At 37.0% G+C, this 144,179-nt stretch overlaps 1 long non-coding RNA gene across 1 annotated transcript; it reads left to right on the top strand.

The window, feature by feature from the left end:
• Positions 1-76,006: 76,006 nt before the first annotated feature.
• LOC116566074 lies at positions 76,007-134,399 on the top strand. Its single transcript, XR_004275717.1, has 3 exons — positions 76,007-76,770; positions 86,346-86,401; positions 132,620-134,399. It is a non-coding gene; the product is annotated as an uncharacterized LOC116566074 (long non-coding RNA).
• Positions 134,400-144,179: the final 9,780 nt, after the last annotated feature.

Genomic DNA, 144,179 nt, shown 5'->3' with positions numbered 1-144,179 from the left:
ATCAGTTGTAGGTGAAGCTTCTAAACTGGTCTCCTGTATTTTACTATCCAATTTTCTTCCTGAATTTATCTTCTCCACTGTCTCAAGTGTAATCTTTCTAAAATATAAACCTAATTCTGTTAGTCCTATATTTAACAGTCTTGGAATGTTTTACCAAATTAAATCCAAACTCCTTGAGAAGTTCATACAAGGTTGTATCAGAGCCTCTGGATACATCTTCACAGCTTCATCTCTGATTCCAGCCTGGATGCAATGGACATTCTGGATCTGACTCATATTACAACAATAGAATAATCTCAAGTGAATACCATGCATTTTTCACTTTTTTCCACTGGGCATCTTCAATGCCGCATCTGGGAATGGGGTTCTACTTGCTAGTTTTACATACAGAGCTCCAAAACGTATGGAAGTTTAACTTTTGAGAGCAATCATCAACCAATGAGGGATGAAAACATAGGAATACATGCTTCCCCAGCTTATTCTTCTAACAAACAGCTCTGAGGTGTATTGGGTATGCCTATGCCCCTTAGATGCCAGGGTTAAGTTCCAGTGTCCCAACGCTGTATAATAAAAATCCACCTTGGTACAGACTTTCCCACCTTCCCTTATTCTCTTTGGTCCCCTTTTGTACTCGTTGACTGGGGCTTTGCTTTCTGGTAGAACCCAAGCTATCACATATAGCACTAGGCTTTCACCAGGAGTAGTTTAGGATGCGGAGACACTGAAAACTGAAGCTTTGGACATTTGAGATAGCCAAAGCACTGGCAATTTCTGTCATTCATGTGCCCAGTGGTAGTGGTGAATGGCAATTGCAGCAACCATGCCTGACAAAAGCAAGGTGGTCAAGTGCTTAGATTGTTTGGAGGTGAAGGTCTGAGTCACCCCATTAGGCTAAAAACCTAGAAAAGTAGAAGTGCTGATGGAGGGTGAGGAAAATCTAATATGGGTTGTGGAGGAAGGAGGTGATAAGTATAAAACATAACTGCAGGACCAGTTGTATCAGTGAATGCTGTAACTTATTCTATTAATATTCGTGTGTTAAGTCACATGTGGAGATTGTGGCTGACTACCACCTTGAAGACTTAGAAGTTGCAGGAACTTATTCTGGGGCGTAGGTGTATATGTGTGGTACAAAGGATTAGACTGTACGGGTTGTTTTTGACTTTCTGACTCATATCCTCTTGACTTCATCTCTGATTACAGTGTAGATGCAGTGGGTAGTTTGGCTTACGTCAGACGGGTATCTTTCCACAAGCACTGGATGTTGTGCACTTTTGCCCTTGGGTTTTTTTCAATGCCACAATTGCCATTGGGAAGCCCTCTGTTCAAGCAGGCATGCTCAGTCTAGGAGCAAACAGGGGTTTACATCCCCAAAGCAAACCTCAACTAATGGGGGGATATAAGTTGACAGATACAAATAGTCAAACCTTAAGTACATAATTCCAAAAGGTATTGTATACACTCCTTAGAAGATTCCAGGCAGGGTTGGGTGCCAGTTGCCTACAATGGTGATATTAATAATGCATCTATATATTTGCCTTTTCGCATTCCCTCACTCTTCTGACTCTCACTCCTGCTCCTGGTTTATGAGATTTTGCAGCAGGCTCTGCTTTTGGGAAAACTCAAGCTGAAACAAAAGTCCTTAAATTCCAATATGCCTGTACCCTCCATTTTCCAACCAATTTTGTGTTGTTTCTTTTGGCTGTTTCCCTGATGTATGCCAAGAAAATAAATGGAGAAATAGAAGGGTGGGACTATCAGCAAATAATTTAATAGAATTTCCAGAAGGACTTAAGCTGTCAAATTGAAAGGATCCACTAAGTAGCCCAGGAAATAGTTTCAAAGTTGATTGTTTTGAAGTTTTCTTTCTCCCTAGTTGATTTTAATCTCTACATCTGGTGTACAGCTGTCCTCATGAGATGCATCTTTATTATTATTCTCTTGTGCCAAAACTTCTATTTCTTATCCCTGTAAGTTTTCTTTCTTGGAACATCCCCTAAATAGTCTTAGAAAGGATGCATGGGAGGTAAGTTTTTTTTGAGGCATCAAACATCTAATCAAGTCTCTATTTTTTTTTCTTTTGACATGATTGAATGATTATGGCATGGCATTATAGGTTATAAACTATTTATTTCAAATATGTGAAGGCAAAGTATTATTTTCTGTGTTGCTATTAAAAAGTCCTAATGAAATTCTTTTTATAGTTCTCTATACAGTGTATGTGAATTTTTTTTTTTCCTCTCTGGAAGCATGTGGAGTCTTCTTTAGTCCCCTGTGTTCTGAAATTTCAACAGAAATACCCTTATTAAGGTCTGCTGCTTGGTCTCTATTCTCCATGTTAAAACTTTCCACACGTGTTTGGTAATCCGTGAAGTGTTTAAATTTTCAGTTATCTTTTAGATAAGAGAAGAAAAAAACTTTACAAAGGTAGTTTTTATGCTTTCTCATGTATTTCCCATTTCTGCTGTTCTTCATTCTTTCCTGTAATTCTTAGTTCCCATTTAATGTCATCTTCTTCACCTCAATAACTTCTTTCAGTACAGATTTTCTGCTTATAAATTCTCTTAGTTTCCGTTTATCTCATAAAGTCTATATTACCTTTATGTTCAAAGGATCCTTTTACTGCATATAGAATTCTGTTTGATAGTATTTTGTTGTTGTTGTTGTTAATTTACTTCAGTACTTAAATATATTCTAGTTTCTTCTGTCTCCACTGTTTCTGATGAGAAGTCATTATTTGTATTAGTGTTCCTCTGTATGTAGCACGTTCTTTTCCCTCCAGCTGCTTTCAAGATTTTCCCCTTATCTTTGTTTTGTTTTGTTTTGTTCAGTTTGATTGTGATGTACTTAGTTTTCTTTATGCTTATCCTGCGTCAGGTTCAGATTCTTGAATATGTAGTTGATGTTTTAAATCAATTTGTAAAAATTAGACTATTTTTTCTTCAAATATTTTCTTCTTCTCTTCATGTAGGACTTCAATGATATACATGTAGATGCCTTGATATTGTTCTATTGTCACAAAGGCTTTGTTAATTTCTTTCAATAGTTTTTTCTTTTTGCAGATTGAACGTAAAATTCATTGCACTTTCCATCTCCTTTTCCCCCCATGAAATCTCCAGTTCGTTGTTAAGCTCATTCAGGATTTTTCCACTTCAGATATTATGCAGTAGTTCTAGAATTTCCATTTTTCTGCTGATATCCCATATCTATTCACTGATTATGACCATAAGTTCTATACATTTTTGAGCATATTTATAACTGCCTGAAAGTCCTTTTCTACTAATTATACATCTGGGTCATTTCAGTTTGTTTTTTCTTGACACTTTGTCTCTTGAGTATAAGTCACATTTTACTTTTTCTTCCAGTTTCTAGTAAATTTTAAGTTACATTAAAGATGATTCGTTGTAGAGATTTTGGAATCTGTTACCTTCTCTGAAGAATGTTTTTTTTTTTTTTTTTTTTGGTAGCAGCCGGGCATCAGCTGAAATCTCTGCTCAGTTTACTAGTCTTTTAACTATTGCTATCTGCTGGGCTTTTTGGAGTCTTTACCATGCATGCATAGTCCAGTAGTTAGCCAAGGATTTGAAGGGAGCTTATATACAGATTTTGTGGCTTCCTCCTCTGTGAGTCTCTCCTTTCAACAATTTTTCTGTTTAAATTCAGTCACTCTGGAATCCCTGAGCTCACTCCCTGACTCTACAGCTCAGAAAGACAATGACTTTCTTTATGAATTTCAGCTACCCTGCATCACTTGAGCTGCAAGATGTCCTCCAGAGAAAATCTACAATAAAACAAATCTCATTCAGTACAGTTACCTTCTTTCAAGGGTTGAATCACCTTCTTTTTGAATCTCTTTTGCTTGTTCTTTTGTACCTTAAATAATTATTTTTAATACTGGTCCAGGGTTTATAATTGTTATCTATCAGGGGGTTAGTCTAACACAAGATATTTTGTCATTTCTAGTACAAGACTACTCTGCTCTTATATAGTTGTGACATTGTCATGCATTTCTTTAAAAAGGTTCAGTGGCTCTTCATTGTCTATCAAGTAGAAAATATTCCTTAGTCTGCATGTACTCTGTTTTTTCATGGTTTCTCATAACAATGAAATAATGTTTCATTGTTTCCCATAGCAATGCAATATTGTTTCATTGAAATATTGAAATTTTGAGCACTCCTTCAAATATTGTTTCATCATGTTATTTTGCTCATACCATTTTTCCATCCAGAATACATTTTTTCCTCTGCATTTGAATGTCCAAATCCTGCCTATTCTTTAAGATCTAGCTTTAACGTTAACTCCTCCGTGAAAGCTATTCTTATCTATCCAGTTTGAAGTGGCCTCATTTTTCACTAAATTACCTGTTTATATTTCATTGCTCTACTAATGTTTTATAAGGACAATAAGAGGTTAGTGCCCTTATAAAAGAGACCCTGCAGAGCTTCTTTGCCCCTTCTACTATGTGAGGACACAGCAAAAAGACAGCCAACTATGAAACAGGAAACAGGGCCTCATCAAACCTTGAGCATTCTGGTACACTGATCTTGGACTTTCCAGTCTCCAAAACTGGAAGAAATAAATTTCTGTTGTATATAAGCCACCCAGTCTATGGTACTTTGTTATAGCTGCCTGAATAGACTAAGACACAATCTGCAAGTACATTGTCTTCTTTTTGATTCTTATGTTACCACCTTTTCTCAAACCACTGTCAACTGTCTCTGGACTTCTGAAATATTCTTGTAACTTATCTCCCTACTTCCATTCTTGCACCCTTAAACCTTAGGTTTCCACAGTAGCCTAAGAGATCTTTAGGATATATAAACAAAATGACATAATTGTCTGCATCTAAGGGGGATCCCAAGATGGCTGAATAAGAGGCAGCTCCAGAAAGCAGATCCCAGCGAGAGAGATGCAGAAGATCACTCGGCTTCTGCATCTCTCTTGCTGGGATCTGATTTCCAGAGCTGATTCCAAACAAGATACCAGGTTCATTCTGTGGGTCTGGTTGGACAATGGGCATAAAGCAAATAAGGCAAGTTGTGGCAAAGTGGTGGATGCGACCAACCAGAGGACCGGGGTATCTCCCTCTCTGGGACTTCAGTTCGGATACAGTGCTCCACCCAAGCCCTCTGCAACCCACAGAACAGGAGATCTTCCCTGGGCTGAAAAGCCTTAGCAAGCTGCCTAAACAGGGCAGAACAGCAACTTTGGCCGGTGCCGGGCTGCCAGCATAGATCTAGGCAGAAACACTGGCTGACACAGAGAAAGCCAAAAACCCAGCAGCATGGAGCTACCTGCCCCCCAGTAAGAAGGGGAACTGAATGCAGGGAAACAGCCCAAATGGCAATACGGGTCCTCCCCCCTCCCCCGCACAAAGCCCAGCAGCCTAAAAAACTCTCACTCCAGAGTTAGGCACCCAGAACACTAGTTAGAGTGACCAGGAATGATCGAGCTTGGTGCAGGAAGCAAAGCCACCATTGCAGAAGCCAGCCTAATTTTCCAGAGTAAATAAAAGATGCAGCAGCTCCACTGAATCTGTCACAGCCCAGCAACACCTCTGTAGGCAGCAAAGGAAAAGCCGCCCCCCGAAGCAGCTACCTGAGATTAAACTACATAAATCCAAGAGACAGGAAGAAACCAGTGCAAGAAAAATGAAACCATCAAAAACCAGAATGTCTCTTCCCCACCACGAGATCACAACTCCTCACCAGCAAGGGAACAAAGCAGGATGGAGAATGAATTCGACAATTGACAGAGCAGTCTTCAAAAGGTGGGTAATAACAAACTTCTCTGAGTTAAAGGAACATGTTCTATCCCAACGCAAATAAACTAAAAACCTTGAAAAGAGGTTAGATGAAATGTTAACTAGAATAACCAGTTTAGAGAAGAACATAAACAATTTGATGGAGCTGAAAAACATAGCACAAGAACTTCATGAAACATATACAAGTTTCAGTAGCCAAATCAATCAAGCAGAAGAAAGGATATCAGAGATTGAAGATCAACTCAATGAAATAAAATGAGAAGGCAAGAAAAGAGAACAAAGAGTGAAAATAAGTGAATAAAGCCTTCAAGAAATATAGGATTACATGAAAAGACCTAATCCACGCCTGATCGGTGTACTGGAAGATGATGGGAAGAATGAATCCAAGTGGGAAACACTCTTCAGGATATTATCCAAGAGAACTTCCCCAGCCTAGCAAGGCAAGCCAACATTTAAATAGAGGAAATACAGATAATACCACAATGATACTCCTCTAGAAAAGCAACCCCAAGGCACATAATTGTCAGGTTCACCAGCGTTGAAATGAAGGAAAAAATACTAAGGGCAGCCAGAGAGAAAGGCTGGGTCACCCACAAAGGGAAGCACCTCAGACTTACAGCAGATATCTCAGCAGAAACCCTACAAGCCAGAAGAGAGTGGGGGCCAATATTCAACATCCTTAAAGAAAAAAACTTTCAACCCAGAATTTCATATCCAGCCAAACAAAGCTTCATAAGTGATGGAGAAATGAAATCCTTTATGAACAAGCAATTGCTGAGAGATTTTGTCATTACAACACCTGCCCTACAAGAGCTCCTGAAGGAAGCACTAAAAACAGAAAGGAACAACCAAGACCAGCTACTGCAAAAAAGAACCATATGGTAAAGACCAACAATGCAATAAAGAAATTAAGCCAACCAAAGGGCAAAACAAACAACCAGTAATAAAATGGCAGGATCAACTTTACACAACAATATTAACATTAAATATAAATTGGCTAAATGTCCCAATCAAAAGACACACACTGGCAAATTGGATAAAACGTCAAGACCCATCATTGTGCTGTATTCAGGAAACCGTCTCACATGCAAAGACACACATAGATTCAAAATAAAGGGATGGAAGAAGATTTACCAAGCAAATGGAGAGCAGAAAAAAAAAAAAAAAGCAGGGGTGGCAATCCTAGTCTCTGATAAAATGGACTTTAAACCAACTAAAATCAAAAGAGATAAAGAAGAACATTACATAATGGTAAAATGATTAATACAACAAGAAGAGCTAACTATTCTAAATATATATGCACCCAGTATTGGAGCACTTAGATACATAAAGCAAGTCCTTAATGACCTACAAAGACACTTAGACTCTTGCACAATAATAGTGAGAGACTTTAACACTCCACTGTCAATATTAGACAGATCAACGAGACAGAAAATCAACAAGGAAATCCAGGACATGAATGCAGACCTGGACCAAGTGAACTTAATGGACATTTACAGAGCTCTTAACCCCAAATCCACAGAATATATATTTTTCTCAGCACCACATCGCACTTCCTCTAAAATTGATCACATAATTGGTAGTAAATTACTCCTCAGCAAATGCAAAAGAATGGAAATCATAACAAACAGTCTCTCAGACCACAGTACTATCAAATTAGAACTCAGAATTAGGAATCTAACTCAAAACCACACAACTTCATGGAAACTGAACAACTTGCTCCTGAATGACGACTGGATAAACAATGAAATGAAGGCAGAAATAAAGATGTTCTTCAAAACCAATGAGAATGAAGACTCAACATACCAGAATCTCTGGGACACATTTAAAGCAGTGTCTAGAGGAAAATTCATAGCAATAAATGCCCACATGAGGAGCAAGTAGAGGAACAAGATTTAAAAAAAAGTCAAAAGCTAGCAGAAGACAAGAAATAACTAAGATCAGAGCAGAATTGAAGGGGATAGACACAAAAAAACCCTTCAAAAAATCAACAAATTCAGGAGCTGGTATTTTGAAATGATCAACAAAATAGGTAGACTGCTAGCCAGACTAATAAAAAAGAAAAGAGAGAAGAATCAAATAGGTGCAGTAAAAAATGATAAAGGGGACATCACCACTGATTCCACAGAAATACCAATTACCATCAGATATTACTACAAACAACTCTATGCACACAAACCAGTGAATCTGGAAGAAATGGATAAATTCCTGGATACTTACAATCTCCCAAGACTAAACCAGGAAGAAGTTGAATCCCTGAATAGACCAAGGGATGAAGTTGAGGCAGCAATTAATAGCCTACCAACTAAAAAAAGTCCAGGTCCACACAGGTTTACAGCTGAATTCTACCAGACATACAAAGAGGAGCTGGTACCATTTCTTCTGAAACTATGCCAAACAACACAAAAGGAGTGAATCCTCCCCAACTCATTTTATGAGACCAACATCATCCTAATACAAAATCAGGCAGAGATGCAACTGAAAAAGAAAACTTCAGGCCAATGTTCATGATGAACCTTGATGCAAAAATCTTCAATAAAATACTGGCAAACAGAATGCAACAGCAAATCAAAGAGTTTACTCATCATGATCAAGTAGGCTTCATCCCAGTGATGCAAGGCTGGTTCAACATATTCAAGTCTGTAAATGTAATCCATCACATAAGCAGAACCAAAGACAAAAACCACATGATTATCTCAATAGATGCAGAGAAGGTCTTTGACAAAATTCAACAGCCCTTTATGCTAAACACCTTCAATAAACTAGGTATTGATGGTTCGTATCACTAAAGAATAAAAGCTGTTTACGAGAAACCCACAGCCAATATCATACTGAACGGGCAAAACTAGAAGCATTCCCTTCGAAATCAGGCACAAGACAAGGATGCCTTCTCTCACTACTCTTATTCAATATAGTATTGGAAGTTCTAGCCAAAGCAATCAGGAAAGAAAAAGAAATAAAGGGTATTCAGTTTGGAAAAGAGGAAGCCAAATTTTCTCTATTTGCAGATGACATGATTGTATATTTAGAAGACCCTATCATCTCATCCCAAAATCTCCTGAAACTGATAAGCAACTTCAGCAAAATCTCAGGATACAAAATCAATGTGCAGAAATCACAAGCATTCCTATACACCAGTAACAGACAAACAGAGAGCCAAATCAAAAGTAAACTGCCATTCACAATTGCTACAAAGAGAGTAAAATACCTACGAATACACCTAACAAAGGATGTAGAGGACCTCTTCAAAGAGAATGACAAACCACTGCTTAATGAAATAAGAGAGGATACAAATAGATGGAAAAACATTCCATGCCCATGGTTAGGAAGAATCAACATCATGAAAATGGCCAACTGCCCAAAGTAATTTATAGATTCAGTGCTATCCCCATCAAGCTACCAATGACCTTCTTCACAGAAATGGAAAAAACTGCTTCAAACTTCATATGGAACCAAAGGAGAGCTCACATAGCCAAAACAATCCTGAGCAATAAGAACAAAGCCAGAGGCATCATGCTGCCTGACTTCAAACTATACTACAAGGCTACAGTATTCAAAACAGCATAGTACTGGTACCAAAACAGAGACATGACCAATGGAACAGAACAGAGGCCTCAGAAGTAACACCACACATCTACAATCATCTGATCTTTGACAAACCTGACAAACAAGCAATGGGGAAAGATTCCCTGTTTAATAAATGGTGTTGGGAAAACTGGCAGTAATGTGCAGAAAGCAGACACTGGACCCCTTCCTGACACCTTACACTAAAATTAACTCCAGATAGATTAAAGATCTAAACATAAGACCTAACACCATAAAAACTCTAGAAGAAAACCTAGGCAAAACCATTCAGGACATAGACATAGGCAAGGACTTCATGACTAAAACACCAAAGGCATTGGCAACAAAAGCCAAAATGGACAAATGGGATATAATTAAACTCCAGAGCTTCTGTACAGCAAAGGAAACAATCATTAGAGTGAGCTGGCAACCAACACAATGGGAAAAATTTTTTTGCAATCTACCCATCTGACAAAGGGCTAATATCCAGAATCTACAAAGAACTAAAACAGATTTACAAGAAAAAAACAAACAAACCCATTCAAAAGTGGGCAAAGGATGTGAACAGACACTTTACAAAAGAAGACGTCTGTGAGGCCAACAAACATATAAAAAAGTGCTCATCATCACTGGTCATTAGAGAAATGCAAATCAAAACCACATTGAGATACCATCATATGCCAGTTAGAATAGCAATCATTAAAAAATCTGGAGACAACAAATGGTGGAGTGGATGTAGAGAAATAGGAACACTTTTACACTGTTGGTGGGAGTGCAAATTAGTGCAACCATTGTGGGAGACAGTGTGGTGATTCCTCAAGGACCTAGAAATAGAAATTCTATTTGACCCAGCAATCCCATTACTGGGTATATACCCAAAGAATTATAAATTGTTCTGTTATAAAGACACATGCACATGTATGTTCATTGAGGCCCTGTTTGCAATAGCAAAGACTTGGAACCAATCCAAATGTCCATAAGGATAGACTAGATAAAGAAAATGTGGCACATATACACCATGGAATACTATGTAGCCATAAAAAACGATGAGTTCATGTCCTTCATAGGGACATGGATGAATCTGGAAACCATCATTCTCAGCAAACTGACACAAGAAGAGAAAACCAAACAGCACATGTTCTCACTCATAGGCAGGTGTTGAACAATTAGAACACGTGGACACAGGGAGGGGAGCATCATACACTGCGGTCAGTTGGGGGGGACCTAAGGGAAGGACAGTGGGGGGTGGGGAGGGATAACGAGGGGAGAAATACCAGATAGAGGAGATGGGGGGATGAAGGTAGCAAACTACCTTGCCATGTATGTACCTATGCAACAATTCTGCATGATTTGCACATTTACCCCAGAACCTAAAGTACAATTAAAAAAAATGCCTGCATCTAATCATTCAAGAGCTTCCCACTGCACTAAAGTAGAACCGTTTCTTTAGAGTCCTTGCCATGATTAATAAGTTCTCCTCTCCTATAAGGTATGGGTACTGCCTACTACTCTGACCTCATTTCTTACACTCTTCCCTGCCTTAACATATTCCAAAAGTATTTGTCCTTTCCCCCAATTCTCAAACACTGCAAAAACCCCTCCAAAAACCTACTACTTTACAAATGCTCTATCTTCTGCCTAGAATGCCCTTCCCATCTTTATACATGGCTCCTTCTTTTAAGTTCTTAGCAAAAATATCTCCTTAGAGGGACCTTCACTACTCAGTCATATCCTTGTTTTAAATTTCTCAGGACCCTCATGATTATCTGAAATTATTTCATTATATTTCTTTCTTTCTTTGTTTAATGTTTATCTCTGCCACAGAATTATATATATATATATTTTAAATAGTGATGGGCTGTATATTCTTCATCCTGTTGACCTCTAGGAGCTGCATCAGCTGAGTTCCTCTGCTCTCTGTCTTCCAGTTCAGTTCAGTTAAGTAGAGATCAGAGCATGAGAAAGAAGGCCACTGTGTGTTTCTACTGAGGGCCATAGCTCCTTTCAGGCAGCCCACTTCTACAGTTTTTGGGTTCCATAACTATTTCCTCTCCTTGATGATTGGGGGTAATTCAGTTTGGCTACTTGGTTTCTCTTTCTGTCCTCCTCACTGTTGCTAGCCTCAGGGTGCTTTAGTTTCCCTTAATGCAGTTTACATCTTTTTAAAACAGACTCTTAATTAAACTCGCTTTAATGACTTGTTTCAAGTATGACATATCTTTCTTTCTGGGACCTTGAATTTTATTCTACAAAGTATTACCAGCACTTATCACAAAACCTGTTACACTGTAATATTCAACATATATTTGTTGAATGAATAGATGAATTACTTGGCTCTTTTGCTCTTCAATCAGAATCTATTAAGCTATACACTCCTTCAGTATTTTAAACCCAAAATTCAATTTTTAGAAACTAAACTTCTTGAGAGCATAGTCTCTCTCTCTCTCTGTCTCTCTCTCTCTCTCTTTTATTGTACTTTAAGTTCTGGGGCACATGTGCAGATCTTGCAGGATTGCTGCATAGGTAAATACATGACATGGTGGTTTACTGTCTCCATCCCCCTGTGACCTACATCAGGCATTTCTCCCAATGTTTGCCCTCCCAACTGCCCCATGCGCACTCTCCTTCCCCTAGGCCTCCACCCCCTCAAAAGACCCCAGTGTGTGATGTTCCCCTCCCTGTGCCCATGTGTTCTCATTGTTCAACACTCACCTATGAGTGAGAACATGTGGTGTTTGATTTTCTCTTCTTGTGTCAGTTTGCTGAGAATGATGGTTTCCAGATTCATACATGTCCCTACAAAGGGCATGAACTCATCGTTTTTTATGGCTGCATAGTATTCCATGGTGTATATGTGCCACATTTTCTTTGTGCAGTCTCTCATTGATGGGCATTTTGGTTGGTTCCAAGTCTCTGCTATTATAAACAGTACCTCAGTGAACATATGTGTGCATGTGTCTTTATACAGTAATAGAACGATTTGCAGTCCTTTGTATATATATATATGCAGTAATCGGATTGCTGGGTCAAATGGAATTTCTATTTCTAGATCCTTGAGGAATCACCACACTGTCTTCCACAATGGTTGAACTAATTTACACTCCCACCAAGAGTGTAAAAGTGTTCCTATTGCTCCACATCCTCTCCAGCATCTGTTGTCTCCAGATTTTTTAATGATTGACATTCTAACTGGTGTGAGATGGTATCTCAATGTGGTTTTGAATTGCATTTCTCTAATGACCAGTGATGATGAGCATTTTTTCATATGTTTTTTGGCCTCATAAATGTTCTCTTTTGAAAAGTGTCTGTTCATATCTTTCACCCACTTTTGAATGGGTTTTTTTCTTATAAATCTGTTTTAGTTCTTTGTAGATCCTGGATATTAGCCCTTTGTCAGATGGGTAGATTGCAAAACGGTTTTCCCATTCTGTTGGTTGCCAGTTCACTCTAATGAGTGTTTCTTTTGCTGTGCAGAAACTCTTAAGTTTAATTAGATCCCATTTGTCTATCATGGCTTTTGTTGCCATTGCTTTTGATGTTTTAGTCATAAAGTCCTCGCCTATGCCTATGTCCTGAATGGTTTTGCCTAGGTTTTCTTCTAGGGTTTTTATGGTGTTAGAAGTTATGTTTAGACCTTTAATCTATCAGGAGTTAATTTTAGTGTAAGGTGTCAGGAAGGGGTCCAGTTTCAGCTTTCTGCACATGGCTAGCTAGTTCTCCCAACACTATTTATTAAATAGGAAATCCTTTCCCCATTGCTTGTTTTTGTCAGGTTTGTCAAACATCAGATGGTTGTGGATGTGTGGTGTTACTTCTGAGGCCTCTGTTCTGTTCCAGTGGTCTATATCTCTGTTTTTGTACCAGTACCATCCTGTTTTGATTACTGGTTTCCTTGTAGTATAGTTTGAAGTGAGGTAGCATGATGCCTCCAGCTTTGTTCTTTTTGCTTAGGATTGTCTTGGTTAAGTGAGCTCTCTTTTGGTTCCATATGAAATTTAAAGTATTTTTTTCCAGGTCAGTGAAGAAGATTAATGGTAGCTTGATGGGAATAATGTTGAATCTATAAATTACTCTGAGCAGCATGGCCATTTTCACGATGTTGATTCTTTCCAACCATGGGCATGGAATGTTTTCCCATCTATTTGTGTCCTCTCTTATTTCATTGAGCAGTGGTTTGTAGTTTCTTTGAAGAGGTCCTTCACATCCTTTGTTAGTTGTATTCCTAGGTATTTTATTCTCTTTGTAGTAATTGTGAATGGGAGTTTACTTTTGATTTGGCTCTCTGTTCGTCTGTTATTGGTGTATAGAAATGCTTGTGATTTCTGCACATTGATTTTGTATCCTGAGATTTTGCTGAAGTTGCTTATCAGCTTAAGAAGATTCTGGGGTGAGACGATGGGCTCTTCTAAATATACAATCATGTCATCTGCAAATAAAGATAGTTTGACCCTCTTTTTTAAATTGAATATCCTTTATTTCTTTTTCTTGCTTGATTGCTCTGGCTAGAACTTCCAATACTATATTAAATAGGAGTAGTGAGAGAGGGCATTCTTGTCTAGTGCCAGTTTTCAAAAGGAATGGTTCCAGTTTTTGCCCTTTCAGTATGATACTGGCTGTGGGTTTGTTGTAAGTAGCTTTTATTATTTTTACATATGTTCCATTGATACCTACCTTACTGAGAATTTTTAGCATAAAGGACTGTTGAATTTTGTCGAAGGCCTTCTCTGCATCTATTGAGATAATCATGTGGTTTTTGTATTTGTTTCTGTTTACCTGATGGATTATGTTTATCGACTTGTGTATGTTGAATAAGCCTTGCATCCCTGTGATGAAGCCTACTTGATTATGATGGATAAGCTTTTTGATGTGCTGTTGGATTCTGTTTGCTAGTATTTTGTTGAAGATTTTTGTGTCAGTGTTCATCATGGAAATTGGCCTGAAGGTTTGTTTTTCAGTTGTGTCTCTGCCATGTTTTGGTAACAGGATAATGTCGGTCTCATTAAATGAGTTAGGGAGATTTCCCTCTTTTTGTATTGTTTGGAATGGTTTTAAAAGGAATGATACCAGCTCCTCTTTACAAGTCTGGTGGAATTCAGCTGTCAACCTGTCTGGACCTGGATATTTTTTGGTTGGTAGGCTATTAATTGCTGCCTCAACTTCAGACCTTGTTATTGGTCCATTTAGGGATTCACCTTATTCCTGGTTTAGTCTTGGGAAGGTGTAAGTATCCAGGAATTTATCCATTTCTTCCAGATTAACTGATTTGTGTACATAGAATTGTTTGTAGTAATCTCTGATGGTAGTTTGTAAAATCCCCTTTATCGTTTTTTATTGCATCTATTTGATTCTTCTCTTTTCTTTTTATTAATCTGGCTAGTGGTCTGTGTATTTTGTTGATCTTTTCAAAGAACCAGCTCCTGGATTTATTGATTTTTTGAAGGGATTTTTGTGTCTCTATCTTCTTCAGATCTGCTCTGATCTTAGTTATTTCTTGTCTTCTGCTAGCTTTTGATTTTTTTTTTTTTTTTTGATCTTGCTCCTCTAGCTCTTTCAATTTTGACAATAGGGTGTAGATTTTAGATCTTACCTTTCTTCTCATGTGGGCACTTATTGCTATAAATTTCCCTCTAGGCACTGCTATCAATGTGTCCCAGAGATTCTGGTATGTTGTGTCTTTGTTCTCATTGGTTTTGAAGAACATCTTTATTTCTGCCTTCATTTTATTGTTTATCCAGTCGTCATTCAGGAGCAAGTTGTTCAGTTTTCATGTAGTTGAGGGGTTTTGTTTGAGTTTCTTAATCCTGGGTTCTAATTTGATTGCACTGTGGTCTGAGAGACTGTTTGTTATGATTATCGTTCTTTTGCATTTGCTGAGGAGTAATTTACTTCCAATTATGTGGTCAATTTTAGAGTAAGTGCGATGTGGTGCTGAGAAGAATGTATATTCTGTGGATTTGGGGTGGAGGGTTCTGTAGATGTCTATTAGGTTTGCTTGTTCCAAATCTGCATTCAAGTCCTGGATATCCTTCTTGATTTTCTGTCTTGATCTGTCTAATATTGTCAGGGAAGTGTTAAAGTCTCCCATTTTTATTTTGTGGGAGTCTATGTCTCTTTGTAGGTTGTTAAGAACTTGTTTTATGTATCTGGATGCTCCTGTATTTGGTGCATATATATTTGGGATAGTTAGCTCTTCTTGTTGCATTGATCCTTTTACCATTATGTAAAGTCCTTGTCTCTTTTGATCTTTGTTGGGTTAAAGTCCATTTTATCAGAGACTGGGATTGTAATCCCTGTTTTTTTTTTTGTTTTTGTTTTTGTTTTTCACTCTCCATTTGCTTGGTAAATCTTCTTCCATCCCTTTATTTTGAGTCTTTGTGTGTCTTTGCATGTGAGATGGGTCTCCTGAATACAGCACACCGATGGGTCTTGACTTCTTATCCAGTTCGCCTGTCTATGTCTTTAGATCGGGGCATTTAGGCCATTTACATTTAAAGTTTATATTGTTATATGTGAATTTGATTCTGCCATTTTGTTACTGGCTGGTTGTTTTACCCATTAGTTGATGCAGTTTTTTTCATGGCATCGTTGGTCTTTACTATTTGGCATGTTTTTGCAGTGGCTGGTACTAGTTGTTCCTTTTCATGTTTAGTGTTTCCTTCAGAAACTCTTGTAAGGCAAGTCTGGTGGTGATGAAATCTCTCAGAATTTTATTTCTTCTTCACTTATAAAGCTAAGTTTGGCTGGAAATGAAATTCTGGGTTGAAAGATCTTTTCTTTAAGGATGTTCAGTATTGGCACCCACTCTTTTCTGGCTTGTAGGGTTTCTGCTGAGAGATCTGCTGGGAGTCTGATGGGCTTCCCTTTGTGGGTGACACTACCTTTCTTTCTGGCTGCCTTAGCATATTTTCCTTCATTTTAACACTGGTGAATGTGAGGATTATGTGCCTCGGGGTTGCTCTTCTTGAGGAATATCTTTGTGGTGTTCTCTGTATTTCCTGGATTTAAATGTCGGCCTGCATTGCTAGGTTGGGGAAATTATCTTCGATAATGTCCTGAAGAATGTTTTCCAGCTTGGATTCATTCTCCCCGTCACATTCTGGTACACTGATCAAGCATAGATTATGTCATTTCACATAGTCATATATTTCTTGGAGGCTTTGTTCATTTTTCACTCTTCCTTCTCTTATTGTGCCTTCTCATTTCATTTTATTGAGTTGATCTTTAGTCTTTGATATCCTTTCTTCTGCTTGATCGATTTGGCTACTGATACTTGTGTATGCTTCGCGAAGTTCTCATGCTTTGTTTTTCAGCTCCATGAATTTGTTTCTGTTTTTCTCTAAGTTGGTTTTTTTAGTTCGTCCGTCATCTAACCTTTTTTCAAGGTTTTTAGTTTGTTTGCATTGGGTTAGAACATGTTCCTTTAGCTCAGAGAAGTTTGTTATTACGTACCTTCTGAATCCTGCCTCTGTCAATTTGTCATACTCAGTCTCCATCCTATTTTGTTCTCTTGGTGGTAAGAAGTTGTGATCTCTTGGAGGAGGAGAGGCGTTCCAGTCTTTGATGATTTCATCCTTTTTGTGCTGGTTTCTTCCCATCATCTTTGTGGATTTATCTACCTTTGATTTTGAAGTTGGTGATTTCAAATGGGGTCTCTGAGTGGCCATCTTTTCTGTTGATGTTGATGCTATTTCTTTTTGTTTTTTAGATTTCCTTCTAACAGTGATGTCCCTCTGCTGTAGGACTGCTAGAGGTCCACTCTAGACCTTGCTTGCCTGGGAATCACCTGTGAAGTTTGCAGATTAGCAAGTATTGCTGCCTGATCTTTCCTCTGGTAGCTTCATCCTGGAAGGGACCTGCCAGGTGACAGCCAGAGCTCTCCTGTATGAGGCATCTTTTTGGTTATACAGGGGTCAGGGAGCTGCTTGAGGAGGCAGTCCATCCCTTGTCTGCCTGCAGAGGCACTGCTGGGCTGTCATGGACTCAGTCCAGCTGCTGTGTAAGCTTCCTCTGGCTTTTGTTTATACAGGTAGTTTAGACCTGCCTCAGCAATGGCAGATGCCCTTCCCCACACCAAGCTTAATCATCCCAGGTTGAGCTCAAACCGTTGTGCTGGCTGCTAAACTCTCAAGTGAGAGGGCTTCAGTTTGCTGGTCTTTTGGGGGCTGGGACCAGCTCAGCTGTATCACCTGTCTCCCTGCTTTCAGCTCCCCCTCTTTCTGGGTATGGGGTAGCTCCGTCCCACAGGTGCTCTTGGTGCTAGTCAAAATGTTCGCCCAGATTTGTGCCAACAAACTGCATCATCTGCCAGAGCTTCTAGTCAGATCTGTGTTGGTAACTTGCAGTGCTTTTCAGCTCTGCAGGGATCTCCTGGTTTGTGGGTTGCAGAGGTCATAGGAGATGCACAGTATCTGAACCAGAGTCCCAGTGAGGGGGGGGCATTCCCCATCCTCCGATCAGTTGCACTTCACTTCCTGGGTGAGACAGTACCCCACCCTGCCATGGTTTGCCCTCCTTGGGCTACACCCACTGTCCAACCAGTCCCATTGAAATGAACCTGGTATCTTGGTTGGAAATGTGGAGATCACTCACCTTCTGTATCTCTCTCACTGGGAGCTGTGTTCCAGAGCTGTTCCTATTCGGCCCTCTTAGTGGAATCCAGTGTCTACATCCCTTTTAAATTTAGGCCTAATAATTAGTGAAAATCCCTTGGATTGTATGTTCAGTTTTTGAAAGGACAATGTTTTATTTTTAATATTTGCTATTTCCTGAAATCTGAGTTCTAGGATGCACCGTGAGTGTCTCCTTTTACAGGTGAAGGAACTGAGAGTGAGAACTGAAGAGTGATTTATCTAAAGACATTATAGTACTGGAACCAATTTTTACTTTTGTGTTTTTACTCTCTTGATGATATTAGATGGTTTCATCAATTACTAAGTAAGTTCCTAAGATTTACCCCAAAGTCACTTTATTAACTTATTCTCCAGTTGTACAGATTTGCCATTTCATTCTGGTAACAAAGCTCTGTTATTCAGAAAATATTTGGGAGGCAGCTGCCATAGAGCCCACACTTGCACAAAACATTCTCCTGCAGAGGCTCAGTTAAACTGAGGATTGCACTGACCATTCTGTCCTTAGGTGCTCTGGCCTCCCAGTAGATGGCAGATGCTGTAGTAATTTATCACAACCTCCTACCCCTCTGATCACCTACCAGCTGACCCTTCACTCCTGGCTTCTGCAGCATCTACCTTCCCCAAGATCCAGCTCTCTCAGCCCACCATCTAAGGTTGTACAGTTTAGGTACTTGCTGAAATCATCAATATAGGATCTTTTTAAAATTCTAATTAATTGGTTGAGTGTATTGTTAAGACCTGATTGTGGGCAAGGACCATTTGTTAAATGCTTTAAATTCTTAGAACCTAACAGAGTACTTGCTAGTCATCATTTAAATATATTGAATGATAGAGAAAATTATTCTAATCATGAACTTTATACCAGCATTTTCAAATTATAATGATAAAGTAGCTCATTTTAAGCATGTCCTGGGTTATGAAACTTAACAATTTTAAAACTTAGAATAAATTCAATAAAATGACATTGTATGGTTACAGTGTCTGTCTATAGAGGCAGAACAAGAACAAAGAAAGTTGAAAATAGATTGTCTTAGTGTAGTAAAATTACTGGATAACTTTTATTTCCTTTGCTGCTTAAAGAATTATTTGTAAAGGGTATTTGAAATGAATACAAGATTGGAGAAAAACAACTTGGAAGAAAATTATAGGCAAATAACAATAATGATTGAAGAGTTGTGAATAAGGAGAGATAGAAATCAAGTGGTTCCAGGCTTGCAAAATCTGAAAAGACCCTTGTGTGAGGAGGTTGATCTATGAAGGATGATGACAGTCTCCAATAAAGACCAGACAGGAGGCAATAGGCTTAAGCTGCAGTTTGAGGGATTTAGATAAGAGAAAAAAAGAAAAATTTTCAGACAGTGAGGTTCATAGATACTGGAATGTGTAACTGAGGAAGCTCGTGGAATTTCCTTCTCTAGAAGTCTTAAAAATAGGGCAGTGTCTCATCTGCCTGAAGAATGGACTCTATTTGACCTCTCAGAATTTCTGCTGAACCCAGAACGTGTACCACACCTTAGATAAGAAAGAGAGCTTGAATGACCCTGGGTAGCTTGAGTAATAAAAATAGGTGAACAAGTCATATTTATTTTGATGCATATATGTCATATATGTAAATTATGTTCTGCTATAATTCTTTTTTTTCTTTTGGTTGAACTTTTCATTTTTAAGGCCTAGAAATTAGAGTTTAAGCAAAAATATTATAGGAAGGAAAGGAAAACTCTTTGATCTTACTGTAGAAGACATTTTTAGAGGGATGAAAGGAGAAAAGGATATTTTTGACATATTTGATTTTGATTTCACTTCCTATTCCAAATTTTTAAAAAAAACCACTGCCCTTTCTCTTGTCTTTAGTATTTAAGGGTAAATTTCAAAAAATTAGTATAAGTGCTTTTCACAATGTTTTTGGCAGAACCAGTATCCCAAACTGGAAGAGTTCTCTGTATTTAATTTCCTCTCAGGAAGTTTACCGTCAGAAGTCCAAATGTGAGGTCAAGTTTTGGGTTGCCGGAAATGGTAATGTTCTTTACTGTCTGAACACCCAGACAACACTTAATGAAACATTCTACTTTGTGGACATTGATAGAAATTAAAATTATCTGTTTCCTCCTTTTTATGATTTGTGATTGTTGTACTCAGCCTCCTAAAACTCAGAAACAAATCTATGTGTAAGTCAGAACATCTACATTCTCAGGATTAAGTTCTAACTACAGATTTTCAGTTACAGGTAATATTCATCTTTTTTCCTTCCTAAAAATCAAAAGGTACTGCAGGCCAAAGGAGAGGTAAGCTTTAGAACTCATTATCTATTTCAAGAAAACAATTCCAGGGCATTCCAAACCTTACTTCTTTCTAACTCTGTTTTAGTTGACCTGAGGACATTTACAAGTTAAAGCAGTGAATCATTATATGTCATATTCATAAAGCTCTACATATTTGTCCAAGTGCTTACTCATCTAACATCTAATTTTATCTTAATAAGAACCTCGTGAATGTCATTATCTTGTAGATGAAAAAATGGTATCTCCATCTTCATAAGAACATGTAATTTGCTCAAGATCACAAAACTAGAAAATGTAATTTGAACACTTCTGATTCCAAAGCCAGGGTTTTTCCACTGCACCATACTGTACTGTTTCTGAGAATTTGTGATTTCCTGGTGCTGTATTTATTTTTACCATTGATTAGATTTTTGCCTGTGATTTATCCTTAATCAAAATAAATACTATGATACTAAAGTAATTATCACCAAATAGAAAGTTGTGCTAGCATTCTTATGAAGTACAGCAGAAAAAATTTTCAAAATATTTTGCTATTTTACATAATTAGTCATGTAAGTTTCTGATAGGACACTCTTTATGAAATTACAACCCATTCTAATTTATGCTAGCTATTTACTATTAAGCTGTATGTTGTTTTTATTACAAAACCTCCTTTAATTATTGCATCAGTCTCTGGCAGAATATTGAAAACAACTCCCATCATCTCTGGCACTCTGTCCTGGGTGTCTTTGGGGTACAGTGGCTTTATTTCCTTCCCTAATAGTTCGGAAGTTTGTTTAATACTGATTCAGAGGAAGCATTCTAGCTGACTCCTCACATGGTCTTGTTTACAGCTCCGGAGTGTACATAATAGATAAGCTACTGACTTCCACAAGACCCCCACGCTTCCTGGGTGTGTGGGTGTGTGTGATTGTGCATGTCAATTAAGGTTGTGCAATCTCCCTGGTAGCTGCATCGGGTTGCAAAGTCATTTTACTTCTCTTAAATATTCCTCTAGCAAGCCTGACTTCATAAACCAAAATCATTGTAGTCTATGGTAGATGTACTGGTAACTAATAATAAACACTAAAAGTCCTATGGGTTTATAACAAGATAAAACCTGATATTGAGACAGGGTGTAGAGAAATTTCCCTAAGGAAATGTTGTGAAATAAAGCTTCAAATGGCTATAGATGAATGCTTTTCTACCTATAGGATTTCTTTTCTTGATTGTGATTATAATTTTGTTTCCTGGTTTACAACCAGGAAGTAATCATATAGTTATGATCATAATCAACCAATCATAATCATAATTATGATTTTTATATTGTCCAGTCTGTAGCAAGAACTTTGTTAGGCCAACATCTTACTTGATTGTAGTAGTAACCTTAAAAGATAAATATGGATATAGTACTTTTTCAGGAGAAAGACCAGATAATTCCAATAACATGCCCTGCATTGCACTGATGGTAAATGAGTGATGAATAGGGCCCTTTGACTCCAAAGATCAACTAGGTTCTTTCCACATATCTCTCTTTGGTTCCCTTTTTTGATATGACTGTATGAGATTTAATTGTATTTACATAAGGTATAGTAGAGTTCATTAGAAAAACTATTTCTTAATCTTAGGGTTCAGACTAAAGGTGTTTGGAGGCTGATGATAGTGGGCTAAGAATAGCTTCATCAAACACTTGAATGTATCAGGGAAGGCAGATTGAAGGCAGGAATGTCACATGGACCCTATATTATTCTTGCCTGGAGAAAAAGAATATATACATAATTATGTGTGTAATCCATACTGGACATAGTACTAAGGTGATTAAATTCATCATGAATGAGTGTTGAATGTTAAAAATTCAAATGCAAATATCTTTCAACCAACTCTTTGCACCAAAACTAAGTAGCCTTTATCATCTCAAAATGGCTTACTAAATACAGTCACTCTTTGTAACTCTTAGTTTTAAAAACCATCATAATTCTTTCCCTTTGTTTTCTCTCCTGAGCTGCTGCTGCTGCTGCTGCTATTGCTGCTAAAATGTAAGGCATATCATGTATCGCTTTTGCAGAAGATAGCTTTGTTTTTGCAAAATGCATGGAATGGAGTTTGTGGGTATATTGATTGCAGGCACAGAAAGACCTAAATGAATACGTAAGAATGACCACAAGGCACCAGACGTGGGTGTATTTATCCATTTGCCCCATTACTAAAAGGTTTTAGTTCCAAAAAATATCCAGAAGCATTTAGTTTTGGGGAAGTAGAGAGGCAGAGGGAGTGGAATTAAATTTTTTGAATTTTTAAACAATTAATTTGAGGTTCCAATTGATATATTTTAATGTCTTTTGCATTGGATAATGATTTCTTATTCCTAAGGAGGAATTGAAGAAAGATTTTCTCTAGAAATTAGAAATTGACTTTGAAATCCATTCATTATGTAAACAGGAACATATTTTATTGGAAAGACAATTGAAAATTGGAAAGTTTAATTAGTTATTAAAACAACAATTAAGGCATGTTGTAGGCTTAGACTAATGTGTTTGTCTTGGTGGCATGTGCTCTGCTTCATTTTAACATTAAATTATGCCCAAGTAGTTATATCTGGTATTCTGCTCCTTAAATAGGTCAGGTAGTTTCGCTGATAGAGGGTAAATGAAGTTCTTTTTCATTCTTTTCAGAGATAGCATAGGAGAGTGGTGAGAATTTTTAGTTTTGGAGTTAGACTGCTTGGATTAAAGTGCAAACTCCACCTCCATTAAGCTCTGTAACCTTGAGCAAGTTAATCTTTCTGTGTCTCAATTTCTTTATCTAAAAAATGCAGATAATACTGTTACTTATTTCATGGGATTATTATGATAATTAAGATGAAAAATTATGTAAGGATCTGGTATATAATAAGACATCAAAATAGAAATTTTAAAACATCTAGATTTTATATATAGTAGTATCTGCCTTTTTTGGTTTACAGTTCTGAGATTTAATATTTGCATAGCTTGTGTTAACCACCAAAACACCAACACAATAGTATACAGAAAAATTTCAACACTCTCCAGAATTCTCTTTGCCTCTTTATGGTTAGCCATATAACCTCCCTCCTATTCTACCAAATCCTCGCTACAACTGGTGTGTTATCTGCTCCTGTGGTTTTGCCTCTTGAGGCTGCCATGGAAATGCAATCATACCATATGTAATCTTTTGAGACCTAGTATAATGCCTTTGAGGTCAAACCTAATTCTCCTAGGATCTTACCTAAAGAGCTGACTTGATGGAAAAGGAATTAGAGGAGTTGGGTTTTTTTTAATTTTTAATTTTAGATCAAGGAGAAGATAAAAAACTCAGGTTAATATCATCCAAAAGAAGAGTTTGGATTTGTATGAGAATTTTTTTTTCAGCATTTCAAACTATCAAATAGGATATATCTTCAAGAGAAAATTATTTTATTGTCATTAAGAGCATTGAAATATAAGCTAAAGAGCCGCTTGGAATGCACAATGCAGAAAAATAGAAGAGCCAAATATAAATTAAATGAGATAAAAGTGTTGACAATGGTGGTATGTGGTGTGTGTGCGCTGCGGATGGAGTGGGGGCAAAGTGTTGGAAGGTCGCAAATAATCCCAAATAACCCATAAACACACTAGAGTAGCTTATTGTCATCTGGGGGCAAGTTAGCTACTATTGAGGGTCTTGGAGAAGACTTAGACCCTAATCACCTCCCAATGAACTACATGAGTAGGGAGGTTAATAAGCAGCTATTATGAAAGGGGGAAGAGAGATCATGTCTTGACCAGGACTGGGAGAGTGATGGTGTGGGAGAGGGCAAGAATGAAGTAAGGGAAGGAGGTGAGGGGTTCGCTGGGTAAACAAAGCTGCAACTGGAGAAGAGTTGTATGTCAAAACAAAAACACTGCATAATTGATCCTTAATAAAGAATTATTATGATTTTTATTGCGTAGCTTCCTAATTTGTATGTATACATATATATTTATTTGTGTGTGTACATATATATGCAATAAAAATCATATCACCTCTCTTCCATTCCACCAAATCGTCGCTATAACTGATGTTCCTATAGCTTTTTTCTGTTCCTATAATTTTGCCTCTTGAGACTGCCATAGTAATAGAATACCGTAAGTAATCTTTTGAGACCTAGTACAATGAATTTGAGGTACAACCTGATTTTCCTACGATCTTATGAAAAATCCTAGGAATTTCTTAGGCTTTTCCTAGGATCCGTTAACTTGTTCCTGAGAAATTTAGAGTTTACTGTATCAGCTACTATTTCCTAAGCATGTGCTAGGGTAATGTATATGCTATTTGATTTTTTTCTTATTTTTAAAAAAATTTCAATAGTTTTGGGGGTACTGGTGGGTTTTGGTTACATAGACAGGAATTCTTTAGCGGTAATTCTGAGATTTTAGTGTACGCTGTATCCAATATGTAATCTTGTATCTCTCATCCCTTTCCCAACCTCATCTCCTACCTGCCAAATTCCCAAAGTCCATTGTATCTCTCTGTATGTGTTTGTATCCTAATAGCTTAGCTCCTGCTTAAAAGTGAAAACATATAGTATTTGGTTTTTCATTTCTGAATTATTTCACTGAGAATAATGGCCTCCAGTTTTATACACGTTTCTGCGAAACAGTTTATTTTGTTCCTTTTTATAGTGTTCCGTGGTGTATATATATCACATTTTCTTTATCCACTGGTTGGTCGATGGGCACCTGGGTTGGTTACATATCTTTGCATTTGCAAATTGTTATTTACAAGTGTTACAATTGTAAATAACAATTTGATTGCAATTATAATTATTATTTGATTTAGTCCTTGAGAGAGAACTCTTTGGGGGAAATTTTTTCCATTTCATAGATGAAGAAACTGAGGTCCTGAGAGGTGAGATGTATCCAGAGACATGCAGATCATAAATGCAGGCAGAGGCAGAATTTGTTCTCAGAAATGTCTATTCATCTCTGAACCTAGGCTCTTTCCTTTGCTAGGCTTTTGCTTTTTCTCTGCTTTTACATGGTGGTGAGAATGTAAAATTTTGAGTCTTTCTATTTTAAAATCTATGATCCAATTTTAAAATGATGGAAAACAGTATCTCAAATTTTCAAGTGTATTCCATAATGATACTTTCTTCTTGTGTCTTTCATTGTTACTAACTGGACTTAGCAAGGAGCTTAGGAAAAAAGGTCAAGCTATGGAAAAAAAGGCCTTGGAATTAGAGGTCCGAAGTCAAAATTTTAGTTCTGATAATTATGTCTGCTTGACCTCTCTCAGCCTTGTGTTCTTTGGTAAATTTGAAATGATAATATTTGTTAATATTATGAGTTATTATGTGGCTTAAATGAGAAAAATTATAGACGAATGTGTAGCTATGCTTACAACATGGTACATATTTAATGGAGTTTGAGAAATTAGAAGAAAATATAATTAAGAAGCATGTTTCAAAACTTAAGTATAAGAAAACAGGGTATGGCTTTCTTTATTTATTTAGACTGTAGTTAATTTGGGGTTTTGGTATGTGCTCAGTGGTTTTAGAGGAGGATGCACAGGATTTTTTAAGCCTAAAGGTAACAAAAGAAACATTTGTCTGTAGACAGATTTATAGATATGATTACATAAAACATTTACTTCTGAATATTTATAATATAATAAACAAATGTGGTTTTGGAGGAGGATGCACATGTCAGTATTTTGCATACTTTCAATTCAGTCTCATGCCTATAAGTATGAATCTAGTTACATCAACAGGGAATATGCTGGATAAATTTATAAAGTATGAGATGTATAATGATTTTTGTCCATGATAGTTTTCACCAAAACAATATTCCCTTTATTCTATTTCTATCTTAATTCCTCTCGATTTATGACTAATACATTTCTCTGAGATTTTCTTACAGAAATTTAAAAAAAAACAAGTTCGATTCAGGTATTATTTGTATTTTCTTTATTTAGCACTTGTTCTTTTTTTCTTAAACCACTTCTTTCTGATCTGAGGAAAATGCAAATGTGAGCAGTCAGGGAATTCATGATTTGTTAGAATTCAACTGTAACATAATTTGTGGACTGTGGCTGCATTACTCTTTTTTTTTTTTCTTTTGCTACGCACTTGAAATTCAGTCCCACTCATTAAAAATACTTACTGAAAGTTTGTTTCTAGCAATTCACTTGCTGGGACTTTTTGACAAGAGGGATAAAGTCAGTACACCAAGTGAGGACATAGAAATTTGGGAAACTATCAGGGAGTCAGCACTGGTCAGGCAGGAAAGAAGAGAAGCCAGCCTGGGTAAAAATGAGGATTGATGACTATGAAAGCAGGATGTTCACCTGTAGGTAGCTGCAAAATTGTTAAAGCAGTAGGAGGGAGGGCAAACACTCCAAATTACTGCTGGAAGCCTGGCTGCTTCCTTAGGAAAAAGCCCTTTCATTCATCCTAGCAGCCCTAGTGTGTAATCGTTTCACTTTAAAAAAAATTTATTTATTATACTTTAAGTTCTGGGGTACATGTGCAGATTGTGCAGGTTTGTTACATACATATACACTTGCCATGGTGGTGATTTCCTGCATCCATTGCCCCATCATCTATATTAGATATTTCTCCTAATGCTATCCCTCTCCAATCCTCCCACCCCCTGCTATTCCTTCCACTTTTTAAAAGGCACAGATCACAGCTTATGATACCATACGTCAGGAATCTACAGATTTATTGGAATTAACAGAGAAGAGTTTATGCAAAGTTCACTTGTTGAATGTGCTTTTAAGGATGACTGTAAGCATGATATTTGCCCTATTTATTTATGATTATATTGAGGATTTTTATCTCCTCTGCTCACAGTTCCTCATTATACAAGTGACTCCCAGGTGGCCATTGACAAAAGGCACAGAGTAAAAATGTTAGATTTTACTCTATTCCTTGCTTCAGTCAAATTGATCACCTAGAATTGAAGTTAATTGCAAAAACATTTAATATAGAGCTCTCAAAATCTAAACAAGATCTTTCATCTGTTTTTAAAGCCCCTTTGGTATATTTGACAGGTTATATAATACCCGTTTTTTCTAAAAGTTGGCATCTTTACTCCAGAAATTACTGAAAAAGACATGGTGAACATTTTCAGTGTCTTCCCAGTGAATTTGAATGTATTGTTAATATTTCCCACAGTATCAAACATTATCAACATTTCTGTTTTTAAAAAATAAAAAATACGTTGTTTTATACCTTACAAGGATTCCTCAGCTACCTCTCACCTACATTTGCACCTTATAGGAAACTCATGATATAGATTTTATTATCTTCATTTTGTGGTCGGAAAGTCAGAATCAGAGAAGTTAAGTACTTTTTCTAAGAACACATAGTAAAGAAATAAAACTAGCTTTTAAATCTTTATACACTTCCTCCAGAATCTCTCTTCTCTCTCCTAGAGAATACAGCTTTGGTATAGATGCTGACAAAATATGGGGTGATATAGGTGAAGTTCATGGAAATGAATTTATTGTCTTTGCAGTCATAGTCTCTTGCCCTTTCCCTCTGTCTCTCATTTTTTTTTCCAGTTCGTTTAACAAGTCTATTCACCAGTTACAAAATCATAGTAATGTGGTTCACGCACAACATGCAACAGTAAAAGGAGGTCATGTTATCAGGAAGGTAAGAAATATACCAGAGTATATATAGAGATCCATTAGGTCAGGTGATATCTTAAATCAGTAAGAAAAAGAAAAAAATGATTGGCTTACTATTTAGAAAATAAAGTTAAGATTCCAACTGACACCATAAGCCATACAACAAAATGAATTCCAGTTGGCTAAAAAATGTGAAAGTAAAAAAGTAAGTCATTAAAAAAGTCTTATAAAGACATGGCTATTTAGCTCATCTCAGGAGATGGCAGGAGTTTTTTAAGCATAAAGGTAACAAAAAAAAATCTGTCTATAGGTTAATCTATAGATATGATCACATAAAACATTTACTTCTGAATTTTTGTAACATAATAAACAAAATAAAAATCAAGCACAAATTGGAAAGTATCTGGCATCAGATAAAAGGTTGTTATTTTTAGTATATAAAAAGCCCTTACAAATCAAAGACAAAAAATATAATACCCACAGTACAATTAAACCATGGCTAAAAAATATAACAGATAATTTAATGCAGAAGACATACAAATGACTGCTTTTTATTAAAACATTTAAACCCATTTTGTAAAGAAAACATTAATTACAGTACGCTATACTTTATAAAAATGGAATCGATGTTTCAAGATATATGTGTGTGTGTGTATATATATATATATATATATATATATATAAAATTTTGGTCATGGTGTAGTGAAATGGACACATACATATTGGTGGCACTATAATTTGGTGCAAACTTTCTGGAATGTACTTTTAAAATAGTTTGTAAGAACCTCAAAGAGGCCGGGAGCTGTGGCTCATGACTGTAATTCTAGCACTTTGGGAGGCAAAGGCAGATGGATTGCTTGAACCCAGGAGTTTGAGACCAGTCTGGGCAACATAGTGAAACCTTGTCTCTACAAAACATACAAAAATTAGCCGAACGTATTGGTATGTGCCTGCACTCCCAACTATTTGGAAGGCTGAGGTCGGAGTATCTGTTGAGCCTGGTGGCAGGCTGAGGCTGCAGTGAGCTGTGATGGCACCACTGTATTCCAGCCAGGGCAAAAGAGTGAGAATCTGTCAAAAAAAAAAAAAAATCCACCCCAAAACCACACAAAACCCTCCCACAACAACAAAAAACCTCAAAGAACTTTATGTCTTTGACCTCATAATTCTCCTATAAATATACTCTATGATTTTAGTTGAAATTTTGAACAAACAACTGTGTGTATATATAATATGCAAAGATTTTTATTTTGATGTTTTGAAAAAGCTTTTTATTATTGACACTTTTCATCAACATAAAAGTAGAAAGAGTATTATAATAAATCTCTACATACTCACTACCCAGTTTTGAAAATTGTTAATATTTTTCCAGTCTTATTTTATCTATTTTTTCCTCTCTCTACAGGATTACCTTAAAGCACATCCAAAGCTTCTTATTATTTTGTTTGTAAGCACTCTGTATAATAAAAGCTTTAAAAAGTAAACGCTATTACTAAGTTTAAGAGAATTAAATAAGTTTAGGCTCAAATTTCTCAATTATCTCAAGGATGTCTTTTTTACAATTGTTTTGTTCACATTAGAACCCAAACAAGGTCCACATATTGCATGTGGTATTCATATGGCCTCTTAAGTTTCATTAAATGTATAACAGTTTCCCTTCCCCCCTTTCTTCTGTTACTTATTTGATAAACTAGGTATTTTGTCCTGTAGAATGTCCCAAATTCTAGATCTAGCTGATAGCTACTTCATGGTATCATTCTTTTTTTCCCCCCTGTATCACTCTACTTTCCATAAACTAGTATTTAAAGTGGAAGGATTAATTAGAGACAGGCTCATTTTTATTTTTATTTTTTGGCAAGAATTCTGTATATGTGTGATTTTGTATTTCCTGTTGTACACATGAGAAAGCATGTATCTTCTGGTTATCTCACTTTTAGTGATATTAATATTTATTAGTAGGTTCTGGTGGGTACTCCATTATTGAGGTCCTCATTGAAATTTTATGTAATTGTTATAATATTCATTAGTGACCATTGCCTAGATCTATAATTTCATTAAGATTTATAAAATGTTTTTTTCTAATTCTGTTGATCATTTCACATTAGTTAGATATAATTTTCTGTAAAGAAAAACTTTCTGTCTCCAACAATTTGATTACCCTAAAAAGGTTTATCCTGAAAAAGCATGTATACACTTGTTTTTTTCCCTTATTTATCAATTTTCAGAATGATGAGTTGCTGACTTGCAAACTCCATCTTGTTGGTTTATAATAGAGAAAACTGGTCAATAACAGAAACGTCCAAAAATAGAAGATATATTGTAGTACGTCCATGCTGGTGAACCATGTTATAAATATTGTGTGGTCTTTAAATTTCAAAGAATATTTAATAACAGAAAAATATTCAGGATAAATTAGAAATAAAAAATCCCAGAATATGTATATAGAATGATTCAAATATATTCTAAAATAAATGCATTGTAGAATACTGTCTTAGCCTCAGACACTAACATGATTATCATAGGTTTGTGAGTTTTAGGGTCTTCCAACTTGAATCTGTGTTTTCTATAGGACTTTTTATAAAATACATGACTTTTATCATTAAAAGAAAATGTAAATTTGTTTAAAAGAAAGGTCTCTGGATGAATCATCATACATGGAGAGATTCATGAATGCTGATCTTTGCTGCAGCTTAATTTTTAATTTTTATTGTAACTTTGGATCTTCTCTCTTACATCTAAACCAGTCTTCATGGTGCTAACCAAACAACTGGATGGACTGAAAACATGCTAAACTCTATAGATTCTGAGACATCTTTTTCATTAAACAGAACACTCTCTGTTGACTTCCATAGTTAAGAATAGGATTTTGTTGAGTCATACTTAATTTGACCAGTCCAGAAAACAGATAACTGAATCACCTTTGTGTCTTTGTGTGTGTGTGTGTGTGTATTTTACCAACTGTTCCATTGATCCGTATCAAATGAAGAGATGGACCACAGTCTCAAGATTTGGTCTTCTTGCTACAGCCAGTTTGCTTGTTGCTGAATGAATGAATGAATGAAAGGAACTTTGCTTGTTGCTTAGTTTTATAATGAATGAAGAGAACAAACAAACTGGTTTTCACTTTTACAAATTCTCAGTGATCCACAAGAAAGTACTTGGATCCTCTAGGGACCTCCCAGTGGCCTAGTTTCTATCTCTGTAAAATAAGGATCATTGGTATGACTCATAGGGTTGTTTCCAGCACAATGTATGTAAAATTTCTGCCACAATATTTAGCAATTAAAAAGTTTGCAACAAATGCTTGTTTTCTCTCTTCCCAAAAATAAAAGGAAGCAGTCTTTTCCATTATTACTATATTCTAATATTAGAGAACCAATTCTGGCATCAGGCTGTCTAGATTCAAGTCCAGCTCCACTCTTGGACTTGGACAAGTGAGATTAGTAAACTCTCTATACTTCAGCTTTTAAATCTGAAAATTTAAAATAGATAAAAATAGTGCCTACTTATAGACTGCTTTGCATATTAAATAACTTAATGAATGTATAGTGTTAAAACTTTTTCCTGGCATAAAATAGGAACTATATGAGTATAAACTATTATCTTTATTATCTGCCTAGTGGAATGAAATGTCCAAGCTCAAGGTTTAAGGCACTCCCCCCTTGGTTGTTGTAAGAGATATACTGACCACTTCTTGTTTTTCACTTCTCTTTTTCTGGCTCCCATGTAAATCTTCTTCTTTCTGTTGATGCATTTAATGCTTATAGCCACACCATTTTCGTTTAGATTTTGATAAATTAGATCAATGTTTCTCCTGTATTATTAAGTGATTAGGATTATGTGAAGTTTATCCCCTTTTCTTATTGTAGTAGCGGTCATGTGTGCACATAAGTGTCTGTGGGTGAATGCATGAGCGAGTTGAGGTCATGAAATATGGTGTTACAGCCTCCCTGGTAAACGTAGGTGCAGTTGCAACTTTCCAAACATTTATTTTCTGACTAGTCTTTTTTTTTTTTTTTTGGATAATTTCTACAGATTTTTGCTTCTGTTATGTGAAATTTTACTAGTATATTGCTCAAAAGGTAAACATGGCACTGTTCCTGGTAATAGGTGGGAATAAGATGACCTAACCTCTTCCAAATATGTTTACCACAGAAGGATTATTAGATGGGTTTAGAAGAGGCTGCTGAATGACTCAGAAATAAGGACAATCCACATGGATTCAAGGAATATAATGCCTAGTTAGCACATAAGGAGCATGAGATCCTAATGGAAGCATTACTTATCAAATATAGGGAGTGTATCAGAAAACACTTCCCACTCATAGTGAAATAAATAAATAGATTGAAAGTAAATATAATATACCCTCTACAGCAGTAAATTAAAAGATAATTTTCAAAATGTGCTGCTGATGAGACCAAGATGGCCCTCCTAATTAGTCATAGGCACCAAGGTGTTTCTCAAGTTCTCCCAAAGTATTAGGGTGTGTGCCTTAGATAAACAGGGCAGTCATAGTTAAACACTCATACGATAAAGTGATGTTGTTGAAACTGATCAGTTTATAGAAATGGAGTTTGGAAACGTGAATACCAATAAACCTTTCATCAGGCAGCCAGAAGTTCTCAGAATTAAAGGTAATCTGTTTCTGAGGGCAGACTCCAGTTTGACTGAGTAGAAATATCTAGGAAAAGCACAATTCATTCAGATACTGTGCGGAAACAATTGATAAAGAGCATGCAAGTCTGCTCTTTTAATTCTGTGTTCACAAGGGCACAGACTGAGGTGCCCTTTGTTCTACTGATTGTTCATACCCAGCAGGAGAAAATCCTTTGTGCAAATGCCTGTTGACAGTGATCCTGTTGGATGAACTTTCTATCTGGGGCAGATCACACAGGGCCTTGTAGGCCACACTAAGGATTTGGGGAGTTGGGAAGCCATTTGTGATTCTAAATGAGGAAGTGAGAGAAAAATATGATACTGTTTATAGATGTATAAAATGTAAATTGTAAACATCGTCTGCTTGAACTATTTTACATTTTAAAAACAGAGTCATTTGTTTTTCATTCTTTAAAACTTTGGAAACATCCTAAAATAGTGTGTGAATATACATGAATTGGCTCATGTGATTGAAGCCTGGAAATTCAGATAACAGTTGATGTTATAATATTGAGCCTGAATTCCCAGGGCAAGAGGCTGGACACTCAGCCAGGGGCTCTGTGTTGCAGTTTAAGGTGAATTTCTTCCTGTTCAGGAAACCTCAGTTTTTGATGTTACAGCCTCCAACTGATTGGATGAGGCCCACACACATTACGGAAGGCAACCTGCTTTACTCAAAGTCTACGAATTAAAAGTTAATTGTATCTAAAAAAGAGCTTCACAGCAACACCTACTCTGGTGTTCGACAACGCACTTGGCACCATCAACTAGCCAAATTGACACAGAAAATTAAGCATTCCACATAATAAAGAATTTATGATATCACCCTTAGTTTAGAGATGACTTTGTTAGCCCAGGAAGGACAGTTGGCTATTTTTGTTTTAGGTCTGCAATCAGTAAGAGAGAGGACCACTCTCCTTATCAGCTTCACACTTGGAAGGGGAGGCATAAGGTAGCTAGAGCACTTTATAGCCCCTTGGAAATCTAAGGTGATAAGCATGATTATTTGAACACAACTGTTTTCCTCCTGCTATCACACAATCTTTTTATTGTGTGATAACTCAATGATAAGGGCTAATGTCCCTTAACTTCATTATTGACATTAAAGAAACTTACTAACTGATGTTTTTATTAATTTGCTACTTAAAAAATGAATGCCTTCATTGCTAGTGAACAATCTTTTCTTCTTAGAAGGCAATATTTACAAAACTCCTATGACCATGTTTACAGAATATGGAAAAGAATATTGGAATGGATTTTTGGAAGGTTGTTAACAATTTTGTTTGAGGACAGAAAAGGGAGAGTTTCTTCTTACTTTCTAGTTTTAGAAGTCTTTCCCTGTACATTGTGGATTCATAGTGATAAATATACTATGGTTGTTGATAAATATACCAAACAATAGAGATAACTAACATATAAACAGCCACAAAGCTTATTAAATATCACCTAAGGTTGATGAGAAAAAAATCTAGTTTCTTAGAAAACAAAAACGGTATTTATTTACTTATTTATTACTTTTTTTTCTTTTAAAGAGATGAAATCTCATTCTGTTGTCCAGGCTGGAGTATAGTGGCATGGCAGTGGCATGGTCATAGCTCACTGCAGCCTCAAACTCCTGGGCTCAAATGATCCTCCCACCTCAGCCTTCTGAGTTGCTGGGGCTACAGCTGTTTGCCACCATGTCCAGCTAATTTTTCTAATTTTTGTAAAGATGGAGTCTCACTATGTTGCTTAGGCTGGTCTTGAACTTCTGGGCTCAAGTGATCCTCCCACCTCAACCTTCCAAGTAGCTGTGACTACAAGTGTTTGCCACCATGACCAGCTAAAATTTAAAATTTGTTTGGAGATGGGGTCTTGTTATGTTTCTCCAGCTAGTTCATTATTTAATTATAAGACATTTAAAGGTCACTTTGTGGTGCATTATTTGAAACAAAAATAATCATAACAAATTCTAATAATTTTTCATAAATTTTAATTTAAACTCTGGCTCAAATTCATTCAGGTTAAGTTTCAACAAATAAATTGCATCAAGAGCAAATGATCTGTTATCAATTGATAGTGTCCAGTGCTAATAAACATTAGTATAAGTCTGACAAGAGCCATTTGGTTTCAAGGCTTATGTTTCAGGTTACATTCCGAGGTTTTAGCCTGTGTCTCTACCCCTCTGAAATATATCCTTATCCACTAAGGGAACCTAGCAAGAGGTTATGGGTTCTCACACAACCCACAAATGCTTTGTCAAAGTCCCCATTATTTTTGCCTGCTCAGCATTCCTTACACCTTCTCTAAAAGGACCCTAATTTTCCTTGGTGAATCATACCTTCCCAATTATGAGTTGTCATTTGAAGTGTACCAGGCTGCTATTCAAGGTGGACTGTATTCCTTTAACCAAGGGACTGATATTAACCCAAGAGAGGCTAGCCTACATCTCTTCCACCAACTTGAGCCTTAGTGAGTGACTTAAGAAATGAGAGTGGTTGGAGGCTTCATTCCCATGGCCATGTCCTAAAGAGATTATCCAACCTTCCTTAACAACCAATACTTTCTGGTCCTGCATGAAGCCTAGTTGTTAAAGTTTACTTTGATTTTGTGAAGAAGCTACTTCATCCCATATCTTTCCATAAATTCCTTTAAAATTTTAGTTTACATTATTTTAAAACAATCCCTGATATGATCAGAGTTTCAATAGCAAAGCTCTCTGTGATCCTCCTTTTTCTGCCTATACCTTCATCCTGTCCTCATGAAAATTGTATTCTTTTGTCTGCCCTTGTCTACATTTTGCCTCTAGAGTATAGCGAGTGCCATTTGAGGGAGATTCTTGGTTCAACTGAGGCAGATCTGGATTTACTCTTATTATATTAATCTCATAGGGCAGGAATTTGAATGATCATTTTTGATAGGTGATAGCACATATTCTATCTCATTTAACTATTACAACAAGTCTATGGAAATTATCTCGATTTTATGGTTAAGGAAACAGTAGTTCAGACAGTTTAAGGAAATGGTTCAAGCCTACTAATAATATGTTATAGGTTTAATTTGAACACACATCTATCTGACCTCAAAATTTAGACTTTTCTTAGGGATTCCCTCCCATCTTCCCCTAAGACATCACGACTTTGATATTTTGAACACATTATTTTACTTACCTCTGTGAATCTTGGTTTCATCATCCATAAAATGGGAGTATGAATGCTATAACATATAGTTGATGATTAAATTAGAAAAAATACAGAAAGCCCTTAACCTTTTTTAGGTGGTCAAAAATGGGGATACTTTCTACTTCATGTATTGCCAAATTTGATTTATAAGACTGGTGAATCCTTCGAATTATGGTGAATTCAAAATCTTGGTTGACCTAGTCATTTGCAATTATATATCTTCACCAGAGCCTCTAGCAGCTGAAAGACATTAAATTCCATTATGGTCTCCTTGTTCCCTCTATCCCTATACCTTCCCAACTACTGGAACAAATGCTAACAAACAAATATTTGTAGTAGAACACCAATGACAAATGCCATTCAGAAATTCAAACTCTTAGTAAGTAGAAGTTGGTCTTTGCATATTTGCTCCTAAGATTACATATTTGCTTAAGTGTGTTTCATATGTCATTTATCAGCTTAAAAATGTAATTCATTTTTATAATATTTTAGAATATATATACTCAGACATTCTTATATGTATGTGTGGTAGGTGTGTGTGTGTGTGTGTGTGTGTGTGTGTGTGTGTGTGTATGTATGTGTAGTCCTGTAAGTTTAGAGGGAATTTTCAGTTTAGCAGTGAAAATAATAGCAGTTCTACCTCACAGTGTTGTTGTGAGCATTAAGTAAATAACATATGATAATAGTGCTTAGCGCAGAGTAAGTGTTCAATAATTGTTAGCTATGATTATTAGGACAGTTATATTTCCAGCATTTTGAGCATAATTGATGCCTAGCGACTTTTTGTTGAATTGAATAGTTAGCAGTCACAAGAAGAGGTTTCATGAGATAGGTTAGTGGTTGAAAAGAAAATATTTTAAATTGTACAATATTTAAATGCAAAGTGTGGAACAGAAGTGGCATTCAGTTTAAAGGTTTTGTTTCTTTTAAATCTAGCAAACTTTTCTGGTGTGAGATTTGATTATGACAAAGTTAAAAATTATTGATTCAAATGAAGTTTTCGGTTTTAGCTTCAGGTTTGAGTTTTACTCATTTTCCTTACTGCCAGGAAGTAATGCCTATACTGAAAGTTTGAGAGGGAAGTCATTCTTTTGAAATGCACCACATTCTAAAGGTTGTTCATTATCCTCACAACTGTAAGTAAAACCCACATCCTTTTCTTCTGGCCAAGGTGATGGTAAAAACACCCCAGAAAATACATTTTATAAGCATGTATTTTATACACCTTGGTGGAAAGGACATTGTTGTGAGAATTACATGTTTAGAGTGCGTGGATGAGGCACAAGAACCACAGCCTTAGTAGCATCAGATACATGTGGAGCTCTATCTATTTGTGGTTAAGGAGTCTGAGGAGAGAGGAGAGGAGGAAGGCAAGAAAGGCTGGGGAAGGAGAGATGTGAGAAATTCCCTGGAACCAAGGTTAAGGCAGAAGGGTATAACTGAAAGCATGATAAATCAAGGTCTATTGGAGGAAATCTAAGGTATATACATCAGGGAAAGAACTTCTAAACAACACCTGTGGTGACACTGGCAAGGCTGGAGGCTGGGTCAAAGAGTCAAGAGTTCAGAGCTGAGTAAGGAACATGAGGATGTGACAGCACACACCTGATGGCCTCAAATGTCTTTGTGTGTGCAGATCATGCATGGCAAATCCACTACTAAAGCAGACAAACCAGCTTAATACTCTGAGGCAGGAAAGATTACTTCCTGAGGCAAATCTTGCTATATGGAAGCAGAAGACTCATATCAGTTTTAAAGGCATGAGAAATTTTCATAAACAAGAAGCTTCATCTTCTATAATAAGATATTACTGTATTGCCTCCCACTCAAATATATAGCAGAATAAGAGACCAAAATTGAAATTAAACAAGAAAAGTATCATTGTATTCCATCATAATTGTCTTCTCCATTGCTGTCCCCAACTATGATGAGGAACATGTTATAGGTTGTATCACAGTAGAAGCAGTTTTTTAGATGGCAAAGTTTTGTAGATGGATGTTGACACATACTATACAGTAATTTTTTATTCCCATTTATCACTGATGGAAACATTGACTTATTTAACAAAAACAAGAACAAAGTGCTTCTTTTAAAAATGTGATAAAGGGCCAGGTGCGGTGGCTCAAACCTGTAATCCCAGCACTGTGGGAGGCCGAGGCAGGTGGATCACGAGGTCAAGAGATCAAGACCATCCTGCTCAACATGGTGAAACCCTGTCTCTACTAAAAAAAAAAAAAAAAAATACAAAAAAATTAGCTGGGTATGGTGGCGCGTGCCTGTAATCCCAGCTACTCAGGAGGCTGGGGCAGGAGAATTGCCTGAACCCGGGAGGCGGATGTTGCGGTGAGCCGAGATCGCACCATTGCACTCCAGCCTGGGTAACGAGCGAAACTCCGTCTCAAAAAAAAAAAAAAAAAAAAAAAAAGGTGATAAAAAGCATTAAAATTTGTTGAGATTCAAAAAATCTTGATTTTCATCATGGCTGTTAACTTGTTCCTAGAATTTATGTAGTGACATCTATGGTTAATAAAAGAGGAGGAGAATGTGTCAGGGGTCCAGAGAAATGGAGATAACTCAAAAGCCAGTGATATTTTTATACTTTAACAAGGTGAGTATTGAGAAAAATTTTCCTCCCTTTGAAGGTATCATTGCATCTGAATTCTTTAGGACACTGTCTTTGTATCTACAAAATATATTTATTAGTAAATACTAAAATTATTCCTTTGACATTTTAAAAACTTTATTGTGAAAATCTAACACATACCAAAAGTAGAGAAAAAATATAATAAATTCTCATGTACCTTCTCAATCAGCCTCTAGAATTATCAACATTTTGACAGTCTTGTTTCAGTTAGTTCCCCACTTTTTCTTTGAAGTATTTGGGAAAATTCTAAACACTGCATAATTTCACCCATAAGTACTTCACTGTACATCTAACTGAAAGAACATATTTTATAATAAACTGTTATCACCACCACTTACAAAATTAACAATATTTTAATCTAATCTAATATTTAATCCATATTTAAATTTACTAGATTGTCTCACATATTTTTAACAGTGTATCCCATTTATTATAATTAAGTAAAGTCAATGTGAATGATTGAAAATCATAAAAGATGCCTGCAGAAACATTTAAACTAATGGTAATATGATGAAAATAATAATGAGGATAATGGTAGACTTATGATTATTGTAGCAAACATAATTACTCTCCCTGGTATTAAGCTGCAAAAATCTTTGCTCTTAAATTACATTCTTTAGAAAGTCAATTTAAAAGTTTTTGCTTTTCAGTTTTTAGTAAAGCTTTGATTTTCTAAAAAAAAAAAAATCATAAGAATCTTAGAAAATAAATCGTAACTTCATCACCCAGTGATAAGCATTCAACATCCTGGAATATTTCCCACAGTCTTCCTTGCGGATATGTATATATGATACAAGCAAGTATATATAATGTGAATAAAATTAAGACTTCTGAAGAGGTCAAAATGGCAGATTAGAAGCAGCTGTGGTCCATGGCCCTCCAGAGAGGGACTAAAGGCATGAAAATAATATGGCACCTTCAACTGAAATATCCAGGTACTTGCACTGGGACTGACTAGAGAAACAACTTGACCCACAGAGAATGAATAAAATCAGGGTGGGGTGGCAGCCCATGTAGGAGTGACATGGAGCCAAGGGAACCCCCACCCCCAGCCAAGAAAAGCAGTGAGTATATGTGTGATCCAGGAAATCATTCTTCTCCCATGGATATTTGCAACCTATGGATCAGGAGATCCCCTCCTAAGCCCATGCCACCAAGGCCTTGAGTCCAACACACAGAGCTGTGTGGAGTCTCAGCAGAGCAGCTGCTCAGGTGCACAGAGACCCAGGAACTTTACATATTCTGGCCCCCAGATCCCCAAAAAAGGTGTCTGCAACTCAGGCAAGGCAGGATGTCTGTACATAACCCTAGGAAGGGGGCTGAATCCAGGGAGCAAAATGGCATCAATGTGCAGGCCCCACTTGCATGGCACCTCATGAAATAAGACCCACTGGCTTCAAATTCCAGCCAGCCACTAGCAACAGGGTAGATCCTGCCTGAGACGGGAGGGAGCCCCTGGGAGGAAAGGCAGGCCACCATCTCTGCTGTTTGATTAACTCAGCCGTTTTAGTTTGCAGGCTTCTGAGAATCCAAACTGTTCAGTCAAGGAAGAGTTCCACCAGCGCAGCACAGCTGCTTTGCCAGAATGTGGCCAGACTGGTATTTTAAGCGAGACCCAGATGCATTCCTCCTCACTGGGCGGGACCTTTCCCCTGAGGCCTCCAGCCACCTCTGCCCACACATATTCTACAGACAGAGCTCTGATCTCTCAATGGGACACAGTGCCCAGTGGGAGGGAAGGGACGCCACCTTGGTTGTTTGAACAATTCAGCCTGCAGGATTCAGAGAGTCCAAGCCAAGAGAGGCAGGGACAGTTCCCCAGCATGACAGCCATTTTGTCAAGGCCAAACTGCTTCTTTAAGTGGGACCCTGATTTGCTTTCCTTCAGTGGAAGATCCTCTCAGTCAGAACCTTTGGCCACACCTGCCTGTGTTGTACAGCCAGCAAAGTTTTAATTTATCCCTGGGATGGAGGGCCCAGGCTGCAGGGCAGGCTGCTACCTTCATTGTTTGGCTATTTCAGATAGTCCAGCCTGTGTACCTTGGAGAGCCCAAACCAACTGGGGCTGAAGAGATCCCCAACACCATACAGTTGCTCTATCAAAAAACAGCCAGACTACTTCTTTAAGCAGATCCCTGATCTCATTCCTCCTAACTGGGTAAGACCTCCCAACTGGGGTCACCAGATACCTCCTTCAGGTGTGACTGGGCTGGTAACAGGTCAGTAACCCCTGAGATGGAACTTACAGAGGAAGGGGCAGGTTGACATCTTTGCTGTTTTGCAGCATTCCCTGGTGATACCTCCAGGTACTGGAAAAACTGAGGCAGTTAGGTTGAGGAGTGGACCCTAAGCAAACTGTAGCAGCCCTGTAGAAAAGTGGCCAGACTGTCAAAAGAGAAACAAACAAACCACCCCCACCACCATCACCACCAGCAAGAACAGCAACAAGCAACAAAATGCCCATTCAAAGGTCAGCAACCTAAAAGATCGAGGATAGATAAGCCCATAAAGATGAGAAAGAATGAACACAAAAATGCTAAAAACTCAAAAAGCCAGAGTGTTCCCTTTTCTCCAAATAACTGTAACACCTCTCCAGCAAGTACTCAGAACTGGGCTGAGGCTGAGATGTCTGGAATGACAGAAGTAGGCTTCAGAATCTGAATAAAAATGAATTTCACTGAGCTAAAGTAGTGTGTTGTAACTCAATGCAAAGAAGTTAAGAATCATAATAAAACAATGGAAGAGGTAACAAACAAAGTAACCAGTATAGAGAGGAATATAATTGATCTAATAAAGTTGAAAAACAAACTATGAGAATGTCAAAATGCAATCACAAGTATTAATAGCAGAATAGACCAGATGGAGGGAAGAATCTGAGAACTTGAAGATTACCTTTCTTAAATAAGACAGGTAGACAAGAGCAGAGAAAAAATAATAAAAAGGAATGAGCAAACACCCCAAGAAATACAGAATTATGTAAAGAGACCAAATCTACAGCTCATCAGGGTACCTGAAAGAGTCAGAGAGAATGGAGCCAATTTGGAAGATATACTTCAGGATATCATCCAGGAAAACTTACTCAACCTAGCAAGACAGGCCAACATTGAAATTCAGAAAATTCAGAGGACCCCTATAAGATACTCCATGAGAAGATTATCTACAAGACACATAATCATCAGATTCTCCAAAGTCTAAATGAAAGAAAAATATGTTAAGGGCCAGAAGAGAGAAAGGCCAGGTCACTTATAAAGAGAACCTATCAGACTAACAATGAACCTCTTAGTGTAAATCCTACAAACCAGAAGAGATTGAAGGCCAGTATTAAACATTCTTAAAGAAAAGAAATTCCAATCCAGAGTTTTATATCTGGCCAAATTCAGCTTCATAAGCAAAAATGAAATAAGATCCTTGCCAGATAAGCAAATGCTGAGGAAATTAGTTGCCACCATACCTGGCTTACAAGAGTTCCTGAAGGAAGCATTAAATATGGAAAGGAAAAACCATTACCAGCAACTACAGGAACACACTGAAGTACACAGACCAGTGACACTCTGAAGAACACACATAAACAACTCTGAAAAATAATGAGCAGACATCATTATGACAGGACCAAATCCACACATAACAATACTAACCTTAAATGTACATGGGCAAAATGCCACAATTAAAAGACACTGAATGGCGTGGCAAGATGGATAAAGAACCAAGACCCATTGGTATGCTGTCTTCAAAAGACCTATCTAATGAGCATAGACACACATAGGCTGAAAATAAAGAAATGAAGGAAAATTTACCAAGCAAATGGAAAACAGAGAAAAGCAGAGATTACAATCCTACTTTCCAACAAAACATATTTTAAACCAACAAAGATAAAAACACGAAGAAGGCATTACATAATGATAAAGGGTTCAATTCAACAAAAGTATCTAACTATTCTAAATGTATGTGCAGCCAACACTGGAACACCAAGATTCATAAAGCAAGTAGACTCCCACATAGTAGGAGAGTTTAACACCTCATTGACAATATTAGACAGATCATTGAGACAGAAAATTAACAAAACTATTTAGGACATAAACTCTGCTCAAGATCAAGTGGACCTTATAGATAGCTACAGAATTCTTCAACCAAAAATGACAGAACATACATTTTTTTTCATTACCACACAGCATTTAATCTAAAACTGATCACATAATTGGAAGTAAAACACTCTTAGCAAACACAAAAGAACTGAAATAATACCAAACAGTCTTTCAGACCACAGCACAATCAAATTAGAACTTAGATTAAGAAGGTCACTCAAAAACAAACAACTACATGGACAACCTGTTCCTGAATGACTTTTGGGTAAACAATTAAGCCAGAAATCAAAAAGCTATTTGAAAGTAATGAGAACAAAGATACAGTGTACCAGAATTTCTGGGACACAGCTAAGGCAATGTAAGAGGGAAATTTATAGCTCTAAATGTCCACATCAAAAAGCTAGAAAGATCTCAAATAAAGAACCTAACATCACAACTAAAAGAACTGGAGAACCAAGAGCAAACAAACACAAAAGCTAGCAGAAGACAAGAAATAACCATGATCAGAGCTAAACTGAAGGAGATAGAGACGTGAAAAACCTTTCATGAAATTGACAAATCCTGGAGCTAGCTTTTTTGACAAAATTAATAAAATAGACTGCTAGCTAGACTAATAAAGAAGAAAAGAGAGAAGATTCAAATAAACACAATTGGAAACAATAAGGAAGTTATCACCACTGACCACACCAAAATACAAGCAACCATCAGAGAACACTATAAACACCTCTATTCACATAAACTAGAAAATCTAGAAGAAATATATCAATTCCTGAACACATATACCCTCCCAAGACTAAATCAGGAAGCAACTGAATCCCTAAATAGATCAATAAAGAGTTCTAAAATTGAGACAGTAATAAATAGCTTACCAACCAAAAAAAGCCCAGGACCAGACAGATTTACAGCTGAATTCCACCAGAGGTACAAAGAATACCTGGTACCATTTCTACTGAAACTATTCTAGGAAATTGAAAAGGAGGGACTCCTCCCTAACTCATTCTATGAAACCAGCATCATCCTGATACCAGAACCTGGCAGAGATATAACAACAAGAAAAAACTTCAGGCCAATATCCTTGCTAAAACTTGATACAAAAATCCTAAGCAAAATACTGGCAAACCAAATCCAGCAGAGCATCAAAAAGCCTATCCACCACAATCAAGTTGGCTTCATCCCTGGGATGCAAGCCTGGTTCAAAATACACAAATCAATAAATGTGATTCCTCACATAAACAAAAGTAAAGACAAAACCACAGGATTATCTCAATAGATGCAGAAAAGAGCTTCAATAAAATTCAACATTTATTTATGTTAAAAACTGTGTAAAAACCAGGTGCTGAAGGAACATGCATGCCTCAAAATAATAAAAGCCAAATATGGAAAACCCACAGCCAATATCATACTGGATGGGCTATAGCTGGAAACATTACCCTGAAAATTAGCACAAGACAAGGTTTCCCTCTCTCTCCACTCCTGTTCAACATAGTATTGGAAGTTCTGGCCAGGGCAATTAGGCAAGATAAATAAATAAAGATATTCAAATAGGAAGAGAGAAAGTCAAACCATCTGTGCTTTCAGATGACATGATTCTATGTTTAGAAAACCCCATAGTCTCAGCCAAAAAGTTTCTTAAGCTGATAAGCAACTTCAGCAGTCTCAGGATACAAACCAAAAATTGTGCAAAAATTGTTAGCATTCCTATACACAAACAGCAGTCAAGCTGAGAGCCAAATCATGAATGAACTCCCATTCACAATTGCCACAAAAAGAGTAAAATACCTAGAAATGCAGCTAACTGTTGTTTATCAACTTGCTTTTGGGCTGAGTTTATGGGGTTTTCTAGATATAGGATTATATTATCTGCAGACAGGGACAGTTTGAATTCCTCTGCTCCTATTTCATTACTTTTATTTCTTTCTCTTCCCTAATTGCCCTAAACAGGACTTCCAATGCTATATTGCATAGGAGTGGTGAGAGAGGGCATCCTTTTCCTGTGCTGGTTTTCATGAGGTATACTTCCAGCTTTTGCACACTTAGTGTGATGTTGGTCATGGTTTGTCACCGATGGTTATTATCATTTTGAGGTATGTTCCTTCCATAAATACCTCATTTATTGAGAGTTTTAACATGAAGAGGCATTGAATTTTATTGAAAGTCTTTTCTGCATCTATTGAGACAGTCATGGTTGTTGCCTTTAATTCTGTTGATGTGATGAACCACATTTATTGATTTGAATGTTGATGAATCTTGCATCCCAGAGAAAATGCCTACTTGCTTGTAGTGGATAAGCTTTCTGATATGTTGATGAATTAGATTTGCTAGTATATTGCTGAGGATTTTCATATCAATATTTATCATAGACATTGGCTTGACATTTTCTTTTTTCATTGTGTCTCTGCCAGGTTTTGGTATCAGAAAGATGCTGGCCTCATTGAATGAGTTAGAGAGGAGATCTTCTTCATCAATTTTTTGGAATAGTTTCAGTAGGAATGCTACCAGCTCTTCTTTGTACAATAAATAGAATTCAGCTGTGTATCTGGCATTTCCTGGGCTTTTGTTAGTTGGTAGGCTATTTATTACTACTCAATTTCAGAGATCATTATTTGTCTGTTCAGGATTTTAATTTCTTCCTGGTTAAATTTTCAGAGGGTATATATGTCAAGAAATTTATTCATTTCTTCTAGATTTTCTAGTTTACATGCATATACCTGTTCCTAATGTTCTCTGATGATTATTTTTATTTCTGTGGGGTCAATGGTAATACCCCCCTTGTCATTTTTGATTATGTTTATTTGAGCCTTCTCTCTTTTCTTATGTATTAGTCTAGCTAGTGTTCTATTTTATTATTATTTTTTAAAGATTTGTTGATGTTTTGAATGGTTTTTCATGTTTCAGTCTCCTTCAGGTTTATCTCTAATTTTTTTTGAATCTTCAGAAGATTTTAAATAGGTTTCATCTTTGTTCTCTAGTTCTTTCAGTTGTGATATTAGGTTGTTAACCTGAGTCTTTCTAACTTTTTGATGTAGGGAGGTAGTGCTATAATTTCCCACTTACACTCCATTAGCTATGTCCCAGTTATTCTGATATGTTTTACCTTAGTTCTCATTACTTTCAAAGAACTTATTCATTTCTGCCTTAATTTCATTATTTACCCAACAGTCATTCAAGAGGAGCACATTATTTAATTTCCATGTAATTGTATTGTTTTGAGTGAATTTCTTAGTCTTGATTTTTAATTTGATTGTGCTATGGTCTGAGGGACTTTTTTTATGATTTCAGTACTTTTACATTTGCTAAGGAATGTTTTATGTGCAATTATGTGATTAATTTTAGAGTTTATGCCATGTGACAATAAGAAAAATATGTAATCTATTGGTTTTGGGTGGAGAATACTCTAGATGTCTATCAGGTCTATTTGATCTAGTGCTGAGTTCATGTTCTAAATATTTTTGTTGATTTTTTTTTTGTCTTGATAATCTATCTAATAATGTCAGTGGAGTGTTAAAGTCTCCTACTATTACTGTGTGAGGGTCTATGTCTTTTTGAAAGTTTCTAAGAACTTGCTTTATGAACCTGGGTGCTCCTGTGCTAGGTGCACATATATTTAGAATAGTTAGATCTTCTTTTGAATTGAACCATTTACCACTATGTAATAACCTTCTTCGTGTTTTTCTAGTGTTTTTAAAGTCCATATTGTCTGAAACTAGAACTGTGACCCCTGCTTTTTTTCTGTTTTCCATTTGCTTGGTAGAGTTTTCTCCAACCCTTTATCTTGAGCCTATGGGTGTGACTGCATGTGGGATGGTTCTTTCTAAGGCAGCATATCCATGGTCTTGGTTCTTTATCCAGCTTGCCATTCTATGATTTTGATTGGAGTATTTAGCTTATTTACATTCAAGGCTAGTACTGAAAGTATTTAGCTTATTTACATTCAAGGTTAGTACTAATATTGACATGTTTGGATGTAATCTTGTCATCACGATGTTAACTGGTTATTTTGCTGACTTGTTTATATGGTTGCTTTATAGTGTCACTGGTCTGTGTACTTCAGTATCTTTTTTTTGTGGTTAGTAATGGTCTTTTCTTTCCATATTTAGTGTTTTCTTCAGAAGCTCTTATAAGGCAGGTCTGGTAACTAATTCCCTCAGGATTTGCTTGTCTGAAAAAGATCTTATTTCTCCTTTGCTTATGAAGCTTAGTTTGGTTGGATATAAACTTCTGGGTTAAAATTTCTTTTCCTTAAGAATGTTGAATATTGGCCCCCAATCTCTTCCAGCTTTTAGGGTTTCAGCTGAGAAGTCTGCTGATAGGCTGGTGGGCTTCCCTTTGTAGGTGACATGGCTTTTCTCACTAGCTGCCTTTAACATATTTTCTTTCATTTTGACTTTGAAGAATCTAATGATTGTGTGTCTTGAAGATGATCTTCTCACAAAGTATCTCAATGGGGTTTTCTACATTTCCTGATGTTGGCCTCTCTAGCAAGACTGGAGAAATTCTTATGTATAATATCCTAAAATATTCTTTCCATGTTGGTTCCTGATATGGTATGGTTGTGTCCCCACCCAAATCTCACCTTGAATTGTAATAATCACCGTGTGTCAAGGGTGGGGCCAGGTGGAGGTAATTGCATTGGGGGGAAGTTTCCCCTCTACTGTTCTCATGGTAGTGAATAAGTCTCATGAGGTCTGACAGTTTTATAAAAGGGAATTCCCCTGCACACCCTCTGTTGCCTGCCACCGTTTATGACATGACTTTGCTTCTCCTTTTCCTTTTGCCATGACTGTGAGTCCTCCCCAGCCTTGTGGAACTGTGAATCCATTAAACCTCTTTTTCTTTATAAATTACCAAGTCTCAAGTATGTCTTATACAGCATGAGAACTAATACAGTAAGTTGGTATGTTAGAGTGGGGTGCTGCTATAAAGATACCCAAAAATGTGAAAATGATTTTGGAACTGGGAAACAGGCAGAGGTTGGGTCAGTTTGAAGGGCTAGAGGAGGACAGGAAGATGTGGAAAAATTTGGATCTTCCTAGAAATTTGTTGAATGGCTCTGACCAAAATACTGGCATCGATATGGACAATAAAGTCCAGGTTGAAGTAGTCTTAGATGCAGATGAGGAATTTGTCAGAAACTGGAATAAAGGTGACTCTTGCTATGTTTTAGCAAAGAGACTGGTGGTATTTTCCCCTGCCTTAGAGATTTGTGGAACTTTGAACTTGAGAGAGATGATTTAGGGTATCAGGTGGAAGAATTTTCTAAGCAGCAAAGCATTCAAAAGGTGACTTCAGTGCTGTTAAATACATTCAGTTTTATGTATTCATAAATATGTGGTTTGGAATTGAAACATGGTTAAAAGAGAAGTGGAGCATAAAAATTCTGAAAATGTGCAGCCTGACCATATAATAGAAAAGAAAAACCCGTTTTCTGAGGAGAAATTCAAGCTGGCTTAAGAAATTTGCATTAGTAATGAGAAACCAAATGTTAATCACCAAGACAATGGGGAAAATGTCTCCAGACATGCCAGAGATCTTCCAGAAGCTCCTCCCACCAGAGGCCTGGAGGCCTAGAAGGGAAAAATGGTTTTGTGGGTTGAGACCAGGGCCTTGCTGCATTGTACACTCTCAGGCCTTGGTGCCCTATGTCCCAGCCAAGGCTAAATGGTGCTAACATAGAGCTCAGGCTATTGCTTCAGAGGGTGCACGTCCCCAGTGTTGGTGGCTTCCATGTGGTGTTGGGCCTGTGGGTACACAGAAGTCAAGAACTGACATTTGGGAGCCTCCACTTAGATTTCAGAGGGTGTATGGACCTGGAACATACAGCTTCCAGAGGAAGTATGGAAACATCTGGATGAACAGGCCAAAGTTTGCTGCAGGGGTTAGACCCTCATGGAAAACATCTGCTAGGATAGTGTGGAAGGGAAATGTGGAGTTGGAACCCCTACCTACAGATTCCCCACTGGGACACTGCCTAGTGGTGCTGTGAGAAGAGGGCCACTGTACTCTACACCCAGGAATGGTAGATCCACCAACACCTTATACCATGTACCTGGAAAAAGCACAGACACTCAATGCCAGCCTATGAAAGCAGCTGGGAGGAGGGCTGTATCCTGTAAAGCCACAGGGTTGGAGCTGCCCAAAAGGCAATGGAAGCTCACCTCTTGAATCAGCATGACCTAGATATGAAATGTGGAGTCAGAGAGGATCATTTCAGAACTTTAAAATTTGGCTGCCCTGCTGGATTTTGGACCTGCATGAGGCCTGTAGTCCCTTTGTTTTGGCCAATTTCTTCTATTTGGAATGGCTGTATTTACCCAATGCTTGTACTCCATTGTATCTAGGAAGTAACTAACTTGCTTTTGATTTTACAGGATCATAGGTAGACAGGACTTGTCTCGTCAGATGAGAATTTGGACTGTGGACTTTTGAGTTAATACTGAAATGATTTAAGACTTCAGGAATTGTTGGGAAGGCATGATTGGTTTTGAAATGTGAGAACATGAGATTTGGGAGGGGCTAGGTATGGAATAATATGGTTTGGCTGTTTCCTCACCCAAATATCACCTTGAATTTTAATAATCTCCATGTGTCAGGGGAGGGACCCGGTGGGGATAATTGTATTATGTGAAATGGTTCTCCTATACTGTTCTTATAATAGTGAATAAGTCTCCTGAGATCTGATGATTTTACAAAGGGGAGTTTCCCTTGCCTGCCACCATGTAAGACTTCCTTTTGCCTTCCACCATGATTGTGAAACCTCCCAGTCATGCTGAACTGTGAGTCAGTTAAACCTCTGTCCTTTATGAATTACCTAGTCTCAGGCATGTCTATTTGCTGCATGAGAACAGATTACACAGGTCTCTTCTCCGCATCTCTTTCAGGGACACCCCGGAGTCATAGATTTCTTCTTTTTACATAATCCTATGTTCCTCAGAGATTTTCTTCATTTATTTTCATTCCTTTTTCTCTATTCCTTCATTACCCTGTTATTTCAGAAAGACAGTCTTCAAGCTCTGAGATTCTTTCCTCTATTTGGTCTAGTCTGCTACTAATACATGTGATTGCATTGTAAAATTTCTTGCAGTGCATTTTTTTTTTTTTTTTAGAAAGAGAAAGAGAAAGGGGGAGAGAGAACAGGAGTCTTGCTCTATTGCCCAGGCTGGAATGCATCTAAAAATAGATATTAAAAACCTTTTTTATGCCGATAATTGTGCTTAACAGCAGAGACGGGAAGGAATAAGGGAAGAAAATAACAAACAAACAGCCAACCAATATTTCATTTAAGTCTGTGAAATACTATGCAAATGCTGAAGAGTGATTTACTTCCAATTATGTGGTCAAAATAGGTGTAATATGATACTGAGAAAAATGTATTTTCTGTGGACCTGGGGTGAAGAATTCTATAAATATTCACCAAGTTTACTTGTTCCAGGTCTGAGTTCAAATCATAGATGTCCCTGTTAATTTTCTATCTCGTTGATCCAACGAATATTAACAATGTGGTGTCAAAGTCTCCCGCAATTACTGTGCGGGAGTCCAAGTCTCTTTAGAAGTCATTAAGAACTGTCTTATGTATCTGGGTGTTCCTATATTGGGTGCATATATATTTATGATCATTGACTCCTGTTGTTGCATTGATCCTTTTACCATTATGTAATGTCCTTCTTTGTTTCTTTTAGTCTTTGTTACTATTAAAGTCTATTTTGTCAGAGACAAAAGTTACAACTCCTGTTTTCTTTTTTTTTTTTTTGCTCTCCATTTGATTGGTAAGTCTTCCACTAACACTTTGTTTTGAGTCTTTGTATTTCCTTGCTTATGAGATGGATCTGGATACAGCGAACCAATGGGTTTTGACTTTTTATTCAATTTGCCTGTCTGTGTCTTTGATTGGGGCATTTAATCCATTTAAATTTAGGATTAACATTGATATTTGTGAATTTAATATTGTCATTTAATGCTAGCTGGCCTTACCGTGTATTTTTTAGCTCTACTAGGTTGGTTAAGTTTTTGTTTATGCTGACCATTTTGTCTGTAAGCTCCTGCATTGTCTTTCATGATTTTTTACCTTCTTTGCATTAGATTTAAACTTATTCCTATAGCTCAATTATTAATATCCATATTCTGATTCTATTTCTCTCATTTCAGCTGTCTCAGTCCAGTTTAGAACCTTGCTGGAGAGGTTTTGTTTTCTGGAGGAAAAAAGGCACTCTGGCTTTTTGTGTTATCAGGGTTCTGGTGCTGATTGTTTCTCATCTTCTGGGCCTATCTTTCTTCAATCTTCGAGGTTGTTTACGTTTGGATGAGTGTTTTTTTATTTTATCTTATTTAATGACCTTGAGGATTTGATTGTGGTGTAAGATGGCATCATCTAACTGGCTTCATTTGTGGAAGATTTTAGAGGTTCAGTGCTCAGCTCTTAACTCCTGGACTGAGTTCTCTAGCTTTGGAGGACTTGTATTGGGCCCCACTTTGTTCTCTGGCTTCTTGAAGTTAGTAATCTGCTATCCTGGGGGCACTGAAGTGCTATTGGACCACTGTTTACTACTCTCTGATGGGTGATGCCAGCCAAAAGTTTTGTGGTGTGACAGTGGGATTCTTTTTGTTTGCACGTCAACAGCATTGGTAGCAGCAGCTGCAACAGAGTGCTAGTGAGTGCTGGGGTGTCTGCCTCCCCATGGGCATTCAATACGGTGGTGGAGGGAATGTAGATAGAGGCAGGTACACTGCCTGTGACTGTGCAGTCACACTCGAGGTGGTGTTGGCTTGGGAGCAGGATGTTGGCAGGCACTGGTCTGGGTGCATTCTCTGTGCCCCACAAGCAGGAGTGGTTCCTCATGGCAGGGGTGGATCCACCGTTCTCTATCTGGTGTTTGCATAGGGCAGAGTGCTGGCAGGGGGAGGGCTGGTTTGCTTTGTGCCCATCAAAACTCCGTCTGCAGTGGCAATCAGCAGCAGGCAGAGGGGCTGACTGCACTCCTGTATGCTGGCGGGGCAACAAAAGCAAAACCTGCTCCATGTACCCACATGCCAGAAAGTGATGTGAGGATTTGCCTTGGGCCCAGGAGAAGCTGCAGTGTTGGAAGGGAATGTGTGGACTGGTGCGAGGTGATAGGCACTGTCCACTGGAGCTCTCCACCTGTCAGGCATGGTCCACCAGTGCAAAATCTATGGTATGGGACCTCAGGGCACCAGAGGCTGACCTGTAAGGATGTGTGGCCAGACTGGGGCCCCAGGAGAGTCTAGCAGACCAAGGGGTTCTAAGATTGGACTGGTCCCATCTGATGGACAAGACCACACTACAGAGTTCAGGACTGATTGTTCTCCTATAGTTAAAGTCTCCTATGGGTGCCAGTCAAGCATAGGGGGATGGCCAGGCTTCTCCGGGGCTCCTTTGCCTCTGCTTTAGAGTTGAATGCCCCAATCCTCTTAGCAAAGAGATGTGATGGTGAATCCTCTCCAAAACTCTCTTTCTTCTCCCTTCCTGGCTTCTTTGCAGTGCTGATAGAGAGTATTCAAAAAGTATTTTAATTTCATTACTTGCTTAAATAACACCTTTGCCTCATACAGGAAGTCCACAGTATCTGGTTTTCAGTTCCCATTAAATAAAAGCAAGGGGCTGAATAGATGAGTGGTTTTCAAATTGTGATTAAGTCCTTAGGAATAAAGAGGTGCTTCAAGGGGCACTGCTGTAAACAAACAAAACAAAATAAAAAACAAAACAGCCCCTTCCCAACAGCCTGGTAAAACATCTGAAGCAGGCAATCCTCCAATGCTAGTCAAACTAGGTCAAGTATAAGTTTAACTAATTAGAGGGTTTTTTTCCCAACCTTGGGCCTTGGCCACTCTTTTCTTCCCTGACCTTATCAGTAGGAAGCAGGTGAGTCACTTGCTAGTCAGTGGGAGTTTGCAGTGCTACTGCCTGACTCCCAGGAAGAAATCCATTGTTCTACCCCCTTACAAGATAGCATGTTAGGACCATGTACTTTCCTTGCTTTATGATTAAACCCCTCTTCAAAATCTACTAATTCATTAAGTCTGCTAAGTATTGTTGGCAAAGAACCTATAAATTTTGTGCAAAAAAGTTAAATCAGGTGAAATAGAATGGAAAACAGGAAGTGACCTGAGATGGAAAAATGTTTACAACTGGAATCCTTTTATGGTCAACTTTCTTGGATTAAAAAAAAATTCACTTAGTTATTCTCGAAAAGGTCAGAATAAGCATTAATGATAAACCTGGGAATTATCCTATAATCTAGAGATCTTCCTTAGTAACTTTTACCTAATTTAGAAAAAGCCAATTAAAGCAAAAGAGATGTATTTTCCTCATCAAGCCTTCTCAGTTTACAAGATAAAATAATTTCCTAAATAATTTCTTCAATGACGTAGATGTAATAGTCTGTCTCTAAGCATATCAACATTTTTGTTATATTGTAAAACCCAATAAGCCCAAATCAACAGCTTATTCCCATTTGAATTCTAAAATAGGGCTCTTTAGAGATTTTAGCAAGTCATTTGCCAAAGTACTCCAGGAATTTAATTTGATTTAAAAGTGTAAAAGTTTGAGGGTCCTTATATATCATGCCAAGTAATTTGGAGACCACTTAACAATCTTTAAAGATCAATAGTAATATTATTTTATAAATCTTTTTAAAAATTATTTTAAAATATATATATATTTGCACTTTAGGTTCTGGGGTACATGTGCAGAACATGCAGGATTGTTGTATAGGTACATACATGGCAATGTGGTTTGCTGCCTCCATCCCCCCCATCACCTATATCTGGCATTTCTCCCCATGTTATTCCTCCCCAACTCCCTACCCCACATTCCCTCCCCAAGCCCCCCGCAACAGACCCCAGTGTGTGATTCTCCCCTCCCTGTGTCATGTCTTCACCTTGTTCAACACCCGCCTATGAGTGAGAACATGCAGTGTTTGATTTTCTGTTCTTGTGTCAGTTTGCTGAGAATTATGGTTTCCAGATTCATCCATGTCCCTACAAAGGACACTAACTCATTGTTTTTTATGGCTGCATAGTATTCCATGGTGTACACGTGCCACATTTGCCTTGTCCAGTCTATCATCATTGGGCATTTGGGTTGGTTCCAGGTTTTTGCTATTGTAAACAGTGCTGCAATGAACATACGTGTGTATGTGTCTTGATAATAGAATGATTTATAATCCTTTGGATATATGCCAAGTTATGGGATTGCTGGGTCAAATGGAATTTCTATTTCTAGGTCCTTAAGGAATCACCAAACTGTCTTCCACAATGGTTGAACTAATTTGCACTCCCACCAACAGTGTAAAAGTGTTCCTATTTCTCCACATCCTCTCCAGCATCTGTTGTCTCCAGCTTTTTAATGGTTGTCATTCTAACTGGTGTGAGACGGTATCTCAATGTGGTTTTGATTTGCATTTCTCTAATGACCAGTGATGATGAGCATTTTTTCACGTTTATTGGACTCATATATGTCTTAGTTTGAAAAGTGTCTGTTCATGTCCTTCACATACTTTTGAATGGGTTTGTTCACTTTTTCCTTGTAAATCTGTTTTAGTTCTTTGTAGATCCTGGCTATTAGCCCTTTGTCAGGTGGGTAGATTGCAAAAAGTTTTTCCCATTCTGTTGGTTGCTGGTTCACTGTAATTATTTCTTTTGCTGCACAGAAGCTCTGCTGTTTAATTAGATCCCATTTGTCTATTTTGGTTTTTGTTGCCAATGCTTTTGGTGTTTTAGTCATGAAGTCCTTGCCTATGACTATGTCCTGAATGGTTTTGTCTAGGTTTTTTTCTAGAGTTTTTATGGTGTTATGGCTTATGTTTAAGTCTTTAATCCATCTGGAGTTAATTTTAGTGTAAAGTGTCAGGAAGGGGTCCAGTTTCTGCTTTCTGCACATGGCTAGCCAGTTTTCCCAATACCATTTATTAAACAGGGCATCCTTTTCTCATTGCTTGTTTTTGTTAGGTTTGTCAAAGATCAGATTGTTGTAGATGCGTGATGTTGCCTCTGAGGCCTCTGTTCAGTTCCATTGGTCTATATCTCTGTTTTGGTACCAGTACAATGCTGTTTTGATTACTGTAGTTTTATAGTACAGTTTGAAGTCAGGTAGCATGATGCCTCCATCTTTGTTCTTTTTGCTTAGAATTTACTTGGCTATGCAGGCTCCCTTTTGGTTCCATATGAAGTTTAAGGTGTTTTTTTTTTTTTCCAGATCTTTGAAGAGGATCATAGGTAGCTTGATGGGGATAGCGTTGAATCTATAAATTACTTTGAGCAGTATGACCACTTTCACAATATTGATTCTTCCTAACCATGAGCTTGGAATGTTTTTCCATCTGTTTGTGTCCTCTCTTATTTCCTTGAGCAGTATTTTGTAGTTCTCCTTGAAGAGGTCCTTTACATCCTTTGTTAGTTGTATTCCTAGGTATTTTATTCTCTTTGTAGCAATTGTAAACGGCAGTTCGTTCTTGATTTGGCTCTCTTTAAGTCTGTTATTGGTGTATAGGAATGCTTGTGATTTCTGCACATTGATTTTTGTATCCTGATACTTTGCTGAAGTTGCTTATCATCTTAAGGGGATTTTGGGCTAAGATGATGGGGTCATCTAAATACACAATCATGTCGTCCTCAAATAGAGACAATTTGACATCCTCCTTTCCTAATTGAATACACTTTATTTCTTTTTCTTGCCTGAGTGCTCTGGCTAGAACTTCCAATACAATGTTGAATAGGAGTGGTGAGAGAGGACATCCTTGTTTAGTGCCGGATTTCAAAGGCAATGCTTCCAGTTTTTGCCCATTCAGTATGATATTGGCTATAGGTTTCCCATAAATAGCTTTTATTATTTTGAGATACATTCCATCAATACCTAGTTTCTTGAGAGTTTTTAGCATAAAGTGCTGTTGAATTTTGTCAAAGGCATTCTCTGCATGTATTGAGATAATTATGTGGTTTTTGTCTTTGGTTCTGTTTATGTGATGAATTACATTTGTAGACTTGCATATGTTGAACCAGCGTTGCATCTCTGGAATGAAGCCTACTTGATCCTGATGGATAAGCTTTTAGATGTGCTGTTGCAATCGGTTTTCCAGTATTTTATTGAAGATTTTTGCATCTATGTTCATCATGCATATTGGCCTGAAGTTTTCTTTTCTTGAGGAGCCTCTGCTGGGTTTTTGTATCAGGATGATGTTGGTCTCATAAAATGATTTGGAAAGGATTCCCTCTTTATGGATTGTTTTGAATAGTTTCAGAAGGAGTGGCACCAGCTCCTCTTTGTATGTCTGGTAGAATTCAGCTGTGAACCTATCTGGACCTGGATTCGTTTTTCGCTAGTAGGCTATTAATTGCTGCCTTAACTTCAGCCCTTGTTATTGGTCTATTCAGGGTTTCAACTTCTTCCTGGTTTAGGCTTGAGAGGGTGCAAGTGTCCAGGAATTTATCCATTTCTTCCAGGTTTACTAGTTTATGTGCATAGAGTTGTTTGTAGTAATCTCTGAATGTAGTTTGTATTTCTGTGGAATCTGTGGTAGTATCCCCTTTATCATTTTTTATTGCATCTACTTGATTTTTCTCTCTTTTTTATTATTCTGGCTAGTGGTGTGTCTATTTTGTTGATCTTTTCAAAAAACAGCTCTTGGATTTATAGATTATTTCAAGGTTTTTTTGGTGTCTCTATCCCCTTCAGTTCTGCTCTGATCTTAGTTATTTCTTGTCTTCTGCTAGCTTTTGAGTTTTTTTGATCTTGCTCCTCTAGCTCGTTCAATTTTGATGATAGGGTGTTGATTTTAGATCTTTCCTTGCTTCTTATGTGGGCATTTATTGCTATAAATTTTCCTCTAGACACTAAATGTCCCAGAGATTCTGGTATGTTGTGTCTTCATTCTCATTGGTTTTGAAGAACATCTTTATTTCTGCTTTCATGTCATTGTTTATCCAGTCAACATTCAAGAGACAGCTGTTCAGTTTTCATTAAGTTGTGTGGTTCTGAGATAGTTTCTTAATCCTGGGTTCAATTTGGTTGCCCTGTGGTCTGAGAGACCGTTTGTTATGATTTATGTTCTTTTGCATTTGCTGAGGATTGATTTACTTCCAATTACGTGGTCAGTTTTAGAGTAGGTGCAATGTGGTGCTGAGAAGAACATATATTCTGTGGATTTGGGGTGGAGATTTCTGTATATGTCTATTAGGTCCGCTTGGTCCAGGTCTGAGTTCAAGTCCTGGATATCCTTGTTGATTTTCTGTTTCGTTGACCTAATATTGACAGTGGAGTGTTAAAGTCTCCCACTATTATTGTGTGGGAGTCTAAGTCTCTTTGTAGGTCATTAGGACTTGCTTTATATACCTGGGTGCTCCTGCATTGGGTGTGTATACATTTAGGATCATTAGCTTTTCTTATTGCATTGATCCTTTTACCATTATGTAATGCCCTTCTTTGTCTCTTTTGATCTTTATTGGTTTAAAGTCTATTTTATCAGAGACTAGGATTGCAACTCCTGCTTTTATTTGGTCTCAATTTACTTGGTAAATCTTTCTCTATCCCTTTATTTTGACATATTTTATGTGTGTCCTTGCACATGAGATGCATTTCCTGGATACAGCACACTGATGGATTTTGACTTTTTATCCAATATGCCAGTCTGTGTCTTTTGATTGGGGCATTTAGCCCATTTACATTTAAGGTTAATATTGTTATGTCTGAATTTGATCCTGCCATTTTGATGCTAGCTGTTTGTTTTGTCCTTGAGTTGAGGCAGTTTCTTCATTGTGTTGATGCTCTTTTCCATTTGGCACATTTTTGGGGTGGCTAGTACTGGTTGTTCCTTTCTATGTTTAGAGCTTCTTTCAGGAGCTCTTGTAAGGCAGTCCTGGTGGTAACGAAATCTCTCAGCAATTGATTGTCCATAAAGGATTTTCTTTCTCCTTTACTTATGAAGCTTAGTTTGATTGGATATGAAATTCTAGGTTGAAAATTCTTTTCTTTAAGGATGTTGAATATTGGCCCCCACTCTTTTCTGGCTTGTAGGGTTTCTGCTGAGAGATCTGCTGTGTGTCTGATGGGCTTCCCTTTGTGGGTAACCTGACCTTTCTCTCTGGCTGCCCTTAGCATTTTTTCCTTCACTTCTACCCTGCTGAATCTGATGATTATGTGCCTTGGGGTTGCTCTTCTTGAGGAATATCTTTGTGGTGTTCTCTGTATTTCCTGGACTTGAATATTGGCCTGCATTGCTAGGTTTTGGAAGCTCTCCTGGATAATATCCTGAAGAGTGCTTCCCAGCTTGGATTCATTCTCTCCATCACAATCAGGTATACCTATCAAATGTAGATTAGGTCTTTTCACATATCCCATATTTCTTGGAGGCTTTGTTCATTTCTTTTTACTCTTTTTTATCTAATCTTGCCTTCTTGCCTTATTTCATTGAGTTGATCTTCAATCTTTGATATCCTTTCTTCTGCTTGGCCAATTTGGTTATTGAAACTTGTGTACACTTCACGAAGTTCTCGTGTTGTGTTTTTCAGCGCCATCAAATCATTGATTTCTTCTCTATGCTGTTTATTTTCATTAGTATTTCTTCAAACCTTTTTTCGGTATTCTTAGTTTCTTTGCATTGGGTTAGAACATGTTCTTTTAGCTCAGAGAAGTCTGATATTATCCACTTTATGAAGCCTGTTTCTGTCAATTCATCAGACTCATTCTGCATCCAACTTTGTTCCCTTGCTGGTGAGGAGTTGTGATCCTTTGGAGGAGGAGAGGCATTCTGTTTTGGGTGTTTTCACCCTTTTGCACTGGTTTCTTCCTATCTTTGTGGATTTAGTTGGTGACTTTCAGATGAGGTTTCTGAGTGGATGTCCTTTTTGTTGATGATGAAGTTATTTCTTTCTGTTTTTGATTTTTCCTTCTAACAGTCAGGCCCCTCAACTGTAGGACTGCTGAAGGTCCACTCCAGACCCTGCTTGCCTGGGGATCACCCGCAGCAGCTGCAGAATAGTACAGGTTGCTGCCCGTTTCTTCTTCTGTTATCTTTGTCCCAGAAGGATTCCCGCCAGATGTCAGTCTGAGCTCTCCTTTATGAGGTGTCTCTTTGGATATATGGGGGTTGTGGGAGCTGCTTGAGGAGACAGTCTGTCCCTTATAGGAGCTCAAGTGCTGAGCTGTGAGCTCCATTGTTCTTTTCAGAGCTTCTGGGAAGGTACGGTTAAGTCTGCTGCAGTGAAACTCATAACCACCTTTTTATCTGAGTTGCTCTGTACTGAGAAGGTGGGGCTTTATTGATAAATTCCTGGTGTGCTGCTGCCTTTTTCCAGAGATGCCCTGCCCAGAAAGGAGGTAGTTTATTTACAGTCTGCTAGCAGAGGTGTTGCTGAGCTGCTGTGGGCTCTGTCCAGCTGCTGTATGAACTTCCTTGTGGTTTTGCTTATAGAAGTATAGTTAGAACTGCCTCGGTAATGGTGGTCTGCCTCAGTAATGGCAGACTGCCTCGGTAATGGTGGACTGCCTCAGTAGTGGCAGACTGACTCGATAGTGGTGGACTGCCTTGGTAATGGTGGACACCCTTTCACCAACAGAGCTGGACTGTCTCGAGTCCAGCTGTGCTTCTTGTGAAACTCTCAATTCAGAGCATTTCAGATTGCTGATCTTTGTGGGTTTGGGACCCACTGAGCCAGATCACCTGGCTCCCTGTTTCAGCCCCACTTTTTTCAGCTGAATGAGCGACTCTGTCTCCCAGGCATTCCAGGCACCAGTTGAAATGGCCACCCAGATTTGTGTGAGTTTTTTTGTGGAGACCCACTGCGCCAGCTGAAACAGCCATGCTAGAAACTCATGTGCTTTTCTGGCTGGGAATCTCCAGGTCTGTGGGCAGTAAAAACTTGTTTGGAACTGTGATTACTCACCATCTGTGTTCTTGCTGGGAACTACACTCCAGAGCTGTTCCTATTTAGCCATCTTGGATCTATATCATAATATTAATTTTTAAAAACTAATAAAAAAAGTTTTAGTTTGAGCAGTTGAGTAAATACTGGCAGCAAGAAAATGAGGTCCCTTGTTCTCTTTAGTGGGGACTGATATTAGTGGGGGCTAAAATCTGGGCACCAAGTGTGTTCAATGCTAGTATGGTATTTTTTCCTTTAGGTCTTTTTATGGGCTGAGATAAGAAATATATGCAGGTATATTGACATATAAACACCTACATATATATTTACTGCATGTGTTTTTATATACACATAAATTAGATACATATACATGTACATATATTCATGCATGTAAATGTATATGTGTGTGTGTACATATGGACCTACTTAGAAATCTTGAGTCCTTGCTGATACCACCAATTCTCATCCATCCCCACTGAGTGCTTGCTTTCTCTGTTTCATGTTCATTTGCACCCTTTTCCACAGTAAGAAAACTCCGGCTCCCAACAATTTGATACATTTACTAATTTGTTTACTCTTATAATAGATCTAAAATAATTTCAGAATTGCTTTGCCCATACCTCTGAAAAATAAAGCTGTTAAAACACTTCAGGATTTGTCTGGTGTTCTCCACCCCATACATGCAGCTTGCACAAAGCTAGGGGTTTATAGTCAGATACTGTGATCATAAGCTACCCAGGATTGTACTTTCATTGCCACACCATCCGTGTAATATGTTACACTTTTCTTTTGAAATAACATTGGGTTCATTTTTGCAGTTTGCTTTCATTTTCTTTCCTTTTTTATTCCTTTTCAAATTATGTTTATTCTTTGAGTATGTAGAATGTTAAGATAACTTCATGTCAAAACTGTAAAAATAGGAATTCTCAAGGAAGTGTTACACTTTGCATATACCCTTCACACTCTTCCCCTGAAAATTTCATGGTTTTCAGTTTTCCTCTTTCTTTTTGCAAAGATATGCATGATTTCTTACTTCCTAATCTTTTTTGCATAGAAGGTGGCATACTATATATATTCTTCTGCACTGTGCTTTTGGTCATTTAACAATATGTGTAGGAAATTGCTGCACATTGGTTCATAGGTATCTTCTTTGTTGTTGTTGTTGTTGTTTTCAGCTTCATGGAACTTAGAGAGCAACAATGAGCTAGAGATTCAGACAGAGAGACAGAGAGACAGAGATAGGAACAGAGACAGAGACAGAGACAAGGCTACGGTTGTATGATCTGGAGGAAGAAGATAGATAAAAAACATATTTTGGAAACTTTTTTTGAGGTGTGAGGTGTAATTCACTATACATCCATATCCCCTAAGAAAAATTTCAGAAAAGGCCACTTTTCTGTTCTGTTGAATATGTCACATATTCTGTTGAATATGTCAGGTTTGAAAGTGAAACAAGAAGGTAGAATTCGAGTTACAGGAGAGCATCAGTGCTATCATATGGTGAATCATGTAAAATTCTGTTTCAAGTGTAGCTAAAGTTAGAGGGTCCTTCCAGGGCTGGCTGTACTGCAAGAAGAGGGGCAGTGGATGTTCAAATCCCTGTCCTCTGGAAATTGGGATTTTGAGGCTAGTCCTAGACAGGGAGATTTACTACATGGGGTCATAGAGACTGCAAAATAAGCTGAGTGAGTGAGCAGAGCCACGAATCCACATGAGATAAACATTTCATTGACAGTCTGGGATCCAGAGGGTTAGATGTAGACATCACATCTGGGTTATTGTGCCTAAATCTGAGAACTAGAGATGAAAGGAGGCTCACACATTTCAAGAATAAACAGGGAGGGACTCAGGATGATCTTCCAGCTAGAACAGGCACTGCTGTTCATAGCTTCTTTTGAAGTTCTGGTTGGGTGTGGTGGGTCAGCTGAGTTTAACAGATCTGAGACACAAACACATAGAAACCCAAGGCCTGGGATAGAATGGTATAGAAAAGGTCCAGAGAGGGAGTTAAAGTGAGTAAAATATAAACACGAAGGGAAAATATTTCAATTTCACTTCTATATTTTGGAAAGATATCTAGGATGAGATGTAATGAAGGAGACTTATTAAACAAATCCTAGAATACTCAAACTCAGGTTCTTGAGTAGATACATCTGAATATTAAGTTATATTTTAAATGTTCTGGTAGTAAATATAAGTAATTTACTTCCTTACTAGGCTGAAAATATGCCTCGCTGCCAGTATAAATTCTTAGGTGGGTAATATAGAATTAACTGAAAGAAAGTGAAACATTCAAGTAATTGTTTTAATTTTTGGTAAGACAGGATGTAAGAGCTTATAGTGTGATCAATTGCAAAACACCTTTCCCACTTCTCCTCTGTTTGCTCCTTTCCTCTTTCATTATTGAATTTGTAACAAATATCTATAATACAACCTGAAAGCCAAGAGAAAAATATGCTTAGTTAAATTCGTTAAATGGTAAGTATTTGTGAGTTTTCTTAGAATTAAAAAAAAAAGGGAAAGTAAATTTGATTTAAATTTTTAAATACTCATAGCATTTTTTCTGAGTTAAAAAAATTTAAATAAACAAATAATTGTATCTACTTATGGGATACAATGCAGTGTTTTGATATATGAATTAATCCCTGAGTTTGTTCTGTAGTATTATTTTTGGCTGTCAAATGAAGACTAGGGATGCCTTTAATAGTGATTTTTAAATGGATATAATAAAATACACAAAATTACAAAAGAAGCCAATTAAATTGAAATATAACTATCAAAAAATTTTAAAAAATTGTGATATGGTAATGTATCCATTCTCTAAGTTTAACAGAATAAATAACAGGAAAATAACTTTAGGTCTATTACAATGAGTAATATGATACTCGTGAACATGAATAATATTATTTTGTGACAATTGTTATATGATATAAAATCTGAAATTTACACTGGTGAAAAAGTCAAAGTTATTGTTATCACTAATGTGGTTTGTTTTTTATGCTCATAATTAAATGAAATGATAGATTCCAGTTAGTTAAAATAAATATTTAAATTTTTCCTAGGTTACAGATCCCCCAGATTCTAGAGATTATGGACCCATTTAGGAACCTCTGCTCTAAGGAATTATTATATTTTATGGTATCTTAATATATAAATATGGAACAATGATACAAGTATACAAAAATAAATATGTCCTTCTGTGTTGGTTGCCCACCACCTCAGTGATTTCCAATTTCAATGATTACATTTTTTATTTTTAGATATTTTATTTAAAAAATTCTCTCTGATACTTTGTATGTCTAATTTCTTGTCATATACTTTTATGTTTATATATTTTGTTAAAAATATTTATCACATTAATTTGAGTATTTATTTAAATGTATTATTTCTACTGACTTTCATCCATTGTGGCTGATTTCATTGCATGTTTTATTAATTTTGTGTTATACATTTCATAAATTTATTACATTTGACCATCTGCCTTGCATGGTCAAATATAATAAGATAATCCCCACTTTACCTGTGGGAATTCTTTAAGGTGTGAGTTTAAATGATTTTTCTCTAGAAAGGATTTATATTTACTTATGTCAGCTCCTGGGGACACTACCAACCCAGGAATCCTTTAAACCAAATTTCAGCTTTATTTTTGTTTTTAAGTCCCACATAGGTATTGTGACCAGAAGATCCTAAATCTGTGTGTGAGTGCAAGATTATGGTTAGTAATTTTCTGGATAGATTTCTTGTTTTTTGACTCAGATCTAAGGATGAGTCAAGAAAGTATCTTTATGTCTCCTTAAAGGTGTGCCTTTTGGAAATACCAGATTTAGGTGTCTTTTCCCACCTTATTGACTCCCTAGGTCTATAGCAGTGAATAGATGCTCACCAGGCAAATGCAGGGACAAGTACTTGCTTAATTCTGTACTCACATCTGTTTTTCATTGTTTTTGGCCTCTAAGAATTTCCCTGACTTTCCTGCCTACTCGGGCTTGCATTAATTTATTAAAAAAAATTATACAGTTTTTGTTGTTGTTGTGTTGTTTTGGTGATGTTCTCTACTGGGAGGAATTCTTTAGATAGCTAGAACACCATTTCTAAGATTTGGCTCTGATTGACATTCTATCTTGTTTAGTTTTGTTTAATCTTTAAAATAATCCTGCGAGGTATTTCTTATGTCTTATGTATTATTCTTATGTCTTATTTAGTTATAAATGTGGAAAACAGAGTCAGCACAAGCAGCTAAACTGCTCAACATTATATAGCAAATTGGAGGCAATGGTGAAATTTAAAACTATGTCTGCTAGGCCACTAATGGAAGAATTCGTGTTCTTTCCCTTTTGCTCCCCTGGTTTCTGTTCTGTTCCTTAACACAGCATTATATCATGTGCATTATTCTAGAATGTTAGGTCTGTTCTAGCAGAGTTTTCTCTGTTTTGCTCTCTCATATACAGCCAGCATCTGGAGCAGAGCTGGCTCATAAGGGAAGGTCAATAAATATTCAATGGATCAACAAATAAGTGAATTTTTATGCTGCTACATAACCTTTATAATGATTATCTTTGAGGCTGAGTAACAAACCATTTGAGTTGATTAATTAAGAATGTCTTTTTTGAAGAGCATTGTGTTTTTAACTTAGTCTAAGAAAAAACTTATGTGTGTGAAGATTTTGTTATAAGAGCTATCTTATAAGGACAAACAATACTCAGGAACTGGTCAATTATTTTTCTTTCTTGCTGTGTCTCTGTCCCACATTGCCTAAATCCTTTCCAGTGTTGTTTTTGCTTTTTTTTTTTTTTTTTCCTAAATCAAATCAAATCACATCATGAAGTTCCTGTATTTCAACCTGTCACATTGGTCTGATAGGTTCCCCACTCCTGTTTTGGGAGCTTCAGAGGTGGCTCCCTTTCATCTTCTGTACTATTCTTTGTAGAGATTAGTCACAACAGCAGCGTGATCTTAGGCATTTCTTCTGCTGTGCAGCTGACCGTGAAGCAAAGTAAAAGGGCAAACTATTTATAAGTCATGCGGTTGCAGGTGCAGAGGATAGATAAGTATTTAGCTTTGACCAGGTTGGGAGACAATTCTTACTGAATTTCCTTGTTTGGCCTATTTGTAGCATAGGCTCACATTTACAGGCAGATCCCAAGCTTTTTAAAAAGCATGTACCAGAGGCTGATCTGAATCCCACCTAAACTGCCTTGAGAAATCTGTCAATCAGTGTCAATATTATCAGTTGATATTTTTCCAATCAACAACTGTTTAAAAGTATTGTGCCTACTATAAACTAACACCATGCAAGAAAGAGGTAAAATTCACAGGGGATAGCAAAGAAATTAGTAATCTATAGAATACTTGCTATGACTGATATACATGCAGCTATGGGAGCATCCACTAGAGAAATGCTCCCTTTGGTGTGGGCAGGGATGGCTCCACAGAGAGAAGTCAGCAATGTATATCAATGTTCCTGTGAAGCTGTGGCCTTTTGCAAATCCAAGCTTTAGGGGTCTTTTACCTTCTTTTACCTTCTCCAGTTATTCACAAATAGCCTTTCTAGGTTCTTTATTCCTCAACATTTTCCCCTTTTTTCATCTTTTTCTTCCCAGCTTAGATTTGTATCTATTAAGTATTAATAGATATGATGATTAATTGTTTACAATTAAGATGTCATTTATTTCTCCAGGAAGAGAGAGGAAGAGCTCTGGTTCTAACTCCTCCTCATCCCTGAAAATTACTTGTATTAAGTAAGTCTTTCAATATGCATGCACCTAGCAAACAGTTTTCCCAGACTGTCCCTGAAATGCTCTTGTTTCTATTTCCTATATTCAAGGACCAACAATTCTTTCATGCTTACTTACCTTTGTTTATTTGCTTTTTTTAAAATTTATGTACTTACTTACTCATACTCTTGCTAACCATGGTCTCTCTTACCTCTCAAATTGTAGAAGTATTGAATATAGCATTCTTACTAAATTAGCTGTTTGATCCCACTACAAGAATTTAGTATTTCTATCTTGAACACTTGAACACTTTTTTTCTTTTAACAATGTGTGTGAAAATTTTTCCCAATTAACTCTTTGGAGTTCAAGGGTTAGATGTTATTTATTGTGCTTCATGGGTTTGTTTTTAGATTTGAGATGTTAATGTACACAAAAATAATACGAAAATGCTTAGACTTATAAATAAATATTGATTCCCCAGAGCTTGTGTCTTTTTGACCTTTCATTTTAAATTTTCCTTTATTGTATATTCATTCATTCTTTATTTCTGTAACAAAAAAGTCCCCAAATACCTTTGTTCTTAGCACTTTGCAGGCACAGAGTGTACACAAACTAATAAGATGTGGACTCTGCCATGGAAGATGAGAGGACATGCTGTTTGAATATATCAATAAATAAGAAATACTTTCATGCTATTTTTGTTCAATACGTATTTCATGATAGGTTTTACTCTTTCTTTGATGACTGTGAAGGCTATTACTTTGTGAAAATTTCGTTACTGAGTAAAATTTTCTGCCTAGAGGCCTTAAGCTCTGTGAAAGACACATTGAAATTTTTATAATGCATGAGTATAGTAACAGTATTGAGGCTCAGTGCAGTGCATTTGAGAACATTGTTTTTTCTGTAAGGAAACAACTTCCTATCACTCTGACCCTAGGCAGCAGATTTACAGATGCGCTTAGGAAATCTAGTGATCCTTACTGTCTGTTATCTCTAAGTGTGACTAAATTGCATTGAATAAATATTTACTGAGAGACTATCAAGAAAAGCCTCTCAGATTCTGCATTAGAATTGTACAGAGGTGGATGTAATATGCTTGGAAAGCCATCAGAGGAGACAGAAACAAACTCACGGTGGTAAGAGGATGCAGGAGTCTGCGGTGGCTGTGGTCTTAGGAATATTTCAGGGTATCAAGGAAGTAAGCTAATGAACAATTTCTGAAAGGGCTTTGAATACTTGGCAGGCAATGGCAAGTTACATATAACCAACCTAATTATCCCTTTGCTCCTCATCCAGTAATGAGTCAGTGTCTGTCTGGTGAGGTTCTGACACACTCAAAGTGATCTGCCAGCAGATATATGAACCCCTGAAAAATAGTCTTCATCTCATCCTTGGTTGTTATATGATTAGGAGGGAGTAGTCTGAATTGTGGTGCTCCCTGAAGTCTTCAAGCAGGGTTCTGTTCAGCAAGTACTCTCCTGGAAGGCAGGAGGGGTCCTGAGGGGCCACGATGTGTTCAAGCCCCATTCAACCCCCAAATCACAAAACATTCCCATTTGTGTCTTCTGGTGTTTCATGTTACATATAAAGTACAAAGACCTTTGGATACTTTCCCATTGTTTTGGAAATTCTCTCTATTGAGGGTAGGAAATATGGGCTCTAGGGTGCATTGACCATTTAGTTTCAATTTAGAATTGCAACTAACTTGCAGGATTGTAAGACAACACAAAGGCAAAGTGTAGTCTATTCCTGGAAGAGAAATCATGGGTTGGTTTGGAGGTACTGGCAGTTATAGCCACATAACTCTATTAGGTCATCGATGGCTGGGTCTAGATCTGTGGCTTTCAAATTAGGTACTAATAGGGTCGGAGTAGTGGTATCAATTGTAAATGAGTTCCTAAAATTTTGTTTATGTCCCAGCTATTCCTTTAACAAATATGTCTTAAGGACTTACTATGTGAGGGGCTTTGTGTTAATTCTTATCAAGAGATATAAAAATGTATAGTCTTGCAGGCCTCTTCATTAGCTGTCAAGGGTGATAAGTTTAAAATTATTTTTTTCTCTGGGATTTGAAGGTTTTCTCTTGTTTCTTTTCTTCACTGTATCTTAAGATGAGAGTCTCTATGTCCTGTGAATATGTAACGAGCAAAGAAAAAAAGTAGTTTTCTGACTTTTAACTGTTTCAGAATAATTTTGAATGTATTAGTTAAAATAGCATAATATTATGTCTTCAATATGAATATGGTATCTTAAATTTTATGAAACATGTCATGTACTTGTTCCATGTAGTATTTATAATAAGGCAGGCGTGGTTAAGTGGCCTCTTTTGTAGATGGTGACTCAGTCGCTTCATTACGTCTGGTCAAGTGGCAGAACCTGAACTGGAAAAGGGAGTCTGGTGCCCTTTCCATTGCTTTATGCTTCCTCTGTAAATGTCAAGAGCAGCTGAATGTTGATATTCTTTTCAAACTCCAAAGTAACTTTTCAGCAACTGAGGTTGTTGTTTGAAATGTTTTTGAATTGCTTATCTTGTATCTTTCCCTTATAGGAAAAGAAAAATATGACACATAGCCACAGTTGAAGAGGACGTGTACCTTCATCTGAGAAGACCTGCAAATATTCTGGTCACCATTAAATTATATCAAATACATTTTTGAGTTGTGTATTTTTGAAGTTAGGGCTGCTTTTATAGATATCGTTTTAAAAGTCTGGCATTGTTGACATATATTTTACATTAACCTTTGTTTTTGTGAGAACCAGAAATTCCCAATTTTAGTGTAATTATATTTTTTTATTAATTGTTATGTGCCAGTTGCATGTATTACATTTTTAAGTTGTCCTAATAACCTGGTAAGAGAACTACTATTATTATTTGACTTTTATAGATGAGAAAATTGAGAGACAAAAAAGTTAAGTGACTTGCCCAAGTTTATACAGCTAGCAAGTAGGAAAATTGAGATTTGAACTTGGGCTGACTTGTTCCAGAGCCTGTGTTTTTAACCACAGAATTATAATGCCCTGTCTTGGCACTGTACTCATGAGGTGTGTGATTTTTCTTAGGTCACCTAATGGTTTTGGTTTTCAGATTCATTTATGAAAAGGAGAATGCATGGGATAATTTATTTACTGAGCAGTATTCCTTGTAGGCATACGTGCCTTTATTTAATCCTCACAATAATCCTAAACACAGAGGGAATTATTGCCATCCTCATGTTACATATGGGGAAATTAGAACTTAGAGAGTTCAAGTAACTGCTAAAGGTGTAAAAACTGGGAATCACACCCAAGATTTTGATCACTATGCTTTATTGCCTTTCCTTTTTAGGGGCTTTTGCCGCCTTCAAATTCTATACATTGAATCCTGGCTTTTTATTTTAGATTCATAATGACAATATGTTTGTTTCATAAAACCTTTCATTTAGTATTCTTCAAAGAAGTGACCTAGTCTACTTATGGCTGCAAATACGGGAGCCATTGGCACAGATAACAGCAATATTAACAATAAAACATTGTGCTATTAATATTATATTATTATTTTTTGAGGAGTCACTTGTGTAGCAAACAGGATGTAACCGGACATGTCAGGCAAGCTGTTGCTAACCCTGAGACTACAAGGGCTTAACTTCTCATTATTACTCAGAGTTAGTCCCCAAATATCTGTGTACGTTCAGTTTCTTCAGTTTGGCAGGAAGTTTTAGAGAACTAAACAGCATGCCCTTCCGCCCGTGGCATATTCATAAGCTATTTTGGAATGAGTCATCGGAATTCTGTGGTTTGTATCCTGAAGGGAGAGAGGAGACACTGTATGTTTAGCCTTTTTTTTTTGAAACAGCTAGTTGAAAAAAAATTCTTTGATAAAAGTTCAACATTAGGTAAGAAATATCTGCGGCAAGATCTTTCCATTGTGTTAAATACTCTGCTCATGTTCACATCTCTGAGAATATTATAGAAATTTAATTTTTCGACCTGTGCATACTCATGGCTTGACATAGTGCACACAGAAGTTGTGGTCTGGTGTTTAGCTGAGGCAATTCCGGGGAATAAACAACTGGCTAAACGAGTCTCTTCTCCCTAATGTCAAAGCTGCATAGAGTTGTGGACATTTATGAAAATAGAAAAACTAAGCCAAACCTTTGAGGCCTGTTGGGTAACATAACTAATACTGTAATTGTGGGTTATCATTAAATATTTGTAATGGTAAAAAATAAGTAGGTGAAAATTGACAGTCTTCCTCTTTGTAACAAGAGACCCTAAGGGGGAATTCCAGTAACTAACACATATTTTTCCTATCTCATCAGGAAAAGGAGCTTATTGTTAATGGAATAAGGAAGAAATACAAGTTTATTAGGTACTTAGTATATGCCAGATGTTGTACTAGAGCTCGAAAAAAAAATTTCATAGAGACCATTTAGATCTGGCGAACATTCTACTTTCAGAAGCTGAAGCAAGTCTGTGGTCTGCAGCATCAGCAGTCCATAAGACAGAGATGTAGGAAAGGAAGTGGTGAAATTTAACTCCCGTGTTCAATTACAATTATCCATGTGATATGACTGACTGATTTGTGACTGTCAACAGACATATTCATAGAGGACAATTTCAAACTGATCTTCAACACGGGAGAGTTAAATGATGCCTTTTTAAAAAATAAAGAGTGATTACTGTTTGGTCCTTCAAATGATGTTAGATCATGAATTAGGCATTAAATGGCATAAAGCCTATAATGAGAAAATGTTCTCTTTTTAATTCCCTCTCAATTTTCTGAGCATATCAAGCAGGAAGTTTCAGTGTGGTGTTAGTGAAATTTCAACTCTTCTCAGGGCAGGCAATATCTCCCTTCATAACACTACTTTTTAGAGTTACATTTTATCACACTTTATTTCTAGCAAGAGAAAATGTTTTCCATTTATATGGAGTAGACATTAAAATGTATTCATATGAAATATTAATTGATTTTAAAAATTAACTAAATAATACATGTAGTGAGCTGAATGGGCAATGGGACAGTACCCTGAAGAAGTTACCCACTGTATAAAACTTCATAATTTTAGTGATTAAGAGGCAGATGGTTTCATAAATGAAAACAGAAAATATAGTTTGTTTGAGATCTACTTGCTTTTCCAGAGCAGTTGTGTTCAAAGAGTGGTCCATAGACCAATATAGTCTGTGAACGTTTTGCCTGTCTGGAAAAAAACAAATATAGAACTTGTGAGTAACCATTTAGAATTTTGTATAACTTTTATAGCTTATGGCTTATTGCTTTGATATTCAATTGCATGAAATACTTTTTCTAGTAGTTATTTTTGATATTTTACAAAAATGTCATTCTGTGATAAATTAGGGGAAAACCTAATCATTTGAGAAGCATTGATTTAATACATGTTTAGAACAAGAACAAAACTAAGGAAAGTGGTAGTCTAAGCAGTTACAAAAAAAGAACATGCATTGGTAAAAAGTATGTGATCATCACAGGACCTAAAAAATAGGACTAAAGAGACTAAGATGGCACATTTGCAAGGATTGAGACTCACAATTATCTTATGGTTGTATCCTAAAGATACAGTGTAGGTCTTGGCATTATAATCAGCACTTGATAAATATCTTTGGAGTGAATGAAGAAGTAAATGAACCAATGAGTGAGCTATGGTGCTTGGCAAGAGGTCTAATACAATCACCAGAGAAAATGCTCTATTATATTGCAGTAATAGTTCATGCTTTTCCATTTTATAACACTCTCTAATTCCCATTTTTTTTCTGGATATATAAATATCAAGCCAACTTCCAAGTATGTATTAGTTAGCTTGTCAATGTATCTTGATTCCAAAAAGGTGGTGCCTCAATTTAAAATAAATGCTTTTAAATTTTTGGTTATATACTACAACAGGAAGCATAGACTGGATTGTGTTTCAGTAAGAAAAACCTCAATATCTCAATGGCTTAATCCAACAATCCCTTCTTTCTCACATACATGTCCAACAAAGGTTGACATAGGGCATTCTTATTACAGTTGTCTCAACCTATGTTTCCATCATGACCATAACAAAAGATGTAGCAAATAACACACTGTCTCTTAGAGCTTCTGCCTGGAAGTGACACATGTTACTTCTATTCACTTTTTTTGCGGGGGGACAGGGGTGCTAAAGCAATGAGTTCACATGTAATATCAGAGAGGTAGGGAAAAGCAGTCCTACTATGTACCAGGAAAGTGGAAATCCAGAAAAATTTTGTGAAGAACACTAATAACCTGCATATACACGCATGTGAATTAGATTAACAATAATTAATCTTCCTCGGATCGATCTTCTGTGATTGTACCAACAGCATTGAGTGTATGCACTGCCAGATAACTGGACTGGATCTTCAATGTAGTGACCGCATGAACATGCTGCTGTTTATACACTTCTGCCTCAGCTGTCAGCTTGCTTACTTTAGCAGCAGCTCTGTTTTCCATTCTTTCTAATATCAATAGTGACATCTGCTACAGAATACCAACTTCTCTGGTTTGAATTCTCTTTCTACCAACTAAACATTACAACTGAATATTTCCTCCCATGAAAAGAAAGGTGATTGGCCTTAGATCTTGGCCTGGGAGATTTCTTCTAATGAATTTTTTAAATGGCTAAAATGTAAACTTTCTGTAAATATTCTTGTATGAGATCATTAGAATGAGTCAGGTTCCAGGTGGCTGATCAGTCCTGAGAAAACTGAACATATGAAATTTCTAAACTTGCAAACTTGAGGAAGAGGTCTGAGGTCCTAGTGATCTATAGTATTCATGCTGTGAGAGTTCAACATGTTCTGTCTGTCTGTCTGTCTCTGTCTCTCTCTCTCTAGCCTACTTATCATACAAATATATTCCAACACAGGACACACCAATATGTCTAAAATGGGCTAGAAAGGATACTTCTGAGGCACATAAACATTTTTGCTCTGTAATGCAATATAAAATATCTCCACCACTTGCTAATATTTTTACATAAATTACTTATAAATTTTCCAGGAAAAAAAAGGATTTACCTTACAGACAGCACCTTTTAATGACACTGTCAGCATTATGTAGACTTCCAAAATTAGTGGAATCTAAATCCAGATGGGTGAAATCTGATGGCACACTAGAGAAAACCATGATTTTCAAAATTATAAATAAATATCAAAATATCAATATTTGCCTCTGTCTACAAACAGAAGACAGAAGGGGGCGGAGGTCTGAGACTTCAAAATATGATTAGTATTAACGGTCAAATCAGATTACTGAATTTCTTTAAAGCCACTTTGAAGAGGCTTTTCTCTAAGCTTTCCGCATTGAACACATTAACAGAATGATTTCCAGATCTTTACCAGGTTCTGCCAGTGGACACAGACTAATCACGCAGCTGAATTAGGGGGGAATGGGGACGGACTTTTTATTACTTCTAAGTCAGCTGTTGCACATCTAGACATGTAGCTACTCATTTGTTAGCCTCTAATTTTGGAAGCTGGCTTTAGATGATAAACCTCATAAAAAGCTAACAAGGAGATGCCTTTGATAAGGCAGTAGTAAATCATTAAATAGAGAAATAAGCAGTTGATTCATGACTACTAAAATACTTTAGTCTCTGAAAGGTAAACCCCCATTTCTGTTTTGCAAGTGATATTCCTGTTGTTCCTTTAAAAAATTAAACTTTCATTACATGATGCAATAAGATCACATTTCTCTCAGTTTCAGAGATTGTAGTTGAGTGACTGAACTTAAATACTAAGATCACTTCCAATTTCCAGAGCCTACTTATTAAGTTTCTTGAAACAGAGTCTGTGTCTTCAGAGCAATTGGCCTGTCATTGGTACAGCAGATTCTCTGTTTGTATATTCTGGTGTGTAGTGCAAACAAAATATACAAACAAAAAATATTCTGTGTTAAAAATTTAAGATTATATAGGCAAAATATTACTTAAAATCATAAAATACTGTCCTTTAAAAAAATCTAACACATCCTTCGTGTTCTTTTTTCAGGACCTTTGCATTTGTCGTTCCTTCTAGCTAGAACACCCTTCTCTGAGATATCTTGTGGATTATTCCTTTATGTCTTTCAAGTCTGTGTTAAAATCTTGCTTGCTTAGAAAGACCACAGCTGGCTACATTTTCTATAGTATCACCTGACTCATTCTTTATCCATTTTGTTATTTTCTTCATAAAACTGAACTGTACTAACACATTAATTCATCTACTTATCTTTCTCCTTTATTAGAATGTAAACTCCAAGTGATGGAGTGATGATAATGTGGGAAATACTTCACATTGTTTATAACTGTTTCTATAGTGTCTAGATTAATGTTAACACCTTACCCATTGAGCACTTAAACTTAATACTTTTTTTTTTCTTCCCATTTATTTAACTTAATACTTTTAATAGAAGAATGAAAGGAGGGTAGAGCAAGGTGAAGAAAAAGAAGGCTCCGCCGATCATCCCCCAACCTACCTTCACAAGGACACCAATTTAACACATATCTACACACAACAAAGGACCTTCATAAGAACTAAAAATCAGGCGAGCACTCATAGTACCTGGTTTTAAATTCATGTCACTGAAAGAGGCACTAAAGAAGTAGAAAAAATAGTCTTGAATTCCCTGTGCCATCTCTCCCTGATCCCTTGGCAGTGGCAATGTGGTGCGGAGAGCCTTTCTGCACCCTGGGGAGAGGGAGATCCAGCAATTGTGAGGCATTGAACTCAGTGCTACCCTTGTTATAGCAGAAAGCAGAGCTGGATCAAACTCAGCTGGCACCCTTCCACATAGGGAGCATTTAAACCAGCCTGAGCCAGAGGAGAATCGCGATCCTGGTGGTTGGGACTTGAGTTCCTACAAGCCTCACCACTGTGGGCTAAAGTGCTTTGGGTTTTAAATAAAGTTGGAAGGCAGTCTAGGCCACAAGGACTGCAACACCAAGGTGAGTCATAGGCTGAACTGGACCAAGAGACAGTGGACTGTGGGTGCATGTGACCTATTGAGGCACCAGCTGGGGCAGCTAAGGGAGTGCTGGCATCACCCATCCTTGAACGCCAGGCTGCACAAATCCTGGCTTTAAAAGAGACCCCTTTCTCCTGTTTGAGGAGAGGAGACGGATAGTGGGGAAGACTTTGTCTTGCACCTTGTATACCAGCTCAGCCACAGCAAGATAGAGCACCAGTCAGAATTGTGAGACCCTCATTTTAGACTCTAGCTCCTGGACATTTCTAGACACACCCTGGGCAAGAAGGGAATCCATTGCCTTGAAGGGAAGGACCCAGTCCTGGCAGGATTCATCACTTGCTACCTGAAGGGCCCCTGGGCTGTGAATAACCAACAGAAGTATCCAGGTACTACATCACAGGCCTTAGGTGAGTTGCTAAGACTTGCTGGACTTAGGAGAGACTTGGCACATTTCCAGTTGTGGTACCTATAGGGTGAGACTCCTGCTTGAGAAGCGTGAATGGAAAAGTAAAGGAAACTTTGTCTTTCACTTTAAGTACCAGCTCAGCCATAGTGGAGTAGAGTATCAAGTGGGCTCCTAGGGTCCCCAGTTCCAGGACTTGGCTTTTGGATGGCATTTCTGGTACTTCCCAGAGCCAGAGGGGAACTCACTCCCCTGAAGGGTGAGTCCCAGCCAGGTGATATTCACCACAAGTTGACTGAAGAGCCTTGAAGCCTTCAGTTAAAGGAACATCAGAGGTAGTCTGGTAACAATCCCCAAGGGCCTGAGATAGTGATATCCACTGGGTGAGGCTCCTCTGCCTTTGGAAAAGGGAGGGGAGGGCGAGAAGGACTGTGTCTTGTGGTTTGAGTGTCAAGTCAGCCAAAAGCAAAACGGAACCCTCATACATTGTTGGTGGGAATGTAATTAATACAAGCACTATGGAGAACAGTTTGGAGGTTTGTCAGAAAAACTAAAAATAGAGGTAGCATATAAGCCAGCCTTCCCACTACTGGGTATATACCTAAAAGAAAGGAAATTAGTTGTTGCAGCTCTGTTTACAACAGCCACGATTTGGAAGCAAACTGCATGTCCTTCAACATATGAATGGTAAGAAAATGTGGTACTTACACACAATGAAATACTATTCAGCCATGAAAAGAACAAGATTCAGTCATTTGCAACCACATGTATGTAATTGGATGTCATTATGTTAAGTGAAATAAATCAGGTACAGAAAGACAAACATCATGTTTTCACTTACTTATGAGATATAAAAATCAAAATGATTGAACCCATGGAGATAGAGAGTAAGGGGGTAGACAGATCATTACCAGAGAGTGGGAAAGGTAGTGCTAAGTGCTAGAGTGTACATTTATTAAAGAAATAGACATGGCCCTTGCTCCTGTAAGTGCTGTAGTCCAGTCCTAGGTATATTCTAACTTTCATTAGGACTTTTTGTTTGATACTTTAATTATTGAATAAAGTATGTTTACGATTTTTCCCAAATCTATTTTCTTATAATAATGATTATTACTGATTTCAAATATAATGGCACTAAGGACATACAACATGGTCTGAATGACACTTACTGAAATTTACTGAGAGATTTATTTATGGACTGATGTATGACCAATTTTTATAAAGGTTTCATTTATGCCTGAAAAGAATGTATATTATCTTATTGTTAGGAACTTAGGATTTAATTTGTGCCCATTAGATAAGTTATTAATTAAGCTGTTCAAATATTCTTTATTCCTAATTTGTGTTTGCTTTATCTACTCATTATGTAGAAAGTATGTTAAAATTCTGCTTAAAAATTGTGGATTTTATCAATTTTTCCTGGCAGCTTTCTTAATTTTTTTCTTTATCTATTATGAGGCTATGTTGATATGTATATACAAATTTATAATTTGTATATGATCCTGGCGAATTGAACTAGTCAAGTTCTAGATAACTGTATCATTGGCTGACAGCATGACAACCTCATAGGAGAGCCTGCATTACAACTACTCAGGTGAGCTGCTTCTAGATTCTTTGCACTCTGAAACCATGAGAAACAACTTAAGCTTGTTTTAAACAGCTAAATTTTGGAGTAATTTGTTGCATGGCAATAGATAACCAACACAATCTCATTTTCTCTATTTTCTCTTTCTGGAACTCTAATTGTACAATTATTAGACTTTTTTCATTCTATCCCCGTTGTCTTTAAACATATCATTCCCAATGCTTTTCTACTCTGTGAACTAGTAAGTATAATTTATTCAGATCTTGCTCTTAGTTTACCACTTCTTTGTTTCATTATAATCTGGTATTTAGATTATGTATTTATTGTTATCTATTTATAACTGAAATTCTATTTATTTTTTCTCACATCCTTATTTTTAACAAATTCTGATGCCTCATATTTGACTGATGATAATTTTTTCTTTTACTATGAAAAAGACGATGATAAGGATACCCTAAGTTCCAGAAAGGATTTGTGTTTCTTTTTGACAAGATCCTAGGGTGTTATCAACCTAAAAGGACATTCAGTTTATTACATTGAATTCAGGGTTCCAGGACTTTCAGATATAGAAATGAAAACTCCCACCCCACAACCTTCTTGATCAGAAGCTTATAATTTCAAAATTCTTAAGGGAGAATTATTCTTCACTGAGTAAAGGCTTAATAAAGACAAGTTACAGATTACATTTGCTCACACTCTAGTCAGGGTTAAGTGCATGCTTATAGCAGAGATGTGAAAATGGGATTGTTTCCACAGGTTCTGTATCTCTGTATCTATAAGACCATGCCAACCCTTTCATCCAGGCAAGAGAGGAAAGGCAGCTCTCGCAGTAGGTCTCTTCAAATACAACTGAAGAAATCTTCACTGGGTTCCTTCTTGTATCAGGTAGGTGGGGAATAGCTCTGACTCTTATCAAGAACGGCCAAGTACTCTGTGACGGAATTGCTTGAGCTTAAGAAACCCATCAATCATTTTAAAAAATATGTGCATAGTGGCCAGTCACTTTTATGTTTCATTTCAAATATAGCATTGACACCTAAATTCAGAAATTACTATGATTATCAATGGCAAAACCTGCAATTGTGTTTCTATCAACCTAGTATTAATATTAAATAACATTATTTAATATTAAATAATGTTATTTAATATTAATATTAGGTTATAATATAAATACTAGGTAATACATAATATTTAGTTTATTTTAGGGTCTATAGGGTTCAAAAGCTTCAGAAAATATTCTGTTGGCTGATGAAAAGTATCTCTTTACAAGTGTCTTTTGATTCTTAGGCTTTATAAAGGAGATCCAGTGACACTAAGAATCTAGTGACGTACACTAGCACTTCTTAAGATATTTGTGGTGATGAATCAATTTTTATTATCAATTCTCTTCATCCATTTTGTTTAAATTTATTACTTCATTTTCTTGTCTTTTCTCTTGGCTTATAAGGTATTGACAATGATTATTTATCTTTTTGTCTATCCACGATATAAATATTAAGAACTTTAAGTATGGCATTTGCAACATCCCGGAGTGAGATTGGCACTTTCATGATTTTGTTCTTTAGATAGTCTATTGCATCCTCAGAATCTTCCTTAACAATGGTGTGTTTAAGAATTCACTCTGCTGATTGCAGTAAGAAACAGAACTTAGAAAGAGGGACACCTAGAGGAAGAAAACAGAAGAATATACAATTTTAGTTGTTGATAATGTGATATTATGCCCAAATTATTCAAATAAAAAATTTTTAGAATTAGCTGAATCAAATGAATAAAAAATAAACATTTGCAAGTTGATTTCATTCTTCTATAGCAGCAATTAGAAAATAAAAGGGCAGGAAGGAACCAAGATGGGTGATTAGAAGCAGCATAATCTGCAGCTCTCACAAAATGGCAAGTAAATTCTGTACTTTCAACCGAGGTATCCAGATTCTCACATGAGAGCCTTGGGTATGAAGCACAGAGTTGTGTGGAATCTCAGCAGAGTGGCTGCTTACTCACGTGGGCACACAGGGAAACCCAGGAGTTTGGTATACTGTAGCTCTAGGAATTCTGGCAAGGAATCCTGTGCATTCCCCTAGGAAGGGGGCTGAATTCAGTTAGCATTGTTCTGCAGGCCCCATTCCCATGTCACCTCACAAGTTAAGAACCATTGGCTTGGAATTATAGCTGGCCAGCAACAGTAGGCTGAAGAGGGCCTGAGACAATGGAGTGCTGGGATTACGGGTGTGAGCCATCATGCCTGGCCAATTTTTGTATTTTTAGTAGAGATGGGGTTTCACCATGTTGGCCAGACTGCTTTCAAACTCCTGACCTCGTGATCTGCTTGCCTTGGCCTCCCAAAGTGCTGGGATTACAGGTGTGAGCTACTGCACCCAGCCCCAGTCTGCTTCTATAAGAGGGATCCTGATCCATCTCTCCTCACTGCCAAATTTCAGCAACTCCAGCCAGGGTTATATGAACTGATTTCTCCCTGGGATGAAATCCCTAGTGGAAGGGGCAGCTTAGCTGTCTCTGTGGTTCAGCCAACTTGCTTTTTCCAGGCTGCTGACTCTGGAGAGGCCAGGTGGTCTGAGCAGCGTACCTGCTCTGCAAAGGGGCAAATGGACTGTTTCTTTAAGTGGGTTCCTGATTCCATTCCACTTGTCTGGGTGAGACCTCTCAATAGGGGTCTTCAGACACCTCCTACAGGAACCTTTTGACTAACAGTGTACCTCTCTCAGTGGAAATCCTACAAGCCAGAAGAGATTCAACATTCTTAAAGAAAAGAATTCCAAACCCAGAATTTCTTACCTGGCCAAACTTAGCAAAGGAGAAATAAGATTATTTTCAGACAAGAAAATCCTGAGGGAATCCATCACCACCAGGCCTGCCTTGCAAGAGCTCCTGAGGGAAGCACAAAATGTGGAAAGTAAAGAACATTACCAACCACTACAAAAACACACTGAAGTACAAAGACCAGTGACACTATGAAGCAATCTCAAAAACAAGTCTGCAAAATAACAAGCAAGCATCATGATAACAGAATCAAAGTAACACAAAACAACAATATTAACTTTAAATGTAAATGGGCTAAATGCCCCAATTAAAGGACACAGAATGGCAAGCTGGATAAAGAGTCAAGACTCATCACTATGCTGTCTTCAAGAGACTCATCTCATGTGCAAAGACACATATAGGCTCAAAACACAGTGATGGGGTAAAATTTACCAAGCAAATAGAAATCAGAAAAAAGCAGGGGTCACAATTGTAGTTTCTGACAAGACAGATTTTAAATCAACAAAGATCAAAAAGACAAAGAAGGACATACCTAATGGTAAAGGGTTCAATTCAACGAGATGAGTTAAGTATTCTAAATATATATATACACAATATAGGAGCACCCAGATTCATAAAACAAGTTCATAGAGATATTCAGAGACTTAGTCTCCCACAAAGTAATAGTCGAAGACTTTAACACCCCACTAACAATACTAGACAGATTGTTGAGACAGAAAACTAACAAAGATATTCAAGACTTAAACTTAGCTTTGGATCACTGGATCTGATAAATATCTATAGAACTCTCCACCCAAAAGCAACATAATATACATTCTTCTCATTACCGCATAGCATTTACTCTAATATTGATCACATAATCAGAAGTAAAACTCTCTTCAGCAAGTGCAAAATAACTGAAACCATACCAAACAGTCTCCCAGACCACAGCATAATCAAATTAGAATTCAAGATTCAGAAATTCACTCAAACTGCAATGAGCTATAATTGTGCCACTGCACACTAGCCTGGGCAACAGAACAAGATCCCATCCTTTAAGAAAGAAAAATAGCTATTCCAAATTGAGATGTGCTGTAAGCATAAAATACATGCTAGATTTCAAAGACATAATATTCTGAAAGAATGTAAATTATGTCATTAATAATTGTATATAGTTTGCATGTTGAAACTGTAATATACTGGACACACTGGGTTAAGTAAAATATATTATTAAAATTAAAAAAAAAAGAAATTCACTCAAAACCATACAATTGTATGGAAATTGAATAATCTGTTCCTGAATGACTTTTGGGTGAATAATTAAATTAAGCCAGAAATCAAGAAGTTTTTTGAAAGTAATGAGAACAAAGACATAATGTACCAAAATATCTAGGGCACAGCTAAGGTAGTGTAAGAGGGAAATTTATAGGACTAAACGCCTACATTACAAAGTTAGAAAGTTCTCAAGTTGACACTGCAACATTACAACTAAAAGAACAGAGAACCAAGAGCAAACAAATGCCAAAGCTAGCAGAAGACAAGAAATAACAAAGATCAGAGTGGAACTGAAGGAGACAGAGACACAAAAACCCTTCAGAAAATCAATGGATTCAGAAGATAGTTTTTTGAAAAAAATTAATAAAAGAGACCGCTAGCTAGGCTAATAAAGAAGAAAAGATAAAACATTAAAATAAACACAATCAGAAATGATAAGGGGGATATTACCACTGACAACGACAGAAATACAACCAAACATCAGAGAATACTTTAAACAACTCTATTCAATAAACTAGAAAATCTAAAAGAAATGGATAAATTTCTGGACACATACACCTTCCAAGACTCAACCAGGAAGAAACTGAATCCCTGAATAAACCAATAACAAATTCTGAAATTGAGGCAGCAATATATAGCCTAAACCAAAAAAAGCCCAGTACCAGATGATTCAAAGCTAAATTCTACCACATGTAAAAAGAAGAGATATGATTTTTACTGAAACGATTTCAAAAGATTGAAAAGGAGGGACTCCTCCCTAACTCATTTTATGAGGCCAGCATCATCCTGATACCAAAACTTGGCAGAGATACAGCAAAAAATGAAACCTTCAAGCCAATATCCCTGATGAACACTAATGCAAAAATCCTCAAGAAAATACTGGTAACCAACTGAGTACAACAGCACATCAAAAAGTTTATACCCTATGAGCAAGTTGGCTTCAACTCTGAGATGCAAGATTGGTTAAATATAGACAAATCAATAAATGTAATTTATTGCAGAAACAGAATGAAAGACAATAACCACATGACTATCTCAATACACTCAGCAAAGGCTTTTGACAAAATTCAACACTATTTCATATTAAAAACGCTCGATAAACCAGGTATTGAAGGAACATACCTCAAAATGCTAAGAGCCATCTATGACAAACCCACAGCCAATATCATACTGACTTGGCAAAAGCTGGAAGCATTCTCTTTGAAAAATGGCACAAGACAAGGATGTCCTGTCTCACCACTCCTATTCAACATAGCATCATACGTTTTGGCCAGGGCAGTCAGGCAAGAGAATGAAATAAATGGTATTCAAATAGGAAGAAAGGAAGTCAAATTATCTTTGTTTGCAGATGACCTGATCCTGTATCTAGAAAACCCCATAGTCTCAGCCCAAAAGCTTCTTAAGCTGATAAGCAACTTCAGTGGTCTCAGAATACAAAATCAATGTGCAAAATTTGCTACAATTCCTTGTAGGCTAACAATAGAGAAGGAGAGAGCCAAATCTTGATTGAACTTCACTCACAATTGCTACAAAGAGAATAAAATACCTGATAATAGAGCTAACAATGGAAATGAAGGACCTCTTCAAGGAGAACTACAAACCACTGCTCCAAGAAATCAGAGAAGGCACAAACAAATGGAAAAAAATTCTATGTGCATAGATAGGGAGAATCAATATCATGAAAGTAGCCATACTGCCCAAAGTAATTTATAGATTCAGTGCTATTCTCATTAAATTATTATTGACATTCTTCACAGAATTAGATGAAACTATTTAAAAATTCATACGGCACCCCAAAAGAGCCTGTATATTCACAACAATTCTAAGCAAAAAGAAGAAAGCTTGGGGGAATCATATTATCCAACTTTATACTACAAAGCTACAGTAACCAAAAGGATATGGTACTGGTACAAAAACAGACACATAGACCAATAGAACAGAACAGAGAACTCAGAAATAAGACTGCACACCTACAGTCATATGATCTTTGACAAATCTGACAAAAACAGCCAATGGGGAAAGGATTTCCTATTTAATAAATGGTGCTGTGATAACTCTGTAGCGATATGCAGAAAATTAAAACTGGACTCTTTACTTACACCTTATACAAAAATTAACTCAAGATGGATTAAAGACTTAAACATGAAATCCCAAACTATAAAAACTCTAGAAGAAAATCTAGGCAATACCATTCGGGACACAGGAACGGGCAAAGATTTCATGATGAAAGTGCCAAAAGCAATAGTAACAAAAGCAAAATTTAACAAATAGAATATAATTAAAGAGCTTCTGCACAGCAAAATAAACTATCATCAGAATGAACAGACAGCCTACAAAATGGGAATAAAATTGCAATCTATCCATCTGACAAAGGTCTAATATCCAGAGTCTACAAGGAACTTAAATTTAGAAGAAAAAAACCCACAAATAACCCCATTAAAAAGTGAGCGGAGGACATGAACAGACATTTCTCAAAATAAGACATCCATGTGGCCAACAAACATATGGAAAAAAAGCTCAATATCACTGATCATTAGAAAAATGCAAATCAAAACCACAATCAGATACCATCTCATGCCAGTCAGAATGGCACTTATTAAAAAGTCAAGAAACAAAAAATTCTGGTGAGGTTGTGGAGAAAAAGGAATGCTTTTATACTGTTAGTGAGAATGTGAATAAGTTCAAGCATTGTGGAAGACAGTGTAGTGATTCCTTGAAGACATAGAGGTATACTCCTTGGGTGTATACCCAGTAATGGGGATTGCTGGGTCAAATACCATTTGACACATAGACCCATGGAACAGAATAGACACATAGACTACTGACCAAATACCATTAACCCAGCAGTCCCATTGCTGGGTAGATATCCAAAGGAATTATAAATCATTCTATTATAAAGATACATGCAAGAGTAGATTCATTGCAGCACTATTCACAATAGCAAAGGTGTGAAATCAACCCAAATGCCTATCAATGATAGGCTTGATAAAGAATATGTTGTACATATATACCATGAAATATTATGCTGCCATCAAAAGGAATGAGATCATGTTCTTTGCAGGGACATGGATGGTACTGGTAGCCATTGTCATCAGCAAACTAACACAGGAACCGAAAACTGAATACTGTGTGTTCTCACTTATAACTAGGAGCTGACTGATGAGCATACATGGACACAGAGAGGAGAACAACACACAGTGGGCCTTTTGGAGGATGGGAGGGGGTGGGAGGAGGGAGAGCACAAGAAAGACTAGCTAGCTTAATACCTAGGTGATGGGTTGATCTATGCAGCAAACCACCATGGTACATGTTTACCAATGTTAACAGACTTACACATCCTGTACATGTACCCTGGGACATAAAAGTTGACAGAAAAGAAAAGGAAAAGGCATGGAAAGAGCCCTGTAAAAATAAAGCAACCGTAAAAATAAAGCAGCCCGGAAATTGCTTAACAATACATGTATGGGAACTATATGAAAAACTATAAAATTTTATTGTGAGTTATAAATAAATGAGTATAAGAAAATACAGACATATCATGCCTATGATTGAGAATGCCCAATGTTATTAGGATATGTTTCTTTTCAAAGAAAAGATGATATGTTTATTTAAAGTAATATCAATCAAAATCTGAATGGACCTCTTTGAGGAGATGTGACCAAATTGTTTTGAAGCTTATCTGGAAAAATAAGCAGAGAATAATTCCTGCCTCTCCTTCTGGGGAGATGCAGGATGGGGCTGGGTAAGGAGGCTGTAGATGGCAGGAAGGTAAGTACACAGGCTGGAGGCAAAGGATGGGCCAACACCTGAGTCCTATGTTCTCTGAGCTTTCAATGTGGTCCTGGGAAACTTCCGGACAAGAGTTGGGCAATTCCCACTGAGGTGGATGAGTATATTTCAGTCATTCAACAAATATTCTTTAAGCATTAAGCATGATTCTAGGAAGTGGAGATGAAACCGTGAACAAAACAAAGTCCCACCCTGGAAAAACTTATGTTCTACTTGGAAAGGAAGGCAACAAGCTTGAATTTTATTGAGTAATTCTCAGTACTTATAAGGGAAACCTGGAGACACCTATCAAGACCCTAATGTAGCAAACTAGTGCTTTATAAGCTGTTAGTCATGAAGGCCGAATTGTTTTACTTTCCAATCTATGGCACACAGATATTTTTGGAAATGCAAAATCTTTTGCTTGGATGATGTGGCAATATCCAAGGTTTCTACACACACTCAATTTTTGTTCTTATCTCAATGCTGACTGCTAATAAACAATTTGTGATTTGTAGGTCCTTGGACTACACTTTAAGTAGCACTGAAATAAATAATCTCAGGGACTATCTCAGGAATGGGATATAGTGCTGCAGACAAGTTACTTTTGAAAGGGAGTTGGCTTTGGGAGTCAGTTTTCCTTCATTCTATTGGCATTTCATCGTTCCTCTCCTCCATTCATACAAGAGTACTCCAATTTTTAAAAGTTTCAGCCTTTCTGTGCTTAGAAATTGGTCTCAGTGGCAGCAGAGTAAAGGGCACCAGGAGTGGCAAGTTGGTCTTGAAGAAGAAATAGGAGTTCAGACTTCAGACTAGACCATTCTTGGTCAAACCTTGAGGCTCTGCCCACTAGCCCTGTGCTAATGGATGCTTTGGGAAGACTTCATTCCATGGGAAATGGAGTTTACTGGAACAGAATAGGGATAATCTTCTTAAAAAAAGAGAAAAAACAGGGATGATCACAGAGTGTGTTTACTTTCTCTATATATACTGAGACATATTGGGAATTACAGTTTCTGAAGATCCAAGAAATAATAAAAGCTCTAATTTCACTTCTTAATTTCAAGTTCAGTTTTTCCTAATTCTCAGGTCTCTCAGGCTCTCAGGCATGCACAGGGCCTTGTTCAAGTTATGTCAGAAGAAACTGCTGTTTATTGCAAGGAAAATTCAAACTTCTCTAAGTATTAGCTTTTCTGATAGTAGATATAAAGATTGTATACACAGCTGTTTGGAGTTTTAGAACTAATTCTTATAGAACCGCTAGCACAGGTTCAGTAAATTCTAAGCGCTCACTTAATGTGAGTTTTTATCTTGGAAACTAAAGTTGGATAGGCAGTTACTTGTTTGTATGTATGGTTTACTTCTGTGTCCAGGGTTCTATGTACACTTTCAGAAAATGCTTCCTTGATTCTTTTTCTCTTTTTATGCAAAAAGAAGGGGTGTGCTGCTATATGATTATTTCTATGAGTTTTGTTAACACGCTTTGAATTAGATGCTGTGGACCCCACATTTCTCTCTCCCTCTCTCTCTTTTTTTGTGTGTGTGTGACTTGTATGCAGAGAATTTAGCAAGAAAGATCATTTTAGACTTGAGGGAGATAAAGAAAACAACACATCCCCAAAGGGCAACAGGGAGTTAGTGGAGTGAGGGGAAAGGATAGTTTGATGAGCTAACTTCTGCAAGGAGCCAAGGTTTCCCCTCACAATAGCCCCACTGCTTTGTGGTCCCAAATAAGACAACTTTGACTCATTTCAGTCTTTATTCCAAGGCAGCAGCAAGTCTCAGTTCATGCCAGTTTATCCTTTGATTTGAAAATAGTCTCTGGCTGTCAGACACAACTATGTCTGAAATTAAGATTAAGGCCTATGAGTTTTCTGTGAACAAAATGGAAACAAATGCTGAAAATTCCCCTACCTACCTTGAAAGCATACCCTGGAGTGAGAGATTGTTTTCTCAATTAAAAGTTATCTTTTCAGGTGTTTTGTAGAAGTCTAAAGACTCAGTCAGTGGGCATGAGTCATCTGACTGTGGTAAGATTAGAAATTCCTAACACATGATATAGGAGGCCAGTGCTCCAGGAGGCAGAGAAAATGAAGGAAAACAGCTTTCTGTAGATCTTACCCCTAACCCCTGTCTCTCTGTAACCTAATTTTTCTTCTCAAGTTTCGAACAAGTACAGATAGAATTGCCTGTTTTCTAATCTTTTTCTCATTCCTCCTCTTCTTTCTTCTTCTTTCCCCCCTCTTTTTGCTTCCTTTTCCTTACTGTTGAAAACCACGGCAAGTGCTTATTATTTCAGTTGAGTATGTAAAAAATCATAATCAGGACTTTTTGTGTATAAAAGTGGTGAACTAAGATATTGTTAAAAGAGTGAAAAAAATGAAGAGACCGAAGAAGTGGAGATGGGAAAAGGACTGGAAAAGAAAAAGAGATGAAAGGAAGGTAAGGGGCGAGGAGGAAACGGGCCTCTGAGCCTGTGGAGACCAATGGGGACTACAGAAGTCTGAGTTCATTTAAAAGACTAACTGGCGGACATACGTCCTCAATGGTGCTTTTTCATTCGCTAATGTCATAAGTAAAAAATCAAAGGCATTGCAGCTGGTGTTTCAGGAAATCGCAAGCCAACTATTCCATGTTTTTTGTTTGTTTTGTTTTGTTTTCAGCTGTTTTGATGTTAAAGATGGCCAGAGCCCAGATTTTGTACGTTTTAAATTGATAAGTAGCTGGTCCCAGGTGCTCCTCACTCAAAGTGCTCTTCAGGTGACTGGTTAATGTTGGTGAGGATAATGTTTCCATTGGTCATTCAAAGTCTCCTTGGCCTGCTTTCCTGAAACAGAGTAATACAAATCCGAATTAAAATGAAAATGAGAAGTTACTAAATACCCTTTCCTTTACAGAACTCTAATTCATTTATAGAGATCGGATGTTCATGTTTAACTACCAAATCCCTCTATCTCGCTTAGAGGTCAAGAGTCACATAATCTAGACAAATAAGTCAATGTAGTTTCTAAAAGTGCTGAAGTACGTTCCTGCCATGATTTTTTTTTTTTTTTTTTTTTTTTTTTACTTTGAGGACATCTAGCGGTCATTTATTGGCTGTGTCTTTCAAAGGCAAGCTTAAAGAAACTTTCAGGACAGCAGCAACGGGAGAACTTATTTTTCTGAACACCTTCACACTTACAGTGATTTGTCTTAAGCCTGAAGACAAAACTCTGTGGCCCTGGGTGATAAACAGGCTCTTTCCAGACTCTGCAGCTAAATCCTCACTCCCTACTTTCACTGTTATCAGACAAAATTCCCTTGGCCTAGTTGTTTTATGAGTGGTTTTTAATGAGCTTATTGTTTATTGACACAAATAGGTTTCCTTTTAAAGACTGCAGAATGGCCACAATCATGTGAATTCATCAACTAATTAACAGATATTGATAGTCTGCTTTGGGTGGACATTTTGAGGGTAATACTAAGATAAGACAAAGAAAGGTCTACATGAAAAGGGAATTTTTGACCTCTTTATTCTGTTTGGGCTTGAATTTTATTAGGTAGCATCTTCATCAGTGGAAAGAGGGCAGGTCTTTTTCAGATCCTGATAGTGAAAGACTTCTTTCCATTTCTGTCCTTAGAGAAGAGGGCCTAATAATCTCTCTGTTTCCCTTTCCTCATCTGTAAATGGAGGTGATTAAACTTAGTTCATAAAGTGGTTGTGATGATGATATGAAACCTGAGGACAACTCATATGGTATCTAGTATCTGGAAGATATTAAACAATTTTTAAAACCTCCCGTCTACTCCCCTCACTTCACCCCATGCCTTCGACATGGTCCTTGCTATAGTGGTCTTCTGGGCAAAAGAGCTCACTGCCTCACCCAGAGCCCTGCAAATCCACTCTGACCTATCCTCAGCTGAGTCTTTGGAGCTAATCATATCTCACAGTTTTGTAATTCTGATATACTGATGTGCCCTGGATCTTTAATGCAAAGCTGTTCTATATGATCAAGGCAAATCACACAAAATAAAGTTTGTATTGGCAGAATTTCTAATAGTTATGATAAGCAGCATCAAAACTGGCTTTATTTTAAGGAGTAAATTCCCCAATAATTATGGGTTCAAGAAGTAACATGGTCAGCTTGTTGACAAAGGACCTGTTGACATCTATATTTTGCATTTAATGTAAATTTCGACAAGGTGATTTCTAAGATCTCACTGCATGTAACATAAAGTTCAAACATTTTAATTCAGCCTCAAGGAGCCATATAATCTAGTCTCTACTCACTTCTCTGGCCTTATGTTGGGTCGCTCTTGCCTTGATCATTATATTCCTATCCATTCATTTAAAAAGCTCTTTTTGAACTCACTGAGGTCTTTTCTACATTTTGACATTAGACACAAGTTTTTTTTTTTTTTTTTTTAAACTCCTTGTTTTATTTCAACTGGCTCTTTCCTCCTCTTTTTTGGGGTATCAGCATAAATATTGCTTAATCAGAGACATTATTTCTGACCCTAATCTAAATTTGGTCTCTTCCTTTATTCTCTCTCCTTATACTTCTCCTTCCTATTATAATTTCTAAGCATGGTTTGTGGTTCTATTTTTTCATTTATTGTCTGTGTCCTCACTAGAAATGTATACTCAATGAGAATAGGGACATATCTGCTTTATTTCCTGTGTCTAGCAAGTTGCCTGGTTTATGCAGACATTCAGTATCAAATGGCAGAAACTCAACCCTTCTAATAAGAAGCCAATGGCCCTATGACTCAATTCTACACTTTGACATACTTCACATTTCCCTTGAGAAAACTTTTGTTTTGCTTAGCAGTGCTCAGGGGAATCCCCTTTGCTTCAGATTATTTTTGGCTACTGACGGTTTCAATTCGGCAAATCTTGGCTTATAAGAAAGATTTCTTAAAATAATCTTTATTTTTCTACCATTTAATAAATTATTTTTCTTCTTAACTAGGCAATTCAGTGTAGGCTTTTAACATACCTTTTGTGAAAACTTATAATAGTTTAAATCCCATTGGTATAAATTCCCATCACAACAGATATCTTTGTGCAATGAAAAGATTTTTCAAGCCCTCAGTTGGTGGGCTGAGAACTAATAAAAAATCAAAGTTTGTTCTCTAGATTCTTGTCAGTTAATAATGCACAGTTCCATAGACCTTACTCCTGACGTGTGACTAAGCCTTACCTACCAGTGAACTATTAAGAAAGGTATTAAGGAGTGCCAAAATGTGGTATTTATAAGTACCAGAGCATTAATCAAGCTTAATGAGGATTTGCATTTCTCCTTCTTTTACCGTATTAGGCTTGCACAACATCTTGACAATTGTAAAACTCTCAGGTAATTGAAATTTTCAGAAGTACATGTTGATAGTTATTATAGCATGGTTTTAAAATTGGGTTTATATTTTATATCTGATTAATACTGCTTTTTCAAAATTAGAACTGCTGTTCATCTAGCTTGATACTTTTCAATTTAACTTGTGAATTGTTTGGTTAGCCCAACAGTATCAAAAGAAGTGTATGTATATCACTAGTGTTTTTAGCTCAAAATTTCTCAAAAGCTAGAATTTCAGATTTGTATATACTGTAATTAAAATATGAAAAACTTTGTTTTGGTTTGGCTTCCCAGAAAGCAGAGCTTTGGAACAAAGGCTTCTGTGCAAGTTGTTTAGTTGGGAAGTGATTTCCCAAGAAGTGAACAGAGGAGGCAGGGAGAAAACTCCAATATGAGAGTGTGTTATTGAGGTTGCTACTGTGGTTATTGGTGGGCTAGACCACCCCCTCCCAACCTCTTGGGAACCTCAACAGTTTACCTTATCCAACTCTCTGATTCCTTCACACTCCCACCTTCTTTGAGTTCTTAAATCACACTGTATATTGTTCTGTCTTCTTTAAGCCCCTAAAGCCTAGCAGCTTTAGGACACTTCTGTTCTGCCCAGCACAGTGTCAGTGAGGTTTCTGAGGCAGAAAGTAAGAACACTCCCAGGGCTTTTGATGAGATGCTCTCAGCATATGGTTGAGCCGAGTCTGTATGGAGCTGTCCACTACAGCTCAGCTGAAATCAGAGGTATCTCAAGAGTTGTGCTGCAGGGCACCAGAGGTAGCTGCTAACTATCTATACTTCTGTTGATAGATTAAACATATATATAATGAATCCCATAAATCATCATGCAGAATAATAATAGTAACTTTTATTATTGATTTTTTTTATTCACTAGAAAGAATAGGTGGGTATATCTGCTTGGGAGTCTTTTAGTCTGCCTAAGATGTGGTTGCAATTTGCAGACCCATGCTTTTCCTAAGATGGAAGCAAACTGAAATTTCCTTCCTGTTGCTGTCCTCATCCTCTTAGTTTGTGCTTACATGATCTTATCCATTCTCAAATACCACATTTCAAGAAAACCTTTCCCAAATCCTTCCAGTCAGAAGTAATTTCTCTTCTTTCTGAACTCTTTTAGTTCGTTGTAATGCTTTGCTAATAGCCTTTACCAAAAGCTACCTTTCATATATTTGGCTATTTCATTCAGCTTCCATTTTTGGACCTCCTCTGCTTTCTGGATTGTCTTTCTCCGTTAAAAAACAATCTAGTTAATTCCTAACTGCTTTACTCTGCAAACGTTGAATTATCTCACTCATCCTTTAATGTTTAGCTTAGGCGACCCCCCAGGTGACCTCTCTCCCACATCCTCATCTTCACTGTACACACATATTACTTTGTGTATTACTCTGTTGTAACATTGACTATGCTGAACTGTCAATTTATTTCTCTCCACCAGACCATGCTTCTCAAGGGAATGTAGCCCACATTTTATTAGCACTCAGTATCATTGCCTTAACATAATACATGTTCAATAAAATTAATAAGTTTTATTTCCTCAAGTAGACATCAACGTCCTTAAGATTAGAGATTATGTTTTACTCATTCGTATATTTTGTTGTCTACTATAATGTCTTGTATAGTACATGCTTTCAAAACATTTGTGTAACGCTAAGGGAAAACCTCTACACTCTCCTTTTGTCTTTGTAAGAAAATGAGGCTATGAAAACATCTCTAACTCAAGTTGTTGGGCATCTGCAGATTGCATTTCTATTTAAGAAAGTCTAGGTAGAGAAGTATCAGTGACTCCATTTGCCAAGTGTCTTCAGAGAGTGTTTCTATTGTAAATTTTCAATCAAAATAGTGACTCAGGCTGTTTCAACAGAAGTGAGAAATGAGAAAACGTAGGTGGTATACTAGATGAGTCTAATTAGATCAAGAATGAAAAACTAGTTTTGAAAGCCCATTAGTCATTGCCTGCCTAGTCACTGCCTTCTATTGTGCATAGTGGTATCCACACAACACATATATCTTGATGTGTGTTTGGTTGATGTATGAAAGTGACCTCACAAATTGCAAAAGGAGATTTTGAGCAGATTACATTATAATAACTTTTGTAAATATTGTTATGTTTTTATATAATCCTCAATATTTATTTCCATTTTTATTTGTTATTTTTATAGCCCAGCTTTGGTGGGATCCAAGATACTCTTACAACATATACATGTCTATTGGAAAAAGTAATATCCAGAGATTCTTAGGGTTAAACAATAAATTCTTAGTGTAAAAATAATCATTCTCTTGAGTTTTGACCCATTCTATTTTTTTCAAAATCTGAGGCTTTAACCTAAATTTGTCTGCCTTCTTTAGTCCTTATAGAAAAAACAATTATGGGTGTCTTTGGGTAGTAAAGATAAGGCTGCAGAAATAAGGTAAGGTGTTCTCAAGAGAAATTTGGACTTTAGGAGAAATATTGAGAAATTTGGCTTTATGAGAAATTTTGAGAAATTTTGCCGAGGAACAATTTGAATTGAAAATCTTTTAAAAGTCAAATATTTCTGAGAGAATTAGGTATTAAGGTAGGGTATGGTCGGGTGTGTGTATGTGTGTTCATGTACACATGAGTTTGGCTGAATTAGAACTCATCTTCATTTTAACATCAGTTTGCTCAAACACACACATACACACACGTACATATATAGTTTTTATTACCTAGCTGAATTTAGCCAGTTTGAAGAACAGTTATTTAGGCAGGAGATCCTGGTGGTGAATGGGAAGGATAATGAGTAAGGCAAGCCTAATCGGGTGGCCCATCATTCTGAGGGCCTTTGAGGATTGAAGGTTCATGGAAAACAGTAAGGGTGGTAGTTAAAAAGTATTAGAGATATGCTGCTCAACATACCAGCTGTGTGACTTTGGGTAAGTTGTTTACTTTCCTTGGGCCTCAGTTTCAGTTTTCTCATTTGTAAGAAGTAAATAATAATAGGGCTATCTCATAGCGTTGTTGTGTTGATTAAACAGATTGATACATATAAAATGCTTAGGACATAAGCGCTCAATATACATTAGTTTCTGTCTTTCTTTCTCTTCTTCGTTTTTCTCTTCTTTTTCTCCTTTTCCTTCAGTGCTTTCTTTGTTTCCTGTTGGAAAAAATACAGGACTGTACCAGAAGATGCAAGAAACATCAGAAAATAAAGTCTGGCAGATACAAGAGATAATTCCTCTGGAGCTGTGGTCTTTCGTCATACTTTGTGTCTGCCCTGTCAGTCATCCTCTGTCCTGGCAAAGAGGAGGCTCTGGGAACCATAAAGTTCTCCACTCTGAGACTCTTGGCCTCAAGTAACCACTGAGCCCTTGGTCACTTTAAGGTGTATAGAGAAGTTCTGGCAGAAATTCTTCTCATGCTAGGGCTGAAAAATGAAAGAGATCATTTCTGAGGCAGCTGGTTCTCTAGACTTTCCCACCATGTTCTTAGATAAAGAAAATAAACTTCTGGTCGTGAGCATCAATGAGCTGGCTCCATTATAGATAGAACATGTATGTGGAAAGAGAAGGGTGTCAGTTTCCATTAGTTGACAAAGTGAGAATTTGTGTGTCATTGGTGACTGCCTCCCATTTCAGTCCACAGCATTTAAAGTCCAGTGAAAATAGATGCAACCAGCAATGTTGAGCACTCACAATGTGACAGGCACTGTTCTAAGTGCATTCTGTGTATTAATTTTGTTCATCCTTACAACTCCCCAATGTGAGAGATACTGTTATTATACCAATTTAACAAATGTGAAAACCAAATCCCAGAGAAGTGAAATAGCAGAGCCAGGCCTAGGCCCATCTGACTTCAGAACCTACCTCTGAACTATTGCCATCTCTCAGCTCCCCCTGCCATATTCAAGTCTTGGAAGGCTCTCTCATTCCATGCTTAAAAGCTATCACAAGATTGTTTATTCTGCAAACCATGCTTTTTCTCTTTACTCTTCACTTGGACACTCATTATTATTAAAAATCATTTCAGTTAGTAAGCACCTAATATATTCCATTTTGTTTGATTCCTTATTTCTCTTCTCCACAATAATGTTATGTTTTATTTCCTATCCTTAGTCCATTGTACATTGCCTGGTACAAAGGATGTGCTCAATAAGGTCTGTGGAATGAAATGAAAAATATTTATTGGGTTGAATATACAATTTATTCATTTTTGATTCATTTTTTTCAGAATATGAGTGTGTAGACATGCCCTACTATAGAAGGTTGTCATGAACTTTGAAGTTTACAGTAAATTTAAATGCTTTCACAGCTTCTAGTTTGGCAGAAGGGGTTAATTATTCTACAGGTGATAGCATGCTTTTCTAAGGAAAAGGAGAAACCAGCAGTACAGTTAGGCTGATTTCTGCCCTGTAATGGTGTTTTTTGATTGTTTGACACTAGGTGGAGCCAAGAAACCTTGCAGGGAAACTCAAAAGAAGCATGAAATACTGTTACCAACCCTCCGATTGTACTCAAAATAATTTGAAGATTTTTCGTTTTTTAAGTTTGCAAACTGGTGCATTATTCGCATCGGTTATTTAATTACATTCATTCTCCAGTGAATCATTCGCTCTACTGGTTATCTTATTATTTTTGAAGTAGAAAGGTCTTATACTTTATTTCTTTCAGTTTCCCTATACTTAGAGGCAATTTTAAATATTTAAGTAAAATCTCTATTTAGTAGTTGAGACTCAAAACCCCAAATTTATCTTCACCCTTCCACCCTCAGTCCCCTTCTTTTGAGTGCAATGTGGTTGTAGACAGCAAAAGTCTGGCATTCTGTGACTAAAGATCCTGGACTAGCAGTAGGGAAGTTTTCTTTTTCGTCTCTTCCATTTTCTTTTTTCATTTGAAATATAACTTTTGTACATTAAAACCGTGAATATCAGAAACTGCAATTGGTTCAACATAACCAAATGTAGACTTACCAAGGTCACATGAAAGTCAAAAGCAGAGTCATAACCGTAATAGTTTTGACTCAGATTTTGACTTTCCTTGCGGTCTTGCTTGGTAAGTCACCTGTCTTCTTTGAGTCTCACTTTATTCATCTGTTAAGTGGAAGGAACAGGCATCAAATTGAAAGATCAATTTGCATTTGAATTTTTCATGTTTTTGTCCAGCATGTGTTTTGAATTCTATAGATGTTGGCTAATTATGGACGATTACTAGATGTTCATTAATTATGGACTGCTGGAGTCCTGAAATGTGTCCTTTACATAGGCTTCAGTTCATTGTTAATTTCCTGGCAAAATTTCTTACAGGATGCCAAGTTACTGTTAATTGTATTTAGTTCAATTAAAGGAATACAATAATAGAAATTCATGTTTTATTATAGTGTTACGTTAGGTTTTTCCCTTTATAATTAGCTTAGTGAGGTAGTTCTATTTCTGTAAACTATGTAATGATCTCTTCCCAGAGAGGTATTTTACTCTAGGACTTTTAATCTTTCAGCATAAGACTATTACGTGGTTAAGTTGAATGAAACCTTAACTGGGAACATTGAACTAAATCTTAAATTTCATTTTATCATTCACCCTTGGTGGGATGTTGTAATAAATCAGTTTTAATAGCTTTTCCAGATATCAGTGTTCGTAGCAATTAGTGGATGGTTTTGTAGCATTTTTATATGGTACTATATTTAGTTGGTAAAAACTAGATGATGAATTTCCAATGGCTGAACTGTAGGTATATTAAAATAAGAATATTACCATCTGCTAGACCAATAATTCCCCAATAAATTCAGTAGCATAAAAATCCTTAGCCCCCTTAAAATTATTTGATGGATTAAATAGCTTAGGTAACATTGCCTATTATATATGGAGGTTCACAATGAATAGTATAGTAAAGGCTATGAGAAAGCCTGCAGTTTTTATTCTTTTTTAACTTTCACCTACCATTCTCAAATTTTTATGACTTTTTCTCCATAATATTGTACAGAGCTTGATATCCATGAGCCATATCTGAACATATTTTCTTTTATTCTTAAAATTTTCTTCAAGGCAATCATTTATATTAAATTCCTATATTAACAAGTATCAATATTTTACCTATGGAACAAAAAAGAGCATTCAGAATTTTAAAACTCTTTGATTTTATTTGTTTAGTGGTAAATAAAGGTTAAATTATAGCTGGAAATTATACTTTGAAATTGCAGTTTCTTCCATTTTGAAGAAAATTTTCCCTCTCATAGTTCTTTACTAGCAGTAAACCAGGTAGATATATTTTTTACTCTAAACCTGATTGAGGAAGATGCACAATTTTAACCAAAACCATGATATAATTTTCCCATATTTCCCATTTGCCTGATGCTAAAACTGTTCTCTTTGTATCAATTGAAATGGGTCTTATTACTAGCTAAGGTCTCTTGAATTCGAATCCTGACTTTCTGCTATGTGCCTTTTTGCAAGCTTACTAACCAATCTGTGCCTCATTTTCCTTATCTGTAAAATGAATGTATTAGTATCTATGGTAAGAGGTTGTTGTGAGGACCAAGTAAGTGAATATACACAATACACTTGGAGCACTGATTGGAAAGCCTTTCATTGTGTCAGCTATTATGATTAATGCTTATTGTGCTTTGTCTAGGTAGTAACGGAGCTGTGATGCATTAACCTTTCCCCAATACCCTCATCAACAGAATGTAAAATTTTTCAAGAAATGGATCAATCTTGAGCTCTGTGTTGCCACGGCAAGAATTTCCAGATCACATTGTGTATTTGATCAAAATTCTGTTTTGCTTTCCATCTATATTTTTAGTCAATTAGTTATTCATTTGTTTATCTCATATTAACTGAGTGCCTGTTGTTTTATAGGCACTGAGCTAATTTGGTAGTAGTGATATTGGAGAAGTAAGATATGGCTCCTCTCCTTGTGCACCTCAGAGTTACAGAAGGACAAGCAAAAAGCATACGGGGTACTGTGAGAGAAGAATTCATGAAAGCAGACAGAGTTATCTACCTCCAAATAGGGAATTATGGAATATGCATGGAGAAAAATAACATCAAGGTTGAAATCTTTTTTTTTAAATGCCTTCGTTTCTTCATATTAACTTACTGATTTTCAACTTTTATTTTAGATTCAGGAGATACATGTGCAGGTTTGTTACCTGGGTATGTTGTGTAACATTTGGAGTACAAATTGATCCCATTGCCCAGGTATTGAGCAACATTTTCCCCTCTCCCTCCATTTCCCCTCTAGTGGTCTCCAGTGTCTATTGTTGCCATCTTTATATCTATGAGTACCCAATGTTTAGCTCCCACATATAAGTGAGAATATGTGGTATTTGGGTTTTTGTTACTGTGTTGATTTGCTTAGGATAATGGCCCCAGCTGTATGCATGTTGTTGCAAAAGACATGATTTAATTCTTTTTTATGATTGCATAGCATACTGTGATGTATATGTGCCACATTTGCTTTGTCCAGTCCACACTGATGGATGTGTTCTAAGTTGATTCCATGTCTTTTTTATTATTGTGAATAGTGCTATGATGAACATGCAAGTGCATGGGTCTTTTTAGCAGAATAATTGGTTTTCTTTTGAGTATGTACTCAGCAATAGGATTGCTGGATTGAATGGTAATTCTGATTTAAGTTCTTTGAAAAATCTCCAAACTGCTTTCCATCATGGCTGAACTAATTTACATGGTCACCAACAGTGTATAAGCATTTAATTTTCTCCAGCATCTTGTTTTTTGACTTTCTAATTATAGCCCTTCTGACTGATGTGAGATGGTATCTCATTGTGGTTCTGATTTTCATTTCTCTGATGATTACTGATGTGAAGGATTTTTTTCATGCTTGTTTGACCACTTGTATGCCTTTTTTTGAGAAGTGTCTGTTCATATCCTTTGCCCATTTTTAATGGGGTCATTTGCTTTTTGCTTGTTGAATTGCTTGGATTGGTTACAGATTGTGGCTATCAAATCTGTTTTTGGATGCACAGTAAATGTTTTCTCCCATTCTGTAAGTTGTCTGCTTACCCTGTTGATAGTTTCTTTTGCTGCACAGAAGATCTTTCATTTAATTAGGTCTCAATTGTCAATTTTTATTTCTTTCCCATTTGTTTTGAGGATCTAGTCATAAATTTCTTTCCAAAGTGGATGTCTAGAATGGTGTTTCCTAGGTTTTCTTCTAAGATTCTTATAGCTTGATGTCTTACATTTAAGTCTTTAATCCATCTTGGGTTAATTTTTGCATATGCAGAAGGTAGGGATCCAGTTTCATTCTTCTTCATAAGGCTCACCAGTTATCTCAGCATCAGGTATTGACACACTCCTTTCTTTACTGCTTATTTTTGTCGACTTTGTCAATGATTAGGTGGCTGTAGGTGTGTGGCTTTATTTCTGGGTTCTCTATTCTGTTCCATTGGTCCACATGTCTGTTCTTTTTGCTTAGGATTGCTTTGACTATTCAGGCTCTTTTTTTCGTTCCATACAAGTTCTGACATTTTTTTCCCAATTCTATGACAAATGATGTTGGTAGTTTAATAGGAAGAGCATTAAATTTGTAGATTGCTCTGGGCAGTATGGCCATTTTCATGATACAGGTTCTTCCAATCCATGAGGATGGAATGTTTTTCCATTTGTTTGTGTCATCTATGATTTCTTTTAGCAGTGTTTTGTGGTTCTCCTTAGTTAAATGTATTCCTATGTATTTTGTCATTTTTGTGGCTATTGTAAATGGGATAACATTCTTGATTTGGCTCTCAGCTTGAAGATTATTGGTGTATAGAATGCTACTTATTTTTTTCCCATTTATTTATTTTATTGCATTTTAGGTTTTGGGGTACATGTGAAGAACATGCAAAATTGTTGCATAGGTACACACGTGGCAGTGTGATTTACTGCCTTCCCCCCCATCACCTACATCTTTTTTGTACATTGAGTTTGTTTCCTGAAATCTTAACACTGCCGATCAGTTTTAACAACCTTTTGGCAGAGTATTAAGGTTTTCTGAGAATAGAATCATATCATAAACAAAGGGAGATAGTTTGACTTTTTCTTTTCCTATTTGAATGCCTTTTATTTTTTATCTTGACTAGTGCTCTGGCTAGCATTTTCAGTGCTATGTTGAATAGGAATGGTGAGAGTGGGCATTCTTGTCTTGTCGCAGTTCTCAAGGGGAGTGCTTCCAGCTTTTGCTCATTCAGCATGATGTTGGCTGTGGGTTTGTCCTAGATGGCTCTTGTTATTTTGAGGTATGTTCCTTCAGTGCCTAGCGTCTTAAAAGTTATTATAATGAATGTATATTAAATTTTATGAAAGCTTTTTTTCAAGTTCATTGAGATGATATTTTTTATGTGTGTATGTGTGTTAACTTCCATTAATTTGGTGAATCTCATTTATTGATTTCCATATGTTGAAACAACCTTGCATTCTAGGAATTAAGCCTACTTGATCATGGTGGATTAACTCTCTGATATATTGTTGAATTTGGTTTGCTATGACATTGTTGAGAATTCTTGTGTCTATGTTCCTCAGTGGTATTTGCCTGTAGTTTTCTTTTTTATTTATGTCCTTGCCAGTTTTTGATATCAGGGTGATGCTGGTTTTATAGCATGATTTAGGGAGAAGTCTTTTCTCCTTGACTTTTTGAGATGGTTCTAGTAGAATTGGTACTAGCTCTTCTTTGTAAATCTGTTAGAATTTGACTATAAAGTCATCTGCTTTGGGGCTTTCTGTGGTTGGTAGGTTTTATTGCTAATTCAATTTCAAAACTTGATATTAGTCTGTTCAGTGTTTCAATTGGTTCCTGATTAAAGCTTGGAAGATTGTGCATTTCCAGTTTATCCATTTCTTGTAAATTTTCTAGTATGTTCCTTATAGTCTCAGTGTTAGCCTTTATAGCACTGCTGCAAAGAAATAGCTAAAACTGTGTAATATTCTTTTTAAGTGGTTTAATTGGCTCATTATTCCACAGCTGTACAGGAAGCATGATACTGGCGTCTGCTTGGTTTCCAGGGAAATCTCGGGAAAGCTTTACTCATAGTAAGAAGGTGAAGGAGGATCCAGCACTTCACGTAGCCAGAGAAGGAGAAAGAGAAAGAGGGGAAGGTGCTACAAACTTTTAAATAACCAGATCTAATGTAAACTCACTCACTTTCATGAGAACAGGACCAGGAGATGATGCTAAATCTTTCATGCCAACTCCACCCCATGATCCAGTCACCTCTCACCAGTCTCCACCTTCAACATTGGGGATCATAATTCAACATAAGATTTGGATGGGGAAACAGTTCCAAACTAGATCATTCTGCCCATGGCCCCCACAAAATCTCATGTTCTTCTCACATTGCAAAATACAATCATGCCCTTCTAACAGTCCTCCAAAGTCTTAACCAATTCTAGCATTAACCCAGAAGTCCAAAATTCCATGTCTAATCTGAGACAAGGCAAGTCCCCTCTACCTATGAGCCTGTAAAATAATAATAATAAAACAAAGTTAATTTTTCCAAGAAACAACGGGGGTACAGGCATTGGCTAAACAATCCAGTTCCAAAAGGGAAAAATTGACCAAAAGAAAGGGTCCCCAGGCACCGTGTAAGTATAAAACCCAGCAGGCCAGTCATTAAATCTTAAAGCTTCAAAATAATCTCCTTTGTCTCCATGTCTCATATCAAGGACATACTGGTGCAAAGGGTAGGCTCTCAGAGCCTACTCAGCTCCGCCCCTGTGTCTTTGCAGCGTTTAGTCCTCACAGCTGCTCTCATGGTCTGGTGTTGAGTGCCTGCAGCTCTTCCAGATTAGGGGTACTAGCTGCCAGTGGATCTACCATTTATGAGTCTGGAGGACAATGACTTTCTTCTCACAGCTCCACTAGGTAGTGCCCCAGTAGAGATTCTCTGTGAGGGCTTTAACCTATATTTCTTCTCCTCACTGCTCCAGTAGAGGCTCTCCATGAGGGATCCAACCCTGCAGCAGGCTTCTGCCTGAACATCCAGGCTTTTTCATATATCCTGAGAAATCTAGGCAGTGGATTCCAAGCCTCAACTCTTGCACTCTGTGCACCTGCAGGCTTAACACCACATGGAATCCACCAAGGCTTATGTCTTGCACCCTCTGGAGAAGCAGTCTTGCTTTCTCTATAATGTTAATATTATTACTTTCATTATTCTTTCATTTTTCCCTTTTCCCTTCATTTTGGGGGAGAGATGACTGTAGAGAATGCTGGGTAGGGTCTTTTGGCTTTGATTTCATAGCCTTATGCATTTCCTTTGGCTGATTTTGTATCAGACTGTGGAGTTCAACCTACAAGCTATTGATGGCATTTATAGGTAAGAGCTGGCTGTGGCCAACATATCTGGGTATATACTTGATTCTTATTTACTGGCAGAAACTCCCTATTGCCTAAGACGGTAGACTAATTCATGGATTTATAGTGATCTGAGCTCCCTGCCCAGCCCCAGAGTAGCAAAGGCCATAAATGGTGAGGGTATGACTGGACAGTCCACCTATTGGTCCCCTAATGGCAGGCAAAGGCACCAGCACCCATGGAAAATCCTGTGGGCAGCCACCAAATGCTCACAGTTGTGCCTAGGGATGGAGCTGGAACACTGCTTCAGCTCCAGGTTTTCTGCACAAAACTGAAGGATGGCCTAAGCTTCTAATCCAGAAGTGTAGACACTCTATGTGCCTGGAGCTCTGTATAGGCATAGAGCAGAGAGGGTCCCCTTCACCAAGATCTCTAAACAGGAGTGTTGGGTGACAGGCTTATTAACCAGGTAAGCATGTGCTTTGAATTCCTGAGATCTGTTTGGGCATGAAGCAGAGAGGGACTTGCTGCACCATGATCTATGTTCAAGGAGGGTGAGGTGGCTCAGGCTGCTGAACCAGATGAGCGGGTGTTCCAAATGCCTGGCATTCTGCCTGGGTATGAAGCAGAAAGATTCTCCCTGTACCAGGATCTCTGCATAGGAAGGGTGGGGCAGACCAGGTTGCTGATCCAGATGAATGGTGCCCTGAATGCCTGGATATCTGCTTGTGTGTGGAGTATAGAGGCTCCCTTTGTACCAAGATCTCTGCATAGAAGTAGAATGACTCTGGCTGCTGGACCAAAAAACAGGTGCTCCTAAATCCTAGAGATTTGCCTGAGCATGTAGTAGAGAGGTGTGCCTGGATATCTTCACAGGAAACGTGGGACTGCTTAGCCTGCTAATCCAGGTGAGCCGGTTCTCTGAACACCTGGAGATCTGTGTGGGTGGGGACCAAGAAAGCCATGTTGTACCAAGATGTATGTGCAAGAAGGGTGAGGCAGTTCAGGAGGCTGAACCAAGTAAAAGAGTGCTTCAAACGCCTGGAGAGAGAGACCTGCCTGGGCATGAAGAAGAGAAAACTCCACTTCGTCACAATCTATGTCCAAGAAGGGTCAGGTGGCTCAGTTTGCTGAACAGGGCAAACAGGTGCTCTGAATGCTTGAAGATCTACTTGGGTGTGGACAAGACAGAGCCTCCCTGCACCATGATCTTTGTCCAAGAAGGGTGGGGCAGCTTAAGCTGCTGGTCCAGGCAAGTGGATGCTCCAAATGCCTGGATTTCAGCCTGGGAGTGGAACAGAGAGGGCCCCAGTGAGCTACAATCTTGGGAGAGCAGGTTAGGGGATCCAGCAATGGACACACAAATCAGTGCTAGGTTGTCAAGCTGGCGCTGGCAGCAAATCTTGCCACACAGGCGAAATTACGACTATAGCAGCTCTCCTCCTGCCCTAGGCTTGTGATAGGGAAAAACACAATTTTTGCTCTACTGCTGAGACATTTTCCAGAGTTCTGGCTGTGGAGGCTTTTACCACACTGAGAGCAGGTGCTCCATTCTCTGGCCTGAGACTAAAATGCCTGTGTAGCCACACCACTGTGTTGACAAAGAATGGCTGACTTTGTATGCATCCAGATTAAAAAATGGCATCCTGCTTTCACTTCTGGGTCTGGACTGAGACTCTGGACTAAAAATGTGTGCAAGTTATCATGGTGTCTTTCCTTTACAGCAACTCTAAGCCTCTTAGCCTCTTCCCAAGTTAGTTCCAGGGTGTGGGAGACACAAAGTGCTTTCCCTCATCCTAGGTTGCTCAGATCTCCAGTGGAAACAAGAGTTCCAGAGGGAGGCTGTCTTCCTCTCTCACATACTGGAGCTTAACTTACTTTTTTTCAACTGAACACCACAGAGGCTATATGCTGGTATTCTGCTCTCTGGGATCTGAGGTGTCCTTCACAATTCCAGTGGATTCCTATTTTACTTCATGAGCTAAATTTCACAGAATTGATCTTTATGTACTATCTTGCTGTTTCCAAGTGGCCGAGGTATGCTGAAAGTCTCTGCCATCATCTTTAAAATAGCTGAGATCATAAAGGTTAATCAGAGTTGCCTATCTGGTAAAGGGACAAGAGAACAACTTACGTTCAAAGAATTGAGAGAAATTCTACATATCCTAAAGATAGAATGTAAGGTTGAGGGTAACGTGTGTGTGATAAGAATGAAGCCAGATACACAATTTTTCACATTAATTAGGCTTTTAGTGAACTATAGGCAGAGTGATAATCTGACAACTGTTACGTACTCATGGGCTGGCAGGAGATTCTCATCAGAATACTTTTAAGGCAGAAGGATGCAACATTTTGAAGACAACATTTTTTTCCCCCAATTTTTTGTAGTAGAGTACACATAACAAAATTTACCATCTCAATCATTTTAAATTGACAGTTTAGTGGTATTAAATACATTCACAGTGTTATGAAACAATTACTACCATCCATGTGATAGGTCATCTTGTAAAACTGAAACTCTGTACCCATTCAAAATTACTCACCCTTCTACTTCACTCTGCTCAACTTGTTCACATAGGAGACTTAAGCCCAAGGAGAAATGTTGGTCCTGCACTCTGCAGGGGGACATGGCCCATCAGATGAGTTGGTCTGACCTGAGCACCCCTTTGTCTCTGGCCTCTCCTAGGAACCCAGTCAGACCATGCGTGGCTGCAAGGCAGCCTCGGATGCCCTGGGGGCCTGCATCACAGCTTCTGCACTGGTGGACTGGTGGACTGCCTAACCAGTGGAGGGCTTCAGCAGGGTGTCCCCCATGGCCATGCACCAGCCCACACACGTCTTCCCCACACTGCAGCTTCTCCTGGGCCCATGGCAACTCCCCACATCACTTTGCTGGCACATGTCTGCATGGGTGACTTTTGCTTTCGTTGTTCTGCCAGTGTATGACTGTGATCCTGCCCTGCCACTGCTACAATGGGGGTAAAGCCCATCCCCTCAGCCCTGCCAACAGCCTTTGGAAGCGGAGTCTTGGCAGGCACACATTCAGTCAGCCCTACACCTGCCAGTGCCTCACCCTTGCACTCACACTGCTGGGGGAGTGAAAGTGGGTGCAGAGAACAAGATCCTCCTCCAATCCTGCTTGTGGCACACAGAGAAGGCACAGATAGCTGTGCCCACCAGTGTCCCATCCCTGAGCCAACACCACTATCAGAACAAATGCACACACAGTCACCAGCAGGTGCCTTTGCTACCAACCCAGCTGCATTTCTTCTGCCACTGTGGTGAATGCCTGCAGAGAGGCAGACACCCACTAGCCTCCTGCCACACCTGTTAAGCAGGCACCCCACTGTGCTGCTGCTACCACTGCTGCTGCTACCACTGCTGCTGCCACCACTGCTGCTGGCACATGTGAACAAGAGTGCATACTGCTGTCACTGCACAATGAAACACTTTGGCCAACACCACCCTTTGGAGTGTAATGACCAGCAGTGTGGGAGCACCTTGGCTCTACCAGTGCATTGGATTCATAACCTTGAGGATCCAGAGAACAAAGTCAGGGCCCAATACCAGTCCTGCAGAATTATAATATGCCATTCAGAAATTGGGATTTGAGCACAACCCCCACCTCCCCCAAATCTTCCAGAAACAAAGCTAGTCAGTTGAATCTACCTTATACCACAATCAAACCCCTCAGGGTCATCAAATATAATAAAAGAAAAAAAAAAACCCAAAGGTCAGCAACCTCAAAGATGGAAGGAACATAAGCCCACAAAGAGAAGAAGAAACCAACACAAGAACCCTGAAAAGTCAGAAAGCCAGAGTGCCTTCTTTCTTCCAGACAACTGCATCACCTCTCCAGCAAGGGTTCTGACCAGCTGAGATGGCTGAAATGACAAATATCATTCAGAATATGGATACAAGTGAATATCATGGAGCTCTAGGAGTACACTGAAACTCAGTCAAAGGAAGCTAAAACTAATGATAAAACAATGCAGAATCTGATAGACAAAATAGCCAATATACAAAAGAATGTAATCGACCTGCGAGAACTGAAAAACCTGCAGGAATTTCATACTGCAATCACAAGTATTAGAAGCAGAGTAGATCAAGAGAAAGGAAGAATGTCAGAGCTTGAAGACTGTCTTTCTGAAATAAGACAGTCCAACAAGATTTGGGGAAAATAATGAAAAGGTACAAACAAAACCTCCAAGAAATATAGGATTACTAAGAGAGGCCAAATCTGTGACCCATTGGTGTCTCTGAAAGAGATGGTAAGAAGGGAACCAGCTTAGAAATGTATTTCAGGATATTATCCATGAGAACTTCCCCAACCTAGCTAGAGAGGCCAGCATTAAAACTGGGGAAAATTACAGAATTCCATTAATATACTCCACAAGGGAATTATCCCCAAAACATATAATCACCATATTCTGCAGTGTTGAAATGAAAGAAAAAATGTAAAAGGTAGCTAGAGAGAAAGGTCAGAGTCATGTACAAAGGGAGGCCCATCAGAGTAACAGTGGACCTCTCAGGAGAAACCCTACAAGCCAGAAGAGATTGAGGGCCAATATTCAACATTCTTAAAGAAAGGAAATTCCAGCCCAGAATTTCAGGCCAAACTAAGCTTTATGAGCAAAGGAGAAATAAGGTCCTTTTCAGAAAAGCAAATGCTGAGGGAATTTGTTACCATCAGACCTGCTTTACAAGAGCTCCTGAAGGAAGCACAAAATGTAGAAAGGAAACATGTGGAAGTGAAATTAAGTACAGAGAACATTGGATCCTGTGTCAAAAACACACTGAAGTACACAGACCAGTGACACTATAAAGCAACTACATAAACAAGTCTGCAAAATAACCAGCTGACATCATTACGACAAGATCAAATCCATACATATCAATACTAACCCTGAATGAAAATGGGCTGAATGCACCAATTAAAAGACACAGAGAGGCAAGTTAATAAGGAACCAAGACCCATTGGTATGCTGCTTTCTCTTTGGTTCCTTTTTATGATATCTATTTCTTGGTTGAAATCTCATTCCGATTATGAATTGTTTTCCTTATTTATAGAACGGGTTTTTTATATTCCCTTGTATCTTACTGAGTTTTCTTAAGATCGTTATTTTGAACTCCTTTCCAGACATTTCATACATAGCCTTTTCTGTTACTGAAGACTCACTGTCTTCCTTTGGGCATGTCACATTTTCTTAATTTTTTATGTTTCTTGTCTTCCTATGTTGATATTTGCACATCTACTCAAACAGTTTATCCATTTTTTTTTTTTTGGAGTAGTTTTCATAGGAAAAGCCTTTTTGTGTAGATGGGTCCCAAGATTTTGGGTAAGAATGGTGTGTTGGCTTTGATTCTGGGTGGACTCAATAGTGTGGAACTTTCTATAGATTCTTCAGCTATAATCTTTATCTGCATTGATTGTGATTGTCTCACGGGTTTAGGCTTGGGGAATTTGTAAGGACAATGGTACCATTTCCTATGCAGGTCTGCCTGTTTCTCTGAAGGATAGGATGCCTGGTGGGTTCAGGTAATGTGGTCATTTCTTTAGGCCTAGGTTCTAGATAGCTGGCTTACCGGTGCTGCAGTTACCATAATGGCAGGGCCTCAGATATAGAGGTGGTCAGAGGTTACTGGCTGCAAGACAGGACACTCTCTAGTTGTTGGTTCTGCTTCAAGATAGCAACATGCCCAAGTTATTTTTTAAAACAAACACCCTAGTCCTAAATTTAGTCGTTTGCGACAAATATGCTTACTTAATTTTAATTGTATGTAAGATAATTCATAATAAACCCCAAGTGTCTCCTGACTGTAGTGTACAATAATTATATGGGGAACATAGCCAAAATAAAAGAATTTTCTTTAGTTCTTTTCCTGGAACATTATTGTAGAGCTTCCTCTTTTTACTCTAAAATGTTCTTGCTTTTATTATCAATCTTAACATTTTCCAGATAATTGTGTCATAGCACCACATTCTGTTTAAATAGTGAGTCTTTGTAATATTATAAAATGGGACATACGTTTTCTGGATATGTCCTGCAAAACATCTGCTAATAACTACAAACTCCTGGAGAATGATAAAAATGACTCTTGCTCTATTCTTATGGTACTATGACCCCACTCTCTAGGTATTTTTTTCTTTCTTTGTTCTGCATTATTTTTTTTAATCAGGGAATGGTGGTAGGAAAGTTGCATATTTTATTTTGGGTTTTAGAAGGAAGAGTGATTTTCCAATTAAATGTAAATTTTAAAGGATCACTTCATCATAACAGTGCTAGTTTATTTCCATTAAACAACATTTTGGCTGCCGTAACTATGAATGATATTTTAATCCCCAAATGCATTTATTCTTTCAACATTATTTGTAATGAGTACTTTTTATGTGCTAGGCATTGTTCTGGTGCTTAGGATATGTCTATAAAAATGTCAGTAACATCTATTTCCATATAGTTTATTTTCTAGTTGGGAGAGAAAAACAATTCACCATAAATCAAAAAGTTCTGCCTGATAGATCTGGATTAGTAGGCATATAGAGGTATATTATAATACTAGGAAATAACAATATATTAGGAGGTTAAAATACATTTGAAGTTTAAAAATGATATAAAGCTTGCCCAATTAAGTTACTTTTTTCATCCTCAGAATCTGCCTGGGGATGAGCTTCCATATATAAATTCTCCAAATTGTCTTGATATATTTTGTTTTATATAAATCAGTATTCAAACAAACACTTGCTGATTTGGTTATTTCACTGAAGTACTTTTAAAGTCTCTTTTAATCTGGTATAGTACCTTTATCTCACTCCCTTCCCCCATAGTTTGGTTGAAATGTCAGTTTTCCTATTGATTATTTCACTGTAGCAAATACTGTTATTGCCTATCATATTTCTGTGGCATTCACTGTTCCCATGAATAACTTAATGGCTTCCAAAAAATTGCAACTGTCACTCTGCCTTTGGGTTTTGTTGCCTTTCCTCACCACCAGCCATGCCAACATTCATGCCTTAGTTAACACTTCCCTCTGTCTTCACCCATCCTCAACAGCCTCCAACTAATGACGGATAGGAGTAAATAAATAATCTAGATCTCTCTTTCATTTAGGATAACTCTGAGATATGTTCTACTCTGTATTTCAGAGTTCCTTAGTGGGACTTAACCCAAGTGACTTGCAGCAGTACATCTGCTCAATAACACTTCTATAGTGGCTTCCTTATTTTTCCTTGCTTATATTGCTTCCTCATTTCTCTGCCAGTGGTATCCAACAAATAACCTATAAACCTTTTCTCAAGGTTTTATTTTAATGGAATCCAACCTAAGATACCCCTGATCTAAATTTGGTGAAATAAATAATTCTCATAATATCATGTATTATATTAGTTTACCTCTATAGACTGAAAACTAGAATAAAGGCTTTTTAAGATTCAGTATTTTTTTTTAGAGGGAAGGGTCAAGAATTTTTTGTAGTTAGTGCTAAGTCTCTCATAGTGCTTTACACCAAGAATCAAACAATGCTGATTATCTCACTTGTAGCATATTAGTAAATTAAGATGGCGAGAGTGTGTGATTTTTTACTAGCCTTATGCCTTAAGGTTTTAAGATTTATTAATGACCATTGTCATTAAGGATTGTAAACTGATTATTTTCTTAATTCTATTATTTCTTGAGCATACATTACTTGAACTTCTGTATTGAATGTTTTCTCTCATTTACTGGTAACATTTTGTTATCTTATAATACATTTTACACCAAAAGGTAAGATAAATGCTGGTTTTTTTCCCTTTAATTATCCTCTTACGTGAGTAAAAGTTTATACCCTAACAACCTAAAATCTTATCCAATAAATTTTGTTTTATTTCTTTTTCCTTCTTCACTGTCTTACATTCCTATCTCTTTCTTTCTCTTCTCTTATCTGCATTCTAATCCTGCTTTTCCTTCTACTTTTCTACTCCTTTCCTTCTTTATATTATTATGAACCATGTCTTTTACATAATCAACATTTTAAAATCATTTTTGGCTGTTAATACTGGCCCACCTTTGGCCAGTGGTGGGGGGGGCATAACTCCTCTGTTCCTTTGGCATGATCCTGTTCTACTTCGATAGTATCTGCAATAGATTATATTTTTATGTTCCCCAAAATTCATATGTTGAAACCTCATCCCCAGTGTGATAATATTTGAAGGTAAGGTCCTTGAGTGGCAATTAGGTCATGAGGGTGGAACCTGAATGAATGGGATAGTATGCTTTTCAAGAGATCTCTTCCACCATGTGACGAGACAGAGTCATGACGTCATCCATAAACCAGGAAGATAGCCCTCAGCAGGCACCAAATCTTCCAGTGCCTTAATCTGGGACCTCCCATTCTCCAGAACTGTGAGAAATACCTTTCTGTGTTTTATAATCCATCACTTTATGGTATTTTGTTTTAGAAGCCTGAATAGACTGAGACAATATCTTTGCTTACTGGCACACAGAGATGTTTTCAGGCTCCTTGTGAATATTTGTTTCCTAAGCTTAGAATCAGATGTTTTGAAAGAAGGTTCCCTTTATTAGAACTTATTTAGAAATTATAATCTTAGAAATAGGACTGGGTATTGCTACCATTTTTCCATTGCTTCTATCATTTTAAAAAAATAAATAAGACAAGGAAACAATGTTTCCATAAAGAGGGAAAATCATTATTGTACAGTGATATTTTCTGATTCAAATTTAAGAGATTTTCCATAAAGTATTTGATTTTATAAATATAATTCATATTAGATTCTATCAACTTTTACAAAATTACTCATTTTCATTATTTTCCAAAAAAAGTTATTAATAAAAGACTGCTGAATAGAGTTAAAGGTTTTTTTTTCTTGTCCTTTTTGTCCATAGAATATATCTCACTGAAAAATGCATAGGCAAAATACTGGTGTTAGTTGAAATAATTATTTTCTCTATGTGTTATGCTGTCATCTTGATATATAGTTACATTTATTTGTTTTATTATTTTTCTACACTTTTGGGGGATTTAACCTTTTTTTCTTGATTATTAAAAACAATTATATGAGTGCAACACAAAAGGAATATTACAAAGTAGAGAGAATTTTTGCTTTCATCCTAATTTCTTCTACCCTTCTTCTATAGATAGAAAATAGTTAATTCTTTCTATTTGTTTTACTTTATTCTCTCAGGGTTTTCAATAAAGCTATTCTATATCTGTCTGTCAATCAATCAATCAATCAATCGTCTATCATCATCTATCTCTATCTTTATCCTGTATTCCTCTTCTTTTTTTTACAAAAGGTAGATCATGTACATTGCTCTGTACCTTGCTCTTTTCACATTTTACAGCTGTATAGTATCTTATCATGTGGATGTTCCAGTTATTTAACATTTGGTTTATTTTCTATCTTTTGCTATTTAAAAAGTGTTGGATATGGTGAAGAATGTTCTAGGCAGAGGAATCACCATATGCAAAGACAAAGAGGTGAGGCCAAGTGTAATATAATAGGAAAATAAAGTATGCTTAGTTTGCAAGGTGGGTTTAGGAACAGTGAGAGATGAATTTGAAAGGGTAGGCAAGAGTCTTTTATAATGTTATAGGGTTAAGATTTTGTTCTAAAATTAATAGGAGCCACTGAGGGATTTTAAACACAAGAGCATTTGTCATCACAACATATTTTTTGGAAGAATTGCTTTGTCAATATTGTGAAAAATAGGTTGGACATTGGTGAGGGTAGAAGTAGGGAGAGTAGTCAGGAAGCTGTCACTATAGTTAAAGGTAGTAGGAGAGGGGAAAGATAAGTTATGTGTTTCAGAAGATAGACTTGACAGGACTGAATGACTGATAAAACGTGGAGGCAAGGAAGAAGAGGAGTCCAGAATCCTTTCCCACTGGTACGAATGGTTAGGTAGTTGATGTCTTTCCTAAGATTGGGAATGCGGGAAAGGTAGAAAGCCTGATTCGAAAAATATCCTTGCTTGGCTTTGTACATATTGAGGATTGAGGTGATTATGGAACACACAGGGTGAAAAGGTATATAATCAATAGCTGTCATTATGTGTAGAAATTCAGAGGAAGATTGGAGACAAAGATAAAGATTTGGTCTTTTTTTGTCATCAAAAAACTTTTCTACAGGAAAGTCCTATACCAATGTTAGTTATTGCTGCCATAACTACAGAAGTTGTTATTTTGAAGACAAACATTACATTGTAGAGGTATTCTTCCTTATATTTAATTTGAAAATATTTTCTTTTTAAAACTCATAGCCTTGGGGTATAATGATAATTTTCAGGCTCTGTGAAGCTTCATATATTAGAAAAGAAGGAAATGATTTCAAAAAGGAAAGAAATGTTTTTCCTAATCCAAAATGACTTCATTTTAACTTTCATTCACAAATGCTTTGACAAGATTAAACTGAAGCGATGAAGACAGCTTTATTAATTGGAATCTCTGATTACTGTCATGCTTTCTTTGCTAGGGAAGTCAGGAGCTTATATTTTTAAAAATTCATTAAAATTCCAGTGTGCATCAGTCAGAGAAATCATTTTTAAAACATTCTAATCTTAAATACGGGGTGAAAAAAAACCCATCATATTCATATTTTTGTGCCAAGAAATAAAAGCCCAATTGAGCAATGGCATGAGTTAGAGTTTGAATTGTATAGACTGTCTGAAGAACTACTCACTGATTCAATTCAATGCATAATTTTTCATCACCACTCAAAATTACAGAGCCAAGCCAAAGTTAAGAAAAAATACTTACATAAGAGAAAAGCAACCTTTGCTGATTGTTTGCCAATTTGTCCTTTACAGGATAAAGGCAGATTAAAAATGCAATTTTTACAGGATTTTTAACAGGTCTGAAATTCTCATTCTTATTTAGCCTAAGGCAATAATTCTTACCTTTTTTTTTTGGTGTGTGTCTCAGGGCATTTTGAGAGCCTGATGACAGAAGTGGATTCTCTTCCCAGAAAAATGCTCATATTTACAATATTTTTCACACTATTTTGGGGCATTCTTGACAAACCAGTTTCCCTGAAGTCCAGAGATTTCAGATAATAAACTGCTGGTTGAGATGTTTAATCCTCTGAGATAGTCATTTGGAGGACAATTCAACTTTTAATCTTGAGCTTGGGCCTTGACATTGACACAAAACTATATTACACCTTTGTTTGAAAATGATCTGAATCTCAAGGGATGGTATGAGGTACACATTAGCTTTTCCACTGGAATATATCCACTCTCTATATGTACTTACTTGTCCTCGTCACTCAGAGAAAGAAAACAATCTTTTTATTAAAAATTTGTTTGAAAAAACCTAATTAATGAAAAAAATCAGACTAGGAAGTTGGACATTGGCACTAGAAGGATGTTTAAGAAATATGGGCAACCCCTATCTCTCACTATATACACAAACTAATTCAAGATGGATTAAAGATTTAATTGTAGGACCTCAAACTATAAAAATTCTAGAAGAAAACCTAGGAAATACTCTTCTGGATATTAGCCTAGGCAAAGAATTTATGACTAAGTCCCTCAAAGCAGACACAACTAAAACAAAAATTAACAATTGAAACCCAATTAAACTAAAGAGCTTCTGTACAACAAATGAAACTATCAAAAGAGTAAACACACAAGCTACAGAATGGGAGAAAATATCTGCAATCTGTGCATCTGACAAAGGACTATTATTCTTTAGAAAATCAACAAGAAAAAGCAAGCAACCTCATTAAAAAGTAGGCAAAGGACATGAGCAAATGCTTTTCAAAAGACATGCAAGCCACCAGTAAACATGAAAAAATGCTAATTGTCATTAATCATCGGAGAAATGGAAATCAAAACCAAAATGATATACCACCTCATACCAATCACAATGGCTATTTTAAATAAAATCAAAAAATAACATATGATGGCAAGGTTGCAAGTAAATGGGAATGGTTACACACTCTTGGTTAGAGTGTAAATTAGTTCAGCCACTATGGAAAGCAGTTTGGAGATTTCTTCAAGAACTAAAAATAGAATTACCATTTGACTCAGCAATCCATTACTGGGTATATACCCAAACAAAAAGGAATTCTATCAAAAGACACTTCCTCTCTCATCTTTATTATAGCACTATTTAAAGTAACAAAGGCAGGGAATCAACATAGGTTCCCATCAACAGTGGACTGGATAAAGAATATGTGGTACATAGATACTGTGGAATTGATGTCGCCATAAAAGAACAAAATTACATCTTTTACTGCAACATGGGATGCAGCTGGAGGCCATAAGCCTAAATGATTTAATGCAGAGTCGGAAAACTAAATATCACATATTCTCACTTATAAGTAGGAGTTAAACATTGGGAACATGGACCTAAAGATGGGAACAGTGGACACTAGGAACTTCAGAAAGGGGAAGTGGGGTGGGGGAAGTGTTGAAAAACTATCTACTAAGTATTCACCACCTGGGTAAAAGGTTCAATTAAAGCCCAAACCTCAGCACTACACAATTTATCCATGTAATAAACCTATATGTGTCCCTCCTGAATTTAAAAATTTAAGGATTTTTTAAAAAATTAAAGGAAGCATAAGGCCATGACATATATTTGGCCATTATCCAGAGAGTCTTTCTGGCTCTGTGATGGATGGATAATCAACATCTTAGCCCTACACCTGAAGATCAACAGGTGGAAAGGATTAGGGAAGGAAGCACTTTGTTTGGTCTCTGTCACATATTTTCTATTTCTAAATGCATGTTGTATTAGTTCATTTTCACATTGCTATAAAGAAATACCCAAGACTGGGTAATTCACAAAGAAAAAAGGTTTAATTGACTCACAGTTTTGCATGGCTGGGAAGCCCTCAGGAAGCTTACAACCATGGCAGAAGGGGAAGCAGGCATGTCAAAAAACTATCTACTAAGTATTATGTTCACCACTTGGGTAAAAGGTTCATTTTATTTTCAGTCCTGCTACCTATCTCTGCTATGGATTCTAAACCAGGATTAGTCTGAATTATGCCTGAGAACCAGTTTGCTCTCATGAGAAAAGTAGTTCTTTTGTTTTTAAAATAAAGTTCATATAAATTACTGCTTTTGTTTTATGTCACTATTCAGAACAATTCATGTATGAAAGCTCACTTCACATTAGCCTTGCAAAAGAATCACCCAATTTTACACAAACTAGTTACATAAAGGGTTATAATTATAATAAAAACTCATTGCTAGGAATGCCATAGTGAATACCTCTACTTTGCACATGCTGTCATTTCTATGTTCCTAGTGCCTAGCAGACAGCATGACACTCAAATGTTGGTTTAATTGAATTATTTCATAACGTCACAACATAGGACTTGTGGAAGTAGAGTTTGAATAAAGAAACAATTTCCTAACATTTCCAAACTTTACAGAATTCTTGACCTTCATAAAGGAGAAAAGTCTTAAACTGAAAGAGTTTTAAAACTGTAAAACTCTAAAACATACTTAACTCTAATGTCACACATGAAACAGGACTAGGAAATAGTAAAGGAAAGCTCACCAAGCACATAAACCTGCTATACACTCAAATGGATTTCTCATTAAACATGAAAACTGAAGTTCCTCTTTTCTCATTTTTTTTCCATCTTTTCTTCTAAATGCTGACTGATTACTTTTAGATAAAGTATGTTTTCATTGCTATATGTTCACACACACACACACACACACACCCTGCAATGCTGACAGCAGAAAATTCATGCTTCCATGGTTTTAATAGCTCAACCAATACCTTCCTTTCAATTTTATGTGAGATAGTGCTGCACCCTTCTTCTATATCATTAAGCACTAATTGCCCAATTACAGTGCTTTGGGACACTGCTAAAATTGTGCCTGAGGCTTTTAAGCAAATTCAGCTTTAAAGCAAATGATCCTAGTAGTGAAAATTATTTACTAAACACAGCACAGTTTCTTCTAGATAGATTATTTAAGGCCTATCACGCTTGCTAGATTCTTATAGTACAAAATACTTGGGTACTTAGTGAAACTGTTGCCTCTTTTCATAAAGCCTTCTTTTTATGCACCAAAATGTAAAAGGGGTATTATGTATTTGGGTAGAGAGGACTCATGTAAATATTCTTTACCTGAAAAACAGTTTTCTTTTTCTTAGTCTATTTTGAAGAAGGGATAAAAAGTTGTTCTGCATCAAAGCATTATTTGTAAATATAGAGTTAAAAGGTTTATTTTTAAAAATACTCTCTTTATGTTCAAATATATATAGCCATGTAAACTAAGGGATTTGGGTGTATTGTAACTCATTCCATTATTTGGGCATACCCTTTTTAAAATTTCTGTTTGGGAAATTTCATCAAACCTTTGCATTACTGACAACAAATAATAATCATTGTGGACTGTGTTAGGCATTTTCTCCATTTCCTCACACAGTTCTCAGTCTTCTCAACAGCTCTTATCTATTCTGAACTTCGTTTTACAGAAGAGGAAATTAAAGCTTTGGATGGGTAAACAACACACCTAGGATCACACTGCTGATAGGTGGCAGGAGAATATTAAGTATAGCTTAAAAAACTGGAAACCGTGGTACAAATTATAATATTTCCAGAAGACAGAAATAGAAAAGAAAGCACCAAATACTAAAACACCGATCTTAACAATACACTGAAAAAAACCCTGAATATAATATATTAAAAAATTTGGAACATGTTTTTAATAAAATACTTTGTAAACCCTGTAGGGAATTCTTTTAAAAATTAGTCCCTAATTTATCCTTTATAATAATCTGGGTTTTCAGATATCAGGTCTGCTTAAGGTGGGGTCCATCTTCACTATTTGGAACTGTGTCCATATAACACATGAAAAGTGGGCCATCCTTTACTATATATAATTCATACATTTCACCACTCTCTGTCTTTATAGTTAATGAAGATTGTGGTTGTCTTTATTGTATTGATAACTTATATTTACGTCACACCAAGTGTTCGGTCATTCTTGTACTGCTATGAAGAAATTTATAAGAAAAAAGGTTTAATTGATTCATGGTTCTACAGCCTATACAGGAAGCATAGCAGCATCTGCTTCTGGGAGGTCTCAGGCATCTTCCAATTATGGTGGAATACAAAAGGGGAACAGAGCACATAATATGGCAGAAGCAGGAGCAAGAAAGAGAGAGAGTGGAGAGGGGAGGTCCCACACACTTTTAAAAGACCAGACCTTGTGAGAACTCAATATCACAAAGACAGCACCCAGCCAAGAAGGATTCATCCCCATTATTCAAACACCTCCCACCAGGCCCCACCTCCAGCACTGGGAGTTATAATTCAACATGAGATTTGGAAGTAGGGGCATGATGTCCAAACTATATTAATCTATAATGTCCTTTTATGCCTTCCTCTGATCTTTTAGAATCTGTAGCCAAACTATACACATAATTATGCAGTTCAAATGTAACATAGAAATATTATTCACTTTTATCATTAACAGTTTTCCTTTGGGGAAATTTTTTTAAAGCCTATATTTTTTTTTTTATAGTATAGAGAAAATCCAAAAGGAGGGAGATTTACTCAAAAGAATCAACCAAGCAACCAACGAAACAACAAAACAAATTCTTTGAAAGAAAACTAAACAAAAAACAAACAACAAAACACTTTACATAATCAATGGGGTTTCAGACTTGCTTTACACAGAGTAGAGTAGGCAAAGAAAAAATATTTGTTAAACCAAATTAAATGGGCTATTTCTTGTGTTAAGAACATTGCTTTGCAGTGACCTTTGACAGTTTTACAAGTTGGATTCGCTTGCAAAATCACTTTTGCAAGTTGGATTCTCTGGGAAGCAGACTCAAATAGCAAGCAATGTAGAGGAGGTTTACTAGGAAGTTTTCTAGGGCTGGGCAGAGGGAGAAGCTGATTAGCAGTGCAGTGTCAGCCAAAATTTCAGCCAACACCATGAGGGGCTTTGAGGCTGAGTTGTCCCTTCCAGTTTGTGTCCTGTTATGAAGAGAAGCTTCAGGTCTTTGTAATCTGTCATTGATTAGTCACTGAATATTCGCTGCTTCCTTTCCTCCCTGGGAAGTTAGCCTGACCATGGAGAACGCAGCTTTCTCCACGGATGGAAAATTTTCTATAGGGCTGACCACAGAGATAGCACTACTTTCAGCAGCTGGTGAAATAAGTCTTGATATCCTGATGTCGGATCTGAGAGAAGTAGCACTGTATTCATATTCACTACCATCACTGGCTGGTAAGTGAAATGAAACAAAAATAACAACAAGGAATATTTTCATTATGCTGTTCCATTCCAACACTTCATCTTTCAAACTTGAATTCTGTTAAATGACAGACGTGTGTGTGTGTGTGTGTGTGTGTGTGTTTTCTTTCGTTATTCTCAACTCACAGGTAGACTTGTGAGCTCTGACTTGGCTGATTATTTTGACAATTTCCTATTCATTATCTCACATAGCAGGGAGCCTCTTTGGACCATCAAGCCCATAAATTTACAATTGCACATTAATCAGTGGAATATAATTGCTAATTGCTGCCTCTAGGCTTGGAACACACTATAAATGCCAGGATATACACAATTAGCCCCAAGGTTTGCTTAGGAGTCTTTGCCCATCCAACAAGAAAATGAGCATTACAGTAATTGAGAAAATGAACACCTTGGGTCTTTTGATAGCAATGGTTAGAAACTCTTATCATTGAATTGCCCTGCTTTGTTTCTTATTTTCTCCCAAAAGTATTGCTTGGAAAGAAGCTGTTTGGTACACACATAATTTTAGCTTGTTTGGGTTAAGGAAGGTGAACTGCAAGATGAAGAAGTGTTAAGTCCTAATGCCTTACTGGCTTAGCACTCAGACTTTTTTATTAAAGTTTTTTTCACTAGATGGAGCAGAGAGGTGGAGAGGGAAGAACTTTACCTGGGAGTTCTGGAAATCTCCTAAAAGTGTACATATAATTTGGCTATATATGCATCCATACATTTTTCTTTCTTTTCTTTTTTTTTTCCAGAGGAGATTGTCCATAGCTATCATTAGATGCTCAAAGTGATCTATAAACCAAAAGTTTAGGAATGTCTATATTAAAAATAACTCATTTATTTTCTGATTTTAAGCTATCATCTCTCTATGCCTAAACATGTATTTGGATAATTCACAAGCACCTTATTCCACTTTTACAAGTAATGCATCGCAAGTGAACCTTATTTTCTCTATTTCTGTAAGTCTCTGTTTCTATTTTCACTTGCATCGCAAGTGAACTATTTTCTTTATTTTTGTAAGTCATATCACATTCATTTAAATTGTTCAGTTTAGAAATAGAGGCATTCATTAGTCCCTTCTCCTCTTCTTTGTTTTCCACATCTGAGATCCATGTGATGACATGGCTGAAAGACAAAGTATCTTTCATTTTATAAATCTTACTTACCTTGGTGGCCTTTTGGTATATCACTGCTCAGAATGTTTTATGAAGCCCCAGTCAATGATAAAATGGTTTTCAGACAGGGTAATTATAAAGGGAGAGTAGAAGAAAATGTTTCTTTTTATCAGGGTAGAAGGAAAGAGCCAGTGAGATCTGGTTTATGAGAAATGCTTAATTTTTTTTTAGGTGAATGGATTAGATGGCCTTTCACAGACCAGTTTCAATTTTGCTGTGTTAGCTGTAGCATGGTGATTGGGAAGGGGGAGGTATATGTTTTGGAATCAACCACATGTGGGCTGGGTTTGGGAGGCCAATAATCTTTGATGTAATTATGTGAACTCTGCTCAATAGCAATGCTTCATATTTAGTCAGACAAAAGAGCCCATTCAAATTCACAAGTTTTGGAAAACACAAATGCCAGATGAGCAAAGAAAAGGTAGAAAGTGAAAGCACAGGCTTTTGTCCCTAGTAAAGTTAGGTAGAATTTCCCAATGTCTTATGAAATTTGTTACACATTTCTGAGCAGGAAATTGTTCTGCTAAGTCCTCTTTTTCTATTTCCCATGTATCCTTACAATAGCTTAATTCTTTTTTTTTTTTTTTTGAGATGGAGTTTTGCTCTCGTTGCCCAGGCTGGAGTGCAGTGGCACGATCTTGGCTCACTACAATCACTGCCTCCCAGTTTCAAGCGATTCTCCTGCCTCAACCTCCTGAGTAGCTGGGATTACAGGCATGCACTACTATGCCCGGCTAATTTTGTATTTTCAGTAGAGATGGGGTTTTGCCATGTTGGACAGGCTGGTTTTGAACTCCTGACCTCAAGTGATCCACCTGCCTTTGCCTCCCAAAGTGCTGGGATTACAAGCATGAGCCACCACACCCAGCCAATAGATTTATTCTTGTAGGCAATTTGTGTATCTCCTCTTTAGAACTCACAAGAGTCTGGCCTGCTGGATTAGTAAAACTTCTCTATCTAAAAGGAAACATTTCCCTGTCAGTGATCTCATAAGCATTCACTGATGCCTGGAATTCTAGCAACAATATACAAAGCCTTTTATTTAACAAGGAAGGAATGGAGAATAAGGAAGGGAAAGAAGGAAGTCAACTGTTTGCTGTGCGTCTATCATGGCTCTGGCACTATGCTAAGCCCCAGATTTAGATTACCTATTTGAGCACTTGATTCTACTTTCCAAGGTAGTTATATTTATCCCAGAAGAAAAAAAAAAAACAAAATAATGCCCAATGAGTTTATACATCTTGCCCAAAGTCAGTCACTTTTTTCCTTAGGGGATGTCGTTATCACTATGACAGTGGCACTGTGACCCAGGATAATTCACTTAAATGTTTGGTACTAAGGGAAACCCTCTACCTCTATTCTTTTGCTTAGATTTGGACCAGGAGGGAAGAGAGTAGATCTAGCTATGAAGGAGAGAGAAAGTTTGGTGTGGGGCTGGTTATTTAACAATTTCTTTCAGCTCCAGGTCAACTGTCTTATGCCCATTGTTTGATACTGCTGTGGGGCCCCGCAAAAGAGATTTTCCAGACTCCTTTGTCTTGGTGGTTCTTTTATAGAACCTGCCAATAGGGGTACCATAGAGAGATGGGAAAGTGGGTGCAGGGGAGAAGGGACATTATCCTTTTGCCTGTTCTTACACTGTAGGACCAGAAATAGTGTTGCCCCAGCAGCGGTTGTTGGCTGCAATATCTGATTACTTTCAGTACTTTAGGAACCTGTGTCTTCATACTTCCTCATAAGGAACCACCTGTGCTCCCTCCTCAGAATCCTGAAAACCAACTGCATGTGGCTCCTGGTCCAAGCTCATAGGTTGTTATACCTCTGCCTCCTCCCTTTCTTCTAGCCTTAGAGTGGCAGCAGCTTCCTCCCTGGACTATTCTTTCAGTCATACAATGCCCTTTGCACCCAGTTCCTTGTATGAAACCCTCTGTTTTTGAAATGTTATGATGGTTTTTGTTTTCTTGACCAGAAATTGATGGTGTGTGTTTGTATGATTAACATGGGGAATAGATAGACAATCGGGAGTATCAAAGGCTTGAGAAAAATAAGTCTTTAATCTGGTCCAGGAAACTGCTAGCTGCATCAGTGGATTATTAGAAGAGGAGTTGCCTTGACAGACAGGCCCTTGGAAGAAAATGTCTGAATTTCACATCTACCAGAATAAGAGCATTTCTTAATACATGAAGGCATGAGATCTAGAAAGAGGCTGTGGATATTATGTCCCTTTAAAGTAAATGCAAAAAGTCACACAGAGTGTCAGTCCATTTATGTAAGTATAACAAAATACCTTAGACTGGGTAATTTATAAAACAGAGAGACTTATTTCATCCCAGTTCTGGAGCCTGGGAAGTCCAAGATCAAGACTCCAGCATCATGTGTGGTGAGGGCTACTCTCTGCTTCTAGGAGGGCAACTTGATGCTGTGTCCTCTGGAGGGGGAAACACTGTATCATCACATGACAGATGGGATGGAAGGGCAAAATGGGGTGAATTTCCTCCATCAAGCCCTTTTATTAGGGCACCTACTGTCATTCATGAGGGCAGAGCCCTCATGACTCAATCACCCCCTAAAGGTCACACCTCTTACTAATGTTGGATTGAGAATTAAGTTTCAACATGAATTTTAGAGAAGTCAAAAACATTTAAATCATGGCACAAAGGAACCGGCTTTCTATATTATAGCATCTTTTTACTATGTCAGGTGGTAAAAGAGAATTACTTGCAATTTAATCCCTTTCACTAGAGACACAAGAGCAACCTTCCCTTGTGTGTCCAATGTCTTTTTCACCTTCCCAGAGTTTGGGATGAGTTGGTGTGCCAGATTTGATCCTCCCCCTACCACAGATTGCCTGTGTTTCCTTTCTACTCAAATGTCAGTGAATGCTTTTAACTGTTTTCTAAGGGAACAAATTACCTATTTATCAAAATGAGTTAGCTGTAGCTTGCTGACAAACAGCATTCCATCTTCAGGAGCAGCTGTCAGACTTTTAAAACATTAAAATCCCATCAAAAACATTTCAGGAAATACAGCCAAAACCTTAAAAGTGACTTTCTAAAATCTGTTCTGCTCAGATGTATTCAAGATAATTAATTGGCATAGTACTTTTCATGTTCTGAGTGTGTTTTTTTAAGTTAATAAATGTGTTTCAGATATTTTCATAGATATATTACCTTAAATTTAACAAATGGGCACCACATGCAGTGATAAAAATAAAAATGACCATGATACAATGGAGACCTACAGTCTGTCCAAAGATGAGGAAACCTTTTTCCATGCTGGCACAGGGGAAAGCACAATTATTTACACTGCTCCTATGTTTAGCATTCTCCTTCACCCTGGTCTCCAAAGAAGCTCTCCCATAGAGCTCTTCTGGGGTTCACTAGATAGAATGGCCAAAAGGCCTATGTGGTAGAGTCAAAAGGCCCCCAAGTCCTAAACAATTTGAAATAGTAAAGGTCTAGAATTCTATCTAAATCTCAATTTTCTGAAATGTACTACATATAATCTTGTCCCATGGTTTCTCAACAAAAATAAGATTTTCAAAGCCAAACAAATTGGGACAGTTAGGCCTAGTATTACTCTTTCCTAGAGATTTAGCTTGTAAAACTCAAGTTAAAGTCTCTGAGAAGTCCTGCAGTAAAAAAACTGGTTAAAGTTTGTAGAAGATAGTAACTTCCAAATTTGTATGGTCATAGAGCCTCTCTAATCTTTTACATTTTGTATGATCAACACCCCAAACTAATATTCATTGGGATACATTTTTGGCAATATTGTAAATGAATAAAAGGAAGAAGGTAAAGATATTTAAAGATCCTTCAGCAAAAGAGGAAAGCCTAGAGAAGGTGAGATTCTAATAAATATTTACTTTCTGAAAAAGATATGGTATGTTATATTAGCTAGGTGTCTCTGTTGAAAAATGATAGAAAAACAGTTTCAAAGTGGTTTAAAGCAGAAATGGGAATTTCACATTTCACATTGAAATATTCAGGGTAGACTTTGTTTCAGACACTGCTAAATTCTGAAATAAATAAATGGTTTACTTTTAGTCCTACCATTATTCTCAGAATCCTTGTATAGTCTCTGGAAACCCATCTTATCCATATGTGGCAGTATGATAGCTGTAGAGTCTTCAGTCATTTATATTTTCAGGATCTAGTGTAGTGGGAAGAAAGTCCCTCTCTGGTGCTGGTGGTGGAGACACATTCAAATTGAATACATTTCCCTGGTCTATTTTTATATTGTGTTAACAGAAAAAATATCCAAAATATTTTCGAAAGTTATATGTGCTTACTTGAACACCAGGAAAAGGGAATAAGCTTGATGGACTGGATTCCCATACTTCATTTGAACAAACAGGAAAGAGATCCTAATTAGAAGCCATCATTGCTTTGATCCAGAGAAAAGCAATCTGTTTCTCTGGATAACCCACCAATGGAGAATTGTGTTAGTCCGGGTTATCTAGAGAAACAGAACTAATAGCATATATACATATATATGAGAAGATATATTATGGGAATTGGCCAATATGATGATGAAGGCTGAGAAATCCTACAACATGCCATCTGCTGGAGAACCAGGAAAGGCTGTAAAATAATTCAGCGTGAGCCCAAAATTCCAAGAACAAGGCATTCCTATGTCACATGGCAGGAGAAGATAGATGTCCCAACTGAAGGAGAAAATAATTTGCTGTTCCTTCATCTTTTTGTTCTCTCTGGATCCTTAGGGGATTGGATAATGCTCACCCACATTGGAGAGAGGGTCTTCTTCATTCAGCCTATTGATTGAAATGCTAATCTCTTTTAGAAATACTAATCCTTAGAGACACACCTGGAAATAACGTTTTACCAGTTGTCTGGGCATCCCTTTAACTCATTCAAATTGACCCATAAAATTAATCATCACAAGTGGAAAGGAAAGCAGAAGCTCTTGGAAGAAAAACTATGTGACCATCAAATGCCTTAATATGGCCTTAGTAATTTGCATTAGCAGGAGCCCCTAGAGCCACGAAAAGAAGAGGATGAAGATAAAGAAGGAAGAAGGGAAGCCCATGGTTGGCCTTTACTGAACGTCCTTCCTTTGGCTTCTATGACTTCTCCTTGCAGCATCTATTTCCTGATAATTCTCTATCACTGGGTGGGTTGTTCCAGTTCCTCACCTTGCCAGACTTTCTTTCCCTTCCTTATCTCCAAGAATATCTGTCTTTCTCTGCAAAGGAGCACACAGCTCCTGACCTGTGGCTTGGGTTTGGAGTCTCCTCTTTTCTGGTGTATGGTGAGAAATGGAATGGAAATTATTGTTTATTGTAAATTGAAAAGATATTTTCCTGGCAATGCAAGATGGCAGTCTGAGAAATTTCCCTTCTCCCTACCCATGTGAATACATTATGTTGTATTGAAGTTCAATCTGTGTGTGTGTGTGTGTGTGTGTGTGTGTTGTCTTACTATGTAACATGTGTATTCTCTTTCTATGCATTCTCTTACTATGTAACACTGTCTTTGGTTGTGGTTCCCTAAACACAGCCTGTACCAGTAATTTATTGAGGGAGTGCTCTTAGGAGAAACCTGGAAAGGATTGAAAAAAGTAGGAAAGAACAGAGAAAGACATCAGGCAAATATGTGTGTTCAGCTGACCCTGTGGGGAGCTCTGGAACATGAAGCATACCATAAAGCTTTTCTATCTTAAGTAATCAGACTAGCCTTTTATTTCTCCACATCATTCAGTCATTGGCTGTGGATTATTTTTGAAAAAGGCATAGCCTCCCAGGCATTCTTAGGTAAGCCACATCTCATAAAGCTGAGAACAAGTCTCAGGAGCAGAGTGCAGTTGTGAACTGTTAACAACCCATACTCAGAGCAACTGGAAGATCTACTACAACTATCCTAAGTGGTTGATAACATAATTCACTCCCTGAAAATTCATCAGCACTTCCTAATGCTTTATTGCTTAAAAACTGACCTATACAGTGGTTTTCAAACCTTACTGTACATCAGAATTACAATTGCCTTGAGAGTTTGTTAAAACTCAAATTGCTTACTCTTGCCCTCAGAGCTTCTGATTCAGTAGCTGTAAGGCTGGGCCTAAAAGTTTATACTTCTTTCTTTCCTTTGGTATAACTTTTATTTCTTAAAAATTTTCATTAATTTTTAAACATTACTTTAAAATACTTTTGTAGGCACACTGTAGGTGTATATATTTATGGGATACACAAAATGTTTCGATACAGGCATGCAATGTGAAATAATCACATCATGAATAATGGGGTATCCATTCCTTCAAGCATTTATTTTTTGAGTTACAAACAATGCAGTTATACTCTAAGTAATTTTAAAATGTACAATTAAGTTATTATCGACTATAGTCACTCTATTGTATTATTAAACAAGAGATCTTATTCATTATTTCTAGTTATGTTGTACCAATTAACTATCTCCATCTCCCACTCAACCCTCCATTACGTTTTCAGCCTCTGGTAACTATCCTTCTATGCTCTGTGTCCATGAGTTCAATTAATTTGATTTTTAGATCTTACAATAAGTGAGAACAGGCAATGTTTGTCTTTCTGTGCCTTGCTTATTTCACTTAACATAATTATCTTCAATATTGTTCCTTCAGTGTTGTTACAAATGACTAGATCTCATTCTTTTTTGGTGGCTAAATAGGAGTCCATTGTGCATATGTACCACATTTTCTTTATGCATTCATCTGTTGATGGACACTTAGGTTGCTTCCAAATCTTAGTTATTTTAACAGTGCTGCAGCAAATATGGGAGTGCAGATAACTATTTGATATAATGATTTCCTTTCTTTTGGGCATCTACCCAGCAGTAGGATTCCTGGATCATATGGTAGCTCAAGTTTTAGTTTCTTAAGCAGTCTCCAAACTGTTCTCCAGAGTGGTTGAACTAATTTACATTTCCACCAATAGTGTACAAGGGTTTCCTTTTGTCCACACCCTCACCAGTATTTGTTATTGCCTGTCTTTTGAATACAAGCCATTTTAACTGGAGTGAGATGATATCTCATTATAGTTTTAATTTGCATTTCTCTGATGATCAATGATATTGAGCACCTTTTCATATACCTGATTGCCATTTGTATGTCTTCTGAGAAATGTCTGTTTAAATATTTTGCTCATTCCTTAATCAGATTCTTAGTTTTTTTTTTTTCCTATATAGTTGATTTAGCTCCTTATATATTCTGGCTATTAATCCCTTGTCAGAGGGGTAGTTTGCAAATATTTTTTCCAATTCTGCGAGTTATCTCTTCATTTTTTTTATTGTGTTTTTTGCTGTGCAAAAGCTTTTTAACTTGATGTGATCCCATTTGTCCATGTGTGTTTTGGTTGCTTGAGTTTGTGGGGTATTGCTGAAGAAATCTTTGCACAGACCAGTGTCCTAAAGATTTTCTTCAACGTTTTCTTGTATTACTTTTATAGTTTAATGTCTCAGATTTAAGCCTTTAATCCATTTTTTTTTATTTTTCTATATGGTAAATGATAGGGGCCTTGTTTTATTCTTTTGCATATGGATGGATATGCAAAACTGGATGGATATCCAGTTTCCCAATAACATATATTGAAGAGACTCTCTTTTTCCCTGTGTAAGTTATTGCCACCTTTGTCGAAAATGACTTACCTTTAGGTATGTGAATTTGTTTCTGGGTTCCCTGTTCTGCTCCATTGGTCTATGTGTCTGTTTTTATGCCAGTACCATGCTGTTTTAATTACTATATTTCTATAGTATGATTTGAAGTTAGGTAGTATGAGTCCTCCAGTTTTGTTCTTTTTGCTCATGACAGCATGGCTATTCTGGGTCTTTTGTGGCTCCATACAAATTTTAGGATTGTTTTTTCTATTTCTACAAAGAATGTCTGGTAGTTGGACAGGGATTGCATTGAATCTGTATGTAACTTTGGATGGTATGGACATTTTAACCATATTAATTCTTTTAATCCATGAACCTGCAATATTTTTCCATTTTTGGTGTCCTCTTCAACTTATTTAATCAGTGTTTTATTGTTTTTATTATAGATATCTTTTACTTCTTTAGCTAATTACTAGCTATTTATGTGTGACTATTATAAATGAGATTACTTTTTAATTCTTTTTTCAGATTGTTCACCGTTGATGTATAAAAATGCTACAATTTCTGTGTGTTAATTTTATATCTTGCAACTTTATTGAATTTCACTTCTAATAGTTTTCCTGTGGAGTCTTTAGGTTGTTCCAAATATGAGATCATATCATCAGCAGACAAGGATAATGCCCTTTATATCTATCTCTTGTCTGATTGTTCTTGCTAGGACTTCCAGTACTATGTTAATAACAGTACTGAAAGTGAGCATACTTTCTGTGTTCCAGATTTTGGAAGAAAGGCTTTTATATTTTCCCCATTCAGTACTAGCTGTGGGTCTGTCACATGTGGCTTTTATTAAGTTGAGGTATATTTCTTCTATCCCCAGTTTTTTGAGGGTTTTTATGATAAAGAAATGTTGAATTTTATTCAATTTTGTTCTGTATGAATTGAAATAATCATATAATTATATTCTTCATTCTGTTGGTATGATACATCATGTTGATACTGGCCTGGCAGAGTGAGTTTTTAAGTACCCTTCCTCCTCTATTTTTCAGAATAATTCAAGTAGGATTGGTATTAGTTCATCTTTAAATGTTTGGTAAAATTCAGCAGTGAAGACTTCAGGCCCTGGGCTTTTCTTTACTAGAAGACCTTTTCTGATGTCTTCAATCTTGTTACTTGGTATTGATCTATTCAGGCTTTCGATTTCTTCCTGGTTCAGTCTTGGTAGGTTGTATGTGTCAAATAATTTGTTCATTTCTTCCAAATTGTCCAATTTATTGGCATTTATTTGTTCATAGTAGCCACTAATGAACCTTTGAATTTCTGCAATAAGAGTTGTAATGTCTCCTTTTTCATTTCTGATTTTATTTATTTGAATCTTCCCTCTTTTTTTCTTAGTCTGGCTAAGGGTTGGTAAATTTTAACTTTTTAAAAAACAATTTGTTTTGTTTCATTAATCTTTTATTTCCTTCACTTCAAATTTATTTGTTATTACTTTTCTAGTTCCCTAATATGTGTTGTTAGATTATTTGAAGTTTCTGCCTTTTAATTTTTTTATGTAGGCACTTACAGCTATAAACTCTCTTGGTACTACTTTTGCTGTTATACCATAGGTTTTGATATGTTGCGTTTCCATTATTATTTATTTCAATAAATTTTGTAATTGCCTTCCTAATTTTTTATTGACCTACTGGTTGTTCAGGAGCATATTGTTTAATTTCCATGTATTTGTATCGTTTCCAAAATTCCTCTTGTTATTAATTTCTAGTTTCATTCCATTGTGGTCAAAGAAAATGTTTGATATTATTTAAATTTTTTGAATGTTTTAAGACTTGTTTTGTTACCTAACACATGGCTAATCCTTGAGAATGATCCAAGTGCTGAGGAAAAAAATGTGTATTCTACAGCTATTGGATGAAATATTCTGTAAATATCTATTAGTTTCATTTGGTCTACAGTGCAGATTAAGTGTGATGCTTGTTGATTTTCTGTCTGGAAGACCTGTCCAATGTTGAAAGTGAGATGTTGGTATCTCTAGCTATTATTGTATTGAGGCCTGTCTCTCTCATTAGCTCTAATAGTATTGGCTTTAGGTCCAGTGTTGAGTGTATTTATATTTAAAGTTGTTATATTCTCTTGCTGAATTGATCCCTTTATCATTATATAGCTACTTTCTTTGCTTCTTCTTATAGTTTTTGTCTTGAAATAGATTTTGTGTGATGTAAGCATAGCAATTCCTACTCTTTTTTTGTTTGTTTGTTTCCATTGGCACCAAATATCTTTTTCCATCTCTATTTTCAGCTTATGTGTGCCTTTACAGGTGAAGTATGTTTCTTGTAGGTAACAGATAGATGGGTCTTGCTTTTTCATTCATTCAGCCAGTCTGTCTTTTTACTGGACACTTCAGTCCATTACATTTAGTGTTATTATTCATAAGTAGGACTTACTCCCACCTTTTTATTATTCGTTTTCTGGTTATTTTGTGGCCTTCTCTTCCTTTTTTTCTTTCCTCCCTGTCTTCTTTTTAGGGAAGGTGATTTTCTCTTTAAATACAATATGGTTTCTTGCTTTTTTGTGTGTCTCCATTGTATTTTGGTTTGAGGTTACTATGAGGTTTGCAAATATTGTCTTATAATTTATTTTTAACTGATAACTATTTGTAAAAACAAACAAGAAAAATGAAAAGTGATAAAACCCTACACCTTCATCCTTCTACTTTTTAATTTTTCTCATTTCTATTTAAATCTTATTGTACTATGTCTCAAAAAGTTGTTGTAGTTATTACTTTTAATTTGTTTATTGTTTAGTCTTTCTACATAGGATAAGAGATATTTACACACCACAGTTACAGTAATAATATTCTGTATCTTTCTGTGTACTTACTATTACCAGTGAGTTTTGTACCTTGATGAGGAATAATTTATCCCTCATTAATTATCATTTCTTTTTGATGTAAGTATTTCCTTTAATATTTCTTGTAGAATGGGTCTGGTATTGATGAAATCCCCCAACTTTTGTCTGGGAAAGTCTTATTTCTCCTTTACATTTGAAACATATTTTCACTGAATTCTGAGTTAAAAGGCTTTTTTTTTTTATTCAGCACTTTAAATATGTCATGCCACTCTCTCCTGCCCTGTACCGTTTCCTCTGAAGTGTCTACTGCTAGACATAGTGAGGCCCTAGTTTATGTTATTTGTTTCTTTTCTCTTGCTGCTTTTAGAATCATTTCTTTATTCTTAACTTTTGGGGTTTAGATTATTAAATACCCTGAGATAGTCTTCTTTGGGCTAAATCTGCTTGGTGTTCTATAACCTTTTTGTACCTGGATATGGATATCTTTCTCTAGATTTTGGAAGTCCTGTATTTTTATTCCTTCAAATAAACTTTCTACTCTAGTTCTTTTCTCTACCTCCGCTTTAAGGTCAATAACTCTTAGATTTGCCCTTTTGAGGCTATTCTCTAGATCCTGTAGACTTGCTTCATTGTTTTTTATTCTTTCTTCTTTTGTCTCCTCTGACTGTGTATTTATAAATAGTCTGTTTTCAAGCTTACTAATTCATTCTTTTGTTTGATGAATTTTGCTATTAAAGGACACCGATGCATCCCTCAGTGTGCCAGTTACATTTTCAGCTCCAGAATTTCTTCTTGATTCCTTTTAATTATTTCAGTCTCTTTGTTAACTTTATCTAATAGAAATATGAACTTCCTCTCTGTGTTGTCTTGAATTTCTTCGAGTTTCCTCAATGCTGCTGTTTTGAATTTTCTTTCTGAAAGGTCACATATCTCTGTTTCTCTAGGACTGATCTCTGGTGCCTAATTAAGTTCATTTGGTGAGGTCATGTTTTGCTGGATGGTGTTGATGCTAGTAGACGTTTTTGGGTGTCTGGGCACTGAAGAGTTAGGTACTTATTATAGCCTTCACTGTCTGAGCTTATATGTAGCCATCCTTCTTGGGAAGGCTTTCCAGATATTTGAAAGGAATTGGGTGTTGTGATCTAAGCCGTATATGCATTAGGGGGCACCTCAAGCCCAGTAACACTGTAGTTCTTGCAGACTCATAGGTGTACCACCTTGATGGTCTTGAACAAGATCCAGGATAATTCTCTAGATTACCAAGCAGAGATTCTTGTTCTCTTCCCTTGCTTTCTCCTAAACATACAGAGACGCACACTCTGTTTTAAGACACCTGGAGCAGAGATGGAGTGACACAAGTACCTCTGTAACCACCATCATTATGATTACACTGGGTCATAATGTGCTGAAGCCACCACAGCAGTGGGTCTCACCCAAGGCCTGCTGTAACCACTCCCTGGTTCCTACCTATCTCTACTGAAGGCCCTGGGGTTCTAAAATCAGGCAGTGGCAAAGCCAGCCAGGCCTGTGTCCTTCCCTTCAGGTCAGTGAGTTCCCCTAGACCCTGGGTGGGTCCTGAAGTGTCATCTGTTAGTCAGGGACTAGAGTCAAAAACCTTAGAGGTCTACCTGGTATTCCTTGTATTGCAGCTGAGTTGGTACTCAAACTATAAGATGCTGTTCTTCCCACTATTCACTTGCCTTTCCAAAGGCATAAAGGCCTTACCTCATAGCCAACATCACCCCTGGCCCTGAGGGATACTACTAGACTACCACCATTTTTCCCTTAATGCCCAAGGTCTCTTAAGTCAGCTAGTGGTGAATGCTGTCTGACCTAGGACTCACCCTTCAGGGAAGTGGGCTTTTTTCTGGCACGGGGAAGGTCCAGAAATATCATCAGAGAATGAAGTCCTGAAATTGGGTGCACTTAGAGTCCCCTTGGTGTTCTACCCCATTAGTGGCCATGTTAGTACCTAAGGTGCAAGACAAAGTCCCCTTTACATTTCCCTCTGGTTTTCTCAAGCATAAGGAAAGGAAGTTTTCCCTATTGCCACCACAGCTGGTAATGTGCTGAGTCTCATCTGAAACCAGCAAGTCTCAGGCTCACCAAGACCTTTGATGTTGTATCTGGGTATTGCTGCTTGTTATTCAGGTCTCAAGGGCTCTTCAGTTAGCAGGTGATGAATGCTTCCATAACTGGGTCATTTCCTTCAAGACAGTCACTTCCCTTCTGCCCCAAGGTATTGTCTGGGAGCTAGGGTCTAGTACAGAGATCCCATGACTCTGACCAGTGTCCTATCCTGCTGTGGCTGAGTTGGTAATACAGATGCAAGGCAAAGTTTTTCCTTTTGTTTCCTCTCTTCTCCGTAAATAGAAGAAAAGGGCCTCTTTTGGACCCATAGGCTGTTCAATCTGGGAACTGGGGAGAGATGATGCCAGCACTCTCTTGGCTGTCCCAGCTGGTGTCTCAGTATGTCACATGTCCCCTCAGTTCATTGTCTCTGGGCCTGGTTCAGCCCTAGGACCCACCTACAAGTTGCTGTCCTTGTAGCCTAGACTACCTTTCAAGCTTACTTAGAGACAAAAGGCTTTTTGCCCCTTAGTGGGGAAGTTTGTGGGCACTCAAGTTTGGGCTGCTGGGTTCAGCAATTCTCCGCTGGCAAGGGGTAGTTTAAAGGCTCCATCTGCGTGTGGACATCTGCTGAATTTGATTTGCTTTTCCTTTCTGTTCTAAGAGAGAACTGAGTTCAGTGCCTCACAGTTTCTAAATTCTCTCTCCTCCAGTGCCCAGAGATGCTCTTTGCACCATGCTGTGCTGTCTGTGGTGGGAGAGGGGTGGCATCCAATTCAGGACTGTTTTTACTATCTCTTCCTTGCCTCTTTCTGAGATGTGAAGTTGAAAGCAGGTACTGTGAGTGCTCACCTGATTTTTGGTTCTTATGAAGGTATTTTCCTGGGTAGATAGTTGTTAACTTGATATCCTTGTTTGGGGGGCCGCTGCTGTAGCTTTCTACTCTTTTATCTTGTTATACCTACTAATTCATATTTCTAACAAGTTCTTAGGTCATGTTGATAGTCTGAAGATCACATTTTTTGAGACTCAGTGGTATAATTAATTTCACCCGTCCCTCATGACTCAACTGATCCATCATCTTCTTCAGAAAAGCTTTCTATCCAATCATGTTCCCCCCATTTTCTCCCATCTTGGGCGAGTGCCTTTTTTGTTTCACTTAACACCTCATGTACTTATCATATTACATTGGAGAGCCTTTGTTCCAGGTGTTAGGAAGGTTGTAGGTAGACATATATGAGTATCCATTAGTAGAGTGAAAAAAAAAAATACATGCTTAGACTCCCAAGGAAAAGCATAGAATACCTTTCCCATAAACATAAATTCTGTCTTGTTATTTTGTAAATCCTTGAGGACAGCACCCTGTCTTATTCATCTGAGTACTCCTGGCTCTTAGAACTTCACCTGGTGCATTGTAGGAGTCAGATAAATGTTTGTTGACTTAAATAATATCAATCTTATTTCGGATTGGTTTTATGGGAAAGTATGTTTAACTCACATAAGTCAAATATGTATATAAGTTAAAATATGTTTTACTTATAGGAAAATATGACAACATACAAATAAATTTTGTGGGAGCATAATTTATTTTTTAGTTGAGGGTTGCTTTCTCTAGCACACTATGTTTGTCTCTTAATGTATGTAGGAAGGCATTAAACAGACTTTTCATGCAAACACGAATATGAGTCATTTCAAAAATAAGCACCATTTCTGGTCCAACACTTAATTTATGAACCTAAAATTTGCTTTTGGAAAAAGCAACTCATAAAATGATGATGACTTGAAGTTTAAGAAAACTGGCACAGAGCTAGGAAAAATGTAAACTTTGTGGCAACACTGCAAAGAACAAAATCTAAGTGGCATTTATTGTCAGTAGTGGTTAAATGTAAGCATTCACTGTAGCAGACAGTCTTCCTTTAGAAAACACAGTCAGTGACAGAGGATACCAAATAGATGTTGCCAGTCAATGTATGAATATTTTCTCTAGAAGAAACATGAAAATTGGGGGAAAAATTAGCAAAAGGCCACTATGGAAAATTGGCTAGGGAGTATATAATGTAATTGCTATTCAGATATGTATTCATCAAAACCATTGACATAGCTCTCTTATTAGCTAATATTTATAATTTTGTTTTAAGGAAATGTTACATCTGTAAAGTATCAGAGGCAAGAGGGTCTGGAGTGGTTGCCATTAAACCTCTTTGCTAATTGGACACGCCAGCCACTGTTACATCAGTCTGCAGTCTTACCTGACAGGCTAAACAAATTGAGTTAACTGAACATCTGAAATTAATGTGTTTAAGAAACACGAAAGTCTGATTCAATTAGCCTGGGAAGTCATGGAGACTACAGAATTTAATGTTGGAGGTTTACTTTTTTCTTTTTTTAAAAAAATGTGTACCCCACTGTTTATAGAACCCAGATTAATGAGGAGATGTATTTTCTTTTCCTTAGAGGCTGAAAAGTTAAAAAATTGGATGAAAATTATGAAGATAGTCTGACATGATATATTAAGAACTCTGAATGATGCCTAGGGATGCAGAAGAGAAGAAAAACACTTGAGTAAGTAAACAAAGTTTATGAGACTTGTTTATGCCAGGAGAGCAAGATGAATATTTCTGACTAAAAGTTAATTAACTATTTTGCCTCAGCGAGCCAATTTGTCGTCTTAAACTTTGATTCATTAACTACAAGCTGAGACGATTGCTTATTCCTTAGTGTACTTGTAGACTGAGTTTGTGTTAAATGGTGCTGTGAGATATTGTCTGTTCTTCCCAATTGAAACTAACCGAAAAGGCTATTATAAAGAAAGTAAGACTTTTTAAGTGGCAGTAAGTAGATGGGTATTCTTTCAGAGCAAAGCCTAAGAACTATATGGCTTAATTGCAAAGCTAATCAACCCTTATTAAATAAAACAAGGGTAAATCCAGGATTTTTGAGTCTGTATTTAATGGGGCATGAAAGTTGATGAGTTGGCGATTCTGAAGTTTTAAGTCTTGTGAACTTATGAGTGGTTCCCCTTCAGGGTGTTTCACTTGGAGACTGTAACCTTGTCAAGATATTGGCTTTGTCTTTTATCATTGCATGTTTTGTGAAAGCCCATTTGTTGAATAAGGAACTTCTTTGAGCTCATAAATGGGCAAATGAAAGCAAAGAATTTATGGGGAAGAGTAGCAACTAGACTCCTAGTATATTGATCTTTAAGATTTTAATCATAGCTAAAGAAGATATGTGAAGAGTCAGAATATATGCTTCTTTAAAAAAAAAGTCACACTTGTACATGACTAAATCTATATCATAGGACATATTTGTAAACATTCATGTAACTTAGGTAAGTTGTATCTATAAACTTTGATATGAATAGAAAAGAGGAAACACCATTCTTCATCAGGAGTGATTGCTTTTTTCTATAGCACGCAACATGAAACCTTCTGTCTTGCACCTGCTCTCTGATCCTACTGTGAAAGACAAAAAGCCCTGTTTGTCTGTGAGAATTCTTCTCATTAGTGCAGATAGTAGAGCCCCTTCAATATTGGCTAGACCATGAGTTCCATGAGAGTAGGATGTGTGTTGATAGCTGTACCTAGTACCTAGAACAATGCTTTTTGAATGAATAAAGCAATGACTCAAAAAATGATGAATGTACCAGGACATTTTGAAATATACTGAGAAAGTTTAGTCTTGTTTAGTGAAATGAATAACAAATTAAACCCGAGTTTTCTGCAAGAGTCTGGACTAAGCAGAAAGTTTATGGTCAATGAGTTACAGTCTTTGCTCTTCTACTTATTGTGTAACTTTGGGTAATCTATTTAGTAAAAGGTGAAAGATTTATACAATCTAAAGAGAAACCAGATTATTGGTAATCTAATCTTTCTAATCTCAATTTTCTTATTCATAAATTAGGGTTAATAATGATAATATCTTTCTCACAGGCTTACTGTGAGGAATAAAAAAGATAATGTTTGTAAAGTGCTTAGCAGAGTGCCTGCTACTTGGCTGTAAGAATTTGTGAAGCTGCCATCTGCTATGAGGCTATTAATCCTAACATGAAATTTGTCTCAAAAGAGAGTTAGAAAATACCAGTGTCTATAGTTGAGATTTTAGAAAGGCAGAAAAATTTAACTAGTAGAAATTTATAAAACAACTTTTCCATTTTCAAATATTTCAGCCTGTGATATATACTGGTAATGAGTTACATTCATGCCTGCTGTCTTTTCTAAAAAAGAAACACAAAAGTTTGTGCAAGTTGGATATGTCTCATAATATATATAGGCATGTATGACGTTAGAAAAAATAGCAAGAACATTAACAAAAATGAACACAGCCATTATATAGATTAAATGTCCAAAAGTTATAAAATTATCAGAAGTGTAATCACAATGGTAAAATAGAATTTTATTTAAGAGAATCCTGAGATGTTTTAGGATAACATGTGTATGTGCGGTGGGGTGTGGGGGAGGCACTGAGACTTTGGAGGATGGGTAGCTAAAGACTTTTTGTTAGGCATACTGAAAAAAATGGAACTTGGACCGTGATTAATATGATAGGAATACTCTCTGTCGTTTACAAGCCAACTTCACATGTTACCACAGCGAATGAGAATGCAATCTTATATAGAATTTGCTTTTAATTCTTGTGACATGACAGCAGGCTTGCTGTCTTTGGTCTGTAAGGTGTACCTATATGTTCTTCTCTATGGAGGGGGAAAGGGGAGATTGTCCTTTATTTCTTCCAGCTGAGTTATCCCCATGGGTGGATTCCCTAGCCACTACATCATCCACCTTAAAGGGTCACGATAGATTGCTATTGCTTGGAGTAGTTGTGGAGGCTCTTTAGTGGATTTACTCCTCTCAGCCAATAGAACATATGCATGTGTGTGTGCATCTTCACCATTTTAAGTGTGCAGTTCAGCGGTGTTAAGTATCTTCACATTGTTTTGCAACAGATCTCCAGAACTTTTTATCTTATAAAACTGCACCTCTGAACCCAATGAACAACTCCCTATTTTTCTCTCCCCTCTAGTTCCTGGAAACTACTATTCTACTTTTAGTTTCCATGAACTGGATTCCTTTAAATAGCCCATATAAATGGAATCATACAGCATCTAGCTTCTATGACTGGTCTATTTCATTTACCTAATGTCCTCAAGGTTCACCTATGTCATAGTATGTAATAGGATTTCCTTCTTTTTTAAGGCCAATAATATTCAGTTGTATGTATATACCATATTTTCTTTATCCATTTATTTGTTGATGGACATTGGTTTGCATCTGTTGACTACTGTAGAAAATGCTACAAAGAATATGTGTGTGCACATATCTTTGAGACCATGTTTAAGCAGCTCTTTATTCAATATTCCTGGTGAATAACTTCAAACCAGAATGGAATGGGGAATATCATGAAAAATGTCATCAATGTTTGTTTTAATCTAGTGAATTCTTTTCTATTCACTACTAGAGTGTGGGACCTGACTGCCCAAACATCTGCGTGATCCCTAAAAGAATGTTTATAATGCAGAAATGCCTTCTCTTTGTTTCGCATACCACCTACACCCATTTTCCTGGATCTCAGCTCATATTAATTATTTTAGTAATTCTAAAGTTCCTGCTTTATGTTCCCTTTTCCTGGGGTTTTATCTTTTCTTTTGTATCAGGCAAGTTAATGGCATTCTCTTATATTTTTGTGATTTTCAATACCCCATGAGTGTTCTAATACTTTACATGTATCACTCCTCTACATGTTTGTACTCTTTTGAGTCATACGTGTGGAGATAAGAAGGAAGAAAGTAGTTGGAGTGGGGGAGTAATCTTTACTCTGGTTGCAGTGGGCTTTTTCGTCTTCAGTGCGCCTAAATAGATAAATAATGAGTGAATGAATGACTAAATGACATCTTGTCTTGTTGAGTTTCTGTTAATTTGACTTGCAAATTGGATGGCTAATATTAGAAAAGTATGGGAAAAGGTCGTTTATCAAAAGAGACCTATAATTCAAGAGTTGGTACCCATATCCTTGTCTTGATTTTATACAAGACAAAAAGGTTGAAGCAGCAATGTATGTTTGTCTATGTAGAGTCGGGATTAGAAGTTTCTTCTACACCAGGAAGGATGTGGCAGGGCCAGTGACTAAGGCAATCGAAGTCAGCTTGGCAGGGAAGCTCAGCGAGGTACTATGAGTCATCATTATTAAGGGCCACAGTGTATGACAAACGGTAACAGAGAAAGAACAAAGAATAAGAGGCCAGGACAAATAGATGTGTACCAGGAGAGGTGAAAAATTAGGCAAGAAGTTTAGATATCATGAATGGGACACAAACAGCAAAAATTGAGGCATCTGTGGAGGTCTAGGATTAATAACATTGATAGTACTATTGAGAATAACATTTATTCATCTCTTAATTTATGTCAGATACTGTTAAGTACTTTTCATACATTGTGTCATTCAATCCTTACTATAGCCCTATAAGGTAAGTTCTACACTCACCTTAATTTACAAACAAGTAAACAAAGTCTCAGAGAGGTCAGATAACCTATAACCTTTTCAGATTCAGTAATGGCTTCTAGTTGTAGGAATACATCAATTGGACTGGGGAATCAGGGATGAGTAAAATGTCACTTAGTCACCCAGCCCTCTATAATGAGCCTTGCAATGCATTTCCTGGTGTGTAACAGGTATCATTTATCATTTGATCAAGATTCAGTCAATGACCTTGTTTGCATAAATGAGATTTTAACCTAATTTCCTGAAAATCTGGTAGTTTCTTTTACATAATTGAACGAAAAGGAGGATAGGAGTGAAAACCCCAAGTTTCCAATTTTTGAGAGACTGTTTTCAAACATGTTCCCAAATGTGGTACCACACTTATCAAAATTATCTTAAATTGTTGTTTAAAAATATTTTCACTTTAGAGAGTGATACTAGTTTTAACTGTTGTACTTTTAAGAACTAAAAACGTCTGCCTTCTAAGCCAGGTTTTTAAAGAAGTTTTGCTATATTATATCTGGCATATAAGTTTTTTTAAAAAAAATTTATTGCATTTTAGGTTTTGGGGTACATATGAAGAACATGCAAGATTGTTGCATAGGTACACACGTGGCAGTGTGATTTGCTGCCTTCCTCCCCGTCACCTATATCTGGCGTTTCTCCCCATGTTATCTCTCCCCAACTCCCCACCCCCGCTGTCCCTCCTCTATTTCCCCCCAACAGACCCCAGTGTGTAGTGCTCCCGTCCCTGTGTCCATGTGTTCTCATTGTTCAACACCCGCCTGTGAGTGAGAACATGCGGTGTTTGATTTTCTGCTCTTCTGTCAGTTTGCTGAGAATGATGGTTTCCAGTTTCATCCATGTCCCTACAAAGGACACGAACTCATCGTTTTTTATGGCTGTATAATATTCCATGGTGTATATGTGCCACATTTTCCCTGTCCAGTCTATCATCGATGGGCATTTGGATTGGTTCCAGGTCTTTGCTATTGTAAACAGTGCTGCAATGAACATTCGTGTGGCCTATAAGTTTTGAAAAATGAGACATTAGGACAGTGATCCAATACTTTAAAACTTAAGAAAGAATCTCACCCTAGGGGGAGGAACTACAAGACTGAGAATGTGGAAGGGAAAGTGTTTGGTGGGTTGGAAAGAATGTCGAATTTGGTACCAGAAGATGCAGGTTGATTTTTGTTTCCTGCTAACTCCAAACCTGAAACTGAGAATGATAATACCACATTTTCAGAGTTATTGTGTAATTTAAATGAAATAGTGTTATACAAAATATACTTTATAAAATGTAAATTTAGTAAAACAAATGGCAGGCATTTATTGTTGCAATTGAATTACTAATGTTGAAGCTATGTAAATAAACCTTCAATAGAACTTTTATTTTTAATGCGTAATAATGCTTCTATCAATATGAAGAGTCAGAGAAGTAGCTGGTGCAAATAAGCATAGCTTAAAATAGGAATTGTTAGTTGGTGAAATGGGCCAAGAAAGACATCACGCCTTCTCTTGGAGGCAAGGACTTAATTACAACTTCTCACCTTGACTTCCAGTTGTGGGAACTTCAAGTTTCATGAATGACTACCAAGACCCACAAGAGGGAGCTCAGGCACTTCTTATACACTACTGGTTAGCTTTTGAATATCTTTTTCAAAACAGGCAGAGGTTTGGGAGGTGAGGTGTGATTAAGGGAAATGAACTCTTTCAAGAAAAATCATTGGGGAATACAAAGTTAACTCCTTTAGTGTGTTTGAAAGTGTCTGAGAAAATTTTGGCTAGAATCCCTATTAACCAGCTCCCTTAAAGGAAAAGGAGCTGCTCCTATCATTTCCAGATTAATATTTCTGGCTTAACACCCTTTCCAAATATTCTCTTCCTAGAAAAGAGCATTGAGAGATGATTATCCAGTAATGTCATCCAACTCCACTTAGCCCAGGCTGCTTTGTGAGATAGCTAGAAATATCACAGTTCAGGCAGTTATGATTACAGTCTAATTCAGTTAATCATCCAGAGATCAAGAATGGAGAAGAGGTATGTGCTCACAAATTTAAAAACATGCTTATTATCTGAGGTAATTTTGTAAGTTGTCAGAGACTAAGAAACCTCTCTCTCTCTCTCTCTCTCTCTCTCTCTGTGTGTGTGTGTGTGTGTGTGTGTGTGTGTGTGTGTGTGTGTGTGACTGAACAGTTATATGGTGGGGAGTTGGGATGGGTAGAATGCAGCATGAAACAATGGCAGAGGTGAGGCCATCAGTTTTGATGTTATTCATTTTATGATGTGGAATACTTCTAAGGTCTACGATCATGATCCAGAAGGAGATGTCTAAAAAGTAGTAACGCATCTGCATGTAAAGCAACACAGTCAATAGAAGAGACAGATTTTGGCTACCAGTATTTTATTGTAAATATTACATTACAATTGAAAAGTAGGTAAAATTTTAAATCCAGTGAATGTATTGTATAAGTATTAATTATTTCATGGAATGCTTATTTTCCAGAAGAGCTTTTTGTAAATTGAGTTGGCATCATATAAAATAGAATTTTCTCATTCAATTTTATAATAAAATTGAAAATGCATCTCAATGTGTACATTTTTGGCTCAATTCATATTAAATTACTAAGGCAACACATCTTTTAGAAGCAAATAATAAAGGAAAATAAGGGTTGTTTTTGACCAACTATTAACAAGGACATATTTTGCTATTAGTAAATCAGTAATGAAACAAACCACAAAATGCCAATTCATAGGGTTGAAGTTTTAATTAAGTAAAATGCAATGAGTTCAAGTTTGTTACCAGGAGAGGACAATTGGCTAACTACCAAAGGGTCTACACCAGGGAGTATTCGCTATTGCCTATGAAATCAGAACCTGGATTGGTCAACTCTTTCAAAACGAATTAATCTTTCAGGGATGATCAATATATGAATTAAAATACAATGAGAAATATACCTTGACTTTTGAAAACAATATGACCATTGAATTATTTTGTAATAGGGAAAGCTCCCAGGTATGTTTAATAATATTGTTTTATATCTATACAATCAGGATAAAAGGGCTGATTTGGTTGGCTTAAAGGGTTTTTGCTTCCCCCCCCCCACCCCCAACTAAGTGATTTGAGAGACTGTTTTCTACTGCAGGGATATATTTTCCCATGGGATAAGAATATTTAATACCTCGAGGCCAATATCCTCTTCTTTGGATGCTGTTTAAATGGCCTTGGGTTATGGTAGACAGTAGACACAGCTCTTGCTCTCTACTGATTTCCAGTCTAGTGTGAGCAGACAGTAAACAGTTAGTGAACTAAATGTGATGGCGAGAGTAGATCACATAAGAAAACAGCATTTCATGCAACTTTTGTAGTGGGGAAGGGTCAAGGAATACCTTCAAAGGAAGCAGTGTGAACCAATTTCATTTTTATCTGGAAAATTGTGCAGGATAAATAGACATCTGTCTTCAAGGATGTTTCAAACCCAGTTGGCAGTAAGTTGCATATTCCATATGATTGAGAATGTGAACAATTATTCAGCTACTTGGGCAAGATCAGATTATTTGGAATTCATGAGATCTTTCTCATAATATTATTCAGTAATTCACCTCAACAGCATTTGTTGAACATGGCCTCCTGACAGTTGGATGTGGTTCATATTTTGGCTTGAACTTCTGGCTTTTGTTGATGTAGTGATGGTGATCAGCTTACTACACAGTCACTATTTTGTGGATTAGCTTAATATGGATAGCCATTATTAGTTTGGTTAATGGTTTGCCAAGGGAACCTGTTAATCAGGAGACAAAAGAATACATGATTAACAATGTAAGCGAATTACAAAAACATTTTTCTTCAAGAGCCCTATCAAACATATGTAATAAGAATTGAATTATCGATAGATTTGTCTGCAAATACATTCCCCCACAAGCTCCACCAATTACATAATCATCCATTCATTTGCCCAGGCCAAAATCCTAGGAGATCTTTATGATTATTCTTCTTCCTACACAATTTATATCTAACCTCTCAGCAAATCCTGTTGGCTATAACTCCAAAATATGTCTCAAATCCTGCCACTTCTTCTGATCTCTCTTGCTAAAACTTTGGTCCAAGCCACCATTAGTTTTCACCCAGACCTCTGCAACCAGTTGGTATCTTTTCTTCCAGTGTCCCCTCGCCCCACATCCCTTGTCCTGATGCACTTATATACCATAGGTAGAAAGATCCTACATAATTTCTTTCCATTCTGTTCAGAATAAAATCCAATCTTTACCTTGGCCAATAAGACCTCATCTAGATGTCGGCCCTGCTAAATCTCAGACCTCACTTCCCACCACTCACAGCAGCCACCCTAATCTGTAGGGTTTAGTGGAGTGCTCTGTAGATTTACAACAAGTCTAATTGGATCTATAATGTTTTTGAAGTTTTTAATTTCCATGCTGATCTTGTTACTTTTACTGGGACTTATTTCTTCATGTATATTTGAATTACTTTCTAATGCCCTTTAATTTCAGCCTGAAAAGACTCCAAATGTCCCTTAGGAGATTTAATTTGAGGCTGAAATTAAAGTCTAAATTCAATGTCTGGGCTTCAGGAACAATTTTGAATGATTGTTTTCCTGAGTATGGACTATTCTTTCTTATTTCTTTGCATTTCTCATAGTTTGTTGAAAATCCAACATTATGAATAATCATATAAGAATTCTGAAAATCAGGTTTCACCTCTCCCAGAGTTTTTTGTTATTGTTGTTATTGTTTGTTGTAGTGTAATTGCCTAGCAGGTTTTTCCTGCTCACTGCAGAGACAAAAATCAGTCCAATGAGGCTATGGCGTTGCAGTAGAGAGTTTAATTGACATATTGTGGGCCCATATGGGAGAACTGGAGTTATAACTCAAATTAGTCTGTCTGAAGGATTGGAGTTTAAAGTTTTTACGGACAATTTGGTGGGCAGGGGACTAAGGAATCGGTGCTGCTTAGTGCTTAAGGAATGAAATTATGGAAGTGTGGAAAACAGAATGGTTCCTACTGATCGGTTGGGGGATGTTTAACTATAGGGGTGTGGAAAATGTTCCTCCTGTGCTGGTTCAAACTTTAGGTGGCCCCAGAGGATCAGTTGAGCATTAAGTCGTGAGTCTGGGTAGGGTCATTCTGAAAGATAGGTCAAAAAAACCAATCTTAGGTTTTACAATGGTGATGCTATCTATAGGAGCAATTCAGGAAGTCACAAATCTTGTGCTTGCTGGCCACATGACCTCTGAGCAGTGAGACATTATAGAAACTGTACCTATTTTATCAGAATCCAAGCTACTCTTATAATCCAAACATTGTAGGCTTTTGCTAGTTTTACAAAGGCAGTTTAGTTTTGGGAAGGGCTATTATCATCTTTGCTTTAAGGTAAAGCTGTAAACTAAATTCCTCCCAAAGTTAGCTTGGTCTATGCTCAGGAGTGACCAAGAATGGCTTGGAGGTCAGAAGCAAGATGGAATCAAGTATGTCAGATTTCCCTTACTGTCATAATTCTGCAAAGGCAATTTCAGTAGTAGTAGTTCTTCTGTATGTGTGTGACTTTTCTAAATTGATTCTTTAAAGTCTGTATTCTTCACCATGTGTGAACCTGAATGAAGTGTCTGCTTTGTTAGCTTAGTTGTGAGTTAATAATTGGAAACAAATTTTTTTGAGTTCCTGAAACCAGTGTCTCCCAGTCTTTGCCAAGTGGCTCTATGTGCAGTGTAGGGCATGAATTTAACACCCAGTTAAACTGTTGATATCTTGTCTAATCCACATTTGCTGCTTGCATGCAACCTCTTGAACAGCCTCTGCATGTCTTTCCTGACTGAGCATAGGCAAAACTGTGCACAGCTCTGGATGTGCATATGGACTTCTAGATTGCCAGGTACATGTCAGAGCTTTCAAAACCCCTATGGAGATTTTATTCCCAGCCTTTTCCTTTTTAAGCTTTTTGGCTAATCTCTTATTTGTCTCAACTGTTATCAACTGCCTTAGGCAGCTGCAAAGTTAATCAGTGGTCTGAAATTGTTTTCAGTAACACCATCTCACCTGGGGAAAAAGAGCCTTTTGTACTGGGGGAAGTCCAAACCAGGTCCAAATAGGTCAAATAATGAAAGTTCTATGTTAATGGGATTTTTGAAAGGTTCAGCTGTGTTCTGTCTTTACAGTACCAAAAAAACGTAGGTTGTCATTTTTTAATGCTACTGGGGAAATCAAGAGCAGGGGATAGGATTAGGTTAAGTTAAAATACCACAGATGTCACTGGTGAGCTGTTTTTCTTGAGTACATATTTCTCAAATTGGCGCAAGACTTTAATGCCCAGAGTTCTGAAAAGGTGTATTTTGACACTTTTTGGTCAAACTTATTGTTTTTATGAGGAGATAATTTTGGGGGTTCTTATTCTATTTTCACTTGGCTGTTATGACCTGGCTATTGTTGATTTCTTTAGGACAATTTTAAAGCCTGCCAGTTTACCAAATTCTTTTATAGTTTGAGTTACTATTGTTATTGATTCTCTAAAGGCTTTCATAATCATACCCTCTGCAAACAGAGATAGTTTTACTTCCTCTTTACAATTTTGTATGCCTTTAATTGACTTCTTTTGTTTAATTGCCTTGGTTAACACATCCCTTTCAATGTTGCATAGTAGTGGAGACAGTGGTCAACCGAATCTTGTTTTTTGTTTTAATGGAAATGCTTTTAGGGTTTTGCCTTAGTAAGATGCTGGCTTTTCATATAATTTGTCATGTGAATAAAGTATCCTTTTATTCTTATTTTGTTGAATATTTTATTAGACACTTGTGTTGAATTTTTTTAAAGGTTTTTTTAAAGCATCTCTACAGATGATTAAATTACTTTCTCCCTTAGATCTTTAAGATACTGTATTATATTAATGGTGTATCATTATTAATGATATTCAATATTGAACCAGTTTGCATTTCTGGATTATATTTCATTTTCTTAAAGTAGTATTGTATTTTGTTTGCTAATATTTTAATTTTGAATTTTACATCAATATCCATTCATTATATTTAACTACAATTTTCTTTTTTATAGTATTTTGTCAATATTTTACTTGATTTTCTGTATTTTAAATGTTTTAGAACAATTTATGTAGCATTGAGACTATCTAATTTTTGAAAGTTTGTAGAATTTTACTTTTGAGTCATCTGGGTTTGTTACTGAATGGTGGGGTAGTTCTGGAAAACTTACTGTTTCTTCCTGAGAAAATATGTTTATGCCTTCTTTTTCCAAAGTGGTCAATTTTAGTAAATTCTAGCCCTTTGAGAACTTATCTGTTTTGCCCTATATGTTGAAATTTAATTATGTCAAGGTTACAAAGTGACTTCTTATAAAAATGTTATATTTAAATGATTTTTTATTATAATTTCTCATTTTAATATTTATGATTTCTTATTTTATTTTGGTTTATCTAAGTATTTTTTCTAAAAATGATTATTTGAAGTCTAATTTTCTATTCTTTGCCTTATTAATTTCTGATTATATGTTTCCTATCTTATGTCTTCATTTGG

This window comes from Sapajus apella, unplaced genomic scaffold, assembly GCF_009761245.1.
Source record: "Sapajus apella isolate SASKATOON/1434 unplaced genomic scaffold, GSC_monkey_1.0 scaffold42, whole genome shotgun sequence".
In the NCBI taxonomy this organism is placed as follows: Eukaryota; Metazoa; Chordata; class Mammalia; order Primates; family Cebidae; genus Sapajus; species Sapajus apella.
The sequence above is the reverse complement of the archived record's forward strand: the minus strand, read 5'-3'. Positions and strand labels throughout refer to the sequence as shown.